The sequence below is a fragment of the Ahaetulla prasina genome, chromosome 2 (genome assembly GCF_028640845.1).
Source record: "Ahaetulla prasina isolate Xishuangbanna chromosome 2, ASM2864084v1, whole genome shotgun sequence".
Taxonomy (NCBI): domain Eukaryota; kingdom Metazoa; phylum Chordata; class Lepidosauria; order Squamata; family Colubridae; genus Ahaetulla; species Ahaetulla prasina.
In genome coordinates, this window is record NC_080540.1 from 221,573,298 (window position 1) to 221,679,892 (window position 106,595).

Consider the following 106,595-nt stretch of genomic DNA (forward strand, 5'->3'; position numbering starts at 1 on the left):
CCTGTTTGTGAAGGAATGTCATCTGACCAGATCCAGGAGCTGACCTGCCCTTTGGAACATCTTGATGTCAGATTGGCCCTGACCTTGCTGGCCTTTCAGAAGGGCCTGAAAGCACGGCCTTGCCATCTGGCCAGGGATTCAGTAAGGTATAGAGCCTACAAAATTGCTGTATTTCTAGAAAAATTAAATGCACGCTCCTGCAAATTATGTTTTTACAATAGATTTTAGGATTTTTGTTGAGGTTTTTTTGTTGTATTGTTTTGTGTTTTTAACTTTGCACACCAATCTGAGTTATGTACAGTATATGAGATGAGCAGCTAAATAAATGTATCAAAAAAGGGTCTCTGGCCACTGTACTCACTGCTCCAGTAGGATCCATAACCCATTGTGTAGTTTTGCTCCTTTAGGGAAAGTGTAACCCCACCAGGTGCTTAGACTCGAGCCAAAATAGGGTCAGTAATTCCATCTTGCTTGTTTGATGAACCAGGTTCTCATAGTCTCTGTATCCTAGCCAGCCTGAGGTGGTGATGTATCATACTGATGAAGCCTTGCCCAACTTGGAGATGACCTCTCCCTGAGGTTTCACCGTTGATGTTAAATAACTCGGAGGAGAGGACCAAATGCTACAGTATCCCACAATGGAGTAACCATGAATCTGATCATTGTTCCCTGAGGTTATCTAACTGATATTGTTTACCTAGGAAGGAGAATCTCTGCAAAATAGTGTCTTCATTCTCCAGCCTACAAAGGTATTCCAGAAGACAACCATGTCAATAGTATCGAGCACTGACAATAATTCAAATAGGATCAGGAAGGATACACACCACCTAAATCCTGATCAAAGTAATCTAACTAGAGAGACAACCCTTTTTTAAAGAACACTTTTTCATGGCAGCTTAAATATTGTTGTAATTTGATAATGAGGGGAAAAACAATTAAATTAATGTGAACAATTTCATCATGATCAATAGTGAGTACAACATGTAATTTCCCTCCTCTGCAAATTGGCTACCATAATCTTTTTGAGTATGTTGATAGAAAAATTAATTGATGCAATGTCTTATTTTTAACCTTTTGAATAACAATAATAAAAAACTTATTGGTCCAGTATTCATACTATTTAACATACACTAGCTTAAAGGCTTTGCAACATTCCTGTATAAAAAGTCTTTAATACCCCTTCATTACTGCAGATATGAGGGACTAAGAGAAATAAACCTATAGTTAAAACAAGGAGTCCTCATATATTCTACCTATTTATTTGTGGATCTACAGCAAATTAATGCAATTTTTAAATGCCGCTGGACAGTTGTCCAAATTTTTGCTTAAGAGTAATTTAGTTCTTTTTTTAAATACACATTTTCTTGAAATAGTGCAATCTTATATGAAGTACAATTAAACCATCAATAAATGTTACTGCCAAAATGGGATGCTTGTAACTTGTAAACTACCTTTCTATTCCTTCTAATCCTCTAAACCTCTTTTCTAGTCAAAGCTTCTTGATTTATACTGTATGAAATAGAACAAGCACCTTTTTCTTGCTGTTTAATTTTTTCCTCTTTAATAAATAATCACATATACCACTTTAAAGTATATATGGAGCTTACTGGAAATGCTTTATACTACATACTGGAACACTTTATACTGGAAATTTTATACTACAACCTGAACATTAAATTGGAAGCCACATACTAATAACACCCTTAACAGAGTTGTTAAGATTAACTGTTTTCATTAAGTGATGTCTATGAAGTCTCAGCAAAGTTTTTTGTATTTTTTTATTAAGTGTTACTAAGTAGATGACACAACAGACATATTGAACTTGAAATTAGCTAATGCAGTTATGGAACCAATTATGGTTAATATTTGTACAATGAGGATAAGGAATGCAGTGCTTTTGCACCATAGCTATGCTAAAAATTGCCACTAGTGTTGCTGTGGATTCAAGAAGCATAATACAATAACTAGGGAAATAGGAAAGACAACACTTTCGATCAGCAAAGTGTAGGGCTGTCATAAATTGAATGAGTCCTTGTAGCAGTAGTGGGTTTCAATTTCAGTCGCTACCAGTTCGTTCGCGTGCACGCGACACTTCTGTGCATGTGCGACACTTCTGTGCATGTGCGACACTTCTGTGCATGTGTGACACTTCTGCACATGCGCAGAGATGTCCAGGCGAGTGGGCAGAGCCTCCTGCTGCCACCACTACTGGTTCGCCCGATCCTGGACGAACTGGTAGCAACCCACCACTGCCTTGTAGCATGGGTGGTCTCACAAAAGGATTGTTACAATTTTTTTTTTTTAACAAACTGTGTATACTAAAAATTGACTGTTTTTCAGTGGGGGGAAGGACAGGGGAAAGATCAAACCAGAAATACAATTAACATTTTTCATAATTTCTTATATAAAGTCAAGTCCAGACACAGAAATAAATTAACTGAAGGCAGGGTATTATTCTCAAATATGAATAATTCGATTTTCATTTAAAACTAATCTGGATGCAAGCGTGTTCTCCCATTACACTAAGCCACAGTGTAGTTCATTTATTTGAGTGTATTTGTTTATCTAACCTACTTATCTACTGCTTCTGTCTGCAAGGATCCTGGGTAATTTACAGAAATAGCAATAAGAATGTATATACATTTTAAATCTTTGTTAACAAAATATAACAAGTAATATTTAATAAAATGTTACCAAACACACTTAATATATTGACATAGATAAATACGTATGTGTGTGTGTGTCTATACTGGTAGTTCTTGGTTTACAACTGCCATGTTTAGCAACTGTTTAAAGTTAGGAAAGCATTGATAGTAATCTTATGTATGGTCCTCACATTTATGACTGCCACGTGACTGAGATTTGGGAACTTTGCAACCAATGGCTGATTATTAATTTTGCAGCTTCCTGCAGTCACATGATCTCTATTTGCACATTTCACAGCCAACATTCGACAAGCAAAGTCAGGGGAGAACCCAGCAGTAAAATTGCAAATTGCCGGCAAGTGATGTCTCACTTAACACCCCCCCTCCTGTGGAACATAGCAATGGAATTGGTGATCCCAGTTGTGGTCACTGTGCAGGACTACTTGTATACACACACATCTGTAGTTCTACAATGTCCCCAAAAGTCCCTAAGTTTTTATTAGCTTTTGGTAGGCCATGACAATAAGGGCTGTGATCTGGGTCATCCTTGGGGTGGAGCTGCTCCATAAAAGGGGAACTGCCACTCAGAATATTTCCCTTTAGCCCGTCTCTCAGCACACCTTTGGCAGGAGGGGACTCTTAAGAGGTGCTCTGCCATCTAGGCAGTGATTATTTCGGATGATAGTCTTAGATATCCAGGCCCTGAGCCATATAAATCTATATAGGTAATAATCTACATCTTGAAGTACATTCAGAAACACGCTGGCAACAGGTACTGCTCCTCCTGTAGTGATGTAACATGGCAGTACAAGTAGTCCTCAATTTATGACAATTCATTTAGTGATGATTCAAAGTCACACTGGCACTGAAAAAAGAGACTATAGGTAATCCTCGATTTACAACAGTTCACTTAGTGACCGTGCAAAGTTACAACGGCACTGAAAAAAGTGACTTATGACCGTTTTTCACACGGCCTTTGCAACATCCCCATGATCATGTGATCAAAATCCAGATGTTTGGCAACTGGTTCCTATTTCTGACGATTGCTGCCTCCTAGGATCAGGTGATCCACCTTTTGCGATCTTCCGACAAGCAAAGACAATCAGAAACCCTGATTCACTTAACAACCGGGCTTCTAATTTAACAACTGCAGCGATTCACTTAACAACTGTGACAAGAAAGGTCGTAAAATGGGGCGAAACTCGCTTAACAAAATATCTCACGTAACAGCAGAAATGATGGGCTCAATCGTAAGTCAAGGACGACCTGTAATAACCAGTTTTCACAGTTACAACCGTTGTAGCAACCCACTTGGTCAAGTTATCCAACTTTGGGTGCCTGGCGAACTGTATTTACGACAGCCGTGCTGTCCCAGGGTCATGTGATCTCCATCTGTAACCTTCCCAGCCAGCCTCTGAGAAGCAAAGTCAATGAGGGAAGCAGATCCGCTTAACCACCACACAATTCAATTAACAACCAGTGGTGGGTTGCACCCCAATTCGGACCGGTTCTATAGAACCGGTAGTAAAACCAGCGGGAGGCTCCTGCCACTGACCCAAACATCATCAAAACTCTTCTGCGCATGCGCGAGCGGAGCAAGTACGCACGAGCGGGCACGATGCGAACCGGTAGTAAAGGTAAGTAGAACCCACCCCTGTTAACGACCGTGGTAAAAAGGTCACAAAGTGAGGGGAAAATTCTCTTAACAACTGCCTTTCTTAGCAACAGAAACGTTGGCTCAAACGTGGTCGTAAGTCGAGGACGACCTGGTAGTTAGAAGCTCCGATGCGCTTAGAGCCCAGAGGAGGGGGGGTTCCCCTCCCCCCGCCCAAACTCCTTTGAAGGAAACGGCGCCTATCGCGGCTGCCTCTCTAATTCCCCGAAGCGCCTAAAGGACTTGCGCAAACAGCACCCCCCACACCGGCAGCACTTCCGCGATGGGTCCACCTTCAAATTACAAACCGCTTTTTGTGTGCGTGTGCAAAGACCCAGCCGCGCGCTCTGTTTGCCGCGGTGGGGGGGCGGGGGCGGGAGAGCAGTTACCGCCCCCCGGGAGCCGAGAAGAAAAGAGATGAAAGGCTGGAAGCTCGTCGGGGGCGGGTCCAGCTATGCAGATGTGAGGGCTCGCGCTTTGACGGCTCAGATACGCCGCCAGGAGCCGGTTGTTAAAGTCGCTTTCAGTCGAGGTGGAGCCGGTCCGACGACGACTGTTAACAGGCGGTTTCGGAGCGCGGGAAGCGAGCCCTCCCCTTCAAGGACCGTCGGGTCGCCTCAGAACGCCTCTCGCTTTCCACACGGTATTGTGACACGGACAATTCCCCCGCGGGGAAATATGGCGAGTGTCAGAAATGGAATCGGAGGGTCGAATGGTGGCGGCGGCGACGAGGTAAGTCGCCTCGGGGGAAGGAAAGGTCGGTTGAGTTTGGCGGGATATTTTTTTGGAGGGGGGGGGGAGAAGCGGCAACCGGGCGTCGCGTGCATAGGCGCGTGAAGCGCTTCTCCAGCCCAGAGTGATACCCTCACTGGGAGGTGGGGGGTCGGTTAAGTGGTCAGAGAGTAGCTCAGGCTCCTCTTCCCGGTCCCCAGTGGGTTGCGCCGAAGGGCTCCTGTCTGATGTGGGGGCAGATGCGGATGGAGGCGGCAGGCCTGGAGCCTTTTCCTCCTTCGGGACGCCTCGGTGACAGAGCAAGCGCCTGGCTTCCTGGTATCCAACAGGTGCTGCTGACTTTCCAGGAGGAGGAGAAGGTAGGTGTGTGTGCTGGTACTTGGTCGTGTTTAAACCAATTGGATAGGTTTCTGCTGTCAGGTGGCATTTGAGCACTTGGTATTTTTAACAGCACACCTAGGTTGTGCTGGGTTAACCTCCCCCCTACATATACACAGTATGTACAGGTAATCTTCGATTTGAAACAGTTCGCTTAGTGACTGAAGTTGCAAGGATCCTGAAAAAAGTGACTTATGACTGTTTTTCACAAGAACGGCATCAGCAACATCCCCATGGTCACTTGATCAAAATTCAGATGCTTGGCAACTGGTTCATATTTCTGATGATTGCTGTAGGAGCCTAGGATCCAATGATGCACCTTTTGAGATCTTCTGACAAAGTCAATCGGGAACCCAGATTCTTAACAACTGGGTTACTAATCTAACAACTGCAGTGATTCACTTAACAACTGTGACAAGAAAGGTGGGGCCAAACTCACTTAACAAATGTCTCACTTAAAAACAGAAATTTTGGGCTGAACCATTGTGGTCGTAAGTCGAGGACTACCTGTATTTTTTTTAAATTTGCATTTATATCCCGCCCTTCTCCGAAGACTCAGGGCGGCTTACACTATGTTAGCAATAGTCTTCATTCTATTTGTATATTTATATACAAAGTCAACTTATTGCCCCCAACAATCTGGGTCCTCATTTTACCTACCTTATAAAGCAGGGGTGTCCAAACTTGGTCCCTTTAAGACTTGTGGACTTCAACTCCCAGAGTCCCTCAGCCAGCTGCTGGCTGAGGGACTCTGGGAGTTGAAGTCCACAAGTCTTAAAGGGACCAAGTTTGGACACCCCTGTTATAAAGGATGGAAGGCTGAGTCAACCTTGGGCCTGGTGGGACTAGAACTTGCAGTAATTGCAGGCAGCTGCTGTTAATAACAGACTGCATTAGCAGTCTGAGCCACTCAAGGACCCTTTGTATGAATAAGATAGTTGTGCTGAATTTCAAGTTATAGAGATAACCTATAAGCACACATATCCTTTGCTCATATACAGTATTTTATGCAAAGCAGTTCAGTTTCTTCCTATCCTGGCCCTGGTTCCATCTGTTCAGCGAACATAATAGTATTGGAACCAAGAAAAAAAACGAATCCTTGCTTACAAGTAAGTTCTAACGTCAGTTGTATATATTGAAAGCAGGTTGCTTTTCTTCATAGTGCAAAATATCTGGAAAACTGGAGCTGTAATATTTGATGTGAAGTGGTACATTCCAAAGATAAATCAAACACAACATCTCTTCTTGCAGATTGCTAGTTCAGTTAGCACTTTCTGTGCTTATACAGGTGGTCCTTGACTTTCCATTGCTAAGTAAGATAACTGAATTTTATCCCATTTGATGACCTTTCTTGCCATAGTTGTTAAGTGAATACTGCAATTATGTTAGTAACACGGTTATTAAGTAAATCCGGCTTCCTCATTGATTTTGCTTATCAGAAGCTCATAAAAGGCAATCACATGACCCCAGGACATGGCAACCATCATAAATACATGCCAGTTGCCAAGCATTCAAATGTGGATCATGTGACAATGTAGATGTTGCAAAGGTAAGTCACTTTTTTTTAGTGCTGTTATAATTTTGAACAATCACTAAATGGATGGTTGTAAGTCAAGAATTACCTGTACTGTTTTATACTGGAGTCGTGTTGTTTGAAAACTACCTGTAATGCCCTTTTTTAGGAGGCCATAATGTATTTATTTCCTCCTAGAAATAGGATTGAAACATGCACCATCCTATAGAGAAGGATATATACTCTTGAAGTATATGTATCAACCCAGTTATATATCTTGTAATAATGATTTATTGATGCATACATGCATAACCTGCAGAAATAAATCTTCTGATATACATAGACATAATGATCTACTATAGCATAGGTGTTCAACCTTTTGGCTTTCTTGGGCTGTATTGAGTGAAGAGGAATTGTCTTGGGCTGTATATAAAATATATAATATAGTTAATGTATATAAATCACATAATATTAAACATTTACAATGGGGCAGCATTACTAGCAGTCCAGGGCCAAATGCGGCCTTTAAGCTGCAGGTTAGACATGCCTGACCTACAACAAGAAAATAAGAGGAAATGGAATCGTTCTTTTAGATGTTTCATAAAACAATCCAGATGTTTTGTTCATTTTGAGGAAAATTGGGTTAAACACATTATCAGTAGTATCCCAAACAGCCCTTACTCTTTGACTAGAGTTCAAGGGTGACTTTTTCTTTCAGATGCTGATGGGCATTTTATGGAAATGTTCAGAGTTCACTTTTATTATTGCCCATTTTTAGAGGATGGGTATAATTCTGACTGGTTTTGACAATAACTGTACATAGAAAAAATATTCTTAGAAGAAGTATATTGCATTAGACAAAGATAATGTTGATACATCATTTCAGAATATAAAGAGAGCCAAACAGGACTGCTATTTTTAAATGTATTGGTTTTGCCAGAAAATGTAACTTACTCTGTACCATATTCTCTGAGAAACAACATAAACTTCATTTCATCTGGTGTCATCTATGGACAAATTTATGAGGCTATAGCTTTGTGTAGAAGCTTTTTCCAACTTTCCTCAGTCTTAATTCTACTTTTATATCTCTCTGTGGGAACCAGTTTGGTGTAATGATTAAGGTCAACACCTTGAAATCAGGAGACTGTGAGTTCTAATGATGCCTTAAGTATGAAAGCCGACTGAGTGACTTTGGATTAGTCACTATCAGCCCAACCTACCTGACAGGGTGGTTGTTGTTGGGAAAATAAGAGAAAGAAGGACTATTACCCAGGGGTGAAATGCTCCCGGTTCGGACTGGATTGGGCGATCTGGTAGCGATGGGGGCGGGTAGTTTGGAGAACCGGTAGCAAAAATCCCTGGCCTCCCTGCCCATGCCCACCCAATTGCCCGGTCCCCACTTGCCTATTTGGCAGCTTGCTGCTTCTTTCAGGCTTGCTCGCTGCTTTGCTTTGCTTCAGCTGCTGCAATCAATTGCATCAGCTAACAACTCAATCTTCCTGCCTGCAATCCATCTCATCGGTGAGCAACTCAATCTGCCTACCTTGTCCCTTCATTGGGTAAGTAAATGGGGGGGAGCTTTCAAAAAATAGTTAATTGGATTTTTTTTTTAAGGAGTTTTATTTTTTTTAGACATAGCAATTTAAAGTTAAGTTTTAAATTTAGTTGCTTTTATCTAAAATATAAATAAAATAAAATAAATAAAATATTTCTGCAGCTTTCTGAGATTTGGTGTGTTTCTGTAGTGTTTCACTCTAACTACACAAACACATAAAATCTCACAAAGCTGTATGTGGCATTTTGTGTATGTGTGTATGAATCAGTTGTGTTGTGTTTTGTGTGTGTGTAAAGTGTGAAAGTTGGGTTTTGAGCTTTTTGTGGCTGTGTGAGATTCCTGCTTGTTGCAGGGGCCATTTTGGGTGACGTGCAGCTGCTTTTACATTGTGTGTGAGTCTGTTGTGTTGTGTGCGTTGTGTGTGTGTAAAGTGTGAAAATTGGTTTTTGGTACCTTTTATTTTATGTACTTTGTTATTTTTATTATTTATTGTTATTGGCCATGTCCATCCGGTCACCTGACCACCAAGCCACGCCCACCAATTAAGCCACGCCCATAGAATCTGTAGGGAAAATTTTTAGATTTCACCCCTGTTATTACCCTGTTTCCCCCAAAATAAGACATCCCCTGATAATAAGCCCAATCAGGCTTCTGAACACATGGCAATAAGGCCAAGCGCTTATTTCAGGGTTCAAAGAAATATAAGACGGGGTCTTATTTTTGGAAAAACACAGTATATATTGCTAAATGTCTATGGAGATTCTCAGTAACCCAGATCATGGTTGTCCCAAAAGTGCTTTTTCAACAGGCAACTGAAGTTTCTAGTTTTTCTTTGAAGACATTTTGCTTCTCATCCAAGAAGCTTCTTCAATGAGAAGCGAAAGAAGAAGAAGCTTCTTGGATGAGAAGTGAAACATCTTCAAAGAAAAAACAAAGTCCAGTTGCCTCTTGAAAAAGCATCTTAGGGACGACATTATGTATGTACATCACCTTGAGTTATCTATAAAATAATAAAGGTGTGATAAAAATCTAATAAATACAGCTAGGGTAACTAATAATGAAACTTGAATCTGTCTTAACTTAGTTTGCGGTGGGATGTAGTGAAGGTGTTCTAAAGCACAACTTAAGCAGGAGAAATAAATTCTGTTTTTTTTCTCTGAAAGAATTGGTGAAGGAAGATTTTAAGTTAACGTTTTCAGCTATGTGTTAACTGAGATACTATAATTCCAAAGTTTTTGCCTCATGTTTCCCAGTCTTTTTGGAATCCTTCTATTCAAGGCTTCAGGTAATCATATTTTCCTATTTCGTATGAGCTGTTATTAACTGTGGTTAACTCATATATTAACATTTTTTCAAAATTCCAACTGGTATTGGAACTCATTCCAAACCTGTAAGTCATGACTTATTGCTTGATCAAAATCAGGAAATGTTGTGAAAGAAAGTTTTATATACTTCGACTGACAGAAAGCTAAAATAAACAGGCAGAAGATTTATTTCAGATTATGGCCTTATTCTGAGATAGATCCATGCATAAAGTCATGTATAGGTTATATCTCCTTAGTATCTAGTTTAATTCCTGGTTCAAAGTTAAACTCTATATTCTAACATAAAAAGAAGACCAGTAGTGGACTAAATATACTAACTTAAGGGGTCCATCTAGCAGCTGCTAGAATTACTACAAATATACTGAACTGTATGGATCTGTGCTTCTTTGCAAGATTAGTTTGTCGTTTTGTACATGGGCGTTTTGTGAATGGGAGGCGTGAGGTAACAGTAAGCGGTCCCGTAAGTACCCAGGCCCTAAGCCATGGAGCGCTTTAAAGGTAGTAACCAAAACCTTAAAGTGCACCCGAAAGACCACAGGCAGCCAGTGCAGCCTGCGCAGGAGTGGTGTTACATGGGAGCCGCGTGCGGCTCCCTCTATCACCCGCGCAGCTGCATTCTGAACTAACTGAAGCCTCCGAGTGCACTTCAAGGGGAGCCCCATGTAGAGAGCATTGCAATAATCCAAGCGAGAGGTAACAAGAGCATGAGTGACTGTGCATAAGGCATCCCAGTCAAGGAAGGGGCGCAACTGGCGAACCAGGCGAACCTGGTGAAAAGCTCTCCTGGAGACGGCCGTCAAATGATCTTCAAACGACAGCCGTCCATCCAGGAGAACACCCAAGTTGCACACCCTTTCCATTGGGGCCAGTGACTCGCCCTGCAGCTGACTGTACCGGGGTGCCGGCATCCACAGCCACTCCATCTTGGAGGGATTGAGCTTGAGCCTGTTTCTCCCCATCCAGACCCGTACGGCTTCTAAAGCACCGGGACAGCACTTCAACAGGTTTGTTGGGGTGGCCCAGGGTGGAGAAGTACAGCTGCGTGTCGTCAGCATACAGTTGGTATCTCAGCCCAAAGCCACTGATGATGTCGCCCAGCGGCTTCATATAGATGTTGAACAGGAGAGGCGAGAGAATCGACCCCTGTGGCACCCCACAAATAAGGCGCCTCGCGGTTGATCTCTGCCCCCCTGTCAACACCGTCTGCGACCGGTCAGAGAGATAGGAGGAGAACCACCGGTAAATGGTGCCTCCCACTCCCAAGCTCTCCAACCGGTGCAGCAAGATACCATGGTCGATGGTATCAAAAGCCGCTGAGAGATCTAATAGGACCAGTGCAGAGGAACAACCCCTGTCTCTGGCCCTCCAGAGATCATCCACCAACGCGACCAAAGCTGTCTCCGTACTATATCTGGGCCGGAAGCCAGACTGGAACGGGTCTAGCAAACATAAATACAAATAAAAAATACATACACAGAACAGATTATGCTTTATGAGAAAAAAGATGTGTTTTGTGTTGGATATAATTTTAGTGCTAATCCCCAAACCCCAAAGCTCACTTTTGCAAAAATATTTATTTTAGCATAAACTCTCACAGAGATAATATAACTGAAGTTGCACAACTCATTGAGCACTGCAGTGGTATTGGGTTGCTTAGCATTTATTTTCAGGTTTATTTAAGGGTATCATGTAATCTTTTATTTTCCACTGTAAGGATACTATTGTTCATGACCTTATATAACTTAATATGCACCTGGAATATAACTGAAAGAAAAGTAATTCAGGAATAGTTATCTGATCAGGGAAAAACATGACCTGAAAATCATTAACCGTGCCTTTCTCATCTTCAGACAGTCTGTAACTGTGTTGCAGTATAGACATATAGTTAAATGTATCCACTATATATATAAATATCTTTGCATGGACATAGGACTGAAGTATATAAAGTGTTCCTATAATGGAAATGTTATCGTTCAGACAGATTTCAAAACTGCATTTGGTCTAAAATGCTCTTTTGGTGGGGATGGGACGGGGACTATAACATTTTCCCAAGACTGTTTTTCCCATCAAGGTATTTCCACCTTTCCACAAAAGTAACAAGTTTGATGAGTAGTGGCATCTGACAACATATTATTCCCCCAAGTTCCCTGGGAAACTGCAGTTCTCAATACTTACTGTGAAGTTTTCTGCATCTGGCTAGATTTTACCATCTTAATTGATCTTGACTCATCTGGCAGATAATGATACCTAAGTAAACATAAAGCTGCTTGTTTTAATTTCCTAGAGAATAATATAAACTTACAGTAATTTCATAGAGAATAATATAAACTTACAGTACACAGTTTCTTTTTTTAACAGTCGTGTTGCTGATATTATTTTCTGAACTAATCCTATTGCAGAAACATTTGAAATTAACTAATGCAGAGGTGTCAAACTCACGTCACGTTGTTATCACGTGACGTATCACAACTTATTTCCCCTTCGCTAAACTAAGGGTAGGCATGGCCATTGTGTGATGTATTCGGCCCGCAGGCCACGAATTTGACACCCCTGAACTAACGTATCATTCCCTGCAGAAGTTTTAGATTATTATCAGTATAAAGTTTTATACAAGGGTAGAACTTTGGGAAAATATAAAGTAAAATATTAATAAGGATTAATTTATCAAAGTTTGAAGTTTTGTGATTTCTGAATGACTGTGGATTACTTACAATTAAAATAGACCAAACATAAAAATAACAACCAACCTGAGGAGTGAAGTAGGACCAATAAGCAGCCAGCCCTTACTGTACACTGAAACAAAAAAACCACATAATTACCCTGTTGATTTTACTGCTGTTATTTAATGTTTTATACACACACACACACACACACATACATATACACACACATACACACACGTGTAACAAGCTGAATTTTACATACTATTTAAAGTCCAGAATTCTCAAGAGGCTCATCTTTTCTGTAGACCTTAGTTGCCCTTTAGTGGATAATTTAATTTTGTTATCATAAATGATGTGATGCAATTTAACTGCATACACATTTTTAACTTTTAGGTATCAAATATAAATCAAAACTAAAAAGCTTTGAAGTTGGCATTTGTTATAAAATAATGTTTTTGTGTTTGGCTGCGTAATTCTTCTAAAAGCATGTTTTTTATTTTAAGAAACTATTTATGAAATAGTTATCAAAAACTTAAAAATACAAATGGCCATTGCTATGAGCTGACAACAAATCAACATGCCACAATGGTTTTTGATGGAAAATATACATTTTTAGCTGTAACATTGCAGCTTAGTCATGATCTGCCAATTTTTAAAAATACTTTAGATTGACTGCCATTACTAATTACAGGTTCCATAAACCCCTAAAGCACATGTGATAGAGAATAAAGTGGCATACCTGCTGATTAATTGATCTTTCTGTTTTGTGTGTTAGGTTTTTCACTCATACTGAGTACCATATTCAAACAATTGATTGTATTATCAAATAATATATGTCAATTTTATTTTGAATTTGTGCTGGAAAGGTATGTTAGAGACATAAAATCACCAACTTGGTAAATGGTGACAAGCATTGAAATAATTTACTGAATTTATTGAATTTGTTAAACTGAGCTCCAAAAAATCTCTGGATGGCATACAATACAGGTAGTAATGTACCTCAACTTGCAACACTTCATTTAATAAATGTTTGAAGTTACAATGGCACTGAAAAAAGTGAAATGAGTGTTTTTCATGCTTACTACCGTTGCAGGATCTCCATGGTCATGTGATCAAAATTCAGACATTTGGCAAATTACTCATATTTATGATGGTTGCAGTATTCTGGGTACATGTGATCTCCTTTTGGGACCTTCTGAGAAGCAAAATCAATGGGAAAGCCAGATTCATTTAACAGCTGTATTACTAATTTAACAAGTGCAGTGATTCACTTAACAACTTTGGCAAAAAAGGTTGTAAAATAGGCAAAGCTCATTTAATAAATGTCTCCTTTAGCAACAGAAATTATGGGCTCAATTGTGACCGTAAATTGAGGACTGCCTGTACTTATGATAAAAACAGTGGGAAGATATTATGCTACATCGAGAATCTGTTGCCACATAAACTTTCCAGATGCCTAAACTAGCAGAATTTTTATATATATGTACGTACTACAATGTTTCAATATAAGCAGTAGAGCATCTTGGGGAAAGGTACCAAGTGGCTCATGCTTACAGAGGTTTCTTCATAAAAAGAACTGGCTTTTATAAAACCTATATATCAGTGTATTCAAACTAGAGTATTGGGCATTCATTCAAACACTATGATGAGGAATTTCACCCAAAAAATGTGATTTGGAAACCAGTCATCAATTCGCATGGATTTGTATATATTACTGCTGAACTTTTTAACTCTCTCCTTGGCAGTATTGAGGTCTGGAATTAGGCCAATAGTACTAAGAATCTTAAAAGTTAGGTTTAAAAAGATACAAAGGGGAAAGAAGGAATTATTCAACCGCTTATTCAATCAGATTCATTGTGATGGGTCTATGTAGAGGTTTTCCATTACATTTACACAGTGGATTGATAATAAAGGGTAGAGTTTTCTAGGAAAAACAATGCAAAAAAAAGGAAGTTATATTAGCCTGAAAAACCATTCTTAGCCATTTTCCATTCTGAGCATTAAATATTTTCTATTTTTGAGCACAACATTGAGGTATTTGACCAGAATAGGGGCAGGAAAATTATTCTGAAAAATATCAAGATTCAGCTAAACCCTAGAAGCTGTCAAGACGTCACATGATTTGCCTAAAAGCCAACAAATGTTGAGTTTAAGAAAAAAACTCTTTGAAATGAATGTGATTTCTGATATTTCCCATGGGTTGCATTTCCTTTCTCCTTGCTTAAACAACCTTTAGCGGAAACTGACAAAAAATATAGTAATTAGCAGTCATGTAACTGGGGGGCATTGCAACTAGTGAATCCCAAAATGTTGAACACATGACCATGGGAAGTGATATTATGCTTTGACAACAAATCTTAAGTAACCTTTTAGAGGTCCATTATAAGTTCAAACAGTCATTAAGCAAATGGTTATTAGAGGATTACCTGTATGAGGTTCCAGTGAATTCCATGAAAATACAAACTATATCCAACCTTGCTTAACTTTTAAAATTCAGCCACTCTCCTTGAACTTAAAAATAATAACACTGTTCTAAAAAAAACCCACCCTAAAATACTAAATGATCCAGTCTCTTGGAAAATATTATTTAAACGGGTATCACTGCATCTTTCAGTATTTCCGTAAATAGACTGCCTTTTCTTGCATTTGCAAAGTAACTGTGTATTCCTAGAAAAATAACTATTTGAATTAAATATCAAAATTTCATATAATATAAAACACACCATACAACAAAACTGAATGAAATCTTAAAAGATAAATTTTATGCTAATTGCTTTATATCACAAAACATAATCCAACATTTCCTTTCAACTAAGACTTTTGAACAATATATTATAAGCTTCTTTGAGATTTCTGCAGATTTATTAATTAATAAGAATATGTTCTTTTTGATACAGCTGCCATAGCAATGAATAAGTTAAGGTTACATTAATTCAGAGAAACATATGCAATACAATGGACAATTGAACAAACTGTGTAGCATTGATTCAGCTATGCCTTCCATTAGGGAGCACACTCAATATGGAAAGGAGCAAATTTGTCACAACTATTGTTGATAGAATATTAAGAGTAAATGCTCTTCTTTGAATGGTGGAGGGGATGTTGGGGTCAGGTTCACTCTGAAATGCCAAGTTTTGGAAGTTCTAAGGAGGAAGATGTAATGGAAAATATGGTGTAGGAAAGAGAAAACGACTTAAAGGTATTTGCCAATCCATAGAAATTGGCTATATTATTGCCAGAATAAAATGGAAAAGTGTAATTGTAACAGCAAAAACATTTTGGAATCAGTTCACTAATTGCTCATGTGCAAGTTCCAAGCCAAGCTAAAGTAGAACAAAGCCAATTTATCTTCCACAATATGCTCTTCAGGATTCTTCATCATTTTCAAGGAGAATATTAGGAGTTTCTTTGCAGTCCTGAACCTCATTAATAGGGGACCTGATTGCCCCTTTTATCTTAAATATCAACTGTTTTAGTTTGCCCACCTATGCTTTTAGGGTTAGGATTAAGGTTAGGGTGAAGGAGAAATGAAACTGAAGAAAGAAAAATGTGGCAAAAATGCTACCTTAAAAAGAGCTGAATATTTTTCATCGGTAACTATTTCAGAATGATAGCAAGGAAACATAAATGAAAAAAAAAGAGTAATTTTATTCTTCATTCAGGTGATATTATTTTATTCTTACCACAGACCTATGAAATGGATCAATCTAAAAAATAGCTCAAATGGTCACTTCTTCAGATCAAGAATTTTGATACAAAGTGGAATAAATCTTTCTATTCCATTTGGAAACAAAAAAGTGATACAGTAACATAATTTTATCTAATTCAATAGTCTCCTCGTAGTCAGCAATAATTCCTAGAACTCCAAGATGTTGACCATCCCACCTCTCAATTCTGGGAATGTAATTTAAAATATCTGTAAGGCACCATATTGGGGAAGATTGCTCCAAAAATATTTTAAAGGTGGAATCTGGTTGCTAGAGATCAGCTTGTCAATTGCATACTATCTCATGATGCAAAGAAGCTTTCATGCTGATGTAATTAGCCATTAGGGGGTTTTCTTTGGTACACTGAAAGCAGCTTGACATAAAATAATTAGAAGCTATAGAGAACTGGCTGAAATTGACTCTGTTAGTATCTGTGGACAGCTCTTAAAGAATATTTTTAAACTTTGGAAGATAGACAAATGTAAAGAAAGTTCTACATAGTGTGATTTAAATACAATATATGACATTTCAAAATTTCTAATAATAACATCTCAAAGAATAAAACTAGACTATATTTTATTATTTTAGTAAAAATAAAAAAGTAGTAGAGCTGAGCTGGTCTTATAAGGGAGATGCTATTCGATCATTATAGATCAAAAATCCCAATAGAAATATCAGCGAAAAAAACCAAATACAAGGAATATTGTGTGATACTGGTTTTAAGAGTACCGTAAACAGAATTACAATATAAAGTTTCTCAGTTATTTGTCTGGCTGCTTTTTTTAGGATATTTGGTTTTTCTTCATGTTAAACTTTTCACAGCCACTTACCGTAGTTTTGTCGGGATTGAGGCTGTTTCTTCCTATCCAAGTCCGCACAATCTCCAGGAAGTGGGACATGACCTTAGCAGCATCATTTGGTTGGCCTAGGCTTTAGTTCCTTCGCTGAGTATCATCTGCATGCTGATAACCTTATCCAGCAGCTTAATATAAAGATTAAGTGAAGTGAGATCATTGAGCCCTATAATACCCCATAAATCAGGGGTCCCCTATCCCCAGTTCATGCCAGCAACCGGGTCACACAAACAAGCAATGCCCCATCCACAGGATGCAGGTAGCATGTGAAATCATGCACCCTCTGGTCTGTGAAAAAAACCTCTGTCCATGGAACCAGTCACCCCTGCTTGGCCATCAGCACACCCTTCTGTGCCTGCAGCCGCCACTCCCTGTCCAGCCACATTTGTATTGTGGCAGCCACTTACCTACTCACTGGCTTGCTTGCAAGCCACCCAAGACTTGTAACTTGATGCTGGCTTCCTCATTGACTTTGTTTGTTGGAAACAGGCAAGAAGTCACAAGGAGCTCCTAATTTAACAGTGGGGTTTGCTGGGATTATCATCAGTAGGCAATGTAGTCATTGTGTGATTTATGACTGGATTATTTAACGATGTAAATTCTGATCCCAATTATTGGTGTTAAGCACTTTTAAAGATTCCACCCATAATTTCCAATAGAAATTTGTTCCCAAATTTTAAAGTACAGTTCTTCCATAAAGTTAAATGTTCATGGGCCTCAGTATCAAAACCCAATATGTGATTCAACAAGGCTGGAATATGCCTAGCTGCTTGTAATCCTGGAAACAAAACACACATTGTACTATATGTCAATATGTCAACCCAGCAATTCCCATAATCTAATGGAAATAAAACTTTCCAGCAAGGTTCACAAAGCCTGATACTCTGCTAAATTATTCCAATGAGATGTAGTCAATAAAATATTCCACTGACATTTTTGAAAACCTGGTAAATTAACCCCTGCCTCCAAAATCATTTCACTTTAGTTAATGAAATGCTAGGTGTCTATTTTTCCTTATAATTTCTTCAAAAATCTATCTGTCTGAACAAAAAAATTTGGGTTTAACAATTGAATATCTCTCAAAACATAAATCAATGATGAACTGATGTTTATTTTATAACAAATAAAATGGGGTTGAGGAGGAGGCCCAAACCCTGTGAGTATCTGGTAGGGGGCAAAAAGTGCTGTGGGGACCCAGTGGGGGAAAAGACCTGAAAAAAAAACCTGGGGGGGGAGAGGACCCAAGGATTATGGGGATCCCAAGAGGCGGAAAATGGAGCATGGGGTGTCTCAGGGTATGGGATAAGACTTGGGGGGGGTCGGGGCAGGTGGACCTCAATCAGTGCTAGATCTCTCAGAGCCTTCCTCACCCTTGAGGCACCCATTCTTTGCTTAATGACTACATTAGGGAGAGCAGGGGTTGTGGGCCATAATGGGCAGGCTGCATTATGGTTATAGGTTGAAGACTACCTGTACATTAGCATATAAATTTATTTAAACTTAAAATTGAAGTGTAAATTATATTGATTTTTTGTTTTTAAGTTTGATGAATTTGATTGGAAAAGTCTAGCAGTTTTGAAGAAATTGTGAGGATGAAATTTATTTATTTTATTTTATTTATTTTGTCACAACATCATACAAAAAGATTATATAGTCTATACACATATAAACATATATAGGAAGAAGAAAAGAAAAACAATAGGACAGGAACGGTAGGCACGTTTGTGCGCTTATGCACGCCCCTTATGGTCCTCTTAGGAATGGGGTGAGGTCAATAGTAGAAAGTTTTTGGTTAAAGCTTTTAGGATTATGGGAAGAGACCACAGAGTCAGGTAAAGTATTCCAAGCACTGATGATTCTGTTGCAGAAGTCATATTTTCTGCAATCTAGATTAAAGCGGTTTACATTAAGTTTAAATCTATTGGTTGCCCTTGTATTATTGCAATTAAAGCTGAAGTAGTCTTTGACAGGAAGGACATTACAATAGATGATTCTGTGAGTTAAACTTAGGTCTTGTCAAGGCGACGGAGTTCCAAGTTTTCTAAGTCTAGGATTTCAAGTCTGGTGGGATAAGGTATTTTGTTGTTTTCAGAGGAATGGAGAACTCTTCTTGTAAAATATTTCTGGACACGTTCAATTGTATTGATGTCAGAGATGTGGTGAGGGTTCCAAACAGGTGAGCTGTATTCTAGAATTGGTCTAGCAAATGTTTTATATGCTCTGGTTAGTAGTGTGGTGTTTCTGGAAAAGAAGCTACGCAAAATTAGGTTTACAACTCTTAGAGCTTTTTTTGCTATGTAGTTGCAGTGGGCTTTGGCACTTAGATCATTTGACATGAAGACTCCAAGGTCTTTAACGGGATGGGGGTTGTCTGTAAGGTAATGTCCATCTAGTATGTACTTAGTTTTAGGGTTCTTTTTTCCTATATGTAAGACTGAGCATTTGCTGGTTGAAATTTGGAGCTGCCAATTTTTAGACCAAGCAGTTAGATGGTCAAGGTCGTTTTGAATTATAGAAGTGTTATCTGTGGTGTTAAATAGTTTGACATCGTCAGCAAAGAGAACACAATTACTTGAGATATGGTCACAAAGATCATTAATGTATAGAATAAAGAGTGTTGGTCCAAGGACGCTGCCTTGAGGAACGCCACTCTTGACAGGAACAGGATTTGATAAAGCATTGCCAATTTTGACCACTTGTTGTCTGTTAGACAGAAAAGCAGATATCCATTTGTGGAGGGGTCCTGAGATGCCATAGGATGTTAGTTTAAGGAGAAGTTTATCGTGTACTACTGAGTCAAAAGCTTTGCAGAAGTCTATGTAGATTGCATCTATTGATTTGCCTTGATCTAGATTTGAAGTCCATATGTTTTTGCAGTGGAGAAGTTGTAAGTTACATGATAACTTTTTCCTGAAACCAAATTGTTTGTTGGAGAGTAGGTTGTTAGTTTCTAAGTGTGAGGTAATGGATTGGTTGATGATAGATTCCATGACTTTGCAGGTGACGCAGCAAAGGGAGATCGGTCTGTAGTTTTCGACTAAGCTGGGGTCTCCTTTTTTGAAGATGGGGATGACTGTGGCTAGTGACCAAAGTTTGGGAAGAGAACTGGTAGTGAAAGCTTTATCAAAGATAATACTTAGGGGTTCAGCTATATTAATGGAAAGTTTTTTTAAGAAATATGCACATAGTCCATCAGGTCCAATAGAAAGCGATGGTTTTAAGTTGTGAAGAGCTTTACCAACATTGTCTTCTGTGAAATCTATATGAGTTAAATCATCATAGTCATTGCTGGTTCGTTTGTGGAATGTTGGATATGTGTTATCGGAGTTAACAAAAACTGAGCCAAAGAAAATGTTGAAGAGGTTTGCTTTGACTGTTTCGTCATTGCATTCTTTGTTGTTAGAATCTTTTAGTGGTGGGATGGATCTTGAGTCTTTAAGTTTATTGTTGACAAAATTATAAAAGGCACGATTAGAATTTGTGCGTAGAAGGTTCTCTTCTTGCTTGGTGTGGTAATTTGTGCATTCAGTTTTTATTTGGTTGCATATGTTTCTGTAGCGGTTTCTGAAGTTTGTAACATAGCCTTTTTTGTTTCTTTTCCAGAGGGATTTTTTTTTTGATTGAAGCTTTTTTATTGATATGGGTAGTTTGTTTTTCTTGGACATGGTAGTCGTTCGTGGTACATATAATTTAATGACTCTATTGATTTCAAGTAGGAAGACTCTATAGAGGTCATCAGCGGTTATGCAGGTTGCAAACAGATTTTGCCAGTTCAGAAATGAAAGATCGTTGTTTATAAGGTCGTAATTGGCTTTCTTGAAGTTGTAGTTGGGAGTTCTGTTGTTATGACGATTTAAGTATGGACGTATATTGAGACGAAAATCAATCATGCAGTGGTCACTGTTTGAAAAAGGTTCTTTAATTTGTAGTCCGTAAATTGTGAAGAAATAATCCACAAAAGGTAGTGACTGAATCTGTACTAATGGCTGATATAGAGCCTACAGTAATCAGTCCATCATGCATGGCAACTGCTATAGTAGCAACATGACTCGCTTCTGAGTTCCTATTCTGGATAGTTCTTTCATAAAGCCTTCCAGAATTAAAGTAGCAGCAGGGAGGAGGGCAGCAGCAGTTTTAGATCAGGTTAAGAACTGCTTGGCCATTTACTTCTCTGCATCCCACCAAAGCACTAAAAATTACTATCAGGCTGCCCAGAGGAGCAGAGAAATAATGCAGCTTGTCCAGCAGGCAGCTGGTGCCACATTTATTTATTTATGAAATTTATAAATGCCTCAGTATCAAGGACTTAGTAATGCAATAAAAGCAAAGCATTACCTGATTTTATATTACCACAGCAGACTTTATATGAGAAAGCTTTCCCATTCAGGATGTTCCATACTCCAGAGTAACAATCTACCTAAGAAATCAGAGGACAGGAAAAATGATAGTAAGAAGAATATTTAATGGACATCAATCAATTATATAATCAGTAAAACAATATATAGGTTCCTTTTGTAGCATACTATATAACTTTGCATATAAAATTGATTATAGGCAAAAGTAATTTTTAAGAAATCATAAATTTTGGAAGGGGTGGCTGTTGTGTCCAATGCTATGCTCAATGCAGGAATCCTAATTAAAATATCCCGGACAGCTAAGTTATCTATCATCTACAGATTTAATAAAAAAGAATCTGCCACTTTGTACTTCGATCATCTGATTCAATCTTCAGATGTAATTGACCTCTCAGCAAAAGATAAAAGTTGAGTATGTATTTTACTAATACATAAATGCTAGAGCAGTCGTGACATTTGAATCTATAGCAATACCTAATTTGGTAATGAAGAAAAAGAGTTTGTTAAATAAATCTTTAGGGGTAGGAGTAAGAAACTGAAAACAAGGCATCATGTGAAGTTTATAAAACAACATAACATCAGAAATAAAAAACTCAGGTTCTGCATATAACATAAATGAAAATTATTGAATATAATAATCCTGCTAGAAAGTGAAAGAACAGGAAAAAGCCTCATTAATACAGAAGTAAACCTCCCAAGGACATGTGTGCTACCTGAAGAAAGAGGTTTGGCAATATACAGTTGTTAATGATCATGAAGGGAATTATCCAAATGGACATACCAGTAATCTGGACCAACCAGTGATTTGCAGAACATCATAAAATCTACTGCCAGCTGAGATGAATAAGATAATAAAGTCAAATAGTACAGGAGTTTAAAAGACTATAATAGAATAAAGCAACCAGAATTAAAAGTGAGTCAAAGATCCTTCAAGGAAGCACAGGATGCAACCTGTAGATTTACATAAAATATTTCTAGGGTTAAAAATAACTATATTTATGAAGATACTCAAGGAATTTTAAATTTAATAGAACAAGACTAGAAGATGGTTCAAAAATTTCAAAGGAAGGAAGGATGAGGGGCCAACAGGTATATCATATTCCAACACAACAACAACTTTGTGAAGAAGACAAAATAATCATCAGATCCAAATCCAAAATGAAGTTAATAAATAAAAAACAAACTCGAAAATATTCTACATTCTACAATTAAATCTGTATCTCTGAACATTGCTGGTTGGATGGGTAAATGCGTAGATGGGGAATATTTCTATATTCTAAAATATTCTATATTCTATATTCTATATATTATTTTTCTATATTCTAAAATTCTATGATTTTTCTTCAAGAAACTTGGTTGATGGAAAATAATGTGATAGCATTTCTTGATTATAAGTATTTTTATAAATTAGCCAGAGGGCCCAAAAGATGAGATGGGCTAAAGGGGGCTTAATAAACCTAATCACATTACATTATGATATAAGAATAGAAGAAATATTATTTTATATTCGTGTATATTCACATTGCCTTCCTTGATCCTATTAGTACACTGTTTTGATAATTATAAATAGACCAGAAACTTGCCAATTAACACTTGGCTTGGACTTAATGAGGATATGTGGAAATAACATAGCACAAGAAAATCATGATATAGAAGGCATTATAAAGAATCAGAAGCAATTAAAATGGACATCTCACATGGCCAAAACTGTAAGATCATAACTATACAATCCAAACTTTTTTTTCTATTTTTGTGTTGTTATCCCCAGTCAAAAACAAACTGGACTCCTTAAGAGAACTTTATGAAGCTTACTGAAAACCAATCAAATGACAAACTCTTAAAAAAACACACATCTCCTGTAAAAGTGTGGCATAAAAGCACTAGCAGGGAAGTCATGGGGAACATTACCCTTATATTGAGGAGTAAGGAGGGTAATGGTCAACTCACACAGAAAAGGGCGAGGAGCAAGTGCTTACAGTTCTTGCGACTAAGGGAGAGATGCATATAAATCACAAATGCTACTTGCAGCCTACAAATATCAAATAGCACAGCAAATAGAGAACGATAGGGATAAAAAAAGTAATTATCCTTAAGCCAGATGCTACCCTACAAAAAGCAGCTGATTGATTTACAAAAGACTGAATGGCTCCCATCCAGCAGAGGTTGTGAGTGAATTTTATTTTACATTCAGGCAATCCACAGACTCCAGAACGCTGGATAAAATGAGGCCCTTTCTGTACATTTTTTCAGTTTTCCAAAATGTGTGTTTCATTCAGAAAAACCGCTAATCCATCCTGGCCCAGTGAATATTGTCAATTTAAAAAACAAGCGTGACAATTCAATTTCAGATAACCTCAAGGACATCTTTCCACTCCTGCCTCTGTGAGAGGACTGCCCAGGTAATCTGCTATCTACAGCAAGAGAGTGCATACTTGATCTCCTGGAAGGAAGCCTGATTAACTCTTTCAGAGCCCTGTCAGGCTTTGGTAGCAGAACGCAAAGCAGCCAAACCATTAATTGATTTTGTTTTACCAACTACCCAAAGCATCAAATGTCAAATGTAGTACTGTTATTCTTCAAGTTTGACATATCATTCTAAAAGATATGGTTGACTACTGGGGATGAAGACACTTACATACCAGATTTTAGATCCTGATCAATGTATGTAAAGTCAAGATAAAAGAGCAAGCCTCAGGAGAATTGTGTGTACTTGCTAAGGCAGAGTTGGGCTGACAAGGGCAGGAATTGATTCTTGGAGAAGACCCCTTCTATTTTCTTGTTATTCAAATCAGTTATAAATCATCGGAAGTTATGCTGCTAAATTTATACTTATCCCCATATTTCTCTTGATATTTCTCCCCCAACATCAAGGTGCAATTAGAAAAGACAGTCCTAGACATAAATGTAAAACATCCACAGTCATATTTTGGAACATCGTATATCCCGTATACTGAAGTAGCATAAGTTTCTCCTTGATATCTCCATCTCAGCTTGTGTTGTGATTCCGGCTCCCGAGCCTGACCTCATGGAGGAGGATGACTCAGAGAGTGAGGGGAAGGAGCCGACAAGGCCTCCCTCTCCAGGTCCCTCCTTTCTGGCAATGCCTCAGTGCCAGCTGAAGGCCAGGAAGAAGGCATGTCGGAGCCCCCACAGACAGAGGGTGAGGAGGATCAATCCTGGATTGATCCCAGGCAGCGTCGGAAGGAGAGGTGTGCGCAGCAAAGGAAGAGGTGTGGCAGGCCCAGAGATTACTGAGTCACTGAGCCACACCCCACAGGGGATAAAAGCGGGTGGAGTTGCTCTGTAGCCCCTGTGACGGACAAAAACTGCAAAGCATGAACTTCAGATCGGTTGTTTTTGAGTTAAGGCCTGGACTGTGTGAAGGAATTATTCTGTGAACTCTTGGCTGCCCCGGCAACGGCCTACGGACACGTGGACTCGTGTCCCTGCCAGTGATAAGGAACTTGGCAGGCATTTGAACTGTAGCTGCCAAGTCTTTTATCCACAATGGAAATTCAGGTCGGTTGTAGAATAAATGACTGTTAGACACTTGCTCCTGCGTTCTTCTGTGTGAGGTGGGGTGGGGGACAGAGCAGCTTTAGTTTTGGAGGATGTTATATGTTTACATTAATTTTTTTGCCAACTCCAAGTTGTATCAACCAGCAAAAATGGCTATTGAATTTCTGACCCCTGATAACTCCTCTCCTTGGCCACAAGTGTCAGTGACAGAAATTAAATGCATTATTCAGTCACTGAAATAAGGGTGAAAATTTCCTAGTTTTGTACCGAAGACATAATGTTTTGTATTTTAATACTCATTTTATGTCTCTAAATTCTACTTTATCTTACATTATTTTATGTCACTCTTTTAGGTTTATTTTATCTTACCTTTATCTTATTTTATTGTATATTACCTTCTCATTTTATTGTATCCAATTCTGGCTGATGCCCATTGTTTTGAGGCAGTCAATTAATCAATAAAGTTATACTACTGCTGCTAAGCAAATAATAAAAGGAGCTCTACCAGTTGACTAAGGGATTATACTTTGTGCAACTTTTCAGGCTTTGTTTGACAAGCAGAGGAAACCATATCACTGATCAGTACTTCCTACCTAAGTGAATAGTCATGTTGGACATTCACAGCTAGAGATAATCCAAAGAATTGCCAATACACCTTCTGAACTGGGTGGCTGTTCCCGCTACTGCCAAGATGGGGCAGTAGTGATAAGACTATATAAACAAGTTGTTACACTACTATTGTCCTAACACATTTCAAGAAATGCTACCTGCTCCGATGGATAGTATTTGCCAAATTAAACAAACTGACAAAGATGACATGTCCAATGTTTTGATGCAAACCATATTGAACTTTTTGTTGAAATGTGGCATATACATATATTTAAAAAGACTTGTGTTGGTACAAATATTTCCCATGTTTCAAATACAAACATGTAGACTATTTCAGCCTGGCATAATATATAGGAACCACAGAGATGGGGTCATTTTTAATTTCTAACTCTGTATATGTAGGTACGTATGGGTGGGTTGGACACATACCTATACATACATCCAGTGGTTCCTGTAGGAATTGTCTTTTGCATTAGTTCTTCCATTTTTAAGTAAGCTTTAAAAATAATTTAGAGATACTTCAGAGTTTGCACAAATGCAGCACCTCGCTGGCATTCATTAAATATACTGATTTTTTCCCCAGGTTTTCATACAAATCTAAATAAGACACAAGTGATTTTATGAACCAACACAGTGAAATATCCTTGTAATTAAAGCAAAACAACTTATATATCAGGGATGTGGAAAATTAGTGAATCAAGAATGAAACATTTCAGTGAATTCCAGATGTTCTGTTCTTTCACAAGACTGTGATGAACCAACTCCAGAACATCATGAACTTCTTCTTCTGGAATAACATGCATTGCAATACTCTTTTGTCAGCCTTACTGGGAAGACCAGATAGGAAACATGGCCTGATAAACTAATTCTGCTTTATTGAAAAACTACATGAATCTTGCAAGTCTGAAAGTGCAGTTCTCCCGCTGTCACCTTTACATCCTGATAACTTAGGGAGGGTTCCTCCTGGGCCTCTTGATCTGCCTATTATATAGCTGCAGACTATGCTCCTTATCTGACTATTCCCTAAGCTGCATATCCTCCCTGGTCTCAGAGATCATTCCCACGTAACATTACACATTTTTTCGTTAATTTTTTAATAGTTTACTAGAATATAAAGTTGAAACGAAAATAAAAATAATGGGGATGTAAAGGAGGGAAAAGGAAGAGAGGAAAGGGAAAGAAGGAAAAGCATTGATTTCGGACAATTTTTCATATGGTAGAATAAGATAATAACATATGGCTTCAACTTTTTTACTTTTACATAATATTACAACTCAATGCTGTATTCCAGTAGATCAAAAGAACTATTTGCCTCCCTAAATGTTGTTTTTAAGGTAAAGGTAAAGGTTTCCCTTGCACATATGTGCTAGTCGTTTCCGACTCTAGGGGGCAGTGCTCATCTCCATTTCAAAGCCGAAAAGCCAGCACTGTACGAAGACGTCTCCATGGTCATGTAGCCGGCATAACTAAATGGCAAAGGCACATGGTTGTTACCTTCCCACCGAAGTGGTCCCTATTTTTCTACTTGCATTTTTACCTGTTTTTGAACTGCTGGGTTGGCAGAAGCTGAGACAAGTAATGGGAGCTCACCCTATTATGTGGCATTAGGGATTCAAACCGCTGAACAGCCAACCTTTCGATCAACAAGCTCAGCGTCTTAGCCACTGAACTACCACATCCCTCAAATGTTGTTTTTAGATTGGGCTTTTCTTCCCCTCTAATGGAGTATGCTCTCTATTATAAAATTGCTTGTCACAATAACTGAATTTAATCTTTAAACTGTCACTTATCTTATTTTATCATTGTAAATCTTTCTGAAAGATTTACATTTTCATTTTCATTTTTCAATACCCTTCATAATATTTGATCTTGGGCAAAGCTCAGTATTGAAATAAATGTTTATAGTGGGCACATCTAATTTAAACAACTGTAGAATACATTTTATTTGAGCTTGGTTTGCAAAGATAAGAATACTGTCAGTAATTTATATCAAATTCTTGTGGCCCAATGATGAATTCTCATCTGATGTTTAGAAAGTTGTGTCATAAATAACTATTAACTATAATTGTAAAAATATTTACTTGAAAGATTATTATTCTCTAATTTAACATAAAAAGTCAGATAAAAGTAGTACGTTGCTGGTGTCTGCCTTACTTAACATTTCATTACTGCTTTGTGTAATGCTGTCTCTAGTCATTGGCACATCAAAGAACGATATCTGTATTGTCTTATTGATCAAATTTTTACTTCTTTTTACTGCATCTAAGTACATAAGAGATGAAAAAGCATAGATAACATGACAATACATTATTGTATACTGCCTTTAAATGCAAAAGCAAGCTAATTTCAGATTAGTTTTGTGCCCTTTGTATTCTTTCACAATGTAGAAGAAATCTTTAGTTACTTTCCATTTAAGAACTAAGTGTATTTATAAAAATCTGGCCTTTTCATGTTTATTACAAGAAATTTTTCCTACCAAATTTCTGGCTACTAAGAAAATAGCATTTCTCAATGATTTAAAATGTCTCAGCAATCAAATATATTTAGTTGCTTGATACTATTTATTTTAGGGATATGATTTTACAAAAATGTAAAAGCATAAATTTTGTAAAACATTAATTGTAAATTGCAGAATTATATCAGTAGGAGACTCAGCTGAATTCACAAATTTGATTTCACAAATTTGAGAATTTTTCTTTTAAGTGCATTTAATACTAGTACGTTCATTTTTCATTTGTTAGTATACTTTTTTTAAAAACAATTCTGATAAACTACTTTACCATTTCCATTTTTCCTGGATCTATTTCAGAGAAAGGGTGTTTAGTTTGTCCCTTATAATTTGTTAATGGTGAAGCAATATTCAGATTTTGAAGCATTTTAGAATTTTTGAGGATCTTAAAATGTATAAGCATAACATTTGAGAGGATGATTAATTTACAGAATGATAACTCCCTTCATTTGCAATCCTATATCCTGAAAAAGATTGGACTGAAAATGATTTCTTCAAACAGGAAAAATATTCACTTGACTAATTCTCAAACTTTGTTTCTCATCTGTACAACCTTCCCTGTTTCTCAGTTTTGATTACATATTTTATTTTCCTGGTATTTGAATTGGATTTTTGTAATTTTTTTATTTGACAAAAATATATTCTCCATTGTAGTGGAGATAGCATCCAGGAACAGGTAGACCTCATCTGCTAGCTAACTGGATTGAATCTGTCAAAGCTGTGAGGCCACACCAACAACAGTCCCCAGCTTTTGACTCAGTCCTATCTAAGGACAGATGTGTTTTTTTGCTTAGGTCTACAAATTCCTGGATTCTTCTCCAAGACAGCTATACTACCAACTTGACAGCTATATTACCAACTTGAAAGGTATACTACCAACTCTCTCCCTGGTCATCACTTCTTTACCCTCTTACCATCGGGAAGGAGATATAGAAGTATAGCCAGCTGCACAAACAGGCTGTCAGACTCCTGAATGAGAAATAACATCATAACTATGTAGTATGATGGACTGCAGGGCCAGCACAATGTGTAACATGTTCACACTGGTGCAATAGGACTGGGTATTTTGTTAATATGATTTATTGGGTTAGGGATTTTCTGTCTTCACTGTGAGTTGTATTGTGTTGGAGGAGTGCACTGAGGGAGCTCAACCAATATCATTGTACATATGTTATGTACTGACAATAAAGATTTGAATTTGAATTTGACAGCTATATCACCACTGATTACCAACATGAAGAACTTTTAGCTCGAGCCTGCTGAGGGCTGCACAGTGGCAGGTCAGATCACAAGGAGGTGATTCTGACAGGGCAGCGAGCTTGAGCTTCACTTATAGAGTTGTCATGGGGCTTCGTTGACAGCAGGCTTCAGCACTTCTGTTTATTCTGGCATGGCGCAAACTGCTGCAAGCACCATTCGCCGACTGGAAGCCACAGCCCTGAGCTATTTGAGCCCCTGCCCATTCACGGGCATACTCAGAAAGCTCAGATCCATCGCGATATCAGCAACAATGCCCTTGTCGGGCGAATCTGCTTGGCAGCAACCTTAAAATGGAGGCAGCGGCAGCTGTGGTTAACAGAGAAGCCACATTGGTGGAGGCTACCTGTGCGCTGTCTAGCCAGGGCGCCAGAGCTGTGGGTACCTCGGGGCAGAGACCTGCAAGCAAGAGGGCTGCCGCTAAGCTCTCTAAGGGCTCATGGTCCTCCAGCAATGGCTCCAAAGCCACGGCACGAGAAGCAGTGCACAGCCAAAGGGCTTTTGATCGTGAAGTGTCCAGGGTGCAGAAAGAGACTGATTGCCGAAAGGAAGCCCTTCAGACCCAACACCAGATCGATTCCCGCCAATTAGCCCTGCAGTTGTTGGAGCTGCCTGATGTTTTTGGCAGCCAGCCTCCATCAACATGGTCTCCAGATGGTGCTGGAGAGGAGCCTTCTGTTGCTATTTCTAATCTGCCCAGCAACAGCTCCCTATCATAGCCCTTTGCAACTGTGGCTGCCTGGCAACAGTCCTTAAAGCAGAAGGCTTTATCCATGGAAGCAGTCTTCACCCCAACTCCCACGGGGTCTACCCAGGGCCCCCCCAGGAGCTTCCATTACCTTCGGAGAGGGGAGCCTTAATATCTGAAGCTATCAAAAGGAATAGCGACCAGTTTGCAGCAATGTTGGAGGGCTGCTTCGGTTCACTCTGAACCTCCCTTGCCTACAGAATTCCATCACCTGGCTCAGGCTACAGGGGATTTTTTGTCCACATAGGAACCATACTCCCCTGTTCCTCCAATCGATCTCCTGAGGAAGAGATGCCCAGGGACTTAGAATTGTCAGAGGACGAAGGCTTAATGCCTGATCAGCCAGCCTTTGCTGGTTCCAACACTAGACACATCAGAGGCTATGGGCTCGCTGTTCTCTGAACCAACCTCAGAGGCCGAGGTAGTCCCTTCACTCTGGCTATTTTTGGATGTTGTGCAGAAGCAGTGGGCCTCTCCAGGGGCAGGAGCAAACCCCAGCAATCTGGACAAAAGATTTTACAACATGGGTCCAGACTTGACTAAGGCACTTCAGGCCTGCTGTGGATACCCCGGTGGCACTGTTAGCTGCACCCTCCGTGATGGCAGATTCCCTGGAGGATGCCTTCTGGCCTAAAGACAAAACAGCGGAACAATCGCTTAGGAAAGTCCATCAGGTGGCCGCTTGGGCAGTTAAAGCCTCCACTGCAGCCTCCTTTTTTAACCGGGCTTCACTAATCTGGCTGAGACAACTGCAGGATAGGATTCCAGCTGGGGACACACGGTCCCATCAAGATCTTAACAAATTAGCAGCAGTTATGGGATTCTGTGCAGACGCCACATTCAATGCAGCAAGGTTTGCGTCTAAGGCAATTGCCTCTTCAGTGGCTACCCGAAGGGTCCTGTGGCCCCATTAGTGACAAGCGGATGCCAAACATAAGTGGAAACAGGCCTCCGACCAGATCATGAGGGAGACACTATTTGGGGAATCCTTGGATCCTATTCTCATGTAGTCCAGAGATAAACGTAAGACTCTCCCATTCCTGTCCCAGCAAGGGGATTCCTGCCCACCACCTTATTTTCATCGCCAGTCCTTTAGGGGGTCGGACAGCGGGTTTGGATCACCTCGTTCATAGCACCCCTTCTTTCAAAGGCAGAAACAACAACAGGACAGGACGGAATAGACAGTTTCCACCCAAATGGCCCTTTTGTGTGGGAGGAAGTCATTCTTTCTGTTGCCAGAAGCAACTGCATAACTAACCGTCCCATTGGTAGACGCCTGGTTCTTTTTGCCAGGCATTGGGAGAACATCACTACTGATGCCTGGGTCCTGGAGATGATCTGATCGGGTCTCTCCCTAGAATTCCTCTCCACACCCCCAAGGTTTTTCATTCACTGCCATGTTTCAGGGGACAAGGCAAAACGGGCCCTCATGGAAACCGCTATTCAATATCTGTTGGACATCCAAGCGATCCAACTGGTTCTAGAGGGCCAACAGGGGATGGGGTTTGATTCCATCCTCTTTGTGATTCCAAAATCCTCCGGGGGGAGGAGGTACATGGCAATTCTGGACCTGAAAAGGCTGAATTGCCTTATCATTTACAAGCAGTTCAAGATGCAGTCACTTCAGTCTATTTTGGACGGTGTCAGAGAGGGCGACTTCCTCATCTCTATTGATCTGTCAGAGGCTTATCTCCATGCCCCCATTTTACCGGGACATAGGCAATTGCGGTTGGACCCCTCCTTTGTCCCCAAAGTGAGCTCATGGTTCCACAGAGTCCAAGAACTTAACTTGCCCAACTTCTGCCCCAACCCAGTGCATGTTCTGGAAAAAGAGTGGCAAACTCTGGATATGAGGAGGGCTCTCTGCATTTATATCAAGAGGATTTCCCCCTTCAGGAAGACAGAGTCACTCTTTGTGTCATTCCAGCCAGCTTCCTTAGGAGCCAAGTCATTCCATCAACCCCGGGCTGCTGGATTCGGGCGTGTATCGCCAAATTCTATGAACTACAGGCCCCTCAATTGCCTAGACGGATCATGGCCCATTCTGCAAGGAGTGCTGCCACAACAGCAGCGTAGGCAATGCAAGCCTCTATTGAAGAGGTTTGCTGTGCTGCTACATGGTCCTCCAGAGGATACTATAAGCTGGACAGCTATGCCTCGGCTGAGGTAGCCTTTGCTAGGCGGGTCCTCCAAAGGGTACATTCTGATGAGGGGACCTCAGGCCAGACTGCAACCCACCCGTAAGGACAAGCCAACTTTGGTGTGTCCCATTCCTGGATGCTATCTCCACTACAATGGAGAAGGGGCATAGGTCTTGCCTGATACGCTCCTTCTCGTTGAATGGAGATAGCATCCAGCTCCACCCTTACGTCCGGCTGCTTCTCGGTGCAACGGGAAGTACATTGGAACAAGACACGTCGGGTCTGTCTCTACGCCTTCGCCAAAAGCTGGGGACCGTTGATGAAGGAGGCGTGTCCTCACAGCTTTGACAGACTCAGTCCAATCAGCTAGCAGACCAGGTCTACCTGTTCCCGGATGCTATCTCCACTCAACAAGAACGAACATATCAGGCAAGACCAACACCCCATCTACCCTTCCCTAACCAAAAAGGGAAACTTATGTCCACTACAAGAAAATGCTTAATCTATTGAGTGCTCCTAAGATCAGTGAAATTATGTTATTCACTGAAGTTTAGGGAAGTAATGATTCAGGGATGTGGATATTTCACTTGTAATCCTACAATATTCTGCAATACAATGTACTGCTTATATTTCTTTTATAGCATAGAAATTCTGTTAGAAAACAGGTATGAAATAGCAGTACATAGCTATGATACTGTATTTAGTGAAGCTTGTTGGATTTTTATAGGAAGATAATGACTTTTCCAATAATTTATTCTTATTTGATTTGCAGGAAAACTTTGAAGATGCCTTTGAACACATCCCAGTGTAAGTATCTTTTATTACCTCTTTTTTCAAGCAGTTATGAATGAAAACAACCAAAAATGAAAAATACTATCTAATTAACTATATTGCTACCTTTTCTATTCTTCCTACTTCATTTCATGCCAGTTCTGAGTCACTCTATGTTCAGCGGTAAATCTCAGTTTTCCAGTTGTATTCAAAGATTTCCACAGAGAAGAAACTCTTAGATACAATACAGCTGGATATTTTGCTTTATTGAGGATGAGATAGAAATCCTACCTACCATATGTAGAAGATCAGTTTCTATAGAGTACAGAAATTAAGCTAATATATAAATGCCGGCTCTGGGTTTTAGTTCCTATGGTTCTCTAGAATTTTTGAGTGGATTGAAATGTTTGTTTTCTTCTTGTTTACAAGATTGATGGCCATTTGCTTATACAGTATGTTATACTCTGTTTGCCCTGAGAATCACATATTCCTGCACTATCAACTTTAGCAATTACACGGTGAAATATAGTAGATCTGTATCTTCCGCCATGCTAAATATTATTTTATTAGAATTCCATATTATGCTACTTTTAAATATATGAGCCAGAACAAAATGATTGTATATTATTTGGCTCTTATCAAGGATCATGTCCAAAATATAGCAAATATGTAATAGAAGTTAAGCAATTGCTGATCTTATTTGCTGTTATAATTTCTATAAATCTTAGCCAAGTTTGATCGACTATATAACAAAATGAACTTTAGTCAGCAAAACGGAAGGGGTAGAACACAAGATTTAAAGCCGTGATGGCGAACCTAGAGCACGCGTGCCACCTGTGGCATGCATAACCATATCAGTGGGCATGCCAACTCAGCTCTGGCACGCATGCGTACGCCAGCCAGCTAATTTTCGGGCCTTCTGGGTCCACCAGAAGTAGGGAAACAGGCTGTTTCCTGCCTCCGGAGGGCCTGGGGGTGGGTGGGGAAGGCCCGTTTTTCTTTCTCACCTGGCTTCAGATCCTCTCTGCATTTATTTATTTATTTATTTATTTATTTATTTATTTATTTATTTATTTATTTATTTATTTATTTTTGTCGCATAAGCATGAAACAACTATACAACACATAAGCATATATATGAGTATGAGTATGTAATAACTATATTAATTGGATATAATGAAGGAAAACAATAGGACAGGAATAGTAGGCACGTTTGTGCTCTTATGCATGCCCCTTACAGATCTCTTAGGAATGGGGTGAGGTCAATGGTAGATAGTTTTTGGTTGAAGCTTTTGGGATTTTGGGAAGAGACCACAGAGTCAGGTAGTGTATTCCAAGCACTAACAACTCTGTTACTGAAGTTATATTTTCTGCAATCAAGATTGGAGGGGTTAACATTAAGCTTAAGCCTTCCCCAGGCCCTCTGGAGGCTCAGCTTCCGATTGGACAGGAAGTGACTTTTTTGCTGTACCCAGCTTCTAGAGACTCCTAGAGAGGGTCTGGGGGCTGGGGACAGCAAAAAATGTCACTTCCTGTCCAACCAGAATTGGGAAATGGGCCATTTTGGACCTCCAGAGGGCCTCCGAGGGGATGGGGAAGGCTGTTCACACCTTCCCCAGATGCTTAGAGAGGATCTGGAACCAGGTGAGAAAGAAAAACGGGCCTACCAGGCCATCACGTGCCAGGAGTGGGGGGGGGGAGTGGGGTTACACATGCATGCGTGGGCGAGGCACATAGAATTATGTGTGTGCGCATGCGTGAGCCTTTCCCTCCCCAATCCTGGTACGCGATGGCAAAAAGGTTAGCCATCACTGATCTAAAGTATTTGATATAAAGACCACATCGCCAATATAATACCCTGTATGGGTTGTCAAGCATTGCTTCTTTCTCACAATTTAGGTGACCAGACACTCTTACCTTATTTGCTGTTACATTGATGACTGGACACTCTCAAGCATAGTGTCATTGTGCCAGCAATAAGTCAATTTCTGTGCAAAACTCATTTATTCTATAGGAGCTAATATAGCATTACATTTGCCAAAATTCTGCATTTATGAAATATATTTGTGAGCTATGCAAAATATTTAGAAGAGAATACATGTGAACAATTCATCTTTCCTTGGATCAGTAAAGCAGAGTTTTAAGCTTTGTGTCTTTTGAAAGGCTCATGCAGTTGCTATAGCAATAGCAGTTAGCACTTTGACTTATATACAGCTTCACAGTGTTTTACAGCTCTAAGTGGTTTGCAGAGTCAGCATATTGCCCCCAACAATCTGAATCCTCATTTTACAGACCTCGGAGGATGGAAGGCTGAGTCAACCTTAAGCCAGTCAGGATCGAATTCCTGGCAGGAGCTGAATTAGCCTGCAATACTGCATTCTAACCACTGTACCACCACGGCTGCTGTGAATCAAATTCCAGCATGGTTCACAAGAATAATACAAATCCTTAGTTTAGGTGCCATATTGATTAGGTTAGGTGCCAAACATTTTGATTTTGATGGTTTGTATAAATGTAAATGTAAAGATTGGGCTAGTGGTAAATCATGGAGAGACAATGTTTTCTATATTGTGGGCAACATTCCTTCAAGGAAAAATTAGTAGATAGCAGGCAATTCTGTCTTCCCTGCTCCTATATATTCTCCCCAGCTTTACACTATATATATGTGCACACGTGCACATACACATACCAGTTAGTATGAAGAAAAAGCTGTTATTGGTATATTGTGGCACCCATTAGAATTATTTTTCTCACCTTAATTGCTACACAGAGGAGAGTGATTTTGCTGAGATTAAAGCACATGGGAATTGCAGTTCAGTCACCCAAGGAGACAATGTTACCTGATGCACTCTCATTTTTCTCACTGCTATCCAAGAGGCAGGAGAGATGAAAACAGAGCAAAAGAAAAAAGTACAGATATCTAGAATATTGGAGTCCCAATGAGAAATGGTAGTAAAGAATTTTATCTGAATATGCTATTAGGCATCTAGAAATATGTACCAACTACTCACTTATCATTAATGTTCAGATGCCTAAATCGTTTTTAACTCTGTGTAAGAATGGGTGGGTGTGCAGATGTGTTATGTGTGTTTGTGAGAGACAGATTATATGAACAGCTACCAGTAAATTATCTAACAAAATTATAAGCCTCTTTTAACCTAAGAGAAAAAGCAGAGCAGTGTATTTATGAGATTACAGCATTTTGACTATTTGGCTGAAATCCTGAAAGAAAGATCTATCACAGAAGTAAGTACATCCCCTCACATTTTGTAAATATTTAAATATATCTTTTCAGGTGACAACACTGAAGAAATGACACTTGGCTACAATGTAAAGTAGTGTGTATACAACTTGTATAGCAGTGTAAATGTGCTGTCCCCTCAAAATAATGCAACACACAGCCATTAATGTCTAAACTGCTGGTAACAAAAGTGAGTACACTCCTAAGTGATAATGTCCAAATGGGGCCCAAGTAGCCATTTTCCCTCCCTGGTGTCATGTGACTCAGTAGTGGTACAAGGTCTCAAGTGTGAAGGGGGAGCAGGTGTGTTAAATTTGGTGTTATCGCTCTCATTCTCTCATACTGGTCACTGAAAGTTCAACATGGCACCTCAAGGCAATGAACTCTCTGAGGATCTGAAAAAACGAATTGTTGTTCTACATAAAGATGGCCTAGGCTTTAAGAAGATTGCCAAGACCCTGAAACTGAGCTGCAGCACAGTGGCCAAGACCATACAGCAGTTTAACAGGACAGGTTCCATTCAGAACAGGCCTCGCTATGGTCGACCAAAGAAGTTGAATGCCCGTGCTCAGCGTGATATCCAGAGGTTGGGTTTGGGAAATAGACATGAGTGCTGCCAGCATTGCTGCAGAGATTGAAGGGGCGGGGCAGTCAGCCTGTCAGTGCTCAGATCATATGCCACATGCTGCATCAAATTGGTCTGCAGGGTTGTCATCCCAGAAGGAAGCCTCTTCTAAAGATGATGCATAAGAAAGCCCACAAACTGTTTGCTGCAGACAAGCAGACTAAGGACATGGATTTCTGGAACCATGTCCTGTGGTCCGATGAGACCAAGATAAACTTATTTGATTCAGATGGTGTCAAGCATGTGTGGTGGCAATCAGGTGAGGAGTACAAAGATAAGTGTGTCTTGCCTACAGTCAAGCATGGTGGTGGGAATGTCATGGTCTGGGACTGCACGAGTGCTGCCGGCACTAGGGAGCGACAGTTCATTGAGGGAACCATGAATGCCAACATATACTGTGACATACTGAAGCAGAGCATGATCCCCTCCCTTAGGTGACTGGGCCGCAGGGCAAAACGACCACTGCCTTGCTAAAGAAGGCGAGGGTAAAGGTGATGGACTGGCCAAGCATGTCTCCAGACCTAAACTCTATTAAGCATCTGTGAGGCATCCTGAAATGGAAGATGGAGGTGCACAAGGTCTTTAACATCCACCAGCTCTGTGACATTGTCATGGAGGAGTGGAAGAGACCCCAGTGGCAATCTTCACCAGAGCTTCACAGATCTATGCACAAGAGGGTTAAGGCAGTGCTGGAAAATAATGGTGGCCACACAAAATATTAACACTTTGGGCCCCATTTGGACATTATCGCTTAGGGGTGTACTCACTTTTGTTGCCAGCAGTTTAGACATTAATGGCTATGTGTTGCGTTATTTTGAGGGGACAGCACATTTACACTGCTATATAAGCTATATACTCACTACTTTACATTGTAGCCAAGTATCATTTCTTCAGTGTTGTCACATGAAAAAATATACTTAAATATTTACAAAATGTGAGGGAGGGTACTCCTGTGATATACTGTATTGTCACCAGCACAAACGTAAAAGAAATACATAAGAATTATGTTTCTTATGTTGTATATTTGAAGTAAAAACGTCAAAAGAATCCTTTAACAGTGTTCTTTATAAACCTAAGAAAGCTTGAGCCGTGTTTCAGTTTACATTTTAATAGCTTATGTCCTATATATAAAATGGAAAATACATGAACATATTTCTTTATTGCCCGAATAAACTGTATGAGGTAATCCTATAGTTTAGGCTATGTCTAGGGTAGAGATTTTAGCAGAGTTAAAGCAAACACTTCAGTGAATTAAAACCTCTCCTGGCAATTAATATGCAGCCAGGGAGCTGGGCTGAAAATATATTTTTTGAAGAGTGCAAAAGTCCATTTATAATCAGAGTTCCAGGATAGGAGGCCCAGGAAAACACAGTCAATTTAGAACCTTGGTCAGAGTTGAAGAAGCAGTCTGAATGTTTAGGGCAGGATTTGACAAGCTGTCAGAAGAGCACATAAGGTATGGATGTTGTTTCTTTTGCTAAGTTACTTCCAGATAGAGTGTTTTATATAAAAAGCTTCACGACTCTATTCACAATAAAAAGTTTGTTCTGAGAAATTTATGTCAGAATTTGGGGTCAAACTTGCCATGATTACATGGGACTTATCTTCATTGCTTGCTTAATAAGCCCTGGATCAGTAAACATTGGCTTCTAAGGCCTTTCCTCGCTTCTTATCCAAGGATCAGTCTTCTATGAGGGCTATTACAGTTTCTTGTCAGTGTGACCATATAATGCCAGTTTTTCCTATGCCTTGCCTTATATTTTCCTAGTATTCCTCATTAATTTATACGATTCATTATAACCCTTCATTTTGCTGATGTTATAGTTTGGTGTTGTTACCATTTGTTATTTTTGTGGAATAGAATATAAAGGTAATACTACTACTACACAAAGAGTGAATTACAGGTAATTTTGACTTATGACCATTTGAAGTTACAACCTATCTGAAAAAGGGGAAATGCCTGGATCTGAAGTTCCAACAGTCCCCCCCCCACATTCACATGACTGCATTTGGGGCGCTCGGCAACACAGCTGCATTTACACCTGTTTGCAGCATCCCGCAATCATGCGACCACATTTTTGCTGACAGCCACACCATAATGAATAATGGGCTCACTTAGGAACTACAGTGTTTGTTAGCAACTGCTAAAAAAAACATAAAACTGACTGTTATAACTTATGATCATAATGGCAGGCTCCGTTATAATCATAACTCAAAGATTACCTGTAAGCTCCTTGCCGTGCCTGCCAAGAGAGTGCACTCCCACTGTAATGACAGCACCAGTCACAAAGCATAAGCACCCTGCCTCCTCACCAGTTTGCACAATGGACTATCAGAGTAGGGGAGAACTGGATGCCAGGACACCCACTCAGTTGGCTCAGTTGGCTGTTCTTCTGCTCACATGTAACATGTTAGAATATTCAGGTACCTGGAGATCAGGCAGCAGCCAAAGGGAGCAGTGTGTAATCTCAACCCTAGCAAGCCCCCTGCCATTGTACAACAACCAGGCTCTTCACACTGCACAACCCTCAGTGAAGGTCAAGCAGAGGTGAAATCCAGCAGGTTCTGACAGGTTCTGGAGAACCGGTAGCGGAAATTTTGAATAGTTCGGAGAACTGGCAAATACCACCTCTGGCTGACCCCACAGTGGGGTGGGAATGGAGATTTTGCAGTATCCTTCCCCTGCCATGCCCATCAAGCCACACCATGCCCTCCAAGCCATGCCCACAGAACCAGTAGTAAAAATTTTTGAATTTCAGCACTGAGGCCAAGCAAATCTCAGTCTTGTTTTGAAACTACTAGGGTTCCAGTAGTCTTTCACTGTAGCTTAGTGAAGTAGTTAGAACAAATTTAGGCAGTTTAGTCCAGCAGTTAGGACGCCAGGTTACAAAGCAAAAGATATTGAGTTCTAATCCAACTTTAGGCATGAAAGTTGGTTGGGTGACTTTTGGCCAATCACTGTCTCTTGTCCTAAGACATCTTACAGGGTTGTTGTTGTGGGAAAAATAGGAGAAGGAAGGAGTATTAAGTATGTCTGTCGCAATAAGTTATTTAGAAAAATAATAACAGCAAGGTTAAAATAAACCCTAAATCTAAATTTGGATTTACAGAGTTGAGGTATATAGTAATCTTTTCCCAAAAAAGGGAAATGGAAGAAAATGAAGGTTATGTTGAAGTTGCAATCATGTGAATATTCATCATTTTCAATAGAAAGTTCATCATTTTGAATTGGAAGCTGCATTTTAGATTTTTTCTGAAGCCAATCTCAACCTTTTAAATTTGGAATTGGCATTGGAATCTGATTTGTTTGAAATTGGCATTTGGAATCCAGATAACAAAGTGTGTCCCCAAGTCTGCTACATTCCTACATTTGATTTTATTCATAACATGTATATAACATAATTATCCATGTACAGACCCATGATATTTGCATTGAAAAAATGTTTTTGAACGCCTTATGTTACATTAGCTGTAGCCATTTCCAAATACAGAGGCAAACTATAAATTAATAGATGCACTAAAAAACTGCTATTGTTAAAGAGCATGAAGAAAAAAGTAAAAATATTTCTGATGAAACTACTGTAATGCAAGATACTTTTAGGGATGTGTAAATAAATATACATGTTATTGATTTTACTGTCCTGTATTATCATGCGAGCATATGGATCTTTCATTTGGAAGTGAAGATGCCGTAATAAAAAACTTCATGTACCTTATATAGGTATTTAATATTTATGTATTTAGTGTTTATTCCTTTCAGATACTTTTCTTCTGCAAATTTCCCTATTAATATCATTTTAATTTTTTTGTATTCTCATGGGAATAATAATAATACAAACAATAAATTGAATTCCAAATTTAATCTAAACACTGGGCTGATTGTGTGACAAACTGTAATTATTAAACTCATATGCTACCCAACTCTCAGTATAACTCTGTTTTTAATATAACATGTTCTTTTTCAGACACATTGTTCTTACACAAACATTCTTTTTGCCTGGATTTTTTACAGAAAACAATTAACCGATGTCTTTATTCAATGCTACCATACATATCTCGGCTATATTGTTGTATTGTTGGAGCTCACAAATGTCCTTACCCTAAGTATCTATGGAATGTTAATTTTATATTCTTACTATCATAAATTAAAGAATTGTTGTTAATTTATTTTTTATTGAAATAATATTTCATATAGATTAATTCTTAAAAGTTGGCATGTTCTTTCTTCTTTATATCCCTGAATATCGGCAATCTCATATTAATTCAATTTAACATAAATGTCACAGTTTCAACTATCTGAAAAGAAATCAGATGTTAGATATAGCAGATTGAATCTCCATTTAATGTTGCCTATACTGTTTATTGTAAGGTTACCTTAAGAATAACGATATTGATTTTTAAATGGGGTTCATTAATAGATTAAGTATAATAACATAGAAATCATTGAGTTGTTTTGAGATCCAGTTTCTCCCCTTTTGTAGTTGGGCAGTGATGGATTAGAATTAGGCTGCATCATACATTGGGAAAATATCCCAGCATCCTCTTTATGCAGAGGCATCATCTGCCAGTACTGCTGTAGCTGCAGTCCTGTCAACGGATATTTCTGTAAAATCCGATGCAGAGGATTCCTGCTGCTGTGCGAACTTTTGCATCTATTCTGTTTTATAAGTAATAAGAAGCCCACTGGTAACGAGGAATAAGGAAATGGGACCTTCTTAGGGTGTTACTGGCTGGGGTTTTTTTTCCTGTCTGTGACAGAAATGAATCAGCTCTGGGAGAGGCTTATCTTCACATAGCAATTTGCAATTAATCATCTAGAAGTTGCCTAATTTAATTCTGTGAGTATACTGTGTCTTTTCTCAACATTGGAGCTGCTAAAATTGACTGCAGAAAACCTGTGTGTATTATTTTCTGGGAAATCACTTTATATGAGGGTTTTTATTTTGAAAATAGGTGGTAAGCTTACTGATGATAGTAGAGGGAGTTTAGGATGTACTGTATTCTGATGATCCTGGGGAAATTTATGTTTAAGTGTTAATTTCATGAATTATTGTTTTTCCTTTTCTCTTTGTAATTTCTATCAGCTTAATTGCTGTGCTTCTGGTTGTATAAATGATCTCTAGCTTAATCATTTGTGTATACAGAAATACTTCTTGAAACTGTTACAGAGATAAGATTACATGTCAGGTATATGGCAGGTAGAAAAATTCTCTATGAATCAATTACTTATATCATCTAACAATTTTCATATTCAGTTTAACTGGAGTTGTTATTTTGTAAGAGACTATAAGAGTCTCAGAAGCTAGCAAGTATGTTATAATATTATTTCATGTCATTATATTTAGAACTGTTCTCACTACTGTAATATATGATTCAGGCAGCATACTTTTTGCAACTTCATAGTAATTTATATGAAATCATAGAAAAAGGACCATTCAGTCATGATCATGTGATTGGATCTGAGCTATTATTTGAATGACGCAGTGGGAGTACGGTAGATATTTGCTTTGATTTGTTTGCCTTTTGTGCTGGCTAACCTATTATTAAGCTCTGGGAACCTTCCTTTTATTATTATGAGGTGGTATTATAGTTAACTGTTCCCAGTTAATATGCTCTTTTTGTACTCATTTTTAGTTTTTTGTTTGGTGAATCATAATCACAATCACAATTTCATCCTTTGCTACTTCTAAACTAGTAAAACAGCTATTATCCCTAAGGATGCTAATAAGGAAGACCTAACCTGCCCCACCCAGATCAGAGATTTTAGTCATCTTTTGTACTTCCTGAATGTTCAAGGTAATTTTGATTTGAAATGTTGATTATAAATCTTCCAACAAATACTAATTAACTTAAGGGATGACTCAATCTTGGCTTTAATACACTAAAATAAAATTAATATTTTGTAATAAAATATGCTATCTTTCAAGATGCAATTATGTCTGCAGTTTTTTTTTAATTCACAGATTAATACATAATTAGCATGGCTCAGTGATTTATGCATGTCTAACTTAACATATTATGAATAAAACTGAAAGCAGTCTTGCTGTAGGGAATTATCTTTTTGTTAATTTCTCCTTTTATAAAAGGGAATATGACTCTCCAATAAATAGAGAACAGGAACATATTACTCTAAAATGGATTAAAAGAAGAGAGAAAAGAAAACGTTTTTGTAGCACTACGCCTCATAGTATTTGTTTAATAAAGCAGAAAAATATTAGTTTTTAAAAGACTTGCTTTAGCTAGCTTGAAAGATATATTTGTAACTTCAGAGATGCTAACTACCAATTGCCACAGCAGTAAAAATACATAGAATATACTGTGTGGCTAGTGAATTATAGAGGTATTTTCTAGCAGGATCAATATAGAATAGAATAGAATAACATAGTTGGAAGAGACCTTGGAGGTCTTCTAGTCCAACCCCCTGCTTAGGCAAGAAACCCTACACCACTTCAGACAAATGGTTATCCAACATCATTTAAAAAACTTTCAGTGTTGGAAAAACTTCTGGAGGCAAGTTGTTCCACTGATTAATTGTTCTAATTGTCAGGAACGTTCTCCTTAGTTCAAAGTTGCTTTTCCTTGATTAGTTTCCAACCATTGCTTCTTGTCCTACCCTCAGGTTCTTTGGAGAATAGCTTGACTCCCTCTTTGTGGCAACCCCTGAGATATTGGAACACTGCTATCATGTCTCCCCTAGTCTGTCTTTTCATTAAGCTAGACATACCCAGTTCCTGCAACCGTTCTTCATATGTTTTAGCCTCCAGTCCCCTAATCATCTTTGTTGCTCTTCTCTGCACTCTTTCTAGAGTCTCAACATCTTTTTTACATCATGGCGACCAAAACTGAATACAATATTCCAAGTGTGGCCTTATCAAGGCATTATAAAATGGTATTAATACTTTACATGATCTTGATTCTATCCCTTTGTTTATGCAACTGTGTTGGCTTTTTGGCAGTTGCTGCACACTGCTGGCTCATATTTAAATAGTTGTCCATTAGGACTCCAAGATCCCTCTCACAGTTGCTACTATTGAGCAAGGTACCATATATACTGTACCTGTGCATTTTGTTTTTCTTGCCTAAATGTAGAACCTTATTTTTTTCACCATTGAATTTTATTTTGTTAGATAGTTCTGTATCTTAAGACTATCTTCTGCAATGTTGGCTATTTCTGCCAGCTTGGTGTCATCTGCAAATTTGATGAGTTCCCCAATCTATCCCCTCTTCCAAATCATTGATGAAAATGTTGAAGAGTATTGGGCCTAAACTAGAGCCTTGGGGTACTCCACTGCATACTTTCCTCCATGTAGATGCAATTCCATTGAGGACTACACATTGAGTGTGGTTGGTCAGCCAGTTACAAATCCATCTGGTGATGATACTGTCTAAACCACATTTTTCAATATATAATTTTATATTCAATATATAATTATATTCAATATATAATTTGAATATTCAAAATATTACTTTCTCCACAAAGCTAATAATGTAGCTCCAGAAAAAGAGTTCCTAGTGTTATAAATCTATTTCATTATACTCTTAGAATTTTCTTCCTAGTTAAAAATAAGGTAGAAGAAATAGAGAAAAAAATGAGGAAAGATTATCTGGGCTTCCCATAGAATTATGTGGGTGTACAAAAGAGATAACTTGATGGTTTTTTCTGGTAGTACTATAGTCTGAAATTATTACTTTTGCTTGGTTCCCGTTTGTCCAGAAAAACCTGTTCAAGAGAACTTTACATTTCCATGCTGTAAATTTAAAAATACAAAAAACATGGTAGTTGAAAGTAAGATCATGAGAATAAAAGTCAGCTCTACACTAAAGCATTAACCATATATTTTTCAAAATATTTAAAAAAATTATCTGAAGCATCTTGATCCTGTTATGGGAATTTACTTTTTAAAAAAAACAAAACCTCTGTGTTCTTTGGCTGAAAATCTGTCAGTTGGTAGAAACTTTTATTTATTTAATAATTTTATTGAAAAACATATTATACAAAAATAAAAGAGTAGTTTTATATTTAGCAAATGTGATTCAGACATCTTTTTCTCATGACTGCATGGGTTTTCTTTGCTTCTTCTACATAGCCTAAATATCACCGTATGCCAAGAAGATGTAGCCCTATGCTATATAAAAAAAATAAGTATGTATCCTGGTTCCAGTGCATACTTGGTAGAGAAGAAACTGCTTGTATGGACTCATAGATCTTTGTGTATGAGAGAAAGGGGGAAAAGGGGGAAGTTTACAAGCTGTAGCTTTTGTCTATACGGAAACTTGCTCTTTCCAATATTTGCTGTGGTTCCGCATAGAAATCAAGTTTAAAAGTTTTCTTTTTACTTAAATTTTTTTAGACAAAGATGATAGGAAAGATCTACTTAAAACTTTGAAAATCATTGTTAGTCAGTAATAGGATGGGTGGTTAGTTGAACTGATTCATTGGTGCCGGTTCTATATAACACACCAAAACTATAATACTGTTTGTTTATTTGTTTGTGGCTTAATATACTGTGTGAACTTTGCCAGTCATGGCCTATTCAAATTGCCATAGTTAAACTATGTCTTAGCATGTTGTATAAGCTATCTAATTTAAGAGTTTGGACTCCTTTCATTGAATTATTCAATTAAATAGAAAGATGCTGGTTATACTGATTTTAGTAAGTCTTGTGTTTATACTTTATCATCCCTATTCTTTTAAATCAAGGCAAATGAACACAGGTTAGAAAGCAAGTTGACTATAAGCTGAATGAAAGCATTCTCAGGAGCTAAAGAATACTGGGTTATATGTTCTTGCCTAACAGTAAGGTTTATAATTGTTTGGAAATAGCAGTACAAATTATAGTTTGAAGTGGCCTGTTAGGTCATTAGTGGAATCTCTTGCTTATTTCAGGAAACTTGAGACAATATAAATATCATATCTCTGTTTGAAAAACTCCACTAAAAAAAGCCTATTAAACTTTTAAGGAATAATTCTGTTGTCGAAACTCTTAATTTATAAATATTTTTTAATGTTTAGATGAAATATATATATTTCATATGTATACTGCACGAATCAAGAAGAGGGCCGTGAAAATATTTACAGATCCCTCACATCCAGGACATAAATTGTTTCAACTCCTACCTTCAAAACAACGCTATAGAGCACTGCACACTAGAACAACTAGACACAAGAACAGTTTTTCCCCAAAGGCCATCACTCTGCTAAACAAATAATGTCAACACTGTCAAACTATTTACTAAATCTGCACTACTATTAATCTTCTCATAGTTCCCATCACCAATCTCTTTCCACTTATGACTCTATGGCTGTAACTTTGTTGCTGGCAATGAACGTATCTTTTCTTTTATGTACACTGAGAGCATATGCACCAAGACAAATTCCTTGTGTGTCCAATCACACTTGGCCAATAAAAATTCTATTCTATTCTATATATTTTTAACTTAAAAACATGAAATCTAGCTCTCTTTCTGGTCAGCAGAGTTAATTTTTTTACTTAACTATTTTTCAAAATATTAGTACAGTGCTGTCATTAGCACCTTAGTTTACTCTTGTCCAGTCTATATATACATATTTCTTCAATATTTTCCATGGCTGTAGTTTATCCAACCTATTGTGCATCCTTTTTTTCTTCTGAACTCATTCACTACTTGTCTATATCCTTCTAAAATGAAATTAGGCATTCTAATCTAGCTGGGGTAAATTTGGAATCGGAATCTTAGACCCTTCCTTCTTTAGGGACAGATTATTCCCTGATAAGACTGATGAAACTTTAAACTAATTTTAGTAACATTGTATAGCAGTGAATAAATGGAGGCTTCAACAACCTATTTCATACTTCCCCTCTGGCCCTACTCATAACTCAGACAAAAGAAACCGATTACACTTTCAGTTGCAAAAAACTCATTGTTCTAAATACTTTGCTAGCTGTACATTCATATAAACATTTAAGAAGTGCTTATCTTATTTTAAAGATTATTTTTAAAATAGATAGGTTTCTGTACCTAGTATCTGAGTGTCAATTATTTGGGGATCATCCTGTCACTTCTAAAGTATCTCCAGCATTATGCCAGGAAGTTGCTCCCTTTTTAAAACAAGGGGCTATTGAGGATATAATTATGGGGGATTATTCTTTTGCCTAAATACTTTATCTTTCCTAAGGAGGTTTGTGACCTCATACTGCATTGGACCTTTTCCATTTCAACTATTTTTTGAAAGGGTTGTTTCAAGATAATATCAATTGCTTCCACCCTTCCCATTGCAGAAGGGGTTGTGGTTTTCTGCTATAAATTTGCAGGGGGATATACCGGATGCATACTGTACATATCTGTAAAACCCTATTCTCATTGCTTTCTTAGCTCTGATGGATTTATTTACTGTAGGATCTGATTATTTGCCTGTTTCATAATCCACAAGTTTTTTTCTTGTTTGTTTTCTGAATGTATTTATACATGTAAGTAAGACCACACCTAGAATACAGCATCCAGTTTTGGTCACTACATTACGAAAAAGATGCTGAGCCTTTGGAAAAAGTGCAAACTAGGATGATTAAAGACCTGGAGACTAAAACATATGAACACATGAACATATGAAGAATGGTTGCATTGGATAAGGCTAGTCTAGAGAAAAGAAGGACTAGGAGTTACATAACATGATTCCAGTATTTGAGGGGCTGCCACAAAGAAGAGCAGGTCAACTTATTTTCCAAATCACCAGAAAGCAAGACAAGAAACAATGGATGGAAACTAATCAAGGAGAGAAGCAAGCTGGAATTAAATAGAAACTTCCTAACAGTGAGAACAATTAGCCAGTGGAATAGCTTGCCTTCAGAAATTGTGGATGCTTCATCACTGAAGGTTTTTAAGAAGAGACTGGACAGCCACTTATCTCAAATTGTATAGGGTCTCCTGCTTGAGCAGTGGGTTGGAATAGAAGACTTCCAAGGTCCCTTCCAGCTCTATTCTTATTGATTGAAATGTATACTCTCTGTAAGTGTGGTGATTTTGTAAGAACAAATATAAGATCGTTCCATATTTGTTTCTGATTGCAATTCAGAGTTCTTATTTTGACCATCAATGCCCTACATGGCTTGGCACTAAAGTATTTTCTGCACCTAGTTTCAACTCATCTGATTCAAACATCTTAAGAGAATTTGCTTGAAATTCCCCATTTTCAGGATGTAAGGCGCAGGCATATGTGAAGGCTTATAGCAGGATCTTCTATACTTTGAAATAGTCTTCCCCAAGAAATCAGTCTACCCCCACTCCCCCCCCCCCCCGTACACTATTAAAAATAGAGTTACTTTGGAGAGTCTAAGGAGGATACATTGGTGTTGTGAGATTGAATAATAGATTGATACTATTTGATTTTTTTTTTTTTACTATGGATGTATTTGAGCCACTCTCTTTTCAATTGTAGAAGAGAGATCAAGTAAACCGTTTTTCTTCTTGGTTCGGCCCTACGTTGTGGATTCCTTGTACTAGTAGCTGATTTCAGACAATTTCATTGGAAGTTTTTTTTCCACACATCCCTCCTCAACCTATGTGGATCTATGTAAAGATGAAGCGCTCATGTCCAGGCTCTTTATATCTGAGATACATGTTCCAGCCATGAAGCATTGAGATATATGAACATATCTGAGCGTCTCTCAATATAGAAGGCAGTTTTATGGTGACTTTCTAATCCTATGCCATAACCAGAGTGGCCAGATGATATTAGACAGACCCACAATAGTCTGGTCTATAAAGAAATAGTAATGGTAAACTATAAACCTGGATATAGTAATATCCTCCCTGATTGGCTCAGCTATACCAGAAACCTAACCAAAAATGGAAACAAATTCTGTCAAATCCCACTGGGGCAGCCACATTTAACCTATACGCACTATAAGACAACATCTAACTTTTTGTAAGTGAGATGGGATAGACCCTCAATTTGTTAGTGATTTCTTCCTTTTAGAAAAAAATAATTTTCTTTCTGCATGTTTTCACTCATTCTACTGTTCTGATGAAGTTCTGATGAAGATCAACAAAGATTTAAGCAACTTCATTCTTTTCTCACCTTAGTAGCCTCAGTAGCCATGGTTCACCGTGTTACCTTACCTTGTTGCACTATCTCACCCATTTTTTGCATTCTGAGTCAAGGTCCCTATTCTATCCACCAGGGACACATCTTCACAGCTTGGAATATTTGATTCTGTTACTTTTCTGGAACATACTGACTTTTTGGAGACCTCCACCACAAGCTTTCCTATGTAGTAATTGCGCAGGAAACGCTTTTGAGGTCTTAAAGATCTCTCTTAATCACCTGGATTCCAAAGTCCAAGGGAATAAAATGCCTGGCATTCCAGGCTAGTACAGATCAAAATTCCATGATTTCATTAGTTACTTCTATTCATAGGACAAACTGAATAGGCATGTATATCAGCCTGTGTGGGAAGCATACAGGACACCAGCTTTGCCATTGCCAAAACAAGAACAGATGGAAATTCCCTCCCACTCCAGAAAGGATTGCTTTTTTAGCTCTTTATCTAGGACAAGCAGGAGAAAGAGGTGCAAGATTTAGAACACCAATTGCAGTATAAAAATAGACTAGCAATTGCTGGAATTCTTTCATAATGGCTGTTCTAAGCTTATGAGCACCAGTGTTTCTGATTTCTTGCCTGTAATGAACTGTCCAATGGTCCTTTTTCTCAGGGTTCATTAGCTTCATTAATCTGCTGCAACATAAATGATAATTGTGTAGCATTCAGAGATTATATCATGATATACATATTTATAGACTACAATCTGCTGCAATATATGGAATATTATCTGTAGTTGTCTGTCTGTCTGTCTGTCTGTCTATCTATCATCTATCTATCGTTTGAGGGAATAGGGCTAGGAAGTAGAACCACACGTACATTGCTCTCTCTGACCCTAAAATTTGAGACGGTAATACTCTAAACTGGATGAAGTGTTTAGGAATCACTAATATTTTGTTATAATAATTAGTCAACAGACTTCATCATTTTAATTTAATCTTATCTAGATCGAACATTGAGAATCTGGCCATATTAAACAATAGAACAGTGTTAGTAATGTGTAAGCGTAATGAATTTTTTTCTGTTTGTGCATTTATTAGGGCTGCAAAAATGGATCTTAAATGTGCTTTGGAAGAGTGTTCAATGGCATTAAATTTATTTCTTAACAATAAATTTTCAGAAGCTCTGGAATTACTTCGACCATGGTGAGTTTTGTTTACTGGAGTTCTTATTTGGTAGCTAGTGTTGTATCATTAAGTGTTAAATTTATACCCTATGACTATCATTAAGTGTTGTAAGTGTTATACCTTGATGAAGGTATCTTTTCTTTTATGTACACTGAGAGCATATGCACCAAGACAAATTCCTTGTGTGTCCAATCACACTTGGCCAATAAAAATTCTATTCTATTCTATTCTATTCTATTCTATTCTATTCTATTCTATAAATGTATTTAAGGCCTCTGAATAATATAATTTCAATTTCTGTTCTTGCCTAAAATATTTCTTTTATAACTATTTACTCCCATTCTCTAAAACAGATTTTTTTAAACTGTCAGAGAAGGGTCCCTAAATTTTGCCCTAGGTGTGATAGTCAAATTCAGACCTTTGAATATTACTGAATATAGTTTTTCTCCTGATTCTGTTTCCCAGCAGAGGCTCAAGGATTTCATGAAACAATATTGTGTTCTTTAAAGTAGTATTTTGTTATAAAGTGTGATTTTTAAAACGAATTTTTAAAATACTCCCATTTTTATTTATTTTACAAAATATTTAAGATTTATTCATTCAGACTTGTCATTTTGTCAAAAAACAAAATGTATTTTTGTTTTCAGTGTTTTATAGAGTTGTAAGTTTTTATTCTTTTTGATACAAAAAACCCTAAATTTTATTTATTAAAAACGGCATATTGATATCTTGCCAGCATTTGCCTCATGAGATAATTACTTTTATGGAAGAGAGGTCCTCACAATATTAAAAAGTTTAGGAACCCCAGGAAAAAAGTGTTCCTGATTGTTTTACTTAAAATTAATATTTTAGCTCATATTTTGATATATACTGGTATTCAAATATTCTTTGAAAAGCAAATAACAAAGGAGATTGGCCTCCAGAATAATTCCCAAATAAAGAAAATAAGAAAATGCATAATTTAAAGAATTTTATAGGCTTGGCTCAAAATGTTACATTGAATACAAAGTAGCATTTTAAAAATAAACTGTATTGTAAACATTATGTAAAATTTCACTTTTGTTTTTGACAATCATAATTGGCTTTCTTATCACTCACTGTCTTTATATTTTATTTTCAAAATAGGTCTAAAGATAGCATGTACCATGCCCTAGGTTATAGCACTATATTAGTTATTCAAGCAGCAATGACATTTGAACAACAGGATATCCAAATGGGACTGTGTGCAATGAAAGAAGCTTTACAAACTTGTCAAAAGTAAGATGGAACAATTTTATGATATTCTTGCAGAATTGACATAATCAGGATTAGTATTATTTAATTATGTAATGAAAATATATGTTTGTTTGTATCCTGCCTCTATTATTTTTACAAATAACTCAAGACAGAGAATATATCCAACACCCTTTCGCCCAGGGGTGAAATGCTCCCGGATTGGACAGGATCGCGCGATCTGGTAGCGATGGCGGCTGTTGGTTCGGAGGACCGGTAGCAAAAATCCCTGGCCCCGCCCCCCCCCCCGCCTCTGCTGAGCCGCACCATCTGCAGAGGTTTTTTTTTTTACTTTTAAAAGCCGGTTTTGCTTCAGCCGAAACAGGCCTTTAAAAGTAAAAAACAGCAGAACCTTACTTGTTCTCTACAAGTAAGAGTAGAGATTCTAAGGCACTTACCTGATTACTGATGAACTCATGGCTCTCTTTCCAGCCCGAAAGCAGTTTCAGTTTCAGCCAAACAGAATCAATTGCTCAGCTAATCTATTTCCTCTGTGATCAACTGGCTGGCTTAGGAACTTGAAGTCCACAATAAAATAAAATAAAATAAAATAAAATAAAATAAAATAATAAAATAAAAATATTTGTGCAGCTTTCTGAGATTTGGTGTGTTTCTGTAGTGTTTCACTCTAACTACACAAACACACAATATCTCAGAAAGCTGTATGTGGCATATTGTGTGTGTGTCTGTTAGTTGTGTCTGTGTAAAGTGTGAAAGTTGGTTTTTGAGCTTTTTGTGGCTGTGTAAAGTGTGAAGTACAGCTGCGTTTACATTGTGTGTGAGTCAGTTGTGTTGTGTGTGTGTGTGTAAAGTGTGAAAGTTGGTTTTTGGTACCTCTTATTGTTTTTTATACTTTGTTTATTATTTTTATTATTTATTGTTATTGGCCACACCCACCAAGCCATCTGACCACCAAGCCACGCCCATCAATTAAGCCACGCCCACAGAACCGGTAGGGAAAAATTTTAGATTTCACTCCTGCTTTCTCCTCCTATTTACCCCACTACAACAACCATGTCAGATGAGTTGGGCGGAGAGAAAGTGACTAGCCCAAGGTCACCCAGCTGACTTTCATGCTAGAGCTCTAGTTAATTTGGAAAGAAAAAGGTATTTGTTATTTTAACAGAGAAAGCTCAACATTTTCATTATTAATATGTATATGATTTTTATAACAATGTAGTTGGATGAAAAGAAAATGGTAATTTTCAAAATTTAAAACTGCTGTTGAGTCCATTGAAAAATAAACCTGGATCTATTGTCTTTGCCCTCCCCTTCTCAAAATTAAGTAATATATTTGCTGCATTTTAAAACTTTACTACAGATACCACTCAGATGATAACACTGCAATAGCCAAGTAATTGAGATATCTCTAGAACTTGTACTATCTATCAAATCACATAGTGCTAATCCACATAACTTGCTTGTCCCAGAACAAAGAGAAAAAATGCAGTGTAAAGAGTAACTAGACAATTGTGTATACCAATTCAAGATAGCTTTTCAGGTTGCAGCTAATGGTGAGTGGAGATGGAATTTCACCAAGAGAACCACAAGACACAGCCTTAAAATGTTGCAACTAAGAGCTAGTCACTTTCTCTCTGCCCAACTGATGGGCAGTAACACGGGGCACACTATTCTGGTGTGTGTGTGTGTGTGTGTTGAGGGTGTACTGTGAGAATTACAAGATTTAAGGAAGTATTACTTATTTCTGGCTCCAAGATTGAAGCACAACACAGCAAAGCAGTTGTGTGGAAATGTCCATAATCTTCTTGCTCCAATCCCTTATTCCCCTAGAAGATGGGCAAATTTGTGTTTGCTTAGCATCATGTTATTGGAAATTATTTGTGCAATAGTACAATGTTTTTCCTGTAGATTCAGTAGAGCACAACTTGTTTAGGATTTTTTGTTTTTATGATAGTTGCTTTAATTAAACAACAGGCTGAAAGTGTGTTTTTGTCATTTATATCGATATAGGTTTAAAAAAAGAAACACAGTGGTGGAATCATTATCCAGTTTGGTTTCAAAACAGTCTGTAGATCAGCTGAGTGAAGGTAAGAATATATATGCAGACTTCCCATGATATTTGAGTTTTAGTCTATTTTGCAAAAAGTTGTGTATATTTTTCACACATATAAATGCACACATAGTGAAAAATATGTACAACATTTGCAAAATAGTCTAAAACTCAAATATCATGGAAGATGTGCTTTCTTTATTTTTATTTAAAGGTATGTTTAACTTTTTTCACTTCTGTAGAAAGAAAATTTCCTGCCCAGATTATCAGCATATTAGGGTTCTGTTCTGATCTGCCTTGTGAAACTTTGGTATCAAAGGGTGAGAATCACCTCCAAACTGTTTCTGGATGGCAAACCTTCCCAATCTTCATCCTTAAAGATCCAAAAACCATGGGAGCCTGAAAGTTGATTATCAATAGTTAATATTTTATAAATCTTAACGTTTAATTTTAATGTTGGTTTAGATGTCGCTACTTCATTTCTCCTTCATTTCCTTACACTGGCAATAATGTGGAGGGCATTTTAGGGCATTTGTGCACAAGAAGACGTGCCTGAATATAATTTAGAGTTCAGTATTAATCAGCTTTCTAACTAACCAATGTTACAAGCTCTGAAATAACAGGCCTTATAAAACTCATAAGTCTGGCAATGATCCATGTAATAATTTTGTTATTGCTGAAATTTTACACAGTAATTTGGAATGGTGCACCTCTGAATTTGCTTCCTTGTTCATTTATATCATTCACACTGTGTAAGTATCAAAGGACTGCAGTCTAGCCATTACAGATAGTGTACGACGACGTAGGACTGGTTGCTTTATGGCTGTTCAAAATTACATCAGCCACCCACAAAAGCTATTTATGGCTTTTGTGTACAGCCATTGGGGTCCCCACAGGCCTTTTCTTCCTCCCACGGGTCCTGCAGGCCTTAAGCCTGATTCTACCTCACATCCTCCTCCTCACTTACCTTTTGAAGAACTCTGGAGCCTTTTGCAGCACTGGAAGGATTGCCTAATCGCACAGCCATGTAGCCTAATTCCAGAAGTTCCCACCATGTTCCTAGTGACCACATTGAATTCTGACATGATGATCCTAATTTTCACAAAGCAACCTAGAAACCTGGCAGTTAAAAGCCAGATTATAAATCAGGTAAAATCCTCCAAATATTTGCCTATGAATTTTTATAGTTCTACTAAATGCAGGGCACATCAACATTAGGTAAAGGTTCCCCTTGCACGTACGTGCTAATCATTCCCAACTCTAGGGAGCAGTGCTCATCTCCGTTTCTTAGCCAAAGAGCCAGTGCTGACTGATGATAATTCCATGGTCATGTGGCCAGCATTACTAAATGCTGAAGGCGCAGAGTGCTGTTACCTTCCCACCGAAGTGGTCCCTATTTTTCTACTTGCATTTTCTTTCGAACTGCTAGGTTGGCAGAAGCTGGGGTAAGTAACGGGAGCTCACTCCATTATGTGGCACCAGGGATTCGAACTGCTGACCTTTCTGATCAAGTTTAGCGCCTTAGTCACTGAGCCACTGCATCCCCTACATCAACATTACATCAGCCAAAATGCATGAAAAATAACAGTTATATAATCCTATAGCACAGTTAAACATCATCACAGGAAATGTTTTATGGCATTTTGTATGATGTCATAATTTTATGATAATTTTTATGTCATTAGATGTTTTATAAAATTTACCAAATTTCAGTTCCACAGGAGTCCTTGATCCCAGATTTTGGACATGTTCTATAAATTAGCCCATTTGAGATAATTTGTTACAAAAATTATTGCCTTATGATGCACTATTTTGCCCAGTTAAAGGTTACAAGAACAAGTGTTTTAACAGTATATAGATACTTTCTGGTGGCCCCAAATGTTCCAAACAAGCTAATAAGGAGCAGGGTTAGAGAAGCCTTTTTAATGAAGATGTGCGATTAACACTTGTTTCATTTAAGCAACATTTATTTATTTATTTATTTATTTATTTTATTTGATTTTTATACCGCCCTTCTCCCGAAGGACTCAGGGCGGTGTACAGGCATAATAAAACCAACAATACAATATACAAATTTAAAATACGATTTAAAAAACTTATTTTAAATTAGCCCAATGATTAAAATTTACCATACTAAAAAACCCCGTTTAAAATTAATAAATTTAAACAATAAAATCCCATTTTAAGCCAGCCCCGCGCGGATAAAAAGATGAGTCTTGAGTTCGCGACGAAATGTCCGAAGGTCGGGTATTTGGCGTAAACCCGGGGGAAGCTCGTTCCAGAGTGTGGGAGCCCCCACAGAGAAGGCCCTTCCCCTGGGGGCCGCCAGCCGACATTGTTTGGCGGACGGCACCCTGAGAAGTCCCTCTCTATGGGAGCGTACGGGTCGGTGGGAGGCATGTGGTAACAGCAGGCGGTCCCGTAAGTACCCAGGTCCTAAGCCATGGAGCGATTTAAAGGTCATAACCAACACCTTAAAGTGCACCCGGAAGGCCACAGGCAGCCAGTGCAGTCTGCGCAGGAGCGGTGTTACATGGGAGCTACGCGTAGCTCCCTCTATAACCCGCGCAGCTGCATTCTGGACTAACTGAAGCCTCCGAGCGCACTTCAAGGGGAGCCCCATGTAGAGAGCATTACAGTAATCCAAGCGAGAGGTAACGAGCGCATGAGTGACTGTGCATAAGGCATCCCGATCAAGGAAGGGGCGCAACTGCCGAACCAGGCGAACCTGGTGGAAGGCCCTCCTGGAGACGGCCGTCAAATGGTCTTCAAACGACAGCCGATCATCCAGGAGGACCCCCAAGTTGCGCACCCTATCCTTTGGGGCCAGTAACTCGCCTCCAACAGCCAGCCGCGGCTGCAGCTGACTGAATCGGGGTGCCGGCATCCACAGCCACTCCGTCTTGGAGGGATTAAGCTTGAGCCTGTTTCTCCCCATCCAGACCCGTACAGCTTCCAAACACCGGGACAGCACTTCGACAACTTCATTGGGGTGGTCCGGGGTGGAAAAGTACAGCTGGGTGTCGTCAGCGTACTGCTGGTATCTCACCCCGAAACCACTGATGATCTCACCCAACGGCTTCATGTAGATGTTGAACAGCAGGGGCGAGAGAATCGACCCCTGTGGGACCCCACAAGTGAGGCCCCTCGCGGTCGACCTCTGCCCCCCTGTCAACACCGTCTGCGACCGGTCAGAGAGATAGGAGGAGAACCACCAATATACGGTGCCTCCCACTCCCAATCCCCCCAACCGGCGCAGCAGGATACCATGATCGATGGTATCGAACGCCGCTGAGAGGTCTAATAGGACCAGGGCAGAGGAATATCCCCTGGCCCTGGCCCTCCAGAGATCATCCACCAATGCGACCAAAGCTGTCTCCGTGCTGTATCCGGGTCGGAAGCCGGACTGGAACGGGTCTAGATAGACATCTTCATCCAGGTGTTGGGGCAGCTGTCGCGCCACGGCACTCTCTACAACCTTCGCAACAAAGCGAAGGTTGGAGACTGGACGATAATTACCCAAAATAGCTGGGTCCAAAGAGGGCTTCTTAAGGAGGGGTCTCACCACCGCCTCTTTCAAGGCGGCAGGGAAAACCCCGTCCAACAAAGAAGCGTTGATAATCCTCTGGAGCCAGCCTCGTGTCACCGCCTGAGTGGCCAGTACCAGCCAGGAAGGACACGGGTCCAGTAAACATGTCGTGCCGTGAAGCCTCCCCAACAACCTGTCCACGTCCTCGGGAGCCACAGGGTCAAACTCATCCCAAATGTGCTCAACAAGACGTGCCTCCTCTCCCTCGCTTGGATCATCCCAGAATGTCCCAGAAGCTGAACTGGATCAATCTGCCCTGCTAAGGAACATTTTCCTGGCCCATTTTATCATTACTTATTCACCAAAGTACCCAGATAATTCTGATCTATTCCATGTAAAGTTAAACACACAAACAAGTACACAGTTTCTATGAACATGGCCTAATTTGGTTACATGTTTGTAAAACCAAGTGCAATTTGATCGCTTTGATGATCTAGTTATAAAACTATTGTGTCCCATTGGATGTTGATTTATTGCATTCTGGTTAGTGACCATAGTAAAGAACCAATGTTGCTACTGGTAGGTGTTGCCTTAAGTGTTATATGTTATATGCTGTATGTGTCCTTATAATATGTATTCAGCAAGCTTTCCTGAACAATTGGAATGGATGGCATGTATATTTATATTTCTTTGTAACCAAATACAGTGCATATTTTTATATCATTTCTTCCTTATGTCTTAAGAACTTTAAGAACTGTGAAAACAGTTAAAATGTCATCATTATTTCTACAGGCTCAGTGTTAGTTCTCCAAGTAAATATTGGTCCAGTAAATTTCATTCTGTGATTTAAAAACAAAAACAAAACCCAAACAACTTATACCATCCCAACATAAAAAGCTTTCCAAAATCCTGGTTTAGATTTCAGGTACAAATTTTCAAAGGGACTTAACAAGCCATGATTCCCTTGACCTCTATACCAGTATTGGTCTGGTTTATTAATTATTTTCAGCTTTACTTAGAATTATTTTTATCTGTGTAAAATACTTAAAAAATGATTTGGGCTACCAGATAAACTAAAAGTATTTGATTAAAAATAATGTATATTATAGAAACAATAAAAATGTTGACATAAAACAAAACAACTTGCAAAAATAGTAAAGAGACACATATGTTCAGTGTTTGGTTAAATAAAAGAAAAGATAACTGGTTAGAAAAAGAATATGAAATTAAAGGCTAACGTAAGAGAAATAACGTTAATCAATTTAAAAACAATACAAATGGGAGAATACAGCAATATTTTGTGGAATGCCTTTTGGTTTTTAGCATTTCTTGCTTTAATAAAAATGCTGGGTACTAGAGATATATATATATATATATATGTGTACATATTTCTTTTTTAATAGAGGAAATGCATGCAGAACTCTGTTATGCTGAATGTTTACTGCAGAAAGCAGCCTTGACATTTGTACAGGTAAATATAGTGTACAAGTAATATAGTTTGTGTATATATTGCCAACCTATTAGAATATAGGACTCTAAAAACAAATTTTTCTTTGTATCTTGCTACTGCCTTTCTGAGGCGAGACATTCAGATACAAGTATGAATTTATTAATATTAAGACGTGGAGAAAGATTAGAATTTCAGTAGTGAAAGCAGTTTGTGCATCTACTTTTTAAAGCTAAAGTAGGATTTGTGAATCTCAGTGAGGTCATCTGGCAAATTATCTTCAGCACACACTTCTTTTCTTATCCATGAGATTTTTCCATCAAATATTGCAGAAATTTGGAAGCAATAAATTCTGTATGCATATTATAATGTTCAGAAATATTGTTGCCCAAATATCTTATATGGAATTATCACTTGCTTCTTTACAAGATTGTCTTGCCAGTTTCTACAGCATTAGAAGTGACTGTGTTCTTTTTGAGATGTTCTCACCTGAAACACATTTACCCCTACTTCATAGACAGACATTATCAATTTCTTCCTTGTTTGCTTGTGCTTTGGAACCAACCTGTTTGCCTTTTTCCTGTGCAAAGTAAACATCATGCTACATTATAGATACAGTAATGACTCTTGCCATTCTGTTTCCTATAATGATAGATGGAAAGCCTTTTTACCCATCCCATAATCATGGATTCTAGACTTCAATAAAATGTCCAGTTTTTCTGGCCAAATCTGACTTAGCTTCCATATTCATCCATATCTTCTGTATGTGTGTGACTTTAGGAAAAGGTATTGGGGATTGGGTTCTGCATTGGAATGCTGTTAACCAACTCCAAAATTGTGGCTCTCAATGAAGAAATAACATTCTGATTTTGAATATAAATCCTATTTATACAGTTGATTAATATTCTGTTTTTGCTGGTGAACTTTGCTATTCTACATACACAATTATATAGAAGTTGGATAATAAGATTTGGATAATAAGAGTTGGATAATAAGATTTACTCCTTAGGTTCCAAAAATTAACTTGCAAGAGGGCACTCTTTATCAGATTAGATATGGCTCTGATAAAAAAAACTGCAATAAGTAAGGAAGAACTCACAGTACAATCAAGCAATAAAGCTAAAACAAGATATTCTTTGCCTGTTATATATTGACATATCAGATCTTGTTAAACAGGCTGCTTAGAACTTGTTGAATCTGGCAACTTGGTTGTTATTCAAATGCTACTTATTTGATAGGAGTGAGAAACATGTCTGAAAGCCAGAATTTCTACAATTAAGCCTCTCTCTTAATCTTCAGTACATATTTATGTAGGATTATCCTTGTAAACTGTCAAAGAACTCAGTAAATAGTAAAATAAGTGTTCATGATTATCCTCTATTGAAGCTTTTGTACAATCCTCATATTCATAGAACTGAAGTGTGTGTGTTCAGAGTCAGAATCTTTTATCATTAAATATTTATCAAATATTTTATCAAATTCATATTTAGGAATATCTTAAAAATCAACAGTATAGCCTATTAAAAATAAGTATGGTTGTACTTCATTACAAGTGCAAGTACTTCAGTCCAAGTACAACTACATTACAAGCTTAAAGTAGTTCCTATATTTTCAAGATGAGCATATTTGATATAAACTATTAGTTATTACTAATTATGAATCATATTGCTTAATACAATTCATATACTAAAATTGGAATCATACAGAAAGTGTAGCTTCTGTGTAAAGATAAGAAGTGGAAATTGCTGAAGAATTCAGTTTTCTAATCAAAAGATTCTGGGAAAGCCAAGCTTTGTTGTCTATTATGTTGTTATTGTAACTAATATTACGGTTCTTGTTATTTTTATTATCATTTACTTTTAGCACCATCTAGTGTTATCATATGATACTTCAATTTGTTCTATAATGTTTCGTTTCTCAGTGATTTCTTTAATGAAGTCTCTTGGTTAAGAATAGCTTTCACATTCTTCTATATGTATTTAGAATGTGTATGTGTGAACATTTAATTTTTAAACTATTTTCAAAATTTACATTTTATAGTGTTTATTCATTTTAAAAATCCATAAATGAGTATGATATATACAGCTGTACTATTTTATTCATTATTTAATTTAACGGTTATTTTTCTTCCAGGATGAAAATATGATCAATTTCATCAAAGGTGGCTTGAAAATTAGAACAAGCTATCAAATATATAAGTACGCTTTTATAGTATTTCACTTAGGCTTTGTATTATGTTGATTCGTGTTTTATGTTTCAGAAAATTAATTCCCCATTGTAGCTTGAAATAGTGGGGGGAAATTTCCTGGATTTTTAAAAAAATTCTATCATTTTGGCAGTGATTTCAGTCCTGCCTTTATTTACTCCCCTCTCTTTTAAAAATCATGCCAGATGGAAGATTGAAGACAAGAATAGAATATGACTATGAATTTACAAAGATAAGGCAGAACAAAACATAATAATGATATATATATATATATGTGTGTGTGTGTTTTCTGAGGTTTTCGCGGGTGTTTGTATGTAGGTCTTTGGTTATTCGGGTTTTCTCCCGTGTAAAATTGGAAGTGTCTTGGCGACGTTTCGACGAAGTCTCATTCGTCATCTTCAGGCTTCAGCTTCGTGCTTCTGGGAGCAATGTGTGATGCAGCTGTTTCTTCCTTTTTAACTGCTAGTGGGGGTTTGAACTGATTGGGTGGGAGCTTGGCTGTGCTCTGATTGGATGGGGTTTTTTTTTGTGCTCTGATTTGCTGGGGGTGTGTCCTGTTTGGGTGGGGGCTTGGTTGTGCTCAGATTAGTCTGAGTTGCAGGGGGATTTGAGCTGGTGAGTTGCATTGCTGTTGTTTGGCTTCGTGTTTGTGGTCGTGCTACATCTTCATAGTGGGTGTCTGTCTGCTGTATGTATGGATTGGAGGGGTTTGAAATGGCTAATGTTGCAGCTGCGGTCTGGTTTCTGGTCCTTGGTCGTGCTTCATGATCAGTGTGGGTTTGGGTCTGCTTTCTGGGTGGATGTGTGGTGGTGACATCCTGTGTGGACCTCGTGAGTGTGGGTCTGGTGTCATTCCTCGTGTTAGGGACTCGTTCGTCAATAAGGACAGGTTTCCAAATGGCTGGTAGGCGGGAGGTATCATCTCGTTTGTTCATGCTGTGTGGGCGTTTTTCTATCTCGATGGCTTCTCCGATTATTCTGTTGTTAAAGTGTTCAGTTTTGGCGATAGTTCTGGTCTTTTTAAAGTCAATATCGTGTCCTGTGGCTTTAAGGTGTTGGACCAGGGAAGAAGTTGGTTCCTCTTTTTTGACTGAGTTCTTGTGTTCTTCAATGCGTGCACTTATTCTTCTGTTGGTTTGTCCGATGTATGTGGTGGGGCAGGCGGTGCATGGGATTTCATATACTCCTTGATTTTCTAACTCAATTTTGTCTTTGGGGTTTCTTAGGATGGTGGACATTTTTTGGTTTGTGCAGAATGCTGTCTTGATGTTATGTTTGTGGAGGATCTTGCTGATTCTGTCTGTGGTGCCTTTTACATATGGGAGGAGGGCTGTCCAGTTTTTTGCTCCCAGAAGCACGAAGCTGAAGCCTGAAGATGACGAATGAGACTTCGTCGAAACGTCGCCAAGACACTTCCAATTTTACGCGGGAGAAAACCCGAATAACCAAAGACCTACATACAAACACCCGCGAAAACCTCCGAAAACAAATATATATACAAATATATATATTTGTCACACATTGCTCCCAGAAGCACGAAGCTGAAGCCTGAAGATGACGAATGAGACTTAGTCGAAACGTCGCCAAGACACTTCCAATTTTACGTGGGAGAAAACCCGAATAACCAAAGACCTACATATATATATATATATATATATATATATATATATATATATATTTGTCACACATTGCTCCCAGAAGCACGGGTTGAAGCCTGAAGATGACGAATGAGACTTAGTCGAAACGTCGCCAAGACACTTCAATTTTACGTGGAGAAAACCCGAATAACCAAAGACCATATATATATATATATATATATATATATATATATATATATTTTCTGAGGTTTTCACGGGTGTTTGTATATAGGTCTTTGGTTGTTGGGTTTTCTCCGTGTAAAATTGGAAGTGTCTTGGCGACGTTTCGACGAAGTCTCATTCGTCATCTTCAGGCTTCAGCTTCGTGCTTCTGGGAGCAATGTGTGATGCAGCTGTTTCTTCCTTTTAACTGCTAGTGGGGTTTGAACTGATTGGGTGGGAGCTTGGCTGTGCTCTGATTGGATGGGGTTTTCTGTGCTCTGATTGGCTGGGGGTGTGTCCTGTGTTGGTGGGGGCTTGGTTGTGCTCAGTCTAATCTGTGCTGCAGGGGGATTTGAGCTGGTGAGCTGCACTGCTGCTGTTTGGCTTCGTGTTCGTGGTCGTGCTACATCTTCGTAGTGGGTGTCAGTCTGCTGCATGTATGGATTGGAGGGGTTTGAAGTGGCTAATGTTGCAGCTGCGGTCTGGCTTCTGGTCCTTGGTCGTGCTTCCTGATCAGTGTGGGTTTGGGTGTGCTTTCTGGGTGGATGTGTGGTGGTGACATCCTGTGTGGACCTCGTGAGTGTGGGTCTGGTGTCATTCCTCGTGTTAGGGACACGTTTGTCAATAAGGGCAGGTTTCCAAATGGCTGGTAGGCATGAACAAACGAGATGATACCTCCCGCCTACCAGCCATTTGGAAACCTGCCCTTATTGACAAACGTGTCCCCAACACGAGGAATGACACCAGACCCACACTCACGAGGTCCACACAGGATGTCACCACCACATCCACCCAGAAGCACACCCAAACCCACACTGACCAGGAAGCACGACCAAGGACCAGAAGCCAGACCGCAGCTGCAACATTAGCCACTTCAAACCCCTCCAATCCATACATGCAGCAGACTGACACCCACTACGAAGATGTAGCACGACCACGAACACGGCCAAACAGCAGCAGTGCAGCTCACCAGCTCAAATCCCCTGCAGCACAGATTAGACTGAGCACAACCAAGCCCCACCAACACAGGACACACCCCAGCCAATCAGAGCACAGAAAAAACCCCATCCAATCAGAGCACAGCCAAGCTCCCACCCAATCAGTTCAAACCCCCACTAGCAGTTAAAAGGAAGAAACAGCTGCGATCACACACTGCTCCCAGAAGCACGAAGCTGAAGCCTGAAGATGACGAATGAGACTTCGTCGAAACGTCGCCAAGACACTTCCAATTTTACACGGGAGAAAACCCGAACAACCAAAGACCTATATATATATATATATATATATATATATATATATACCGTATATACTCGAGTATAAGCCGATCCGAATATAAGCCGAGGCACCTAATTTTACCACAAAAACTGGGAAAAACTATTGACTCGAGTATAAGCCGAGGGTGGGAAATGAGGCAGCTACTGGTCAATGTAAAAAATAAAGATAGAGCCAAGTAAAATAACATGAATATTTATTTGAACGAAAAACAATAAAAGTGCAAAAGGGGGAAGGAGGATTCCCAGCTTTAGAAAATTTAGAACTACGCCACCTTTGGTATGACCTGAGCATAGCTCATAAAATTATCTGCTACAATGTCCTTCCTGTTAAAGACTACTTCAGCTTCAACCACAACAATACACGAACACAAGCCAAACAGCAGCAGTGCAGCTCACCAGCTCAAATCCCCTGCAGCACAGATTAGACTGAGCACAACCAAGCCCCACCAACACAGGACACACCCCAGCCAATCAGAGCACAGAAAACCCCATCCAATCAGAGCACAGCCAAGCTCCCACCCAATCAGTTCAAACCCCACTAGCAGTTAAAAGGAAGAAACAGCTGCGATCACACACTGCTCCCAGAAGCACGGTTGAAGCCTGAAGATGACGAATGAGACTTAAACGTCGCCAAGACACTTCCACTTTTACACGGGAGAAAACCCGAACAACCAAAGACCTATATATATATATATATATATATATACCGTATATACTCGAGTATAAGCCGATCCGAATATAAGCCGAGGCACCTAATTTTACCACAAAACTGGGAAAACTATTGACTCGAGTATAAGCGAGGGTGGGAAATGAGGCAGCTACTGGTCAATGTAAAAATAAAGATAGAGCCAAGTAAAATAACATGAATATTTATTTGAGCGAAAAACAATAAAAGTGCAAAGGGGGGAAGGAGGATTCCCAGCTTTAGAAAATTTAGAACTACGCCACCTTTGGTATGACCTGAGCATAGCTCATAAAATTATCTGCTACAATGTACTTCCTATCAATGACTACTTCAGCTTCAACCACAACAATACACGAGAACACAATAGATTCAAACTTAAAGTGAACCTCTCCAATCTAGATTGCAGAAAATGTGACTTCAGTAACAGAGTTGTTAATGCCTGGAATGTGCTACCTGACTCTGGTCTCTTCCCAAAATCCCCAAAGCCTTAACCAAAGACTATCTAGTATTGACCTCACCCCATTCCTAAGAGGTCTGTAAGGGGCGTGCATAAGAGCACCAGCGTGCCTACCGTCCCTGTCCTAATGTTCCCTTTAGTTGTATTCCTTTTATGTATTCAATTCATGCTTATATTTATATAATTATTTAATATGTATTTGACAAAATAAAATGAATGAATGAATGAATAGAATAGAATAGAATAGAATTTTTATTGGCTAAGTGTGATTGGACACACAAGGAATGAATGAATGAATGAATGAATGAGTGAGTGAGTTACTTCAACAACATTGTCTCACAGAAATTGACAATACAACTGCAAGCATGAAAATGAGTCCTCCTTTAGCTTCCAAGGGACCAGGGTGCCTCTGAAGGTCAGTGCTCTAAGCACTAAGAACCCAGCACAAATCTAAGCCTGTATGCACACCAATAGTGAAAATACCCTGCACAGTGTCTCTTGGCAGAGAAGGTTAATTTTCATAGACGTTGGGGTGGCTCCTTTTTTTTTTTTTTTGGCAGGGCAAAAAGGATCTCTAAAATCATTAAACCCAAGGGTGGGGGAAAAAACAGCCACCAAAATGTTAAGGCCAGTTGTGTGACCTTCTCCAATACAGTTGGCCTGGCTGTTTGCCAAAACTTAAAACACCCTCCCATCCCCCTCCTGCTAAAGCTTCTTTCTTAAAACAATTGTGGTCTTTGCCTTTCATGTCGCTCAACCTTTCACCTGCCAGGTTCCTAGCCCTTCACCCTTGACCCACTGCTGTGTTTGCTTAGCATTGTGCCAATCGACTTTAGAAGTCTGTGTGTGTGTGTGTGTGTGAGAGAGAGAGAGAGAGAGGGAGGGAGGGAGGGAGGGAGGGAGTGCAAAAGGGGGAAGGAGGATTCCCAGCTCTAAACAAAGGGAAATCCCGGAATGCCAGCGCGAAAGGCGGTGCTCGCGTTCCTCCTCCCTTGCTCAAAAGCCCCAATAACCTTCACCAGCAAGGCAGACCCCCACGGGAAGGAAGGGGACGGGCTGACTCACCGAGCATCTGGCTGAAGAGCAGCTGCTCCAGGTCGCCCAGCACGGTGAAGCACGGAGGGAGAAGAAAGAATGAAAGAAGGAGGAACGGCCCTCCTTTCTCTCTCTCTCTTCCAGCGCCACGGAACAGAAGGGGACTAGGCGCGCACACACGCCCAGCTTCTGAAGCACGGAGGAGAAGAAAGAATGAAAGAAGGAGGAACGGCCCTCCTTTCTCTCTCTCTCTCTCTTCCAACGGAAAACGCTCTTTCGCTTGCGGGGAGAGGAGGGAGGAGGGAGGAGGTTGGCTTGCTTATTCAACCCTTCCTGGCTAGCCATCCAGCCCTTCCCAGGAGAAGGCGAGGAGTTTTGGGCGAGCGACCTTTTGCTAGAAAGCGGCAGCTGCTGCCCCAACACCACCAGTTGGGGCGGAGCCGGTGAGCTGCAGTAACTCCCGCCAGGCTATGCATTGGCGGGGAAGCCCTGGCGGTGCAGTCCTTCTCGGCTGAGGGAGGAGGTTTTCCCCTCTTCTCTCTCCGTTGCGCCTGAACATCTGCCTAGCAACAATGACGACACGGGAGAACCTTTTTTCTACTGGTTGAGCTTGGCCAATCGCCGGCTTGCTCTGAGTTGCTGCATTGTTTGTTCACCGGGCGTCTCAATTTACCAGAAAGCGGAACGCGAGTTTGAGGGTCGCGGGCGGGATGGCGCTGCGCTCTGCGCCGCGAAACCACCCAAAGGCCAGAAAAGGTCATTCCATCGAGTAATGGGCGGCTCCTTCCTCTCCGCCTTACCCATGCTGTGCGAGCCGGCTGGGCTGCAACCCCGCCGCCGCTCCTTCCTCAGCCTCCGGGCTCGCGCTCTAGCCGCCAGCTCAGGCCGGACTCGGCAGCTCCCATCAGCACTCGCACGGCGCGATTCGGGCAGGAGGAGTCGGGCTCGCTCCGTGGCGGTGGTGGCGGCGGCGGCAGCGGCGCCACCGCCACGGAGCGAGCCCGACTCCTCCTGCCCGAATCGCGCCGTGCAGTGCTGATGGGAGCTGCCGAGTCCGCCTGAGCTTGGCGGCTGCAGAGCGCGAGCCCCGGAGGCTGAGGAAGGAGCGGCGGCGGCGGGTTGCAGCCCAGCCGGGCTCGCATAGCATGGGTAAGGCGGAGAGGAAGGAGCCGCCCATTACTCGATGGAATGACCTTTTCTTCTGGCCTTTGGGTGGCTCGCGCGGCGAAGCTCGCGCGGTCGGGAAACCTCCTCCTCAGCCGAGAAGGCTGGCGGCCCCTGCCCAGCCCTCTCACTGCACCACCAGGGCTTCCCGCGCCAATGCACAGTCCGCCAAGTTTGCGCCGTCCGCCCACCAGACACGGGAATGGGGGCGGCCTGGGGCGACAAATCATGAGACCTCGGCGGGCCCGCTCCCGTCCCTCCCATGGGAGTCCGTTCGGTACCCCTCCTGTGCGGGGTTCCCGAAGGCGTGACTCGAGTATAAGCCGAGGGGCGTTTTCAGCACAAAAACGTGCTGAAAACTCGCTTATACTCGAGTATATACGTATATATATATATATATATATATATATATATATATATATATATATATATATATATATATATATATATATATATGGATTGCTTTATATATATATATATATATATATATATATATATATATATATATATATATATATATATATATATATATATATGGATTGCTTTATATTGTTCTGATACCAATGGTAATTGCCATATATATATATGGATTGCTTTATATTGTTCTGATACCAATGGTAATTGCTTGTGAATTACTTTCTATTGGCAAATCATTTCCATAACATTATTAAGAAAACTGCAGGGATGCAGACACCAGGAATTAAGCTTGGCTCAGTGTCATCCTTACTGCTAGATATGCAAAAAGGCTATGGTTACATCATATACTAAGCAGGGCCACAAGATATCTAGGGTTATTTCCAGCTGTGTGATTCTGCCATTTAAAGTACACAGGTTATCATAGAAGACACAAAATACTATGTTTCTATTAAAAGAAATAGGATCTTGGGGTAGACATGGGTAAAATTTTGCAGGCATGGTGTGAATATGAATGAATCTAAAAACTGTATGAGTAATAATAAGCTCCTGATTGTAATGTTTTTCCATTTCATCCACCCATTCAAATTCGCTAGACATTGTAGCTAATATGAGATTATAGATCTATAATATGAGATTATAGAGCTCTGTCAGTATTTATATATATTTCAGTTTAAAAAAAACCTGGGCTCTGATTTTAAATGAGGTTGTTAGGAATTATATAGAAAAGAAGTTTATACTTACAAAAAATACCCCTTGTGAGAGCTTGTAATAGTATTTCCCTCTTTCTTTCCCCCTTATGCCTCCTTTTTCAGATTTGTAAATTTATAAAGATATTAAGTAAGCATTTAATACACTGATATTACAGTGTAAGCAGGCAAATACTGGGTGTCATTGGTCAAATTACTCTGAAATCATAGATTTTGGGATTCTAGAATAGAAAATAATGGAAATTGCTTAAATAGTTGTGAATTTTTATGATAATGGTGGGATAAGTATCTGTAAATTTAAATTTAGATAAAGATGTAGGACAGGCATGCATCCCTGGGCGGTTAGTAATGTGGCCCCTCAAGACATAATAAATATTTAAAAAGGAAGTTTGTTATTTATATACATTAATTATATTATACATTTCACATGCAACCTAAGACAATTCCTCTTCACTTATTGCAATCCAACCAAGCGACACCCATGATGTAGGGTATAGCATGGTAAACTAAATCTTTGAAATAATAATAGTTGATATTATCATTGTTGTTATCTAATTTAGCATGATTTGTTTTGTTAATCTAAAGGGAATGCCTTCAGGTTCTGCAGATGACCCAAAGCAGCAAAATCAGGAATGAAATATTCCACCAGTTTGAAGGGGGTGTGCAACTAGGAGTAGGAGCTTTCAATCTGGTATGAACATTCCTTCGAATGTGTAATCGAACTTTTGATGCCTGAACTATTTAAAACAGGTGCATTATATTGTACCTTTCAAAACATTATTATACTTTCATTACACCCTGTACAATTTTTAAAATATCTGTACATATGCATCTTATGATTTGTGGTTTTACTGTTTTATTTGAATACAGAACTGCCTGAGGTTTTTTTTATTTATTTAATTGTTTTAGATTTATATGTTTGTTCCTCTCACCATGGCTCTGGGCAGAAAACAAGTTTAAACAAAATCTACATTATAAAATCATTAAATTATACAATTTCCCACATATAATTAAAAAAAGAAATGAGTTTAAAAAACCATAACATCATTTGGACTTTATTAATGTTATCTGAAGATCGTGCTGAACATTTTTAAAGCAATTTATGCTATAACTTAAATATTTGTTTTTCCTGCTGCATTAAAAACAGATGGAATCTTTTTTTCCTTTTTTGCAGATGCTGTCCCTTTTACCAGGAAGAATTCTCCGACTTCTTGAATTTATTGGGTTTTCAGGCAATAGGGTATTATATTTGTTATGAATTTTTAAAACAGCTTACGAGCTCTGCTTATCATGACAGGAATAAATAATTGATGCATCTGGATCATCTTTGGATCTCATTGTCTATCTGATTATAGGGATATGAGATGTAGGTGACACAAAGTATTTAAATCTTTAGTTTTAATATCTTCAATATTTTTATTACTATTGCTTTTAACAAGGCAGATTTTACAAATAATGGGATATAATTGCTGTCATCAACTGCTAACAAAATTGTTCTATCAACAGAACTTACCCCTTGACTGGTTTCTTTGTTTACTTTCTCTCCTTTCTCCAGGGAACAATGTATATATTTCTTGTCTGTCTCCTGTCTATAGCCCTGTCAGAATGGGACAACTTGCCACAACCAAACTGGCCGCTGGCAATTTGCCATGGCCAACTCACCACAGCCAACTTGCCACGGAACAACTCACTGGAGGACAATTTAACAATTCAATTTAGTTATTCAAGATAAAATAAAAAATGTTTTAATTTTTGTCATTTACATTTCATTCTATTCCTCCTTTTGCATCCTTAAATGATTCTATTCCACCATTTCTTTGATATCAGTGGCAAGTTGGATGTAGTGAGTTCGCCATGGCAAGTCAGCCATGGTGAATTGTCATAGACTTAGCCCTGTGCCTGAAAGTGGAGAGAAAACAATGGTGTACCCCACACTGACCCTACCTCTCTCCTGGGAACGAGGTGTGAAGGTTTGAGGGGGGGCTTTATGTGCATTCAGTTGAATACAAAAATTGTTGCATTTTGATCCATGACCCTTTTTATTTATGTTGTGGATCACATAGAGCAGGGCTGTCAAACTCCCGCCCATGGGCCAGATGCGTCATGTGCTGGCCATTCCCACATCCGGTTTAGTGAAAGGGAAAAAGTCCTGATATGTCACATGACACCACTGTGATGACGTGAGTTTGACACCCCTGACATAGAGTTTTGTATTCACACTTCAGCATGAGTACAAATCTCTACATCAGGGCTTTCAAACTCTCGGCCCTTGGACCAGATGCATCATGCGCTGGCCACACCTGTGCCCAGTTTAGCAAAGGAGAAAAAGGGCCCAATATGTCATGTGATGCCACTGTGATGATGCGAGTTTGACACCCCTGCTCTACATGATCCATAACCTAAATAAAACATGGTCATGGATCAAATAATATTCAGTACATTGAATAATCCATAGGACATACATCACTTCACTTGCAAATGATACTGACATAGTTGGAATTCTACCTTGCTGCTGTGTTCATTCACGTTTCTTTTTTGTATTTTCTTGAAATACCATATTTTTTGGAGTATAAGAAGCAGGTTAGTTTTTGAGGAGGAAAATGGGGGGGGAAATCTGCCTGCCAAGGATTCATCTGGCTAGCGTACTTAGTCTGGTCAGCTTTAGCACATTAATTTGCTGGTTTTTATCCACTGCTTGGGGATAAAAAACAACTTCTAAAGCACAACTGATCTTTGGCGAGAGAAGCAATGAGAAAAGCAGGCAAACCATGGAGATCGCTTTACTCGCTAGCGCTTCGTTAGGGCTGAAAAAAAACTTCACAGCTGAGAGTCGGAGGGAGCAGGCAAAGCATGGAAGATCGCTTCACTGAAAAAAATCTTCTAAAGCACAGCTGAGAGTCGGAGGGAGCAGATGTTTTGCTCGCTAGTGCCTAGTTAGGGCTGAAAAAATCTTTGAAAAAGCTACATTCGGAGTATACGACATACCCAAATTTTCAGCCCCTTTTAGGAGGGAAAAAAAGTGTGTCTTATACTCCAAAAAATATGGTAATTAGCATTCATAAAAATGATAGACTATTGTGACTTATATTGTATGATTTTGTGGCTGTTAACAGGAACTTGGTCTTCATCAGTTACGGGAAGGAGCTTCTGGTCCCAGTTTACGAGCAATACTGTGCACTTTTACCTTGTTGCTATATCACACCTTTGTTTCATTAATCCTTGGTAAGAATTAAAAATTAATATGTGAAAAATAATTTCGTGTATCACAAATTCTAATATAATTCCTAGTATTTATTTGTTTTGTTTGTATTTTCAGAAACACTAGTGGCTAGGTTTACAGTATAGAATGAATTTAAGTTAATAAATTAGTTAACATTAGTGATGATTGTGCTAACTCAATTAACTATAATCTTGATAAAAGAAAGAAGGGAACAAATTGTTCTACATAGGATGAAAAGTTCCTGTTCCCATGTTTTTTGCTATTTTAACATTTGATAGAAGCCTGTCTGTAGCACACCTTTGGAGGGAAATAAGAATGACAAAGCAAAGAAATGTTCATTTATTTATAATTAAAATGTAGGATTTTTATAAACAATAGCGTGATGGGGTTTGGAATTAGGCATGCAAATTTGAATAATCTTGATGCCTTTCAATTCAAAGCATTTATGTCATTAGGAACATAATAACATTAAGATAATGCAAATTAAATTAGCCCTGAACTTCCTATGGTAATATTAAGAAATGGGTATCTAATATATCAAATTAATTCATATTTAACATTTGTTTCAGATGTTTGGAAAAATTAGAAATAGTTTTTGGTTTCTGATCTTTCTTGATTCACACACTTTTTGAAGATAAAGCAGTTCCATCAGTACACAGAATGGGAGATAAGAGATTTTTATAGAATTGGATACCTAAATAATGAGTAAAACTCCATCACTACTGAAGTTATTTTGATAAAAAATAGGTTAAAAGCTACAACTTAATTTTAAAGGAGTTCAATCATTCTTTTATAAATTATCTAGATCTCATCAGGGAAGAGACATGTACTGTATTTAAAAGCAATCTTAATTAAAAACACAGGTTCTTTTGAAATTATAGATCTGAACTCAAATTTCTTTGAAACATTTTATTGCATATAATTCTTATAATCCAAATATTATTTATTTTAGATTTAATTAAATCTGGTCATTTATTAACTATATTAACAGTTTTTCTAATTGATCATCTTTCTACATAAATGTTGATTCTGGATAGAAAAATATTACTTGTGCTTTGAGAGAGTGAGAGAAAGTCATTTTCTTTTGGCTTTATTCCTGCTTCATCTTTCGGTTTAACTATGGTCCTGATGCTTCATTTTGTTAAAAAAGCATTTCATTTAAAAATATGATTTTTTAAAAAAAATCATATTTAAAAATGTTTTCTTTTTTTAAAAAAACATTAATGTTTGATAGTATCTTTCAGTGTTCTGCTTCACTATGAATGTCTTCCTGTACATAAGTTGTTCTCAACTCACAACCACTATTGAGCCTAACATTTCTGTTACTGATTGAGACATTTGTTAAGTGAATTTTGCCCCATTTTACAACCTTTTCTGACACCATTAAGTGAATCATTGCAGTTGTTATGTTAGTAACAGCTAGTTGGTAACAGTTAGTATAACAGTTATACTAACACAGTTAGTATGGTTGTTAAGTGAATCTGGTTTCCCCGTTGTCTTTGCTTGTCAGAAAGTCACAAAAGCTGATCGCATGACCCGAGGACACTGCAACTGTCATAAATATTGCTAGTTGCCAAGCATCCAAAGTTTGATCATGTGACCATGGGGATGCTGCAACCATCATAAGTATGAAAAATGGTCATAAGTCACTTTTTTCAGTGCTGAAGTAACTTTGAATGGTCAGTAAAAGTTTATAAGTTGAGGACTACCTGTAGTATGACAACTTTTATTACATTTCATTAAAATAGGTTTTCTTCTAATATTTTTTCTAATAATGCTATCTATTAATTGTATTGTTTTCTAATAATACTAATATTAATTAGCTTGTATGAATCAATGTATTATATTGTTATCAATACTGAAAGAGGATGTTGATATTTCTACAGGAACAGGGGAAGCCAATCTACATGAAGCAGAGGCTCTCCTTCAACCTTATCTTCAGAAGTTCCCAAAGGTTTTATGATTTCCCATTGTTAAGTATTTTTAACTGTGGTTAACACTTCTACCTTACTAACAAAGTTGCAATTTTTTTCAAGGGTGCCCTCATTCTGTTTTACGATGCCAGAATCAACATATTGAAAGGAAATTTTGAAAAGGTAACAGCAGATTGCCCCTTTTTAAAATAAAAACCGAAGTTCTGCATTAATTATAGGAAAATCGTGCTCACAAGCTTTTAAAAAAATCAAAGAAGGAAAAAATGGAGGAGAAAAAGAAAACTTGAACACTGTTTGGTAAAAGGCTCGTAATGATCAAGTTCAGTAATGACATTTGAGAGTGGAAAGAGCCCCCCCAAAAAACCCATCAACCTCCCAAACAGCTGTTAATCCACCAAGTTAGGGAATATCAATAGCAATGTTAAGGTTTACTTTCATAAGAAGCAAGTCCTCATATTTTCAGTTTTTCATGTGAGATGGCGAACCCTCATAAAACTTTAACCTAGGTAACAATCAAATATACCGATTCTTTCCTTGCTAACTGATCATTGTTATAAAGCCGTCTTAAAACATTTAGACAGGCTTATCTAATTGGCAATTAATGTCCATTCCACCTTTCACACATAACATCAAATTGCAGTTGTTTGCTTGAATATTCTAAATAATGAACCATAAAATTTATGATATTCTTTATATCTATCTTTTTATATAGGATGAAAATAAAAGGCCATAATTTGAATGAGAAGTTTTCTTTTATATGGTTTGACTTTTCTCTCCCTTTAAATTCCAGGCTGAGGTAACATTCCAGGACTGCATTGCAGCTCAGCAAGAGTGGAAACAGATCCATCATCTCTGCTACTGGGAACTGATGTGGTGTTACTCCTTCCAGCAGAACTGGCTTCAAGCATATCGGTATGCAGATCTGCTTTGCAAAGAAAGCAGGTGGTCAAAGGTAAATGGGTAACCCAGTACTGTTGTGAAGTGGTGAGAACACTTCATGCTTACACAGTATGCCATCATAAAAGCCATTGGTTAAATACTCAAATATCATTCAGCTCAACATTGATTTAAAGGAAATCATTAATTGTAACTGATTTTTAGAACTGGGAAATTGCCAAAGTGGAAATTATAGTAACAACCACTGAGAAAAAAATGCTAAATTAGACAATTCCACATTTATGATTTTTATTTCAGTAAGATGGCCCCTTGTTTTTCCTATGCCCTCATTCACATTGCCAAAAAAGGCATTTTAAACGTAGGCATTTCTAAGAAGTCACAATTATGTCAAAACAATTCATTACTTATATCATCAGGCAAATAACACAATTATGTACATGATGTCTGATTGCTAGTGGTGTCATGAATCTGTGTCATCTACTTTTGCTCACCACACTATGCTTTGTGAGGCAAAACTTTGATGGTGATTTTAATGGAACAATAATTTGGCTTAATATCTCTGTGATTACACAGTGTGTACAAGGAAACACTGTGATCAGATACGTTGTAAGAAAGTATATATTGAATATTTTTATTCTATTTTGTCTAGGCAATATATGTGTTCCAGAAAGCTGCCATTTTGTGTATGCTTCCTGATGCTGATGTGAAAACAACAGGAGAAGATATTGTAGCTTTGTTTCGGTAATACTTTTCAAAAGAAAAGAATTTATTTAAAGCTTGATCTTTTAAGCTATATATCTTGAAAATTTTATGTTTTTTGCTTACTATCATTGCCTCAAACCTGCTCATCTGAAAAAGATTGCTTTCATTTATAACCTTATGGTTTGGGGAAAGTGGGTGAATCCTTCCCTAGGGGTTTGCTATAGAGTTTCTTCTGCCACTTGAATTTATATTCTAAAGTGGATGATGGCATATAAAATAAATTCTAGAGATAAGTATGTCCTACCCTTAGTTAAAAAAATATTTTAGCAATTCGTCTTCCAACCAGTACCTTATCTTGATTATCTAGGGATAATTAATTAATAGTTTTCACATTCAAAAGTGAGAAATCTGCTGATCTGGCATGAGACATTTTTGCAGAATCCATTTTGCACCTAAGACTGCACATATTTGTTAACTAAAATAAAGTTTTTGCTCCTTTCTGCTAGAAAGTTCCTGACTTAACTTTTAAGATTTGGGAAATTAGCTTCATTAGAGTAAAATACTTGGACTTCCTTGCATGATTTTTTTTGTCATTCCATTAATCCAATTCCATACTTTGGCCCTTACAAATTTGACTGTCGATACAGTTGCATGTAATTCAATAAGATTTGCTGCATTTGAAAACATATAAACCTGAGACATTTTAGGAACCTCTGTTCTTTCCTTGTATATGGTTTATTATTTGGAATGCTTTCATAACAATCTTGTTATCATTTTCTTTTCCAAATATACGGAAAGAGAGCCTAAAAAAGGATTTAACATTTTTTCACATTGTAACTTTGCAAATAATTTTTTAGATTTACTACTGTGGAAGCATTTTGTCAAACATGCTTGAAAAGCTTTCTGTCTACAAGACAATAAGCTAAATGTTGTTCACAAACCTTTATTACTAGGATCTACATGAATGATTTCAACTTACTGCTGGAAAGCCTTCATCTAAACTATCAGATTAGATTGATTGTTTGATCCTTTTTCCTTTTCAGTGATAGTTTCTTTTGTTCTTAGTCTCCTGTCTCTTTCATTGCTTTCTTGCAGATTTTTGAGATGAAGTTCCTTTTAGTGTTTAGCACTCATTTTTATTTTCTGTACCTGTATATATAGCTATATGTTCTATAGTGAGGTATCTCCTACCTGGAGATACCATGATTATGAATTCTGCTAGGGTTGCCATGATTCTTTAGACCAACTTGGCAACTTGAAGATGTATGGACTTCAACTCCCAGAATTTCCCAACTCTCAGAATTCTCTCAGAACATGTTGGCTGGAGAATTCTGAGAGTTGTCCACATGTCTTAAGTTACCAAGGTTGAGAAACCCTGCTTTACAGTTTTCAGTATCTTTTAAAGACTCATCTGTTCATCCAAAGTTTCATTTGATCTATGTTGTTGTGTTTAATGTACTTTCATCCTTTTAATTTGCTATAATTTTCTATGATGCTCTTCCATTTTTATTTCTAAAAATTACACATCAAGTAATAAATATTATAAATTAAAATTAAAATACCTCTCTAGGCTTTATTATACAGTAGAACTTATTATAGGTTTGGGGATTGCTGAAATAGAATCAGTAAAGCAAAAGTCAACAATATGACCTTTTCATGTCTAAAGAAAAGTACTGTTTTTCCTCTTATAGGCAAGTAGAAGGCCTAAAGCAAAGAATTGCAGGAAAATCTATCCCAACTGAAAAGTTTGCTGTGAGAAAAGCACGACGCTATGGGACCTCTCCTCCTGTGAAACTGATAGTGCCTGCTCTGGTATTTACAGCAGACTTACTTCAATCATCTTTTGAGTGACAGAGTAAATATGTGTTTGTGTGTATGTATTCTTGTACATAACCAAGGAAAATTATATTCCTATTTGGCTTTATCATGGAAAGCCTAATTTATTTATTAGATAAAGCACAGAAAAAACCTAATGATTGACATTTCCTAAATATTATAAGATAAACTTAGAAATGTGTGATTTTACTGTAACTTATATATCAATGTACTGTAGCTTGCCAAGTAAGTTATAATATTTCCAACTCTTGAGAGGCTAGATGTTGAACATAAATTATTAGCAATAATAATATATTATAGCAGAATATATATTGTAATTAATAATGTAATATGTCTGCCAAGATCATTCCCTAAAACTTTGGAGATACATATACAGGATCTATTCAATTTCAGTCTTTGTTACGAGCCAAGTTACATAATAAATATTAAAGGAACAATCTATAATTTACAGGCTGCTACAATTATAATCAATGTGATCCTATTTATAAAATATTTAATATTTCATAAATATGGATTCATGTTGCAAGTAAGTTATATGAGTATTTGTATGCTTACATTTTTATTCCAGTTTCCAAACAAGAAGAGGTTCAAGAGAGCAAATACAAAAATTAAAATCTGGCATTTTTACTGAAAAAGTATTAATTTTTAATTTGCAATTTTTCATGAAGTATATCGTCTTAATATCTGGTTCCTTAATAATTGCTTTTTAGCTAGATTCAGAGAATACATTTGTTACATTTTAAAATTCTACTCTTAATTTACACTGAAAGAAATATTAATGCTGAACATCTAGCTTTATTCAGAAGTAAATAGATAACATTGTAAATAAGTACTTTTCATTCAATGACTTCTTTTTCTCAGGAAATGATGTATGTCTGGAGTGGGTTTTCAGTTCTTGGAAAGAGAGCTGACTTCACTGAAAATATGCTAATAACCATTGAAAAAGAAGAAACACTTTTAAAAAATGAAACCCGTGAGTTTTACTTTGATTTATAAGATGCAAGTTACAAAACATAATTGAGCATATTTAAATATTCTATGAAGAAAAGACACATTTGCAGTCCTCTGAATTTAATAAACATATATTTTATTTATTGAATGCCATAATAAATACCTGTTCTTTTCATACACTCCCAATTCTGATGAATCCATAGAAACTCACATTGATAAATCCTATCTTTACACTTTGCTTGTGCTTGATAACGTTAAGCAAGGGTCATATTTTTATACACACATACACTCATATGCACAAAAATTTTATTTAGAAATATTAATAAGCTCAGTTTTCCATATTCTAGGAAAAAGCCCTCTTGTTAACTCTACTTTTCATTCTTTCAAAGGTTATATAGTCTTAAGTTGGTTGGCAGTAAATATGAAACAAGAGCAAGGTTTTACTGTGACAATAGATGTTGCTTGAACCTGGCTGGTGTGGATTTTAAAATTCTAAACATGCAGTAACTAAGGGTTAGAGGACTCTTGTTGTAAATAATAATTAAAAAGATCCTCTGAGTACAACAGAAATATGGTTTTCAAAGCAAGGCTGTTGATGTATTTTGCTTTAACCTTCTATTACAGGTAGCAAATGCAATAAAAATAATATGCAGGGAGACCCTGTATCAACTAAACTATCACATATTTCAAGGCTATATAAATAAATACTAAATAATATTTCAAATATTAAATTCATCTTTTTAAACATAGCAATTAATAGACCTATTTTCATGATTTCTCACATGTTTAATACTGTGTTTCTGGAGCTATCATTTTGACCAATAATTGAATATGAAATAAGGGAAGTGGGAGAATGGTAGAGGATATGCTTTATTTTGGAACATTCCAGTATTAAGATATACTTTATAGATATTCTCCTTTATACTGGAATTGAATATTACTAAACAAGTTTTTGATTAATTTTGTTACTGTATACAATAGCTATTAAAGATTAGATTTAAAATAGATAAAAACTGTTAATTATGGTATTTGACAATTGGTTGTATTCACAACTTTCATTATAATAGATATAATTTTAAATTTGCTTATGTTTAATTTTCAGATCACACTGAATATTACATGGATGATGTATGTCTGCTACAACTACTAAAAGGATTGTGTTTGAAGCACTTAGGAAGACTCTTGCAAGCAGAACTCTGTTTCAGTCAAGTTATTCAAAGGTAAATAGTGGGAACAGAATTTTAAGATTCAATAATATTCAGCAACACAGAAAATTCATTAGAATACTTCAATTAAAGCCATTAGAATGTAGTATTTAAGAGATGTATTTGTGTCTTTCCCTATGTTAGTGTCTGACTTTATTCTCCCATTTTTTCCCTAGCTGACAAAATCTGTGAAAGAAAAGCCAAGGAATCTTTGACATTTTCTCTTGTATTTATGGTTGTATTGGAAAATAGGAAAAAGGGACAGGAACTATTCAGGCACATATGCGGAATGGTTGCTTACCCTTCTGCCTCTTATATATATTTAACTGTAAATGGAATTTCATCCAGATGGACTTTCATCCATCATTAGGTGCAAAACTTCTGGGTGTCTTTAAGATGCTGAGTCTGCCATTGACACACAGGGGAAAAAAAACTTCAGCGTCCATGATATCATCTCATATTCATCAGGTCAAGTCATCTAACCACTGCCTACCTGGATAATAATTATCACCTTTACCGGTAGTTTATGGATAGGTCACATATGAGTTGCTTAGAGTTTATCTATGTATTTAGTTAGCCGGTTAACATTTTTTATGCCACCGACTACCAGTAACTTGTAGTGCCCCCCCCCCAATATGCTTTCTTTTCTGACAAAATTTCTGTCCAAGTGAGCAGTTGAAAGTTTTCCCTGCATAGATAAAACTTCACCAGCCAAATGGATCATGAGACTTCTGCAGGTGCAGAGATCCTTCTTTTCAGCTGTCCCATGTTGGTTGCCTTCTATTAGAATTTAAAACTATTCTACCAAAGTACATAAACATGGTTTAAGGAAGACATAAGGTAGCTAATTTTCACTGGTAATTTTTTATAGATATATTCAAAGAGTAATTATTGCCCTTAATAATGATATGTCTATTTGCATTTTAGTGAGAAGCAATTAAAGTATGATACCTATTTAGCTCCATATTCAACGTATGAGTTGGGTCTTCTATATAAACAACAGGATGAAAGAGAAAAAGCTGTAAGATTTATAGAAGCTGCAAAGTAAGTAGTAATTATTTTATACAACTATAATCAATAAATACATAAAATATATTGATTTCAGCTTGCTTAAATACTTTAAGATAGTTAAGATACTTATATTCTGTTACTGCATTCAAATAACAAGTTTGGTTCAATATATCTTGCTGAGTGAAAAAAAACAGGAAACATTTATATACTTACTTCTTAATACAAGAGATCAAATTATATTTCCAAATGATTAAGCTACTTCCACATTAGAGAGGAAGGTTGCACAAATGCCAAAAGTATAAAAGTTGTTGCAGGAGCCTGATGGGGATAACAGTTGAAGAACACACACTCTGAACTGAAAATAGGAGAATTGACATTAAATTTGAAAGGTTTCTTCTAGAAGATCTTGTAAACTAAAATATGACCATCTGATTACTAGGAAAATTGAAACTTGGGTATTTGAGAGTAAAAATTAAGATGGGATTTTTGCATTTGAGCAGGAACTAATAGAGAACATTGGATAATGAGAGTGCCTGGATTAGGACAGGGCATAGTCTAGAACAGTCTAGAACAGTGTTTCACAACCTTGCCAACTTTAAGATGGGTAGACTTCAAATCCCAGCATTCTCTAGCCAGCAGCATGCTTAAAATTTAAAAGATACAGATAGTTCTCGACTTATAACAGTTTATTTAGTTGTTTAGCTGTTCAAAGTTACAACAACACTGAAAAATTGACTTATGACCACTTTTCACATTTATGACCATTGGAGTATCCCTATGGTCATGTGATTTCCATTCATATGCTTGACAGCTGGTTCATATTTTGTGACAGTTGCATTGTCCCAGGGTCTTGTGACTTTTGAGACTTTCTGACAAGCAAAGTCAATGGGAAAGCCAGGTTCACTTAACAACTGTGTTACTAATTGAACAACTGCAGTGATTCAGTTAACAAATGTAGCAAGAAAAAATAAAATTGGGGCAAAACTCAACAAATTTCTCACTTAAATTTTGAGCTCAAAATTTGGTCGTAAGTCGAGGACTACCTGTAAAATATTTCCACTGGAAAAATCTCATCCACAAATTTGTCTCTTTGATTTTATTGGACTGGTTGAGGCATGACAAATGACCAAGTAAACTGAATGTTCTTTTGTAGAAACAATTACAAGGAATATTCCATGGAATCCAGATTACATTTCAGAATCCATGCAGCACTTAGCAGTATGAAAGTGACTCCTGCTCCAACACCATGATGCCTTCTGAAGTAGATGTCTAACATGTCTATACAAGTTAATATTTGAAAGCCTACAAAAATCATGTAAATGATGTAACAAAAAAATGTAGTTTATATTTTCTATCATTTGTGATAATTGAGTGTCTGCCTCATCATTGTGAATGCTTCTTTTTTCTATGGTTCACTTCCATATTTCTGCTTAACATTTTAGAGGAAACCTATTTTATTTATAGAAAGGTTAATGCTTGAAACAATAGGGGAATATTAAAAATTGCTGGTACAATAAAGAGTAATTCAAACAATTTATTTTTTTATGGAAATACTAATATTGTTTATGCATGAAACGGTACGATACATTTGGTAATAGTTTCAGCATTGCATAAAGGCTTGTATTTCTGCAATACTTTTATTATGTGATAAGATTAAAAAATTGGCTGCTGGTAGCCCTAGATGCTGTATCTGGATTTGAAGCTTAGTTTTACATACCAAAGACCAAATTTACCATACTGTAGCCAAAATAATGCTTCAAGTCACTTCATGAATGTTAGCTTGCATTCAGTGCAATATCCTGACCAAATCTCTAAAGATAGTTAGGAAAGGACTTTGAGCTTTCTTTGATAACCCAGGAGTGTTTTTAAAATATAGAAAGAAAATATTTCTCAGTGAAAAGGAAAAGGAAAAATGAAACAATAGAAATATTTCAGTTTTTTGTTCCATTATATCAGTTTTTTGTTCCATTAATTCAGCAACATCACAGAGAATTCACTATAAAAATATGCAGCTAATGTTCTGAAGATTCTTATGCCCCCTCATTAACACTGGAGGTCAGCAGGTTTGATTCTATTTTCTTCCATATATTGTAGCAAAATTCTCAAATTTCAATTTCATATTTCTTATGGAATTGGTATCTGTCATGTTTACTTAGCATATTATCTTGATCAGATTTTTAAAAATGTTTTGCAGTAAACTAGTAATTAAATATTTTTATTCTCCATCTTAGTTTCTTATGAATGTATATGTGTTACTTTGCAGTATTTTATGTCACAGAGCCTGCAGGCAAATGACCATGTTTGAGGGCTTATAAATGTTACCTCTCCAGGTTTAGTGTTTTCCCATAGGAATAAAAATGTGACTAATCAAGAATGTCTATTTAATGACCATAACTGTCTATGAAAGATATTTATTGGTTTCATACATACTACTGTAGTGGCCAAAATTGTGGAAACCTTTTGGGAAAAGTGTGTTTTCTAAAACCAGCTAATAACACCACTTTTTTTTGGAGTAGAACCATAAAATTTTATATCAGTGGAAATATAATTTAATCAAGAATGTAATGCAATAACTTTTATGAAGGATTTGCTATTATAATAGCCATTGCAGTATAAAGAAGAAAAGTGACACACATAGAAAAAATGAGGTATACAAAAATTATCACGTCAGTTAATACTTAGTTGGGTAACCTTTAGCATGAATTACGACCTTACAATGTCTTCCTATGGAGTGGAACCAAGTCTTTTAGTTCTGCAGCTGTTATAATGTGAAACCAAGATTGAATGATTGCTTCTATTAACTGGGTTTTATTTCTGGGTCATTTCTGACTAATAAGTTTCTTTAGTTGGCTCCATAAATTTTCAATTGGGTTAAGGTCTGGGTTATTCCCAGACTGTTCCAGCAGTGGAATATGATTATCTTGAAACTCCAAAAAAAAAGTGGTGTTATTAGCCATCAAACCTCAAAAATACACTCTTCCCAAAAGGTTTCCACAATTTTGGCCACTACTGTATAGCTGTTTGAGATTAGTTTTTTTCCTTGTCTTGGTCTTTCTGTATTTAAATTATTTTATCAGCTGCTAAATGAATTGAAAAGCTGGGCTTTTAGAGTTTTTTTTTAATTGTCAAAACTGATGGACATGCACAAGGTCCATGTTCATAAGCAGCTAATATAGGAACACAAGGATAATTTCTTCTAGATTTTTTTAGCATAGTTCTTATATGAATGGATTTTTCCCCATTAGCTCATTGCAATTGACATTTTGTTTTGTTTTTTACTATACTTTATTCTGCAATATCTTTTCTGCATCTATTCTTTTACTCAGTTTTTAACACCTTCCAGTTTGAAGAAAAGCACACTTTGTATATAATTTTCCTACATGCTTATACTCTAATTAGGAAAAGTACTAATGGTAAAACCAATTTATCTGAGCACATGTGGCTTTTATACTTTTAATCTGTGTGACACAATGCATGGTTAATACATTATTTCAACTGATTACAAATTTTAAGTGCTTAAAAAGAGATTTAATTATTTCTTGCCTAGGGACCTTTCTTACATCTAAATCAAAAATATTCTTCATTTATCGTAACAAATGGCCACTCTTGTGTATGTTTCTTTGTCCAGAATTTCCCATCCAGAACTCTGTGAGTGTCACTAGGTTACTTATTACATTCTGTTAGACAAGAACATTGTAAAAATGTAGTCATTTCTAGATTTAAAGAATTTAATGTTAAACATAGGGATACAGTTAGGCTTAAATCTGTTTTGCTCCAACTTATAGTTTTGCATTAAAATATTACAACTATTCTATGGTTATAATCTCTATATTAACACTAATTCTTTTAGTGTTATGTTGCTTAAATATCCACATTCTGCACTGCACCTTTAATAAGAGCTAATTATTTCCACCTTTTGATAGAACCTTTAGGAACACATTACATGTTTTTATAAAAGAAGTAACAAAAGGATTTTGTTTGTGTAAGTTATAGTGACAGTGGTTCCCATTTGACTTGCACTGTTATCGAGGCCAGGAAGTAATATATTAAATAGATTTAGAAATTTTGCTAATTGCAGCAAAACAGTCCAGCTTCTATCAAAATAACAATTCATGCTCTGGAACTAATTTTAATATTCGACTACTGTGGATGTAATTGACTGCTATTTTTCTTCTCTTGTTTGCACTGTATTTTGTAAAGCTGTCTCAAATTAGTTTTAAAAATTAAATAAACTAAAATGTAAACTATGTTTACTTGGAAACAAAGCTATTTTGGTTAAGCAGAGCTTAGTTTTAAGTAAGAATACATAGAATTTAATGTTGATTGCAGTATAGCACAAGAATTACAGTAGTGTTATTGAGCAGAATTTGAAGAGAAATTATATCTAATCCTTCATGTGAGTTGTCAAAGTTTTGTTATCCTGCCTTTCTGTGATAGGTAACAAAATAAACATGTATTTAAATAATTCTGCAGAGATAATAGTTTCCATGACTAAATAGGTTGCACATTCAACTGCAAGAAAATTGCCAAAGTATTTTTAGGAATGTGATGGTATATTGAAATTATAAATAAATAAAAATTCTCAACAAGAGCTTTCACACATTGCTTTGCTTCTCTCTCCTGAATACCTGCATATGGAGCCCATAGAACATCTGATAACGAACAAGAACTGTTCAAACTGGTGTGTTTTTTTCACAGTTTATAGCATTTTAACAATATTCAGTAAGCAGTAACATTGCTAAAACTTACGATGCATGTTAAGGCTGTCTTCCTTAATGACAGGATAACACTTAACCAAACAGAGCTAATAGTCCTTGGCAGCCAAACTAGTACAGGCAGATCTCAACTTACAACCACAATTGAGCCCAAAATTTCTGTTGCTGTGAGACAATTGTTAAGTGAATTTTGCCCTATTTTACGATTTTTCTTGCCACAGTTAAGTGAATCACTGCAGTTATTAAATTAGTAAGACTGTTAAGTGAACTTGGCTGCCCATTGACTTTGCTTGTCAAAAAGTTGCAAAAGGTGAACACATGACCACAGGATATTGCAAGTGTCATAAATATGAGTCAGTTGCCAAGCATCTGAATTTTGATCACATGGCAGTGATGTAGCAGTTATAAGTCACTTTTTTCAGTGATGTTATAACTTTGAACAGTCAGTAAAATATCTTGCCTCCATAAAACACTGCCCAAGGGAAACATTTGCCTAAGGATCATGTATGATACAAGCCATACAGCACTTCAGATTCCAAAGAAATGGTGCTTCAAAGCATTTTGGTATAAATCTTCTGTAGGTCAATAAAATAAAATATTTCTGAATAATCATGTACTGTATGATATACCATAAATGTCAGAAGCTTTCTCAATTGACATTTAGCATATAATTCTTGAGAGTTTTAAAATGCAACTTGCATTGTTAATCTTTTCATTGTGGAAAAATTCTAAGGTCCCAGGTTTTCCCTGAACCTTAAATCTTAAGGTTCTTAAATGCAAAGCATACATGGAGCCCAGAGTCAGCTGTGCTGATTCCAATCTCTCTGTTTCTCGCTGATGGTAAAAGATCTGACTTTGGCACCGATATCCATTGGATTTCTTTTCCAGCCATTAATACACCACATATAAGAATATACCTAAAGGAACATTTGTGTTGTAAACTAATCCATAAATTAATTTCTGCAGACTGGAATTAGAGAGTTGTGATTTGTTCTTCCGTGGACATTTTACCTAATTTTTGTTACCCAGACATGTTGAGAGAACATATTTTGTCGTTTTACACAACCAAACTTGAAGAGCTGTGGCTAAATTTATGATTATGGGACTGTATTGCCTTCACTAGGTCTGACTGAATTTTTACCTACTCTTGGAATTTGTGTGCTCCTAATGGGAGGTGCCTTCATTCTTATGCAAATACTAATTAGGGTTTTGTTAATTTGTACAGCCCTTCTATCAAAGACTTTGGTACTTCTTGGTAAGTCCGATGCTGTGTTAAGCTTGCCTCAAGTCCAATCTGGTGATCTCAGTGCAAACTATAGAACTGAGTCAGATCCCATTTCCGTTATCATTTTCATTTTTTTGATAATGGACAGGATTTCCAAGGCTAGAGTTTTACAGATGATGAAATAATCTAAGGAATGTTACTAAATTAAAAATATTCCTTCTCAGTTTCTTTATGATTAACTTTGAGCAATGCTGTGCTTGATTTTCCTCAGCAGGTGGCAATCTTAACAAAGCCAAATGGATTTTCTTAGTTTTCTGCTAACATTCTCATGTCCCTAATGTGTAACAGCTTCTGTTTAACAGCTATGCCACTTTTCTAATTGGTGTATGGAACAGCAGGTAACTTGACCGTATATATCTACATCAGTGTTTTTCAAAGTTGGCAACTTTAAGATGTGTGGACATGAATTCCAATTCTGATGGGGAATTTTGGGAGTGGACTCCCCATGCATCTAAAGTTGTCAGATTGAGGACTACCTGTACCAAATTTCATTCTGGAATTGCAGATATGACTATTCAATATAGTGAATGGTTCCAATTCAGGAGCAACGTGGCGGGTAGTTATTTGTTGCAATAGGAATGATCAACAGACCCAAGAGTATTTTCTTCCCGTTCTCCTTTCTGTTGCTCACCAAGCAGCACGAGGATCTTTGCTATGATTTAACGCATCCATATAATCTAAAATTGTAAAACAACGTGATTGTCAAATGAAGATAGAAAACCTTGTTTTCAGTCATATATGAAGATTCTTTTTTAAAAAAAATACTTTTATTAAACATTTTAATTTTTTTCAAAAACAATTTTCTTCTTTGCAACATTTCTGTATCGGTATACATCCATTTGGCCACCTAATGAGAAGGAAGGACTCCCTGGAGAAGAGCCTAATGCTGGAAAAGATTGAGGGCAAAAGAAGAAGGGGACGACAAAGAATGAGGTGGCTGGATGAAGTCACTGAAGTAGTAGGCGTGAGCTTAAATGGACTCCAGAGGACAGGAAGGCCTGGAGGAACGTTGTCCATGGGGTCGTGATGGATCGGACATGACTTTGCAACTAACAACAACAACAACAACAAATGCATCAATTATATTTCCATTTTTCCTTTTACACTTATATAACTATACATGTGGTTCCATTGTCCTTTATATATACAAACATATTACTATACTAATATATAAACATACATTTTGTGTCATTTATGTTTATACAGATTTATTTAGTAAATATGTGAAGGTTCTTATAGAGTCCTATCTGTTTTATGTTGGCTGATGTTGACACCAAAAATAATATATGGGAAAATAGTTGTTTTTAATTGCATGAAAGTTACAAAACCCATGAACCATTGCAATAGTCTTAATCTGCAAACTCTTGGAGTGCTGGGTTAAGGCTTATAATTGTCTCAGAATTCCTCTTCTGTCTTCCAGCCCACCAGATAAAATGTTTTCTTCCACCACAATGTCTGAGAAATCACAGGAATGTTTTGCTTTCATTAGAGTATGTTGATATTGTGCTGGAGTGAAGCCTTAATCTTTGTTATTTTGGCCATACTAATCTTCTGTGACATATATACTATCTAAGTACTTCATCCAACTGTATATTTAAACCTAGTGTGCCTAGGACATGTCTAGACTAGCAAATGTTTTTTCTAACCTTTATTTAAAGGAAAGATTAATTTCATTCACAACCACGGTATACATAGATTAGAATGATTGTGACAACAAAGGGCATTCAGCATCCAAAATATCAGCACAATAAGCCAACACTTTTATATGTAAGTTGCTTTTTTATGTTGCATTACCACTAGTATATATTGTTATTGTAATACGTGTGCCTTATATCTTATCAGTAGGAAAAAAAGCACAACAGTTCAACCAAACTTTAGGACTTAGAAATTAAATTCCATTCATAGCTATTTTGCTCAGTAGTATCTTTTTTTGTTAGCCTCCCAACACAAATGATACAAGACTGCACTCTTGTAAGGGAAAGTGAAATGCTATGCTGGCATAGGAAAAAAGTGTGAATGGGAGCCTCTTTGGATGAAGCTCGTCTGAGTCTGGTTCTGCCTCCAGATGATTCCATTTCAGAACCTTTCACTGGTAACACAGTTTGTTGAGATTTCACCCGGTAACCCCCAGCAGGTCAACTTGACCAGTTGCTCTTTGTCAGGAGAACTGATGATGGGAATAGCATCCTCCCTATTCTTGCTGGCATAGCTCTTCTCTAGAACTGGCTTTAGGGATGATTTAAGTTTGTTTTTTCTTACCCCATTTGCTTAGGTCATTAAACATCTATTCAAACACCTATTCAATCCGATTAGGACTTTTCTTGTGAAGACTCCATAGGTTGTCTTTTAATTTATGGCCATAATTGGGTCTTGAATTTCTGATGGTGGTTTAAGCGAGTTGTCCTCAGTTTTACAACCTTTTATGCTGTGGTGGTTAAGCAAATCATGATTAAGTGAATTATGTGGTCATTAAGCAAATCTGGCTTCCCCCATTGACTTTATTTTTCAGAGCCCTCCTGGGAAGATTGCAGATGGCAAACCTGTGACCCTAGGGCGTAGCAACTCTCATAAATGCATGCCAGTTGGCAAATACCCAAAGTTTGATCATTGACTGTGGGGATGCTGCAACAGTAGTAAATGCAAAGACTTGTGATAAGTCACTTTTTTCAGCATTGTCAAAACTTTCAACACTTGTTGAACATTCATTCCACAGGTGGCTTGATTACATGACAAATCTGGTCTACCATATGTGACAGCAACTCAGTCCCAGAAACCCTCTTTGTTGTCTTTGGTAATTAAAGGATGGCCACTGTGATTTAAGCCAGGGGTCTTCAACCTTGGTCCCTTTAAGACTTGTGGACTTCAACTCCCAGAGTTCCTCAGCCAGCTTTGCTGGCTGAGGGACTCTGGGAGTTGAAGTCCACAAGTCTTAAAGGGACCAAGGTTGGAGACCCCTGATTTAAGCAGTTGTCCCTTGCCTATTTAAAGTTTAAAAATGCCAATACCTAAAGCAGGAGGTAGGGGATTTAGCAATGCATAATCTTTTGTTGAGTTTTTAAAGCATTGTTTTAATCCAGTGATTACTTTGAAATGCACAATTTCTATACCACTTGCCATTATTGTAAATCTTGAAAAGGATTCCGGTCAGTTAAAATACCTACAAGAGCAACTGTGTCCACTGCAGAACCCATACTGCTTAAAAAGAAACCAGCAACTGATGTCTGGTTAGGAACAACAGTTCTAATAGATAAGGAATAACCAGTCTATCAGTATTGAATCTACAGACGTGAACAACTATATTCACATGTTTTGAACATCAGAATAGGCAAACGTTCTGTGGGGAAACTTATTTGGAATGTTGGTCACACTCGCAAAATGGCAGCCAGGAAAGTCTTGCCTATCTACTGACTTCAGGCAATCTTTGATTTATGACTGGTTGTTTAGCAACTGAAGTTACAGCACTCTCCCCACAAAGCTACTCATGACCTACTTTCCAAGTTAATGTTCCAGTATCCCTGTGGTCACATGCAAAAAACCCAGGTGGATTTGTCCTTTGTACAATTGTACAAATTTGTCGATTTGTACAACCGACTGCAGGGATGCTATCTCCCTCCATTCTGGGTCCCCATAGGCCTTGGGATTGCTTCCAATACCACCAGCTCCAACCATCTCCTTCCTCCCAGCCACCATCACTGATGGCACACTGTGTGTGTGGAACCAAAAACATTGTTTCAGAGTGTAAATATCCCATTTAATTATTTTAATTAAAAAGATCTTTTTTAAAAACAAGGCAAAGAATCTGGCGAGCCCCAATGAGGTTTTGAGGGGCGCATTGGCACTACATTGTTACCTCTAAACAATTCTCTCAGTAATATCAGCCAGATATATAGGCATCCTTATTTAAATATTGTAATTATTTAGTACAGTTTCATCATATGAATCACAATTCATTTGTGCTGAAATTTTGTTTAGCCTAAATAACATGTTATGGCTGTCTCAGCATTGAGTATTATATGTACTACATCTAACTCCTAGGTGTGTAGCTTTTTTGTAATTATGAAATGAAGATATAATTTCTAATTTAAAAACACTGCTTTTTGGTCTTCTTGAAAATCTTATGTTCCACCCCCCGTCATTGCTATCTGGGGATTAAAGCAGAGTTCTGCACATTAAAAAACCAATGAAATTTAGTGATGAAAGATGGCCAGCTGTACATTCTTGGTACTTTTAATTACTTTCATATGTTCCCAGAACAGTCAATTGACACGTACCAAATAATGCTTAAGGCTCAGGACCAAAAGCATAAACACAATCCATGCTTTTATTCATTTTTTAAAACTTGAAAGAAGCCCAAACAAATGTACACAAAGTTTATTCTTAAAACTGCCCCCATATCTAATTTTTGCAGCTGTGGCTTTTAACTTGTTTAATCAGGTAAGGCAAATCTGCTTTGTGACATGAATTTCTGGATTCCAGTATAAAACTGACTGGTTCAAAGTTCCTTCCTTATAAAAGATTAATGGTTTTCCCATAGGAATTTATCAAATGAAAAATGACTCCAGAACAACAGCAGTCTGATGCAGACAGATCTTTTAAAAGTTGCTTTTTGAACTATCCTTTTGAATTTGTTCTAATATAGCTATTATCCATTGTTATATTAAATGTTTTAAAAAAGGCAATGCCATTAAAAAAAAACCTTTGTGACATGGACGTTATAGGATTGACCTTTCTAAGAATTATCAATGCAACTGTAACGGGGGTGAAATCCAGCAGGTTCTGACAGGTTCTGGAGAACCAGTAGCTGAAATTTTGAGTGGATTGGAGAACCGGCAAATACCACCTCTGACTGACCCCAGAGTGGGATAGAAATGGAGATTTTGCAATATCCTTCCCCTGCCATACCCACCAACCACGCCAAGTCCATTAAGCCACGGCTACAGAACCAGTAGTAAAAAAATGTGAATTTCACTACTGAACTGTAACTAAAGTTACAAGGTCCCACTAATAACTGAAACAGATTGCCAAAAGGAAACAGTTACTAGAAATCTGGAGGAAAATTCACTCTTGATTCTGCCCCCTGTCTTTCTCCTACAATAGCAGTCGTAACTATTATTAATATGGCCATTGCCTGAATCATGTGAAGTTTCTTGGAGCCTCTCAGGAGCTATAAAAGGAACAGCACATTTCTGACCTTGTTTGCTTCTGTAATTCCAGACTATCAAGGATATTATTGAATTTCACAATGAATATATTTATTTATTTATTTATTTATTTATTTCGATTTTTATACCGCCCTTCTCCCGGAGGACTCAGGGCGGTGTACAGCCAAGTAAAAATTCAATATATAAACATTAAAAGAAGTTAAAAAGAAATATTATAATGTGGCCGAAATTTTAAAACCATTTAAAATCTTAAAACATAAATACCCCAATAAAATTTCAATCCAGTCCCGCTTGAATAAATAGGTGCGTTTTCAGCTCATGCCGAAAGGTCCGAAGATCAGGCAATTGACGTAAACCGGGGGGAAGTTCATTCCAGAGCATAGGAGCTCCAACAGAGAAGGCCCTTCCCCTGGGGGCCGCCAGCCGACATTGCTTGGCGGACGGCACCCTGAGAAGGCCCTCTCTGTGTGAGCGTACGGGTCGGTGGGAGGCACAAGGTAACAGCAGGCGGTCCCGTAAGTACCCGGGTCCTAAGCCATGGAGCGCTTTAAAGGTGGTAACCAAAATCTTGAAGCGCACCCGAAAGACCACAGGAAGCCAGTGCAAGCTGCGCAGGATTGGTGTTACATGGGAGCAACGAGTTGCCCCCACTATTACCCGCGCAGCTGCATTCTGGACTAGCTGCAGCCTCCGGGTGCACTTCAAGGGCAGCCCCATGTAGAGAGCATTGCAATAGTCCAAGCGGGAAGTGACAAGGGCATGAGTGACCGTGCATAAGGCATCCCGGTCAAGAAAGGGGCGCAACTGGCGCACCAAGCGTACTTGGTGGAAGGCCCTCTTGGAGACGGCCGCCAAATGATCGTCAAACGACAGTCGCCCATCCAAGAGGACACCCAAGTTGCGCACCCCCTCCGTTGGGGCCAATAACTCGCCCCCCACAGCCAGCTGCGGCTGCAGCTGACTGTACCGGGGTGCCGGCATCCACAGCCACTCCGTCTTGGAGGGATTGAGCTTGAGTCTGTTTCTCCCCATCCAGACCCGTACAGCTTCCAGACACCGGGACAGCACTTCGACAGCTTTGTTGGGGTGGTTCGGGGTGGAAAAGTACAGCTGAGTATCATCAGCGTACAGATAATAACTCACCCCGAAACCACTGATGACCTCACCCAGTGGCTTCATGTAGATGTTGAACAGGAGGGGCGAGAGAATCGACCCCTGAGGCACCCCACAAGTAAGGTGCCTCGCGGTCGACCTCTGCCCCCCTGTCAACACCGTCTGCGACCGGTCGGAGAGATAGGAGGAGAACCACCGATAAACGGTGCCTCCCACTCCCAACCCCTCCAACCGGTGCAGCAAGATACCATGGTCGATGGTATCAAACGCCGCTGAGAGATCTAATAGGACCAGGGCAGAGGAACAACCCCTATCCCTGGCCCTCCAGAGGTCATCCACCAACGCGACCAAAGCTGTCTCCGTACTGTGACCGGCCCGGAAGCCGGACTGGAACGGGTCTAGATAGACAGCTTCATCCAGGTACCGGGGAAGCTGCCATGCAACCACACTCTCTACAACCTTCGCCACAAAGCGAAGGTTGGAGACAGGACGATAATTTCCCAAAATAGCTGGGTCCAGGGAAGGCTTCTTGAGGAGGGGTCTCACCACTGCCTCTTTCAAAGCAGCGGGGAAAACCCCTTCCATCAATGAAGCATTTATAATTCCCCGGAGCCAGCCTCGTGTCACTTCCTGAGTAGCCAGCACCAGCCAGGAAGGACACGGGTCCAGTAAACATGTGGTCGCATGTAGCCTCCCCAGTAACCTGTCCACGTCCTCGAGAGCCACAGTCTCAAACTCATCCCAAATAACCTCAACAAGACGTGCCTCTGCCATCCAACTTGGATCATCGCAATTTTGGTCTAGACTATCCCGAAGCTGAACGATTTTATCGTATAGATAACCGTTAAACTCCTCAGCACGTCCCTGTAGGGGGTCATCCCGCCCCTCCTGATGAAGGAGGGAGCGAGTCACCCGGAACAGGGCGGCCGGGTGGTTATCTGCCAATGCAATGAGGGTGGAAACGTAGGAACGTTTCGCCTCCCTCATTGCCACTAGGTAGGTCTTAGTAAAAGATCTCACTAGTGTCCGATCAGCCTCGGAACGGCTAGACCTCCAGGTACTCTCTAGGTGTCTTCTCCGGCGTTTCATCTCCCTCAGCTCCTCAGAGAACCAAGGAGCCAAGTGAGATCTGCGCCAGGTCAGAGGCCGCAAAGGCACGACACGGTCCAAAGCCCCCGTTGCGGCCCGCTCCCAGGCCGCAACGAGTTCTTCAGTCGTGCCGTGGGCAAGATCCTCAGGGAACGGCCCAAGCTCCGTCCGGAACCTCTCAGGGTCCATCAGGCACCTGGGACGGAACCAACGCATTGGCTCCGTCTCCCTGCGGTGGTGAGCGGCGGTCTGAAAGTCCAGGCGAAGGAGAAAATGATCCGACCATGACACCGGTTCCGTCATTAAATCTCCTAATACCAGATCATTAATCCACTGTCCAGAGATAAAAATCAGATCTAGTGTGCCTCCCCCCGTGTGTGTGGGGCCATCAGTTACTTGAATCAGGTCCATGGCCGTCATGGAAGCCAGGGACTCCTGAGCTACCGTTGATGACAAGCCGGCCGATGGCAAGTTGAAGTCTCCCATGACCAAAAGTCTGGGGGTCTCAACTCCACCCCGGCAAGCACCTCCAGCAGCTCAGGCAGGGCTGTAGTCACGCAGCAAGGAGCCAGGTACGCGATCAACAGACCCATCTGATTCCTATGGCCCCACTTCACAAGGAGGGATTCACAACCAGCTATCTGAGGCACAATGGACTCCCTCGGCTCTAGACTTTCTCTAATCACAACTGCCACCCCCCCCCACCCCTACCTTGGGCCCTCGGCTGATGAAATGCACGGAAACCTGGAGGGCACAGTTCAACCAGGGGAACACCCCCCTCTGTGCCCAACCAGGTCTCCGTAATGCCCGTAATGTCCGCGGACTCCCTCTGTATAAGATCGTAAATCAAGGGAACCTTATTTACCACGGACCGGGCATTGCACAGCATCAGCCGAAGACCCAAGCTCTGAGGATCTTGGCCATCCGGGGAACGGGTAAGGACTGAGGGGCCGGAGCACGTGATTGCCTTTAAACATCAAGCACGTGCTCCCAGAGGACGATGCGACCCCTTGCCTCCGCCATATCTGCCTCTCCCACTTACCGTACAGATGGAATGACACTCTACGCTCTGAACATCCCCCTCCCCCCCTGTCTTCGGACCCAATGAAATAAAGCCGTGAGCACGCACTGGGACTGGACATACCCTCCCCTCCCACCCCAATGGGTTTCCCCCCCCATCTCCCCCCTCCCCCCCTCCCAACCCTTAAAATCCCCATTAAAAAACCCCTTAAAAATCTATTAAAACAACTAATTAAAAAGCCCCTAAGCCTCCTATTTTTAGCATGCCACCTCTCGGGGCTCCAAAGCCCATCCTCAAGGTGGGTCCTCGATAATATGGAGGGCCAAACCCGCGAGAGAGGGGCATCTCGCAGGGCAAGAGGTCAGCCGCAGTAAACGTTCGCATCACAGAGAAAGTCCGGCAGGAAGCCCATCCTGGGCCGGTCAAGATGGTAACAGATGATACAGTGACCACGACCAGTCTGTCCTGATGGGAAACAGTCAATGGTGATCCTTGTGCGGTAGAGGACAAAACCGCTCACTCAGTCAGTTCACCACCCCATATAAATAGTCAGGGGTGGACTAAGGAAGAAGGAGGGGGGGGGACCGATGATAAAGATGTTAAGCAGGCCGTCCGCCGCCTTGAAACACCGAGGCAGGCCACCTCCGCCGGCCACCTCCGCCTGGCCATCGCCGCCGAAAGCGTCCCATCGCCACCGCATGAAACCGCCGACATCCCCACCATCTAGGAAGGGACACCAGTCGCCAAATCCTGCCAGCAATCCCGGGGCTCCACCGGCGCCAGCGCCAAAGAAGAAAAGCCAGGCCGCCACTGCCGCCAGGAAGCCAACAAGGCCGACGGGAGCCGGGAGGCCCTCCAGATCTCCACTGGGCGCAACCCCTCCGGGGCTCCTCCCCTCGCCCCCGAAGTCGCCCAGCACCAAGTCACCCATCTTCCCGAACGACTGAAGCCTCCTCCATCAGGGCGGGGATCTAAGGGGGCCCAAGGTGTCAAAGGCCCCCGCCGCCGCCGCCAGAACGCCAAAAAGGCCGGCGGCAGCTCGGCAAGCCGCAGGCCGCCCAGCAAGCCGCCCGGCCAGCCGGGCAAGCCGCCCGGCAAGCTGCCAGGGCCGCCACTGCTTCCTCCCACAGGCGAGGTCCAAGGGGGCCTGGATATCAGAGACCCCCTGTCGCCGTCGCCACTGCCGCCGCCGCCAGAATGCCGAAAAGGCTGGCGGCAGTTCGGCAAGCTGCAGCCGCCCGGCAAGCCGCCCGGATCACCGCTGAAGCAAGGACACTCCGGGGCTCCTCCCAACGCCCCCCGAAGTCGTCCTGCACCAAGTCACCCCTTCTCCGGGTGACTGGATGTTCTTCCATCAGGGCGGGGGCCTAAGATGTCACCAAGGCCCCCCCCCAGAACCGGACAAGGCCCGAAAAGGCCCACCGCTGCTCCCCCGATCAGCAGGGCGGCGCCATCTTGGACATGCTCAGAAGCTAAAAACAAAAACAAAAAAAACCTGTCATGATCAGTAAATCAACTGGTGTTTTCTATTGGCACCAACAGACAAACATGAAACAATATTAGGATATTCTTTTTCAATTTGGGTTCCATTCTTTGTTTTTCAGTCATCATTTAGGGAAATTGATTTGACTGATAGAGGAATACATATGAATAAATAGGATACATACAAGCAAATATAATAGGCCACAGTCATGGAATGGAACAAAATGGGAGATGATATCATTTCAAAATTAAAATAGATATTTTTCTCTTTTACAGATAGAATGAACTCCTAGCATATGTACAGGAAGACGATTTTTTCCTATTTCTACTGAATTCATTTCTATAAATGATGCTCAAGCCCTGAATAAAAGATTTCCTTTTTAGTGCAGCCTAATGGAATAGTTTCTAATGCACCAAGGAACTGAATCTCCTATTTATTACTAGTGGAATGGCTGCCAATAGGCAAAAGGAATATTTTAAATTAACATTTCACAGCCTATAAATATATGCTTATTCTCTTGTCAAAATGGCACAGGCCCACATAAGAGTCTTCACTTTGCTGCCTTATGGTAAGAAAGCAGCTTATTTAAGCATAGAAACCCATCATTCATATTATATTCTGCAGGCTGGTCAAATATTTACCTGGATTTCATTTTTAAGCTGGGTTTTGCTATTCCGTTTGCCAATTTCATTAAAGTCAGATTATAAACTCACCCAGTGCCAAATGCTCAACATCCCACTAGTAGTTCAATCTGTGCTTCATTTCAGAAATTATTGGACCTTTGTTTCTGCAATATACAATATAAATATTAATTGATATTTTAAATGGGATGCACTGTGTTTTTCTAAATACATCACTTCTCAAAGATAACCTTTTAAATTAAAATGCAGAGCTCTGGAAATTATTAACATTTCATCAGCCTCGTTGCTCAGCCTGGATTATTATTCTAGTTTACAATATTTTGGGGATTTATATTACTGGGCAGAAAATGAATTCAGTCTTATTTTCCTTTTATTGTATTTACGTTACAACATACGTTAAACTTCACAACTGAAGTTCATTATTCTTGCCTCCATTCTTTATAGAATAGGAATCCCAATATCACACGGGTTTCCCCAATATCACCCAAGTTCAAGTTCCGCCTTAGCCATGAAACCCAGTTGGGTGACTTTGAGCTAGTCTCTCTCTCTCTCTCTCTCTCTCTCTCTCTCTCTCTCTCTCTCTCTCTCTCTGTCCAACCCACCTCACAGGGTTGTTGTTGTGGGGAAAATAGGAGGATAAAGATGTGTTGGATGTGTATGCTACCCTGACTTATTTTTAAAAATAATTAAGGCGAGCTACAAATAACTAAAATATAAAATATATCACATGAAGTAACAGAATAAGAATCCATAGGAACAATCCACCATGCAATAGGGCTATGTGTTATACAGGTAGTCCTTGAAATATGACTATAGTAGAGCCTGTCCATTACAGTTGCATGTCACAGCAGTAATGTTGTCAAGGTACTGATTGATGAACCCAACAAAACCAAGCACAATCAAGACAATTCAATCTCCCTTTGTAAAACTTTATTGAATACATTATTTCGGCACATTTGAAGACAAAACCAGATCTAGATTTTTCCCGTGTTAATCCCAGAGATAGGATTCCGTCAGGTCAGGCTGGTTCAGGCGAACCGGTTGTTATGCACCACTGACTGGCCCCTCCCCTACCTCCGACACACTCCTTTTTGCACCTCGCCTGCCTTGGACAATGCATGGAGTCACGCCCTCAGCATAGCTGCTGCTGCTCTCTGGTTCCCTCGCTTGTCTCAACCATGTAGCCCAGCTGATTTCTGCCTGGTGAGCCTTCCTTTGCTCAGTCACCCAGCTGCCTTCCATGTGGCCATTCTTCACCTGGCCTGAGAAGGTAAGGCCAGGGAGTGGGGGCCTGACGCACTTGGCCAAAGGACTGTGGGGGGAGACACAGTGAGGCTCAGCTGTCTTTCAGGCCTGGCTCCAGGAGGGAGGCCCAAGAGAAAGTGCCTGGTCCAGGCACAAAGTGCCCCAGCATGGCGCTCACCCCCGAAGGTCGCCCACCCACCCCCTGGAAGTGGCAAGTCACCCCAGATGTGAGACCTGAGGCGGAAGGGAGGGTGACCAGATGGTAGCTGAGAGCCAGGCCCAAAAGAAGGCCAAGCCTTGCCATGTTGCCCCCGAGGCAGCCCTGTGCTGTGCCAAATGGCCTGCCGCCGCTGTTGCATTGCCACCCAAAAACAGCCTGCCATTGCTACTCCAAACAGCCTGCTGCCATCACATTGCCTTCCCAAATGACCTGCATTGTTGGCTCAAATGGCCTTCCATTGCTGGCTTGAATTGCCTGCCACCACTGCATTGCCACCCTGAATGGCCTGCCATTGCAGGCTCGAATGGCCTGCTGCCTTGACAGCATTGTTGCTCCAAATAGCCTGCTGCCACCACCGCATTGCCACTCCATGAAGACTGGCTTTTTGCCTAGGTTTGTCCAGTTGTCGGGGGGGGGAACAGATGGGGGCCTGGGGAGGAAACTGTTTTCCCCCCAACAGCCAGATAAACTGTGCATGCCAGAAACATGTGCATGCCAGAAACCAGAAGACCAGGTCTTCGAGTTTCCAGGAACTGTGGCACACGCTCCGGTTTGGGCACTCAGTGCCGAAAATGTTCACCATCACTGTTATAGAGCAAAGTTCACTTTCCAGGATATCAAGACAGAAAGAGTAGCTAAGAGCATAAGATGAACTTGATTAGATGGTTCTAAATAGATCCAGCACATGAAGAACAAGACACCTGTCTCGTTGGATCAACAAAAACAAAAGGGGGAGAAAATGAAAAGAAAAATATTATTATTATTATTTAAAACATTAGTTGTGCTATTTCGTTTGCTGCCCTAAATGTTCCTTGAGGTCCTAAATATTATTTGAACCAGATTCCTCCTGACAGATTAAAAAAAAAATCCCAGTTTCTAAATGAAGTTCTGTTATTTCAAGAAAAAAAGATAGACTATAGGATTGAATCCTCTTAATCTGCCTATGTTTTATCTTCTCTCTCTCTTACACCACAGGGAGTTTGAGGAAGCCAACCTGAATTTCTTTTTTCCTGGTCTTAAAAACTATTTCTTCTACACCTACTGTTGATCTAGTGCAGGGGTGAAATCTACTTACCTTCCATACCGATCTGGAAGTCTACACACCCCTCGCGCATGCTCACTTCACTCGTGTGTCAGATGCACGCGCAGACCTGTGCATGTGCAAAACCTGCGCATGCGCAAAACCTGTGCATGCAAAGAAGGTAAAAAACACATTAAGATAAAGGTAAAGGTTCATACATACGTGCTAGTCATTGCCGACTCTAGGGGGCGGTGCTCATCTCCGTTTCAAAGCCAAAGAGCCAGCGCTGTCCAAAGATGTCTCCGTGGTCATGTGGCCGGCATGACTCAACGCCAAAGGCGCACGGAACGCTGTTACCTTCCCACCAAAGGTGGTCTCTATTTTTTCTACTTGCATTTTTATGTGCTTTCGAAACTGCTAGGTTGGCAGAAGCTGGGACAAGTAACGGGAGCTCACCCCGTTACACGGCAGCACTAGGGATTTGAACCGCTGAGCTGCCGACCTTTCGATCAACAAGTTTAATGTCCTAGCCCTTGAGCCACCGCGTCTCACATTACTTCCTGGTTTTAACAGTAATGACAACCAGGTGGCAGGTGTCACTAGTGGTTCAGCGATCGTTACTGGATCGCCGAACCACCGGCCATGATCGCTACCGGATCGTGAGATCTGGTCAGAAGCGGGAGCATTTCACCCCTGATCTAGTGGCTTCTGATGCCTTCTTTAATATACGACAGTGAGGAGGAAAAAGGATGGCCAAAGAGAAGGCTAAGGTGGGAAGGGGTGTTTGAGTCAGAAGGCTGGTTAAAATTGTTTAATATAAATTGGGGGGATGGTTTTAATCTCAGTGATTAACTATGTATCACTAAGAAATCTCTCAGTCACTCTTCTGCCAACTCTAAATTATTGAACTAGCCATGTAAGCACTGTCAAATGACTGCTCAAGTCAGTATGATTTCAAATCAAGAATGTCCTTTTGAAATATAGAATATTGCATGCATTAATAAACTGGAGGAATTGAGATTATCATAAACCACTTTAAAAATAAATAATGGCAATTTTGTTTGCTAAAGTTTCCATGAAACTCTATCCAGAGATTGTGAAGAATGTAAACATCAGTTTCTGCTCAGGCTAATCAAAGTGAAGCTGATGAAAACCATCTGCTCCACAAGCAGAGATTAAGAAAGACAAGCTAACTCTTGCCCGCTCCAAATCTAAAGGCACTTGGATATCTTTATTTACAGTGCACATCACCCTGATTTTGAAGGAATTGAGATAAAGTGTGGAATTAAAAATATTATTAAATGGCTTATAAGAACCTTGAAACCTTATCAAAGGAATTACTTGTAAAAAGGGGTGGAATTTTGGAATGGTAGATATTAGCTTACTATAATATGACTGGATAAACAAGATTGTCTATAAGACAGAAAGAGAATTCCTGGATGTGGAGTTCAGTCCTACAGTGGAAGGATCATAGATTTGATGGAAGCCCTAATAAGCCAAAGAAATTTTGGGGCGTGCATAAGAGCACAAAAGTGTTCCTGTCCTATTGTTCCCTTCATTATAGTATTATATGCATACTTTTACTTATATTTTTACTTATATATACTTTTTCTCTCATGATGGGTTATTGTTTATGTTGATGATTGTATATACTGTTGTGACAAAATAAAATAAAATAAAAATTCAAGAGATGGCATTGCTGTAAAAATATTTACCAACAGATCATTCCAGCTGTTAAAGTGAAAGCCTAGAATTGCTTTGGATAGTGAGATGGGCAACATAGAAATTTAATAAATAAATAAATCCAGGAAAATAACTTGGATCCTAAGATCTTATAAGAAGAATCTCTTAGGGGAATAATGCTCAGCTTATAAAAAGTTTACGTTGCAAAAGAAATAAATATACTGAATGTATAGATCTACTTTACTTTTATAGAACATTACAGCACCTGAAACTATTTACAAATGAGAGTTTTTCTACCAGTATTCTCTGAAGCACGGGTCTCCAACCTTGGCAACTTTAAGACTTGTGGAGTTCAACTCCCAGAGTTCTGGGAGTTGAAGTCCACAAGTCTTAAAGTTGCCAAGGTTGGAGACCCCTTTTCTGGAGTCATCGTTCATGAGCAACTTGATATGGTTCTGTGACAGACTAAAAATAAAATAATTGAAATATTCATTATATAATACCATATGCTATTGTATTAATTAATGCTGATAAAAATGTATAGCCCCCTCCCTTGTCCAGTAATTTTAATTACTCCTGTGATTATGAGGTTAATCTGCTTTTCTTTTAGGAAAGCAGATCAGGAACTGGTTTTAGGGAATCAATTGCCAGAAACCTCTAAGAAGGTTGCAGTAATACAGCCTTTAGCTATCATGTGACACTTCTCTATTAATTGGGGGATGGATTTTTCATGTAATTTTATCCTTTGTATTTATGATACCTGTTATATTTCTTTTTTATGAGTGGTTTTGGATTGTAATTAAATACTCACCTACAATCTGCAGTCGGAATATGGTAAAATCACTAAATGAAAACATAATTCATATAACCAAACCTTACAAACATCACAGCATGGCATCTTATTTCTCATAAAATACAGATGGGCAATCCAGAGGCAGAATGTTTTCCCTCCCAAGATTTTGAGGAGAATTGTTCAAGCTCCTTCATTTGCCATATACAACATGGAAGCAAAGAGAATGATGAAATGTAAATATCAATTTGCTTGGCACCAAAGCTCTATTTATTTAACAGAGTTTAAGATTTTATAAAGAAAGTAGAAAAATGAAACATGTTAAGATATACGGTGGGTTCACTTAGATTTAAAAATAATTTTGCAATTCAGCTACCTACCTTTCAAAATTACATCATTTTCATTTTGATTAATACATGATTTGATGGTATAATGGTTGAATGAGTTTGTGGCTGTGTTATTATGCATACCATAAATATCTGTGCAGACAGTAACAGAGACAGATGTTTCTAAATAATTTAAGTTAAAAAATATTGGGCAACAACAGTTTCTATAAACTACAGCTTCTGCAACTTTTATTTCTTGGAAGGAGGTATACATACAATGAATAATATGTTTATAATTACACACACACACACACACACACAGAGAGAGAGAGAGAGAGAGAGAGAGAGAGAGAGAGAGAGAGTTTCTCCTAAAATAATATATTAATTTTTGCTCCAAAAGACGCATTAGGGCTTTTTTTATGGTTAGGTCTTATTTTTGGTACTAAATGCACCATCTGGCTGACAATCTTAACTGGGGATTATTTTTTGGGGGGGGGGGTTAGGGCTTATATTACGAGTATCCTGAAAAATCATACTAGGACTTATTTTCCGGTTGGGATTTCATGTATGTTTATCCTGTGGTCATGATCACAAGTATGGAATTTGTCAAGCCATATAAAACAGAATGAATCCTTAGTGCCAAAAAAAGCTATAACAGTTTTCCACAAACATCAAAATAACAGGACTGAGTATTATAGCTACTCATTGTAAATAATGTCCGAGAAATAGGGGCATTCATCATCAAATTGTGAATTTTGTTTACTGTCGTCACAGTGTGAGAAACATGTCCTCCTGTCTTTTATTAAAGAATAAGTATTGGAAAGGAAGAACCTAGATTTAGTCAAGCTCAGGAGACAATACCAAAAGTTGTGTGTCAAAATTATATCCATTCCCATACATAAGAAGCCTTGGAGTCTGTATAATTCTCTTCAAGATAATTAAGTCAATGATTTCAAAGGATCAAACTAGAGTCTGTAGTTAGACTGTTAATAGAAGCTTTGTTGTTGTCTAGATTAGAGTGAATTAATGTGACTAGCTTGGGGGCTGAACAATGGCTACATTATGGGAGTATAAATTTTTGGGCACATAAATTATAGTTATATGAGCACATAAATTATATGTTAAAAACAAGTGTTAATTCTGCAGATATAATTCAGAACTGAGCTGCAGAAATCTTAACAACCTTTAGGTGACCACAGCAGGTTAGTTTCTATGTCTCTTTGCTGCCATCTAATGGATTCCTGAATCCTTGTACCCCAAGTATGGAGGAAAAATTATGCACTTTTGCCTAAAATATGCCTGGCATTCATGTAGCAATAAATGATGGCATGTACAGACCTTTAGGAGCTAGAATAATTTATGACTGCACTGACTGAAAAGTTAGTGTTTGTTGCAGCCATAGGTCTCACCTGATATTTCTGTGTTCCCATTACCAGGGCAATACTGGGAACGGTTTCATGTAGGTTAGGGACTGGTCCATCTAAAGCAGTCTTTGTATCAAAAGAAAACTTTGCTAGTTCATTTAGGACAGCTGGATGTCCTCCAGATATGTAGATTTCAATTCCTAGAGTTCTTAGTCAAGACTTTGTAGCAGGGGTGAAATCCAGCAGGTTCTGCCAGGTTCTGGAGAACCGGTAGCAGAAATTTTGAGCAGTTCGAAGAACCGGTAGTGGAAACTTTGCGTAGTTCAGAGAAATACCACTTCTGGCTGGCCCCAGAGAGGGGTGGGAATGGAGATTTTGCAATATCCTTCCCCCAGGAGTGGTGAGGGAATGGGGATTTTTCAGTATCCTTCCCCTGCCATGCCCTCCAAGCCACACCCACCAAGCTACACCATGCCTACCAAGCCATGCCCACAGAACTGGTAGTAAAAGCATTTGGATTTCACCACTGCTTTGTAGGCTACGGAATTCTGACTGCTGAAGGAAGATAGGCTGAGAAAGCCTCCCATTTTGTTTATATTTCCCAGAGATTAAAATTCACTAAAAATACTTTTCTAATTAAACATGCATATAATCATTTACATGCTGACTTAGGAGGTAGGCCTCATTGAAATCAATTGTATTTTTTTTTTAAAAAAAAGATTACTAGTTGAAAAAGTTGTATCTCTTTCAAATACTAAGGAGAAATTTCCTGACAGTTAGAACAATTAATAAGTGGAACGACTTGCCTGCAGAAGTTGTGAAGCTCCAACACTGGAAATTTTTAAGAAAATGTTGGATAACCATCTGACTGAGATGGTGTAGGGTTTCCTGCCTGGGCAGGGGGTTGGACTAGAAGGCCTCCAAGGTCCCTTCCAACTCTGTTGTTATATTATATTATATTATATTAAAAACAATTTGAGTTCCATCTAAATACAGATCCTCTCTGCTAATCATTAAAATAGCTGCTACTTTTCGTAGGCTTCCATGAAGCCAGAAGAAAAAGGTAATACCGCTTTAAGAGCTACAGTTAATGAATGAATCTCCAAAACTAGTGGCACTTTTTTCTTAGTTACAAAATAAGGATTTTAAGAGAAAGATTTATTGTCTTTTATCCATTCCAGGTTTTCAGAGAGAAACAGACTTAAATCATAAACCAGCTACATTTTGACTTCATATAATGGTGGTTGCCGTTGCTGGTGGTTATAGTCCTTGACTTACAACTGTGATTGAGCCTGCAATTTCAGTTACAGTATAAGTCGTGATGGTCGTTAACCAGGTCACTATGTGACCATACCTGAATTTATGATCTTTTTTGTAGTGGTTTTTAAGCAAATGTGACAGTTGTTAAGTAAACAACATGGTCATTAAACAAACCATTGTTTGCTATGGGGTGTTTTTTACTGGAAACCGGAAGTAAATGTTGGTTTACAGCAAAACATCAAAAATTGCAGTCATTGTCAAATTGCAGTCAAATTGCAGGCCCTGCTAATGGCCATAAATGTGGGTCATATGTGATCACATGAGAGACGGGGCAGAGGCTCCAGTCCCCGGAATTCCATGTCTTTTTTTACTGTTTACAAAATACACCTTTATCATCCGGCAACTCACTATTTTCTCTGTGTGGGGAACAGAAAGCTAAACATGAAGACCGATGCTGGATTTTACAAAATTAAAAAGCTTTACAAAAATAGCTGCGCTTATACTGTGCCAAGGATTACATTTCTTTGCTTCGCTATTGATCCTACTCTTAACATTTTGTAATTTTATACAGCAATGAACTCTTCTTTTTCTTCCTGGGTTGGCAACACCTTCCGTCAACGGGATTTTATTTCCATGCTATTGTCAATCTCTTGTTAATCTGTTTAAAACCAATCTGGCTGTAAATCTTCCTGGAAAAGACATTTCCAAACTTAATAGACCTCTTCTAACAGAATCTCTTTGAAAACAAAGGAGTAACTGGATCTGTTCAATGACTTGCTTTTCTTTCATACTCCTTAGTGTACAAGGATATAATTTTGGATATAGAACCCACCCTCCCTTTTTCTGAGAAGTATCGAAAATTCTATGATTGGTTTTTTTAATTTAAGCAAAAAGTTACCAGAAGAGCCGAAATAAGAAGTTCAATTTTTAGTGCAATAATTTGACCCAGCATATTGAAACAGCTTTGTTTTATATATTTGTTTATCCTGTTTTATGCTGGAGCATGTTATTAAATAATTCTCAAAGATTTATGTAATGTTTATACTATTTTTAAAACTTACATTATCAAAGGCATTTCTAAGACATTGGATATTTAAAAAACAGTTAAATCTGATAATTCTGGAACTTCTTGCAAATCTTGAGTGTGAGACATTGAATGTGAGGCACTTGTGAAGATGAAATAATATAGGAAACAATACTTAACCAAACTGATTTGCAGAAAATATGTGCCTGCCACATTTTAATCTTGGTGTTGAAGCTATTTATTTATTTATTTATTTATTTATTTATTTATTTATTTATTTATTTATTTATTTATTTATTTATTTATTTATTTATTTATTTATTTATTTATTTATTTATTTATTTATTTATTTATTTATTTATTTATTTATTTTATATACCGCCCTTCTCCAGAAGGACTCAGGGCAGTTTACAGCCAGATAAAAACACATTTGCACAAAAATTTAAAATAATTTTAAAAATCTGATTCAATTAAGGCCCAATCAAATTTAAGAACTATACTACAACTATAATAAACCCCTATTAAAATTACTTTAAGCAAGCCCTGCGCGGAAAAACAAAAAGGTCTTCAGCTCGCGACGGAGGGTCCGGAGGTCAGGGAGTTGTCGTATCCCTGGAGGCAGCTCATTCCAGAGGGCAGGTGCCCCCACAGAGAAGGCGCTCCCCCTGGGGGTCGCCAGTCGACATCTTTTATCCTGATTGTAATTTTTAACCTTTTGCCCAGATAAAGGTACATTTGAGGGTGGGAGTTCCTTCCCACAGTGGATTGCCAAAAATATTATTTTGAAGGATGGGAAAATACCTCTGCCTGGAATGTTGGAAAAGAAATTTAATAAAAATAAATAATAAATTAGATTTAATTTCTTTTACATCTGATATTTCTTTGCATCTGATATGATGTTATCATGTGAACATTCCAAATATCAAAATAAGAACATTTATTCTGCTCTTAAACTATTTCCCATAGAATTGTTGCAATTTTTTTCCAGATGTAAAGCTAGACTTCTGACAATTTGGATGAAAGCTATCTATTTAGTGCCAGAAGATTAAAAGAAGATGTCCAAGGAGTTTTTCAGCTTTAGAAATAGATTTTTTTTTTTTAGCATTCATATCCTTTCATTACTCAATTTATCTACTCTTTAGGATTTTAGATCTAGAACCAGGGGTGGGATTCAGCCAGTTCGCACCACTTCGGGAGAACCAGTTGTTAACTTTCTGAGCAGTTTGGTGAACTGGTTGTTGGAAGAAATTATTAGGGCAGAGAACGGGTTGTTAAATATTTGAATCCCGAGACTTCCGGTGGTACCGTAGGTTTTGAAGACGGTCTTTTCAGACTGCCAGCCCCGCGATTGTGTAGAGCCATTCAGACAGCGAAAATCAGCTGTCTGGC

At 38.7% G+C, this 106,595-nt stretch overlaps 1 protein-coding gene across 4 annotated transcripts; it reads left to right on the forward strand.

Moving 5' to 3' along the window:
- The first annotated feature begins 4,690 nt into the window (after window positions 1-4,690).
- On the forward strand, window positions 4,691-84,355 carry TTC39B (tetratricopeptide repeat domain 39B). 4 transcript variants are annotated; one of them, XM_058171432.1, is made up of 20 exons: window positions 4,691-5,031; window positions 5,232-5,390; window positions 32,937-32,971; window positions 49,919-50,023; window positions 51,131-51,262; window positions 53,249-53,325; window positions 58,221-58,288; window positions 60,398-60,462; window positions 68,594-68,699; window positions 69,183-69,248; window positions 71,122-71,230; window positions 73,115-73,182; window positions 73,265-73,324; window positions 73,953-74,114; window positions 74,709-74,800; window positions 76,453-76,573; window positions 77,459-77,570; window positions 78,651-78,768; window positions 79,681-79,797; window positions 80,918-84,355. In XM_058171432.1, exons 1-20 carry the CDS (start codon window positions 4,717-4,719, stop codon window positions 81,012-81,014), a joined length of 2,184 nt encoding a protein of 727 aa, XP_058027415.1. In that variant the 5' UTR covers window positions 4,691-4,716; the 3' UTR covers window positions 81,015-84,355. The 4 variants fall into 4 exon arrangements, with proteins under 4 accessions (XP_058027415.1, XP_058027418.1, XP_058027416.1 ...); XM_058171435.1 differs by lacking the exon at window positions 5,232-5,390 and adding an exon at window positions 42,497-42,597; XM_058171433.1 differs by lacking the exon at window positions 5,232-5,390.
- Window positions 84,356-106,595: the final 22,240 nt, after the last annotated feature.

Coding starts and splice junctions, on each gene's coding strand:
- TTC39B (XM_058171432.1), top strand. CDS start 4,717: ATGAAAGGCTGGAAGCTCGTCGGGGGCGGGTCCAGCTATGCAGATGTG. Junction 76,574..77,458: donor AACTGATAGTGCCTGCTCTG/GTATTTACAGCA, acceptor TCTTTTTCTCAG/GAAATGATGTATGTCTGGAG. Junction 78,769..79,680: donor TTCAGTCAAGTTATTCAAAG/GTAAATAGTGGG, acceptor TTTGCATTTTAG/TGAGAAGCAATTAAAGTATG.